At 31.7% G+C, this 140,962-nt stretch overlaps 12 protein-coding genes, 1 non-coding gene and 2 pseudogenes across 27 annotated transcripts; 5 read left to right on the top strand and 10 right to left on the bottom strand.

The window, feature by feature from the left end:
* Positions 1–11,407: 11,407 nt before the first annotated feature.
* On the top strand, positions 11,408–15,478 carry LOC123223735 (cellulose synthase-like protein D2). Its single transcript, XM_044647067.1, has 2 exons — positions 11,408–12,659; positions 12,772–15,478. Exons 1-2 carry the CDS (start codon positions 11,941–11,943, stop codon positions 15,341–15,343), a joined length of 3,291 nt encoding a protein of 1,096 aa, XP_044503002.1. The 5' UTR covers positions 11,408–11,940; the 3' UTR covers positions 15,344–15,478.
* Positions 15,479–15,695: 217 nt separating this feature from the next.
* Positions 15,696–15,767, top strand: TRNAQ-UUG. The gene has a single exon. It is a non-coding gene; the product is annotated as a tRNA-Gln (tRNA).
* Positions 15,768–18,768: 3,001 nt separating this feature from the next.
* LOC123222924 (probable xyloglucan endotransglucosylase/hydrolase protein 30) lies at positions 18,769–20,473 on the bottom strand. Its single transcript, XM_044645952.1, has 4 exons — positions 20,221–20,473; positions 20,035–20,135; positions 19,735–19,943; positions 18,769–19,303 (listed from the first exon to the last, which is right to left on the bottom strand). The coding sequence occupies exons 1-4, from the start codon at positions 20,420–20,422 to the stop codon at positions 18,802–18,804; spliced, it is 1,014 nt and encodes a 337-aa protein (XP_044501887.1). The 5' UTR covers positions 20,423–20,473; the 3' UTR covers positions 18,769–18,801.
* Positions 20,474–25,489: 5,016 nt separating this feature from the next.
* On the bottom strand, positions 25,490–29,362 carry LOC123222852 (UV-B-induced protein At3g17800, chloroplastic-like). Its single transcript, XM_044645839.1, has 3 exons — positions 28,986–29,362; positions 28,628–28,902; positions 25,490–26,591 (listed from the first exon to the last, which is right to left on the bottom strand). Exons 1-3 carry the CDS (start codon positions 29,103–29,105, stop codon positions 25,772–25,774), a joined length of 1,215 nt encoding a protein of 404 aa, XP_044501774.1. The 5' UTR covers positions 29,106–29,362; the 3' UTR covers positions 25,490–25,771.
* Positions 29,363–30,131: 769 nt separating this feature from the next.
* On the bottom strand, positions 30,132–36,250 carry LOC123224062 (bZIP transcription factor 16-like). Of its 2 annotated transcripts, none has more exons than XM_044647570.1 (13): positions 36,143–36,250; positions 35,329–35,438; positions 35,162–35,218; positions 34,995–35,069; positions 34,555–34,644; positions 34,379–34,438; positions 34,122–34,291; positions 33,636–33,690; positions 32,266–32,308; positions 31,887–32,176; positions 31,070–31,147; positions 30,820–30,945; positions 30,132–30,637 (listed from the first exon to the last, which is right to left on the bottom strand). In XM_044647570.1, the coding sequence occupies exons 2-13, from the start codon at positions 35,398–35,400 to the stop codon at positions 30,521–30,523; spliced, it is 1,233 nt and encodes a 410-aa protein (XP_044503505.1). In that variant the 5' UTR covers positions 35,401–35,438; positions 36,143–36,250; the 3' UTR covers positions 30,132–30,520. The 2 variants fall into 2 exon arrangements, with proteins under 2 accessions (XP_044503505.1, XP_044503504.1); XM_044647569.1 differs by having other exon boundaries at positions 35,973–36,214.
* A 6,306-nt stretch (positions 36,251–42,556) lies between these two features.
* LOC123224276 lies at positions 42,557–45,623 on the top strand. The gene is made up of 2 exons (XM_044647890.1): positions 42,557–44,708; positions 45,432–45,623. Exon 1 carries the CDS (start codon positions 42,651–42,653, stop codon positions 44,598–44,600), a length of 1,950 nt encoding a protein of 649 aa, XP_044503825.1. The 5' UTR covers positions 42,557–42,650; the 3' UTR covers positions 44,601–44,708; positions 45,432–45,623.
* Positions 45,624–57,560: 11,937 nt separating this feature from the next.
* LOC123222448 lies at positions 57,561–58,903 on the top strand. The gene is made up of 3 exons (XM_044645225.1): positions 57,561–57,752; positions 57,833–58,245; positions 58,339–58,903. Exons 1-3 carry the CDS (start codon positions 57,668–57,670, stop codon positions 58,750–58,752), a joined length of 912 nt encoding a protein of 303 aa, XP_044501160.1. The 5' UTR covers positions 57,561–57,667; the 3' UTR covers positions 58,753–58,903.
* An 886-nt stretch (positions 58,904–59,789) lies between these two features.
* LOC123222447 (extra-large guanine nucleotide-binding protein 3-like) lies at positions 59,790–68,741 on the bottom strand. 13 transcript variants are annotated; one of them, XM_044645220.1, is made up of 11 exons: positions 68,177–68,741; positions 67,367–67,609; positions 67,200–67,293; positions 65,774–67,104; positions 65,524–65,661; positions 64,991–65,095; positions 64,719–64,898; positions 63,947–64,124; positions 61,890–62,137; positions 60,985–61,157; positions 59,790–60,596 (listed from the first exon to the last, which is right to left on the bottom strand). In XM_044645220.1, the coding sequence occupies exons 4-11, from the start codon at positions 66,740–66,742 to the stop codon at positions 59,987–59,989; spliced, it is 2,601 nt and encodes an 866-aa protein (XP_044501155.1). In that variant the 5' UTR covers positions 66,743–67,104; positions 67,200–67,293; positions 67,367–67,609; positions 68,177–68,741; the 3' UTR covers positions 59,790–59,986. The 13 variants fall into 13 exon arrangements, with proteins under 13 accessions (XP_044501155.1, XP_044501147.1, XP_044501150.1 ...); XM_044645212.1 differs by having other exon boundaries at positions 65,774–66,820; positions 67,016–67,609; XM_044645215.1 differs by having other exon boundaries at positions 67,200–67,609.
* Positions 68,742–71,902: 3,161 nt separating this feature from the next.
* Positions 71,903–77,399, bottom strand: LOC123223978 (annotated as a pseudogene).
* A 3,317-nt stretch (positions 77,400–80,716) lies between these two features.
* LOC123224221 lies at positions 80,717–84,838 on the top strand (annotated as a pseudogene).
* Positions 84,839–91,901: 7,063 nt separating this feature from the next.
* LOC123223977 (NAC domain-containing protein 87-like) lies at positions 91,902–93,116 on the bottom strand. The gene has a single exon (XM_044647468.1). The coding sequence runs from the start codon at positions 93,114–93,116 to the stop codon at positions 91,902–91,904; it is 1,215 nt and encodes a 404-aa protein (XP_044503403.1).
* Positions 93,117–101,936: 8,820 nt separating this feature from the next.
* LOC123223976 (NAC domain-containing protein 53-like) lies at positions 101,937–103,136 on the bottom strand. Its single transcript, XM_044647466.1, has one exon. The coding sequence runs from the start codon at positions 103,134–103,136 to the stop codon at positions 101,937–101,939; it is 1,200 nt and encodes a 399-aa protein (XP_044503401.1).
* A 12,334-nt stretch (positions 103,137–115,470) lies between these two features.
* Positions 115,471–116,670, bottom strand: LOC123223975 (NAC domain-containing protein 1-like). Its single transcript, XM_044647465.1, has one exon. It carries the CDS (start codon positions 116,668–116,670, stop codon positions 115,471–115,473), a length of 1,200 nt encoding a protein of 399 aa, XP_044503400.1.
* Positions 116,671–125,934: 9,264 nt separating this feature from the next.
* Positions 125,935–131,090, bottom strand: LOC123224409 (26S proteasome non-ATPase regulatory subunit 13 homolog A). Its single transcript, XM_044648064.1, has 6 exons — positions 130,821–131,090; positions 128,681–129,127; positions 128,380–128,460; positions 126,741–126,937; positions 126,553–126,652; positions 125,935–126,406 (listed from the first exon to the last, which is right to left on the bottom strand). Exons 1-6 carry the CDS (start codon positions 130,968–130,970, stop codon positions 126,221–126,223), a joined length of 1,161 nt encoding a protein of 386 aa, XP_044503999.1. The 5' UTR covers positions 130,971–131,090; the 3' UTR covers positions 125,935–126,220.
* Positions 131,091–134,588: 3,498 nt separating this feature from the next.
* On the bottom strand, positions 134,589–137,556 carry LOC123222804. 2 transcript variants are annotated; one of them, XM_044645770.1, is made up of 3 exons: positions 137,206–137,556; positions 136,668–136,844; positions 134,589–135,019 (listed from the first exon to the last, which is right to left on the bottom strand). In XM_044645770.1, exons 1-3 carry the CDS (start codon positions 137,269–137,271, stop codon positions 134,819–134,821), a joined length of 444 nt encoding a protein of 147 aa, XP_044501705.1. In that variant the 5' UTR covers positions 137,272–137,556; the 3' UTR covers positions 134,589–134,818. The 2 variants fall into 2 exon arrangements, with proteins under 2 accessions (XP_044501705.1, XP_044501704.1); XM_044645769.1 differs by having other exon boundaries at positions 136,668–136,847; positions 137,206–137,503.
* Between the last annotated feature and the right edge of the window lie 3,406 nt (positions 137,557–140,962).

The following is a 140,962-nucleotide window of genomic DNA, read 5'->3' as shown; positions in this document are numbered from 1 at the left end:
AAAGAGAAATTGACACCCATAGTAGTTATGACTAGGGCAACAAATGAGTTGAGTTACTCATGACTAGTTGAGATGAGTTCAAACTTTATGTTAATTGAATTGGTCAGATCATAAATTTATGATTCAACTCAAGTAAAATATTAATAAACTCTTAAAAGTTTTAGATTTTCTATAAATATATAAATTATAAGGTCTAAATATAATTTTTACTTTAATTAAGGGGTTACAAAAATATTTAGAAATAAGTTTGAGTAAATTGTTTTTGGCTTGAGCTTACGCTGAGAGATTTTATTGATTCAACAAGCTCAAACTCAAATTGTATATATATGTAATCGAGTTAAGCTCAAACTATGTATTACTTAGCTTGACTTGACTTGTTTACACCCCTAATTAGTTATGGTATACCTACTATTATTATGATACTATTAGATAAAAGTATCAATAATATAACAATTAGACTTATAAGCATTGTATGAACCACTTTAGTTTGTTTTCTCAATTATTTACACATAATCATGTCGTCATTTCCATTCATCGTGTAAAATCATACCTATGGTCTTATGTAATTCCTGTTGATTTATATTTTCGCATCAACACTTATTATTTCATACTCATTTGCTCGTAAATATGGATTGAATTATTTAATTTACTATTTTACCCTAATAGGTCATCCCTCACCCACTTCATATATCTCATGTACTAAAACAAAATTGCCCATATTTTTTGGATTTAAACACAACTACCCAAAATTCCTAGGAGTTAAAAGAAATACCCAAAATATAGTACATAATGCCTAAGATACCCATTCATCTATTCTATATAAACCCTAACCCTACATAAGAAAAAATGTATTCACATTTAGTGGGGGTAAATTAAAATAGATATAAAGTAGTTATTCAAAAAATACAAACTTGAAATTTGAAAATTACACGTACAAAAACCTTAAAACAAAAAAATTTCAATTTGCCCATACAATGGAAAATATCATAAAGGCCCCAAAATGGAAAACATAAAAGAACCCCAAAATGCAAAATATTAAACCACCCCCACCATACGTATTCCCACAACCAATTGTTTGAAATATTGTAGTTCCCCCTCTCTTCTATTGTTTGAAAACTCACTCTTTGCCCCCCACCACACGTATTCGTGTGGCCCATACCATTTGAAAACTCGTAAATTCCTCCCCATCTCTAAACCATCTCACCATGTGAATTCGGCGATGACTATACTACCCCCAAACTCAATTTTTTGAATCTGATTTAAGCAAAAATCAAATCTACACCTATTCTAAAATGAAACCCTTGACAAAATTTATCCAAAAGACAAATGATTCAAGCCATTTAAAACAAAGCTCAAAATCGAAACTCTAAGCTTAAAAACACTCAAAATATTTATCCAATTACTTAAATCTCTATACTAAAATGTATAAAATATGACAATGAAATGATTGACTAATTTTTTGTCATTTTCGTCACCCAAAAATTGGAGAAAATCGTCGATGGAATTTTGGTTTGTGGGTTGAGTGAATTTGTGTGCTTGGAGTCTCCGTACATGCGTTTTTTGTGGTTTTTGCTACAGTATTTATGAAATATGGATTTTGGTCATTGCATATTAATTGGGTATATTGATTTAATGGTAATAAAATTAGTTAATTATGTTTGGATTAGGTTAATTGTGAGTACTTGAAATAATTTCCCTAAATTTGTTTGCAGTTATTTATTGATAAATATTAATTTATTGAATATTTCTTCATTTTCAATTTATTGCATTCATTAAATTTGTTAAATATTTAATTTTTCACATGTATTATAAATTAAATAAATTAAAATTGTGAAAATTCTATTAGGAAAAGAACTACATTAATATATTTGGATGTTGTAAAAATTGGGGAATCCCAAAAAACGTACTAGTGAAAATTTTACGACAAGATTTCCCACCATGTTCTTGAATAGGGAAATTATAATAAATAGCTAAAATTAAGGGGGTTTAAGTGAAATTATCCAAAACATTAAGATTAAAGTAAAAATACCCAACTTTTATGAAATATCAAAACTACCTCATATATAAACACAACAAATTTCCCTAGTTTTCACGGTAATCTTTGGGCATTTCAACTGTTCAAAAACAGTGGAAAATTCAAAATTCTCCACTATCCCGCGGTCATCCCATAGTCGCCCAGATTTCTGGCAATTTTCGTGCTTTTCGACAACCGCAAATGGCAAAGGAAATTAGTATATCTTCCGTCATCTTGTTTGAATCAAGTTATTGTTCATATTATTGAGATTTGAGTGAGATTTTGCGGTTTGAAACTTTAGGGTTTCGATTTTGAACAATGCTTGAAATATTTTGATTCTTGGTTGTTTTCGTTGAATTGGTTGAGGGGTTTTGTGTTATAGCCTATGTAGATTTGATTTGTATTAAAATTAGAGGCCGAAACGATGAATTTTTGATCGAAAAATCCTTCCGAAGCGATCGGTACTCTGACCATGGGAATAGTGTTTCCCACGGTCAAACGAATTCTCCCACGATTAGGAGGGATTGACTGTGGGTTAGGGGGGTTAATTAGCTTTTTCAAAACATTAGGGAGCTGGGTGAGAGTCCTCAGTCCACGACGGGCTTTTCTAAAATTTGCCACATGACAGTGGGTTGTTGTCGTGTATACCTTGGGTTAGGGGGAAATTTGCTTTTTTGAAACTACGAGGGCGCTAATAGATTAGAAAATTACTGAGGGGTCAAGGGATAAATATTGGACTTGTTTGTGATAGGAATTTCTTTAGGGGGTAAATTAAAAATTTTTTTATCTAAGGTTTCTCAACGTGTAGTTTTCAAATTTTATATCCGTTTTTTCTGTTTTAGGGTTTTTCCATATGTAGTTTTCAAGTTTGAGATTCGGTTTTTTGAATTTTATGCTTTTTTGACATATTTTTTGAATTTCCGTTCCGTTTTTTCAAATTTTACTGTTTTAGGATATATCAACTCGTATTTTCTAGATTTCCGAAGAATTTTTTGATTATTGTCATTCTAAGGTATTTCAACGTTTAAAATTTGAATTTTAGTTCAGTTTTTTTGAGTTTTACTGTTTTAGGATTATCGACTTGTATTTTTCAGATTTCTGAAGAATTTTTTGGTTGTTGTCATTCTAGGGTATTTCAACGTTTAGAATTCGAATTTTAGTTATATTTTTTCAAATTTCACCATTTTAGGATATATCGACTCCTATTTTCTAGATTTTCGAAGAATTTTTCGATTATTGACATTTTAAGGTATTTTGAAGTATAAAATTTAAATTTCAATTCTTTTTTTTTATTTTCACCATTTTAAGATACCAAAATCTTATTTTTTACCTTTTTTATTGTTTTTTATTTTTCATCTTTATATGTTTTTTTCATTACTACATTTGTTTATATATTTGCTTTTTATGAATGTCTTACGAATTTTTAAAATTTTTGCAGGATATTTCTCACAAAAGAAAACGTGTTAAAGGCACGTTGCGAATCCCGAGAGTCGTCTACCTCCATGCATTGACGTTTAGCGTCGCAGTTGTATTTTCACTGTATCGAGTAGCTCACGGGTGTATATTTAGTTAGCTCGTTGTTTATTTATAATTTTTCATGTGTTCTTATGTATATATTTATTGTATGTGCGTATGTATATGATGTACTTTATCTGTCATTATATATGGATATGCATTTGATTTCATTTTATATATGATTTGAATAATGTTATTATAAAAAATGAGTCGATATATCCTAAAACGGTAAAATTAAAAAAAACAAAAATAAAATTCGAATTCTATACATTGAAATACCCTAGAATGTTAACAATGAAAAAATTAGCCGAAAATATGAAAGTACGAATCGATGCATCCTGAAAAAAAGAAAATAAAAAAAATAGAACTAAAATTCGAATTCTATATTTTCAAATACCATAAATTATCAATAATCAAAAAATCATTCAAAAATCTTCAAAATACGAGTCGATATATCTTAAAACGATAAAATTCAAAAAAACGAAATTGAAATTCGAATTCTAAACGTTGAAATAACCTAAAATATCAACAATCAAAAAATCATTCGAAAATCTAAAAAATACGAGTCGATATATCTTAAAATGGTGAAATTAAAAAAAACAGAAATGAAATTCGAATTCTATATGTTGAAATATCCTAGAATGTTAATAACGGAAAAATCAGTTGAAAATCTGAAAATACGAATCGATATACCTTGAAAGGATAAAAATCAAAAAAACGAAACTAAAATTCGAATTATATACTTTAAAATACCATAAAATGTCAATAATTCAAAAATCATTCAGAAATCTTCGAAATATGAGTCGATATATCCTAAAACGGTGAAATTCAAAAAAACAAAACTAAAATTCGAATCCTAAACATTGAAACACCCTAGAATATCAACAATTGAAAAATCGTTCAAAAATCTGGAAAATACGAATTGATGTATCATAAAATGGTGAAATTTGAAAAAACGAAAATGAAATTCAAATTTTATACGTTGAAATGTCATAGAATGTGAATAATCGAAAAATTATTAGAAAATCTGAAAAAAAGAATCGATTTATCCTAAAACGGCGAAAATCGAAAAAACGGAATTGAAATTCGAACTCTATCAATTGAAATATGTAAAAATGTCACTAATCGAAAAATCATTTGAAAATATGAAAAATACGAATCGATATATCCTCTAAATGAAAAAACCGAAATATTGAGCTGAAATTACGTCATTACATTGTAAAATATGCCAAAAAGCACAAAAATCGAAAAAAAATCTTACTTTTGAAAACTACATATTAAAAACCCCTAAAACAGAAAAAAAAGATATAAAATTCGAAAACTACACGTCGAGAAACTCTAGGTATAGAAAATATCAATTTATCCCCTGAAAAAATTTCTACTACAAACAAGTCCAATATTTATCCCTTGCCCCTTCAGTAATTTTCTATTCTATTAGTGCCCTTGCAATTTCAAAAAAGTAACTTTTCCCCCAACTCAATATTTATTTTCCATGAATAATCTTTTTCGAGTCAAATTTAGTGAGTGAGAGGGTTTATATATATGAGAGGAAGGGTTATTTTGGTATTTTAGAAAAAGCTATGGGCATTTTTGCTTAGAAATAGAGAATTTGGGTATTTTTGCTTAAAAATAGTGAATTTGGACATTTTTGCTTAATAAAGGGGTATTTTGGCTATTTTTTGTAATTTCCCTCTTGGATAAAGCTTTTTTTTTTTTATTCATCTAAAAAGTGCCCATCTTTTCTGATACATCTAATTTTTTTTGTGTGACTATTAGTTTACAAGCCCCCCCACCCATGGTACACTGAAATCCTAAACACGTATCTATCGATATTCAAAAATTCAAAAATTCATTTATTACTCAATTTTCGTTAGAATTTTTTATTAGATTTAAAGGGTAAAATTATTATTTTATTAATAAAATTATAATTTTATCTTTTTTTTTTCCTCAGGTTTTGAAAATTAAAAATTTCACTTAATTTTTCCAGTTTTGAAAAGTAGCTTTCCTCATTCTCCCAAATTCTTAGGTTTCTTCTCTCGCTCTCCAACAACCATTCAATAACAGTGGCAGCTGAGATGAGATAATGATAGATGTCTCCTCGTCTTTGTCGACTGGCTATTCATCTCCATTGACGGAGACAAATCATTTCAGTCGTCGGAAAGAGAGGAAAGAAACCTAGGGGTTTGGGAAAGAAAAAGCTAGTTTTTAAAATAGAAAAAATTTTGAAAATAGAGTGAAATTGTTAGTTTTTAAATATGGGAGAAAATAAAATAAAATTATAATTTTTTTTTAATATTACTAATAAAATGATGGTTTTATTCTTAATCCTAATAAAAAATTCTAACAAAAATTAGGTAATAAGTGAGTGCTTAAGTTTTTGAAAATTGATAAATATGTATTTGAGATTTCACTATACCTTGGGTAGGAATAAGTATTTTGGCCTAGTTTCCGTTGCTATTTAGGAGTACTGGTAGTCTTTAAATTCAACATCTTCCCTTTTATTGTCTAAAATTAAAAGGATCTTTTTACCGCTCCTCAATCTCTCATATAACTTACTTGCTCTTTCACTCTCGTTACTGAATTTTACTCCCAATTTGTCTAAAATTTCTGTTTGAACCATTTTTTTATATCCAAAGTTTGTGATTACAAGGCAAGAATAATATGGCCAATTCAAGAACAACAAACAGAAAAAAATAATTCTAAACTAATAGCTTTTTTATTTTCTTTTATTCATCTATTATTAACTTCAAGTTCAATTTTTTTTAATAACGAAAAATCTCATTCAAATTGGCTCGCTATTTTTGTAGGAATCTACACCTTCTGGCGTCAACCAAAACTTGGTATTTTCAGAGATGTTATCAACTTGATGGGTGATGTGTAAGTAGTGAGGAAAGACTGTTAAAAGAGAGTAATGTTGGAGGAATGAGCGAGGAGTTGAAGGGAATGCTACACAGCCAAAAATGATAGAACTTTCGACGGTTTTAGGATTTTGAAAATGAGAGAAAAAAAGGAACAATTGTAAAGGTATTTATGGTTGAGAGGCGGTGATGAGGAAGGAGTAGTGTATTTGTTTTAATGAGCAATTAACTAAAAAATTTTCAATCATGAATTGTATTTAAGTTTTCAAATTATGTAAATGATCTTTTAAAATAAATTCAAGTTTTTGTTATGTATAAATTTCAAATAGGAACCGAAATTTGTCCAGAATCTATAAGGTTGTTCTAAATAGAAACTGACCTAATAGATTATAGGGTTTAATTCTTTTTTTAAGGAACCGGTCAGTTTCAATTCTAATTTTGATTCTTAAAATTTTTGTTGGTTTCAAATATTATCTCAATAAAAACAATGTTATCAAATACCTTATCTAGACATGTCAATTGGTCGGGTCAAAAGAAGGCTTAGCTTGAAGCACAACAATAAGGCTCAACCCGAAGCTTAGCAATAAGGTCTAACATTGTAGTGTGTCAGACCTGTCTTATGGGCCTTCTAGACCGAGCTGTGGGTCTTGGTGTTAGACTCATGAGTCGACTCAACCTAGCTTATTATTATTGAAATATAAAAAAAAAATTTGATAGTTGTTTCTACCATAAACTAAAGCTATTCAATGGCTATTGGCCTAGTCAGTAGCCGTTGTTTTATTTTATTTTTTTAGTTTTTTCTTCTATATAAACAACTAAAATATTCTTTATTTTCTAATTTAATTTACAAATATTTTAATTTCACAATCTCAATTTTTTCACTATATTCTCAATTTCATTTTTCTCATAAATTCTCTTTTGAAAATTTTTTGAAATCACAAACAATAATTCTTTGTATTTATAATTTTATTTTCATTTCAATTTTATTATCATAAAATATTATAAATGAATTTAATATCAAATAAATTCAATCTATTCAAATATTATCAAATGAATTCACTCATTCTTAATTGAAATATTACCTCAATAAAAACAATGCCACCAAATAATTTATCCTTTTATACATTCTTACTAACTTTTTGTGCAAGAATGGTCTTGTAAACATCAATAATGTACGTATTCTCATCCCAATACCAAGTTCGTTAATATTCAATATTTATTTTTACAGTTTGATTTAAAATTTTATTCTTGTTATTTTTAATAAATATAGATTCAATATGTCTTTATTTTTTGGGAAATTATAATAATTAGCCAAAATTAAAGGGGTATAAGTGAAATTACCCAAAATAATAAGGTTTAAGCAAAATTACCCCAATTTTATGAAATAACCAAACTACCTCTATATGTAAACAGAGCAAATTTCCTTATTTCCCACGGTAATCTTCCACGGTTTCATTGTGTAAATTCAAAGAAAATTTTTGCTCCACGGTCGAAGAGATTTCCAGCAATTTTCATGTTTTTCTATGATCGAAAATGACAAAGAAGGTTAATATATCTTCTCTAATCTTATTTGAATCAAGTTACTGCTCATATTATTAAGATTTGAGTGAGATTTTACAGTTTGAAACTTTAGGGTTTCGATTTTGAACAATACTTAAAATGTTTTGATTCTTGGTTGTTTTCATTAAATTTCTTGAGAAATTTTGTGTTATAGTCTCTATAGATTTGATTTGTGTTAAAATTAGAAATCGAAACAATGAATTTTTGGTCGAAAAATGCGTTCGAAGAGATCGGCAGTCCGATCGTGGGAACAGTGTATCCCACGGTTAGGACGAATTCTCCCACGGTCAAAAGAGATTGACTATGGATTAGGGGGTTAAGTAGCATTTTCAAAACACTAAGAAGCTGGCCAAGATTAGTTAGTCCATGGGGGGTGTTTCTGAAAGTTGTTATGTGACAGTGGGCTAATGCCGTGAATACCATGGGTTAGAGGGAAATTTTACTTTTTTGAAACTGTAAGGGCGTTAATAGATTAGAAAATTACTGAGGGCAAAGGATAAATATTGGACTTGTTTGTAGTAGAAATTTTCTCAGGGGGTAAATTGACATTTTTTATATCTAGGGTTTCTTGACGTGTAGTTTTCGAATTTTATATTCGTTTTTTCTGTTTTAGGGTTTTTCGATATGTAGTTTTCAAATTTGAGATTCGATTTTTCAATTTTTGTGTTTTTTTGGAACATTTTACGATGTAATGACGTAATTTCAGCTCAATATTTTGGTTTTTTTGTTTATAGGATATATTGATTCGTATTTTTGAATTTTAGTTTCATTTTTTCGAACTTCGTCATTTTATGATATATCGACTTATATTTTCTAGATTTCTGAATGATTTTTTGATTAGTGATATTCTTACGTATTTCAATTTATAGAGTTCGAATTTATAGATTTTAATTCCTTTTTTTAGGAACCGGTCAATTTCAATTCTAATTTTGATTCTTAAAATTTTTGTCAGTTTCAAATATTACCTCAATAAAAACAATATTATCAAATAGCTTATCTATACATGTCAATTGATCGGGTCAAATGGAGGCCTAGCTTGAAGCACAACAATAAGGCTCAGCTCGAAGTTTAGCAATAAGGCTCAACCCGAAGCTTAGTAATAAGGCCTGACATTGTAGTGTGTCTGGCCTCTCCTATAGGCCTTCCAAACCGAGCTCTGGGTCTTAGTGTTAGGCCCATGAGTCGACTCAACCTAGCTTATTACTGTTGAAATATAAAAAAAAAAATTGATAGTTATTTCTACCGTAAGCAGAAGCCATTCAATGGCTATTAGCCTAGTTAGTAGCTGTTGTTTTATTTTATTTTTTTAGTTTTTTCTTCTATATAAACAACCAAAATATTCTTTATTTTCTAATTTAATTTACAAATGTTTCAATCTCACAACCTCAATTCTTTCATTATATTCTCAATTTTATTTTTTCTCATAAATTTTTTTCTGAAAATTTTCTGAAATCGTAAACAATAATTTTTTATGTTTATAATTTCATTTTCATTTCAATTTTATCATTATAAAATATTATAAATGAATTTAATATCAAATAAATTCAATCTATTCAAATATTATCAAATAAATTCACTCATTCTTAATTGAAATAAATAAAACAATGCCATCAAATAATTTATCCTTTTATACATTCTTACTAACTGTCAGTGCACAAAGACCAACCGTGTGAACAACATCATGCAAATTTGAACCGGAGATGATGGGATCCACGTGTTCTTCCCCTCACTACTAGACTTCTTATCTTGCCTGCTCGATCCCCACTTCTTCATTAAAATTATTGTGTTTATAAAGAGCTTCTGATTGTGCATATAGAAATATTGGTATGGTATGGTTTCACATTCTAATTCTGTAACCTTTTCAAAAAAGTTTGTTTTACTTTTACTATTTTTGCTAACTTAGGTGGATTGTCTTTCTCATTATATATCATTGTGGAGTTGATTTTTATTACTTTAAAAATTAATTATTATAATCTATATATTTCAATAAAGCAAATCATAAATCTAATTCTTCATATAATCTCTACAGGTATTAAGTAATATGAACATATAAATATTGATAAATATAAATAAATTGATTTATTATAATATAATAATAATAATGATGTAATTACATTATAATTTTTTTATACATGAATTATTATTATTATTATTATATGGTATTGTTTTGCGCTTTTGAAAGAAGGCAGGGCTTGATTTGACAGGGCCGAGTTATACTTTAATATTTAGATTATAGGGAAAAAAAAGAAAAAAGGTCGTATAAAATTCTATTAGTAATATAAATTATGGTAACATTTAATATAAAGAAGGATAATTTAAGTTTTTGTCAATAAAATCAGGGTATTAATTAAAATAATTCTTTTTTTTCATATATATACTTATATGTATTATTATACGATTGAATAATTTTAGATTAAAAATAAAATAATACTCTATTATGTGATTATATATATGAATGTATATATATTTACGTATATAAAATAAATTTATATAGTATTACTCTAAATAGATAAATAATGTATTATTACATAATTCAGTAAATTTGATTTATGGATAACAGTAATATTAAATTAATTAATAATATATTATTTATATATTTAATTATATATTCAAAAATTTTAGTAGATAGTCTTGCTTAATTGAGTATTTTTAATCTATATAATTTTATGTGTAAATGATAATATATTATTATATTATTAAATATTTTTAAAATAAAAAATAAAAATATATATAATTATATAATAATATAAATAAGATTGTGTATTCGAATTGTATACATAGTTAATTGTGCCTAATTTTGTGTAATGACACGTCAGAAAAAGACATGGGAAGATTTGGGTGAAGGGCGGGCGGCTTCTCCTGGTAAAGTGAAGGAAGGAATCCTGAAAGAGAACCTAGTCATTGTCAAATAATTCAAAGTCGTTGTTGTGTAGTGGAACGGAAATTACGATATGATTCACATAACTCAGAGGAATTTCCCAAAACGCCTATTCATTCTGGGCTATTCTAATCTACATCACAATCTCCATTCCTACAAACACAACCCCTCATCATAACCCTTGATCAGATGGATTACAAATCATATGATATGATCCATGTCCAAACCAAAAATTAAATTAATCCAACATATGTCCTGAAATGAAATCCAGGATTACCATAGTTGTATAGATTTTTTTGTTAGAATAATTTAATTGTTTCACTTTCCATTTAAACATTTCTCTTTCTTAGTGTAGAAGACATCAAGTGTTACATTTCTTATTTGATTAATACTTCTTCATTTTTCAATTAAAAGATTTGTACGCGTGTCAAAAGGACAAGTATCCATTGTAGGAAGTAATATATGTCTGAATACACTGTATACAAACCCTGACACCGCGTAAACTAAGGCTCTAACTGGACACTTCAAATTTCCAAAAAAGGACCTCTGATAAATAGCAAAATTTTTATTCTTTAAAGTTCACGCTTTGACGTGCCTGCCCGGGCTCTCTGGAGAGCTCTCTCATTTTTGTTTTCTTCACAACAAAGGAAGATTTGAACTTAACACCTTTTCGCACCAATATCTGTCTGTCTCTCACAGCACTTGCCAAAACAAATTTATTTCAAAGTTAGCTGTATATTCATTCATTCGTCTTCAGAGCTTTTGCAAAAAGTTGTCAAAACAACCATTGAAGCTCAGACAGAACAATATTTTTCTTTAAGGGTGAAAAATTGTAGTGGTTGAAGGCTGAGATTAATTGAAAGACTGGACTTGAACTAGCTCGTTTTGGGTTAGTTGATTTCTTTACATAGGTAAATTTTTGTATTTTTCTTCATCTCTTTATCGATGGGTTTTATCGTTTTAGCTTCGAAGAGATAGTCTTCAGAGTTTGAGAGAGTCAGTGTTGTTTCATTTTTTATTTTTTTTTGTCTGAAGATAGTCTTTGTCTTTTCGGATTATTTATATTTTCCAAAGTTTCCATCTTTTTGGTGGCTGAAGAGAGACGGAGACAAGCAATGGCGAGAAGAGCTCCCACAATACATCACCTCAGCGCCTCCTTAGACGAACTTGACTCTGAACTTGAAAGCAGCAACTCAGAATATGCCACATACCGGGTTCACATACCGCCAACGCCGGATAACCAGCCGGTATCTATGCGTTTATCGTCACTAAAGTTCATTAATAATTCAGAAGTAAGAGAAGATCAGTATATAGCTAGTTCTTTGTTTACCGGTGGTCATAATCGTGCTACACGAGCCCTTTCGAAAGAGAAAATAATTGAAAGTGAAACTAGCTTTAAAGGCGCCTTTTGTGCTTTACCTGGATGCAATGCTGGGTCTATGATTGATTCACAGGGTTTAGAAATAGTCCCGTGCGCATGTGATTTCAAGATTTGTAAGGACTGCTATAGGGATGCTTTGAGAAACGGTAATGGGATTTGTCCTGGATGTAAGGAGGCTTATGCTGAGCCGGATTTGTCTAGGTTAGCAGTTGATAACCATAACGCGCAGGCTTTCAATTCGGAAAGGAGTTTATCTGTGGTGAAACCCATTAGTGAGTTTGATTATAGTGGTTTTTTGAATGAAACTAAGAGGAGTTATGGGTATGGAAACGCAGTTTGGCCAAAGGATGATGTTAATGGGGTTGGTGTCAATAATAAAGTTTTCAATGATAAGCAATGGAAGCCACTTTCGCGCACCTGGAATGTATCAGCTGCAGTTCTCACTCCGTATCGGTATAATATTTGTTTGTGCTTTAGATTTTTCTTTTTGTTATCTACTATAGCATTAAATTGAATGATTTATTTGTATTAAATAAGATGTATTATGTTGAAAATGTTCTTCCAGGATCTTAATCATATTTCGGATGGTGGCTCTTGCATTCTTTATTGAATGGAGAATTACCCATCCCAATGAAGATGCAATCTGGTTATGGGGCATTTCTGTGATTTGTGAAATCTGGTTTGCCTTCTCTTGGCTACTTGACCAGCTTCCTAAGCTCTGCCCCATTAATCGTACTGCTGACCTTGATGTTTTGAAAGACAGGTTTGAAACACCCAACCCTGGCAACCCAGCAGGAAAATCTGACCTTCCTGGCATAGATGTGTTTGTTTCCACTGCTGATCCTGAAAAAGAACCACCTCTTGTCACTGCAAACACCATTCTGTCAATTCTGGCTTGTGATTATCCTGTTGAGAAGCTCTCGTGTTATGTCTCTGATGATGGAGGTGCCCTTCTTACCTTTGAGGCTATGGCAGAGGCTGCTAGTTTTGCTAGCCTTTGGGTTCCTTTTTGCCGAAAACATGATATTGAGCCAAGAAACCCTGAATCTTATTTTAATCTAAAGAGAGATCCTTATAAGAATAAAGTACGTCCAGATTTTGTTAGAGATCGCAGGCGTGTAAAACGTGAGTATGATGAATTCAAGGTTCGGATTAATGGCCTTTCTGATTCAATCCGGCGACGCTCTGATGCTTTCAACACTAGAAATGAGATGAAGGCCTTGAAGAAGTGGAGGGAGAACGACAGCGATGAAGCCATTGACAGTTTGAAGATTCTGAAAGCTACCTGGATGGCTGATGAAACCCATTGGCCTGGCACATGGACAGTTCCTGCTCCGGAGCACTCTAGGGGTGATCATGCCAGTATCATACAGGTGATGTTGGATCCTCCGAGTGATGAGCCATTAGCAGGATCTACTGGTGATGGAAATTCCATGGATCTAAGTCAAGTAGACATTCGCCTTCCCATGTTGGTTTATGTTTCTCGTGAAAAACGACCTGGTTATGATCACAACAAAAAGGCTGGGGCAATGAATGCCCTGGTTCGAGCATCAGCCATTATGTCCAATGGCCCCTTCATTCTTAATCTTGACTGTGACCACTACATCTACAATTCCCAAGCTTTAAGAGAAGGTATGTGCTACATGATGGACAGTGGTGGTGAACACCTTTGTTATGTCCAGTTTCCTCAAAGATTTGAAGGAATTGATCCATCTGATCGCTATGCCAATCAAAACACTGTTTTCTTCGATGTCAACATGCGAGCTCTTGATGGGATTCAGGGTCCTGTATATGTTGGAACAGGATGCCTGTTTCGAAGGATTTCCATCTATGGCTTTGAACCCCCTCTATCAGTAGAAAACAGTGGTTGCTGCGGTTGCTGCTTTCCACATCGCAGGAAGATTGCAGCTACTCCTGCCAGTCCAGCCTCTTCAGAAGGTAGCCAGTCAATTGGAATGGGGACATATGATGATGAAGAAATGAATATTGCTCTTATTCCAAAGAGATTTGGAAACTCTAGTATGCTTATTGATTCTATCCGAGTGGCAGCATTTGAAGGCCTTCCACTTGCTGATCATCCATCTATTAAGAATGGACGTCCACCTGGTGCTCTCACTTTGCCTCGGAAGCCTCTTGTTGCCATAACTGTTGGAGAGGCAGTCAATGTCATTTCTTGCTGGTATGAAGACAAGAGTGAATGGGGACATGAAGTTGGGTGGATTTATGGATCTGTGACAGAGGATGTTGTCACAGGATATAGGATGCATGAACGGGGATGGAAGTCTGTCTATTGTATGACCAAAAGGGATGCTTTCCGAGGGACTGCTCCTATAAATCTGACTGATCGACTTCATCAGGTTCTGAGGTGGGCTACTGGCTCTGTTGAGATATTCTTCTCCCGCAACAATGCCATCTTGGGTGGCCCCAAAATAAAGCTTCTTCAAAGGATAGCCTACCTCAATGTTGGAATCTACCCATTCACCTCTATTTTCCTCATTGTTTATTGCTTCCTTCCTGCACTTTCCCTATTTTCCGGTCAGTTCATAGTCCAGTCTCTCAATATAACCTTCCTCGTGTACCTATTGCTCATCACTTTGACCCTTTGTGGCCTCGCCGTTCTTGAGATCAAGTGGTCTGGCATTGAACTAGAAGAATGGTGGAGGAATGAGCAGTTCTGGTTAATTGGAGGCACAAGTGCCCATCTTGCTGCTGTCCTCCAGGGACTACTAAAGGTGGTTGCAGGGATTGAGATATCATTCACTCTAACTTCAAAATCTGCTGGTGACGATGAAGATGATGATTTCGCTGATCTTTACTTGTTCAAGTGGACATCCCTAATGATACCGCCGCTCACAATCATATTTGTTAACTTGATTGCAATAGCAGTTGCAGTTATGCGAACAATATACAGTAACAATCCCCAGTGGAGCAGCTTGGTGGGAGGAGTGTTCTTTAGCTTCTGGGTTCTGGCTCATCTCTATCCCTTCGCAAAGGGACTAATGGGAAGACATGGAAGAACGCCGACTATCGTATTTGTATGGTCAGGGCTTATTGCAATCACTATATCTCTACTTTGGGTGGCCATCAAACCCCCATCAGCAAATGCTGACATAGGAGGATCATTCCAGTTCCCCTGATTTCCAACAGCAGAAAAGTTATCTTGCTTCAACATTTGTTTATTATATGGAGATATTATATACATTGTTACATACATCCATTAAATTTTTGGCCTTAGAAATTGAATAACAAATTTATGAGGATTTGTGGGAGGAGAGGATCTTGTTAAAAGTGTTGAGATATATCCATCTAGTGTAATGAATTCAATAGAATTTTAAATCATTTGTTTTGTGAAAGACGAATCAGCTGCACATTATTTCAAAGAATTCTTCATTTTTCCAGACGGACGTCCAAAGCCGGTCAACGTTTTGGCGGTGCGTGTTGAAGTTTTACTATAATATTATTTATAAAGTTCCCAAATTTACAATAGTTGGTTCTATGGTGTAGTGGTTAGCACTCTGGACTTTGAATCCAGCGACCTGGGTTCGACTCCCGGTAGGACCTTTTGTTATCTGTTGTTTGAAGTTAATTAATAAAATCATATGTATTTGTTTTGGGTGATTGAATTGAGAATAATTTAATATTAAATCAAATTTAATTGATGCTAAAGTTAATTTTGAAAATTTAATCAATAATAAAATTATGTGTATTTATGTTAAGTGATAAATAATCATATATTTAATGTATATTATTATGTAATTGGATAATTTTAAATTAAGAATAAATTATTACTTAATCACATGATGACATATAAAAGTATATATTTATTTATGTATTCAAAATATGTATGTATAATATTATTTTAAAATTAATAATAATAATAAAGTATAGTTTAATATGGTAATCTCCCTTGTTTGTAAAGGTGTATAGTCGGCTTAGTATGAGTTGATTGATTTTTTTAACTAAATTAAAAAAAAAGATTAAGAAAATTTCTAAATTAAATTATTTTAGATTCAAAACCAAATTTAAAAAAAATATATTTAGAGCATAGTTTGAATTTATTAAAATTATTTATTTAAATAATATTATTTAATAAAATTAATTGAATTTTAGTTTTCTAAAATATAATATAAAATATGTAAAATAAATATGAAATACATATATAATATGCATATAAAAGAAATGACAACATAAATTGTCTTATTTTAAGAAACTTTGTTTTCTTAAAAATTGTCTAAGTCGTAACTTAAATTGAAAACAGTTTTTAAAAAAATTTATTAACCAAAACTAAATTATTTTATAGACCAAACCAAATCATAATTTTTAAACAGTTTGATATGATTTTATAATTTGAATCGAATTATCTACACCTTTATTCAAAACTATTCATATAATAGTTATCGTCTGACATAATGCGACAACATATATATGTTTTCAAATATATAAATTAACTTATTTTAAGAAACTTTGTTTTTTTTATGTATATATGATTAACAAAATGTAACACCCACCCACCCACCCACCCACCAAATTAGATTTAGAAGGGCACAAATTGTGATAAGGTTTGGTAATTTATGGTCCTTGGCGAAAAATCAATAATTTACCAAACACACATTGACTCCTCAGCTAAACCACAAATTTGCCTCTTTGCCAATGAGACTGTTTCAACTATGAGAATCTCAATTCAGTAGCTCAATACAAACAAGTGCACCAAAATCCCACCAAACTTTCATGAATCCCACCAAAATCCCACCAAATTTTCATCTAAGTTTGGAAAATTCATTTCCTCATTTGTTGTACACTTGAGTTAATGAAACCCATTAGGTTTTTTTTTTTTTTTTTTTTTTTAAATTTAATAAAAGGACAAAACCATGGTGAATAAGTAATGCAAAATTCCATTTTTAACATATCTTTATTTTTATTTTGAAATAACAAAAATATAATAAATTAATTTTTAAACTTAATTATAATTATGTTATTAGATTATTTTTATTTATTATTTATGTTATCATTATTTTCCTTAGAGAAAACTCTTAAGTTTAGTGTTGTGAGTTTTCTAATCTTCTTTAATTACCTTTAAATGAAACATCGATTTTTTGTCATGTTATTCTCACTCACAAAATTAGATTGATTATAGTTTGATTAGATCTTTTCAATCTTTTAAAATTAAGATGTTTGATTTCATCATTATGTGATATCGAGAGGAGATGAAAATTGAAAGAGTTTTGGATGTTGAACCCGTGTTATGTCTTCCTTCCATTGTTGTTGCATCTTCCTTTTCCCTTTCATTATTGACCCTGAGAGAAGTCTTCGAGTTGTCGCACCCCTCTCTTGACCAACAACCAAACACCAATATCTATAAGCTCGACTTCCTTACAATTCTTGACAACCACCTATCACAACCCTAATGAAATCCAACAATTAGACCTAGCCACGGGCCAGTTTGGCCTGTGAACCGGACCGAAATCGGCCTGGATAAAACCAAAACTGGAACCGGAACTAGATTTTGATGGTTCCGTTTCGGTTTATATAATTTGAAACTGTAAACCACCAGTTCACATCCGGTTTATGAACTGGTGGTTTAGGGTTTTTGAATCGGTAATTTTATTTTATTATTTTATTTTTTTAAATTAAAAAAAAAAAACCAACGGTTCCCTACAAATATTCAAAATCTTTTGCAGGGGGTTGGTCCCTTGTAAAAGATTTAAATTTTTTGTAACTATCGTTTCACCCCTCTTTTTTTAAAAATTTTTTATAAAAATTTTTCATATATATATCGATTCAATCTCTCAACTCTTTCACACTAAATCCTTCAAACTCTCTCATTTACTATTATTCTCATTCTTTTAATTTTTAATACTCTCTCAATCTTTCAATCAAATTCTCTCAAATTTAATTAAATTCTTTATTTATTTTTTATTAATTTCAATTTCAATTTTTATTATACAATTCATAATTAATTATAGAATTTATTCCTATAATTAATTTTATTTTTTTATTATCTTTCATAATTAATCATATAATTTATTTTTTATTATACAAAAGTAAAAGAACTACGTAGGTTTTAATTCTTCTAAACCTCAAGAAGATACGTAAAAAACTTAATTGAAAAATTAAATCCAAGCCTTTCTTTTAATTTTCAATTATTGTAATTAATAATTTAAAAATTAAATCAAGATAATATATTAGAATTGACTGTTTAATGTCAGTTTTGAACCGAAACCGTCAGTTCTGAACTGGAGTCATGAACCAGAACTGTCAGTTTCAAACTGTGAACGAACCATCCTATTACGGTTTCGATTCAGAGTCTTTAATTTTTCGAACTGTGAATCGACGGTTTCGTTATGAACCATGGCCAGGACTACCCCCCTCCCCCCAATAACAAATGGAATCCCCTCCTTCCCTACCAACATATTATCTGAACTTTGAAATGATTGATTTTTGACAAGATGCAGTTGGATTTAACTTGAGGAATAAGTTAAAGGAATGTTTGACCTAGAAAAGGCAGTAGCCATTCAACCTATTTATTATTTCAAACTCACAAACACACCAAGAACAAACTACATACTGTAATTTACTTTATTCATAAAGAAAAATATTACATATCTGGATCCTCGGGTGTGGTTGTGACCATATTGAATTCAGAGCGATGAGGCTGTTTATGTTTTCGAATTTTATGGTTACCTCCAAATTTCAATCTACCAGTATTTCTAAATCGTTGTTGTTCCGAAGGAACAATCACACATTCAGGTAAGGGTGTAGGGTATCTTAGTTGGTCATAACAATAAGAATAGTACATAAAATGCCTCCGAACCCACTGCATGGCCCTTCTTTTTTTGGGCGGTATGGTGGCGTACTCTTTACTCTCTGTCTTATGGCAATCTTCCAAAGGGTCAACGGGGCAACCTTCTAGCACTAATTCTTTAAATTCTGCCGTAAATGGACCAAATTTGTAGTTCACTTTGTTTCTTCCACCAGAAGTTGCCCAACTTGAAGCATCCCAAATTGTACCATATAGCGACATTGGCTTCGATGGGAAGTCACCGCCCATTGCCGGACTCCGAACAACTTCCCTTATCGGAACTTCATCGATATAAAATCTGATCATAAATCAACACATCAAGATAAATTAGAATTATTCCCATCTATGGTCGGTACACTATTTATTTTGGTCTTGCGTAATATTAATAAAATTATTTATACAATAATATTGAAAACCAAAAGCAAGAACGATGGAGAAAACTTTCCAAGTTAAATTTAGGCAACTAAGTATTAGGAAAACACCAAGGTGGCCTAAAAAGCAGCCTAAGCTTAATCCTTTTATAGTTTTTAGGTAATCTTTCATATCCACTTGTTGAATTAACACCTCACACGCAAAGCCAACCTCTTCTTAAATTTCTCACTTTTGTGGCCAATAAATTCTATCTATTATAAAGTATTTAACGGTCTTTTTTAAATATCAAAACTATAGGTTATATCAATATAATATATGATTAATTTTGTTTAAAATGAAACAAATAAATTTACGTACATGATGTTATTGGCCGTCCATAGAATGCTGTACCGATGATACTCTTTACTGGGATCAAACCAGAGCCGGTATCTTTCTTCTCTACCACGATGAGTGCTACCGTTGCCGTAAAAATTTGTCTGAATTCTCCATGGCTTTCCGGCAACGTTTCCCAAGAACTCAAAGTCTAACTCATCGTGCGTCTTCTTGAATACATCAGCATTTGATGTCTGCGATATATCAATTTAAAACAACAAGTATGAAAGATGAAAGCAAAAATAGAAAGTAAAAGAAACTAACAAACGGAACCCGTCTACTTACATAAAAAGCTACACATATTCCGGCCGTATAATACGAGGGCAACTTGATCATGGCGCTGAAGAATCCATGCTTGTACAGCCTTGATGAAATGAAGCCCGCCCCTGAATATATATAAGAAATGTATATATAGATATATGTATGATGATGTTGATTATAATTACAAGCTAGCTATGGTTTGGTTTTTACCAGAGGCACGATTGAGGATGAGACGGGCGTTTCGGCCGTCGGGAGAGCGAACGAGATTGCCTTCGCCGAAGAGATGAGAGTAACCTTCATCGAAAGAGATGGTGGAGAGGTTGAAAGCCGATGAAGTTATGATTGTTAAACTGAAGAAGCAACATAAATATACAAGAAGGAGAGAGCAATTTGATGATGCCGACCAATCCATCTTCTTCGCTTTTTTATGATATTTAATGTATATAATCTCTCCTTGAAGCTCTCCTTTGGTCTGTTTGGGCTAATTTATATGCAACAAGAAGAAGGGAGAATGCTGGTTTTTGATTTACCGTGTGGACAATAATACCCTTTCTTTGATTAGAATTTACTCACTCTGCCACAAAGTGTAGTCAGTTCATATATAATTATATAATTAATTGCTTTTTAATACGTAACGCATAACAAATTGGTAATATCATATTAATATGATGCTATTTTTTATTAATAAATCAGTTTTAAATATTAATTTATCAACCATAACTTCTTAATAGGTGATTAAATGAATTTAATTAAAAATAAAATATCATTTAATTATAAAATATTATATTATTATTGATATACAAATTTATACTCATTATAAATACATATAACATTATCCATACGAAGCACTTGATTAAGACAATTCTTTATTAGAAAAAATGAAATTTCACGACAAAAATATATTATTAAGTATGAATAATTATAATGTTTGGCAAAATTTATATGTATAAATATTTATTATATTTGATTGAAAGTAATGAAAAATGAGTAATATTATATACATAAATAATTATATGTCATTATGTGATTATGTGTTATTTTATTTTATATTTAAAATCAATTAATCATAAAATAATATATTATTATATATGTATAAATTTGTGCTTATTATTTATATATATAATTTTATTGATAAAAAAATATTGAGATAGTATTCTATTGAAAACCTTTAAAATTTAAAATGTTTAAATTAGTATTTTATTTTTAAATAAAATGTCATATATTAATTTTTTTTAATTCTTTAAAATATCTTTATGTTAATTATATATTAGAAACTTTATATGTTTTTAAATTTTGAAATTATCCATATGTTATTTGTTATTGTAATTGAAAAAGATAGTATTTTTGTTTAAAATATTTAACTAATATAGATAAAATTATAATAAAATTAATATTATATTAGTAATATTTTAAAAATTAAGGTGACAACTGAAATCAAATTAATTCGATATTACTTATTATATAATTTTGATAATAAAATATTATAAAAATATTTTATTATTTGATATAGATGATCAATTAATAAAATATTATCTCAAATCAAACACTACTTTAATTTATTAGATATAAATTTACATCCAAGCATATACTTAAATGAATTTAAAATGCAAATGCCATAATAGATTTATTATATTATAAAATGATAAAATTATTTAAATTTAGTTTTAAGTATTTAAATGATATATTATTATATAAATGAATAATTTTAAATTAAAAATAAAATAATACTTAATTACATAACATATATTATATAAATATATAATTAGATACTCAGAATTGAGTAGACTCTTACGGTGAGATTCAAGCTAAACCGAACTTAGACTTGGCTCGATTTGTAGTAATTGAGCTCTAGCTCAAGCTAAGGCTCGCTATAAAAAAACTCGAGCTCGATTCGCTTTAAATTCAAGCTTTAACTAACTCATTATTAAAACGATGTCGTTTTAATATATATTAATCAAAACGACGTCGTTTTATATCAAAATTTTTAATTTGTGAGCTTGATGAATAGCTCAAACTCATTTGAGGCTAACTCATTTTAGATTTATTCAAATCGAGTTTGAATAAATTCAATTCGAACCTAATCTTACCACTACGTGGACATTACTTATTAAAAAAATGAAATTAAAATTAGGATTAATTGAGAATCTATGATTTATAGAATCTTTCTGTATAAGTAATATAGAAAATGATGACAAAAATACAACTAAGATGATGTGGACATTGATAATCATGTATAAATTAAGTATTTTAAATAGAAGATAAGCTTTCATTCTAGATTTTGTCGGATACTCTTCATAAAACAATTTAGTTAGTTAAACTACTAAGCTATAAATTTTAATATTTATATTATAAATAAATAATTCTCAACAAAAATTATCATTAATATTTTTAAATATGAAATTATATTATTATATGAAGAATTTGTTGATATAATACTTATGCAGGATAAACACTATTTCCCACCTAAATTATAAAAAAAAGGATAAATTACAACCATTCAGATCGCAAAAATAACCTTTTTTTTGTTAGTAAAATTTTTTAATTTTAGAATAAAGATATTAAAAAATAAAAAATTCCCTTTATTAAACACATTTCAACCCCAATTTATTAAAAAAAAATTAAAATAGTTGTTAACGAACATTCACTATCAACGATTTTTTAATTGCATTAAACTGACATGTTTATATTTGGAATTATATCAAAACAATGTGATTCTCATCAAAATCGCACTAATTGATTGTGATTTAGTGAGAGTCACACTGATCGTAAATTACATCATATGAAAAATAGTGTTATTCTAGTCAGAATTGTATTGAGATAGTGTAATTTAGATCAAATCGTACTATTTTGTTTATAAAATCGTACTATTTCAAAACAATTCTAACTTTATTTTCAATTGTAAAAGATGTGATTATGCATTGAAAACTAATCGAAGTTTATACTTTTAATTTTTTTCAATTAAATATATGTGTCTAAATGATAAATTATTAAGTTGATGGCAGGAAATAGGAATCTAATTTGGGAAAAATTATGTATAATATAATCCCTTTAAACATTAATTAAGAGACTTAATTAGTAGTTGTTCAACTAATTAGCTTTAATTATTTTATTATTATTATATTGAATTTTGATAACATCGTATTGTCTATCACATAATTATACTTAATTATTATTAGCACTTTAAAAAGAATTTATATTCTAGTAAAAAAATAATGTTTATTATATAAAAGTATTTAATAAATTTAAATAAATCTTATTTATCTTAACAAATTAAAAAAAAATAGTAAAACTTTAAAGAAAATGTGTAATTATATATTTTCAATAGTTATTGATATCATATTATTAGGAAAATTTGGTTTAAATATAATTTAAGAAGTTGGCCAAACTTAAGTGGTTAAGTCAAATAAATAATCATAATTATTTACAACTTTTTTTTAATAAATAATATAATAAAGGGTTGGTATGGTTAGGAATAAAAGAATAATTAATAATGACGATGGAGTGACGTTTTATATTTTAGTAAAATAAGTAGATTTTTTTTTAGTGGTTTTATGTATAAAAAAGTATGAATTTAAGTTTAATTTAATGATATATCATAATTAAATTTTAAATTTATCTAATAATTAGAAGATTAATTATTAGATTTAAATTTTATTTTATTTAATATAATTAATTCAATTATGAAAATAATGATCTGATTAAGGTATTTAAAAAAAAAAAAAAGGTTTTTTTTGAGGGAAGTATAACTGTGAAGGAAATGATTGTGTCAAAAAACAGTGAGATCAGAGGTGTATGTATAATAAATGAACACGTTGCGTCATTATAGATAAATAAAAGGCCAAACGACTATTTCCCACACAAGGTTTGATGTTTTCTCAAAAATCCTCCTTTTAACTATGAAAACATCAAACATCCACCCATGACCGGTTAGATTTAACCAAACCCTAATGCCTGAAAATTTTATCTCCTTTTGCCCCTCTAAACTTTAAAAATTAATATTTTCTTCGACGAAGTTTTTCGTCTCCCAAGGCCAAACCGACGTCAATCAAGCCTCCAAATGGGAGGAAAACATTCGCCGGAAGGAGAGGTTGCTTCGGGAGGGAGAGGTCGTCGGCAATGGAGCCGGAACGGTCGTCGGAGATTTCAAAACCAAACCCTAGGGTGAAACTGCCATTTTTTAAAACTTAGGCTAGGGGAAAATATTAGTTTTTAAAGTTTAGGGGGGTAAAATTAGATTCTATTTTAGTTTATTTTTAATATTATAGCAAAAATGACGATTTTACCCCTACCACCGTTAGGATTTGGTTAAATCTAACCGGTCATGAGTGGGTGTTTGGTGTTTCCATAGTTAAAGGGGGGACTTTTGAGAAAACATCAAACCTTGGGTGGGAAATAGTTGTTTGGCCTAAATAAAAAGGTATTTTGGAAAAGAAATACCATTCAAAGACTAGCGTTTTCGTAAATTTTTATTTATTAATTTTGAAAATTTTAATTATCTATTTATATATTAATTTTTGTAGTTAATATCAAACATAAAATTATTATTTAACAAAAATATTTAAAAAAACTAAAAATTTATCACATTCTCTCCCTAAATTTAAAAATTAACAATCCCCCCACCCCACCCAAGGTTTGAAAAATTACTATTTTTCCTTTAAGGTTTTGATCTTCTCTCTCTAACAACAATCCCTTCTCGAATCGTTTGTGTTCTCCTAATCAATCGGCTTATCTCTCCCTCCCAGTGTTTTTGTTGCCCTCCCTCGACTATTCTCATCCCTCGTGAAGACAACATGGATACTTATGAGAGGGAGAAATAAGTTGAGAAGGAAAAAAAAAACTGAAGATTAGAGAAGAGATTGTCATCAGAGAGAGGAGATCAAAACCCTAGAGGGGAATGAGATAAATTTTTAATTTTTTAAATATTTTTGCTAAATAACGATTTTATCTTCAATACTAATTATAAAAATTAACAGATGAGTGGATGTTCAAGATTTTCAAAGTTAATAGATTAGAATTTGGGAAAACATTAATTTTTGGGTGAGAATAAGTCCTTTCGCCTATTTTATTTTATAAAATTATGTACACACCTAATTTTAAGTATTCAATTAGATATTAAAATAATATTTTAAAATATGATTAAATGATTTTAAATTAAGTATAAAATAATAATCGATCATATAATAATATACTATTTAAATACCTAATTGAATACTCAATACTAGCTGTACATGACATTGCTTGTGGATACGAGACTAGCTCAACCTAGTAAAATTTAGGTGCAACTGCACTTCTCTCAGAAGAGGGATAAGTCTCCTGCTACCTTACCTCACAACCTAATTTTATAAATTTAATAAAAACCAAGGAAATCTTTCAACTGAAATTTTTTTTAATCCATTGAGGCTCTCCTCATTTTGTCGCTAGCTTGTTAAGGCAAAGCCTAGAGTGGAACATGTTGCTCTTGATTGGAAGCAAACCCAGTACATCTTTTGTATTCTTTCAAGGTAGCTCTGATGTTGGACACATTAAAAAGCTGGTAAATCTAATAAAAGAACAAAATTGCACCAGCAAATTCTACTATTACAATACAGAGACGACTTCTTTTTTTTTATATATTTTATTTTCATCCTGTGCTTGTACCTTTTTTGGGCTTTCTCATGCTATGCTTGCCTAAAAGGATTTGTATGGATGAGGCACGTCACTGTTTATATCACAAGACAACCTTTAAAAAAGAAACATTTAGACTACAATCTACATACCATCATTAGCCTTTAACGAACGGGTATTTTGATTCAACATAAGTTTCTGCATCCCATAGGAAAGATCCAAATGCTACTGCCTCCAGAACTAGCATAGTTAATCCAGAAAATGTGAGTGCTAACGCTTCATCGTTAGATGTGTCGATAGAACCATCTTCAAGAATTCTGATATCGGGTCTCCCAAACAGGGCTTGAGTTTGCTTTTCAATAATTAAAATAGCTTCCTTGGACCTTATGGTTGCATATCTTTGAAGTGTCTCTGCATCTAAATACATTACGTAGGATCTCAGCCTATATGATTTGCTGTCACTGTCATCCATGAACCCTCCAATATCACTATCACCATCACCATCAGGTTGGATTTTGATCAAGGAATCTGGATCCCAAAGCTGGTTCCCTGGAGATGGATCTTCATATCTTGCCCTGTCTTCATCGAAACCCTCAGGCAGTGTATTCATAGTTCTCTCCAGTTGAAATCTTTGATCAACTCTTCTAAGGAAGTATCCATACATTATAGAAGCAGCATACAACTTTCCAAGTTTAATTTTACTAATCTCAACAATGGTATCAAGGGGACCGACCATGCGCTCCCCAAGTACTAGAGACAAGTGGCTTTGTATCATCTCAAATGCTTCAGGAGAATGAACAGATTCTAGTTTGTGTTCTTGGTTTGGCCAAAAATCTACCCGTCCAACAGGATCAGAGGTTGCTGTTATCCTAGGAATCATTGAAATGTCATTTTCAACAAATTTCTGCACAATCCAGCAGTATATTATTTCCTCCAATGCTTTCCGTCTTTCTTTCTCTTTGACTTCAGCTATTCTCCTACAAATCAAGGCTTCTATTATACTCTATTAAGTAATAATAACCAAAACATTCCGAAATCAAAAGCTGAAAATGAATGAAACTGGAAGCAAAAGCGCTTGTAAGTCTCAAGTATGGCATTTTGGCAGAATACAGTACCATCTACTTCATGGAAGAATTGTTATTTAGTAAGAGCTGGTACTTATTCATGTCTGCCTCATTCCAACAATACTGCATCTCAAATAATATAAACCTTTCGAATCACTTTAGGCTGAGCAAGTTAGTTAATGTTGGTTTGTATCCTTAGTTTTCTTTCATTTCATTTTCCTCTCTCAACTTCTTCCTCTCCCATATTTTTAGTCTACCATCCTACATCAATTACAATTGATGGAATCATTGTCAAAGAGGGTTAAGTTCTACTGGTCAAGGTCATGAAAACAATTCACCTACATTAAAGCTAACCCTAATATGGACTACATTAAATAGCAGTATAGTTTTTTTTTTATTCAAATTTAATAATTTCTTCATAATTAATCCCAAAAGTTCCAAGGTCACATGCTCTAGTTGCATCTTTTTTCTTTAATTGAGGACAACAATGGTATTTTACAGATCAAGTACGATCAAACCAGAATTTAAACTTATGGAATACGATGGTCAAAAAGGTTAGAAACTATTCTTTTACAATGAGAGGATTGCAGCTATTTGATCCAACCCACAAAAGCCATCTATAAGTTTCCGAATTGGCCAAAGGACTGTTTCCCACCCAAAGTATGCTCTAATTTCAACTTCCCACCCCTTAACTTTGAAAATCCTGTTTACCCACCTATGAACGGTTAAAATTAACGGAACCCTAACTTTTTAAAGTTTTATTTCTTTTCCCTCCCTCCCTAAACCCTAAAAACTAACAATTTCTCTCATAGATAAAGTTTTAAAAAATGATATTTCCTCCGTTAGGGTTTAGTTTTCAAATTCCAACGATCTCTCTCCTTTTAGCTGGACGCCCGATTGGCGTAGAATCACGTCGGGGAGATGAGATGAAGCTCTTCATCTTCGTCTCCCCAACGTGATTCGACGTCATCTTCGTCTCCCCAACGTGATTCGATGTCAATCGAGTATCCAACTAAGAGGAGAGAGATCGTCAAAGGGAGAGGCCATCGACAACAGTGCTGGAGTTTAAAAACTAAATTGTGGAGGGAATGTCCTTTTTTAAAACTTTGCTTATGAAGAATATGGTTAGTTTTTAGGATTTTGGGGGAAAAAGGAGATTAAATTTTAATTTATTTTTAATATTACAGGTAAAATGATGATTTTACCCCTAAAACTGTTAATTTTAACCAGTCATAGATAACTATTTGAGATTCTCAAAGTTAAGGGGTAGAAACTTGAGATAAAAAAATACTTTAGGTGGGAATAAGTCCTTTGGCCTTCCGAATTCATATAACTTGGGAAGGAAACCAATACTTCAATTGTGAATATGATGATACCTACCATAGACAATCTACTTTAATGATCTTGAAATCAGACTTTGCCAAACACAAGACATGTCTAAAAGCTTTAAAAAAGTATGTTTCAAGGCACCAAGTACTAAGAGCTTCAAGGTTACAGAAGAATTTAAGGCACCAAGTACTAACAATAACAACCCAAAAATTTCAATCCCACCACACACCAGACAAGATGAGCCTCTCCCTTTTCCATCTCCCAAAGCCTTGAGAAAAGTCATACAACACGCAAAGATAATCTGGTATTCTTGCCACAATGTCAACAGAAACCACAACACCAATGCAAGTCAATTGAACTAAGCCGCAGAGTAAACTGAACGACGCGACTATCAAACTGTCTCCAATATTGCATTCTTTGACTCAGAATTATTTGCTATACAACACAGTAAAGCCTAAGGAATAATGTAAGTGGCATCATATTTGACCACCTCATAAGATATCATGCTTCATACACACAAATATTCTGGTACATAAACCGATACAGAAAGGATAAATTGTTTTAAGTAAAAGATAACAATGATCAACAAAGAGCAAGAAAAAAAGACGGATAGAACTCACTTGTAGAGAAGATCCTCAAAAGAAGCATCTTCTCTCTGAATATCTTTATCATTTTGAAGGTTGTCAAGCTGCTGATCTATAGCGGCTGGAAGTAAATGCGGATGCGTCCGCAAAATCTGCGCCAAAAGCTGACCGACAGGAGATTCAAAGCGAAGAGGAGCAATTGGCACCAAATCACCACTCGAATCCCCTGACACTGCTCTGACACTTACGGCTCTTCCTCGGCACTTTTCGGCTCCATTTCCTAGCTTCGTAATGCAGAACGACGAACATCTCTAAAACAGAACACAGAAACAATTATTCAAAACCAAATATTAAAAAACAAAAAACAAAAAAAAAAGCACAAGCAGAAGCTTACTTTGAGAAAGCAAGAAGAAGATAAGGAGAATGAATGGAAGGTTCTGAACGAGAGAGGAAGAGTTGAAGTGCGAGGACTCAAAATCAAAACCTCGCTGGCAAGTAATCCTGTTAATTTCATTCTTCTACTTCAACCTCCGCCACTTGCCCTTTGCTCTTTCTACCTTTTTTTTTTTTTTTCCGGATTTTTATGGTTTGGATTTAGATGGTTTTCACTTTCGTGTGTGCATATATACATACGCTGTCGTCTGGTGTTTTATTATGGTACTTAGGACAACCAACGACCTTCGCGTCGGTCTGCTTGGCTCATCAGATAAGTATGTTCGCTGCGCTAGCCTGTCTATAGTAACAACAGCCAATTTTTCCGAACGTTTTGAAGATAGAAACAACATCTTTTCTTTTTTTTTTTTTTCCACTCAAAATCATTTGAAAACACCTAACGTTACCAAAATAAAAAATAACAGATTCACCTTTATATTTTAATACGAAAATTTTATCATTTTTAATTATTTGAAAATTTATAATTTAATTACTGAATTTATAATAGTTACCTTTTTATCGTAACGAATCATCATTCAAAATCATTAAGAGTGACATAAGGATTGACAAATCAACAACTATATCATTACAAGTGTTATTGATAAGATAAGATAAATTAATGATTGATGGTAAGTTTAAGAGAGGGAGTAACTTATTATAAGTTCAAAAGCATGGGTGATTTATCAGAGTAAAAATAGTGATAAATTTGTGGTAGAGTGACTGTAACAGGTAACTAGGAAAAAGATAATTTATTATCGAAAAGATAATTTTTAAAAATGTATTAATTTAGAGTAATTTAATAATTTTTAAATATGAAACGGTTATAAATAATATGATAATTTAAACGCTATGTCACAATGTCTGATTTTGGATGAAAAGTGATACCAATACCACCTAGGTGAGGTATAAATTCAGAAAAAAAGAGTTGTTCTTTTTTTTTTTTTTCTGTTTCACAAAGAATAAGAAGAAAAGAAAGTCACAGCTCTCATCGGGCTTTGGAAAATTTTACAGAGCATTTTTCTCAGCTAGCCCTTCTCCTTCAAGCAAGTATCAACTCAAAATTCATCTTCTCCAGGACTTCAATGCCATGCATTATCAAGATAGGTAATGGATACAAAAACAAGATGTATTACAAGGATTTGTTTAAGGTTGATTTAATCCTTGAGTCACAAATTCATCATCAACCATTCATATTCATATTCAATACAAATAGATCACTCTTAAAAATCTGGCTTGCTTGCTGCTACTCTTTTTAAACAGACAAAGGGTAATGCCAGAATTTCACACTCCACATATCATCCCAGGCCTTCATTTTGTAAATAGGCTCAACCGGGAATGAGGGATGCTATGAGAGAAACACATCCTACAACTATCCAAAAAGGAAACGGTCAGCTTTGATTAAATTTAAGCTACATTCTATGCAAAACAACAACTTTCTGTTGCTAATTGGTTAGGTCATGCTCCTGGAAATCAGCACCAAGGCAGCCACATTCACTCCTAGTGACCACCCTGCACCAGCTCACTCTGTCCCGTCTGTTGTGTATCATTGCTCAGATGTTGGTCATTCCTACCTGACCTTACATCTTCTTGCTCAGGAACTTCCCCTAGTCGCTCCTGAATAAATACCCAAATTTTAATAACTTAAATTCTAACATTCTGTTTAACATCTATAGGAAAAGGTCTATGCTATGTATTAACCAATTAGGAAATTTGAGAGAGTACACAGTACAGGGCAGGAAGAAGGGGATGATTGAGAAGAAGGAACATCATAGATCATGATTACAGTTACACATCACCTTGAGAGTCTCATTCTCTGCAAGAAGTTGCTCATACTCGCTCCTGATTCGATTCACTTCTGATCTTAGATTGGTATTTTCCTCTTTCAAACCTTCAGCACGCTGTGCCAGCTCATCACACTCCACCTGGCTCAAAGTTTGTTTATATGTGACATTTGAGTCAAGGCAACCACACAAAATTAGTACAGACTAACAGCCAGTTTTTTTTTTTTAAAAAAAAAATCAAGCAAGTCCTAGGACACATCATTACCTGCTTACGCAACCGAGAGCGACGTGCAGACTCTCGGTTGGACTGCTTCCTTCTCTGTCTCTTAATCTCTCGTTCATCCTAAGTCCAAATAGCACAAGTTACAACCAATATGAAAATCAAATTATAAAATAAAAATTAATAATTGTAAAATATATACATTTCATTAATAAACCTGACATTTTGATTAGATACAGAAATCTAAGACAGATTAAGTTGCAACTCAGGGAAGATAGAGAGAGAGAGCATAATCCAGAAATGTAAGTTCAATATGAGAAATATAATAAATTAAAGTTCATAAAACTAAAATCAAGCAGCGATAACAAAAAAGAATCAGCAAATAACATAGTGAAAGTTGAAATGTAAAGATGGCCGGAAAGTGCTAAATCGAGTTAACTGTAATACAAAATGGTAGTTTGACTCAAATTAACCTAGTTATGTTGGTCAGTTTAACCATTACCAGATCAAAAGGACAGCAAATTTAGTTTGATTGAAAACCTATATATTTAACATCCATTGAGTTGTGGGATTGATTTTGGCTATCAGTATATATAATTGAACCACAGTTTGTTCTTAATGGATTCCCACCAAATATAAAATTGTGCACAGCATTTCTAGTATGTAACTATATTTGGACATTATAAGGAACAAAAAACAAAAAGAGGCAATAACAGACAACTAATATCAACTTTGCATGAAATTCTATTTTCAAAGTCCCAAGAAAAAGCCAATATTCTGAATTTTTAATCTAACACTCAGCAAAATTTTTTCCTTATGACAATAAAGCAGATTAATTTAAAGTAAAATCAACTATATTGACCTGTAACCAAAGCTGTGACTGAACACTGTCCCGTGATCCGGCAGTAACTATTCCTCCAGTAACAGTAGTGGGAGGAACCTTGCCTCTTATTGCAGGCATATTGGATGAAGCTGGAGAACCCCAGTAGTCCATTCCAATGTTTAAGTTTGTTGTGGGCCCAGAAACAGCTCCAGAAGAAGCAGCAGCTGAAATTGGCATGATGGCCATTGTTTGATTCACCATAGGTTGAGGTGTATTTGGTCCACCATTTTGAGAACCATGTGCAGAACTGCCATTCTGAGACGCTTCACCTGAAATAAAGGCATTACCAAGATTTTTTAATAATAAGTGACAACAAAATCCAGAGATTAAATAAAAAAAGTATGATATTTCATCTAACCTTCCACAGAGTCTTGCCTGCATCCTGACCTCATCTGTGAGCCCTGCAAATACCCATAGCATTTTATACAAATGGTATTATCTCCGTCAGAAAATATGCAAATGTCAACTATGTAAAATATGTTAAAAAAAGGCGGTCACATGATAATGCTAGGCATAGGAACTGGTAGCTGGCTACCTCCAGCATCAGCATATATTAGAAAGAATTCAGTAATAAAACCTTCAGGCTTTACATCAAAGTGAAGCAGTCCTAAAACTCCTCAACAGCCAGAGCTTTATTGTAATATTTTGCATATAGAAGGTCATGCTCCTACATTCCTATGGTTCAAACCATGAGGCACAATCCTAAAATTCTTCTCTCTCCCTCATTTAAGAAGATTGGAACCATATTCTCCTATCACATATTTTTTGTGAAACTGTTTCACAAATGATTCAAGTGTTCACATGTAGAAATATTAACTCTTGCTTATAAGCTCTATCAACTATAGCACAAGTACAGAATATTATTTAGTTTCCAAGACAATGCAACACCTATATATATCTGAGGGTGGATCTGTTTAATTTGCAGTAAAAGGATGAGTGTCAAAAACCAGGTCACATTTCGAAAACTTATGTCAGGTTCTTCATAAGAGAACATCTAAAACATTTTGGTAATAAATTCAATAACTTTTATTTTGTATTTATAAGTAGATCAAAAAACATATTTTGCTTCTTCTTTCATGCATATGTTAAGAAAGCAACAAAATGACTTTTTTCTTATTATAAATGTAAAACTTAAACCTCTGTCTTCAAAGACTAAGAAGATAAAAGATAATCAACAATCTAACTTCAAAGTAATAAAAAGACAAATACAGACAATCTAAAGCAGAAGCTCAAAATTATATTTTTGTTTCAAGGCAGCAGACCAGAAGTACACATAATATAACAATGTTGCAAATTAGCAATGCCATCAGAGCTTCTCCACTTCAGTGTGCAGTATACCCATGGCTTGAATGAAATTAGTTTTGCAAGGCACACGTGCATTTATCTAGTAGTGAGTTCCATTTTGTCTACACTTAAAATTTGACTGTTCACTGAGGTGCCTCACTTAATTGGCAATCACATTTGTTCAACTTAAGTGCAAGGAATGATATAATCACCAAGAATGAATTTACTTAGAGAATTTCAACTACAAGAACTAACAGGATCATCTGCAACCCAAAATCTTAGAGTTAATGTGCTTAACTAATAATTTATGAAAGCCATAAACTCATGAAACATCAAATTCAAGAACTAAATAGATGTCAGAAGCATGGTTTCTACCTGGACTAAACCAATAAAATAATGAAGCAATCGACAAACAATAAAAAAACAGAATTAAAAAGCACTCACATTCTGAGAATTGGCATCACTTCCTTCACTTGTACCCTCACTTGCACTCTCTCCACTACATATCCAGAGTTATTCCAACGTCAGATAAATTAATAAGTAACAAGACAACACAAAGGCAATGCTTTGGTAGTAGAAATAAGTCAAAAGTACAAAAGATCTTGCATGAGAAGAAAACAATAATGAAAATTTTATGCATCATACAGACAATAAAATAAAGAAAGATGTTGAAACATTCAGATAAATAAATGAGCAAGAAGACTCAATATACAGATATTAAACTCTTCTAGAAACAGATGTTTCAACAAAAACTTCTCTCTCTCTTCAATTTTAATCACAATTCATAAAAAATGATAAATGCATTCAGTAATAGGTCCCTGCAAACCAAGTGCAGAGACTAAGTCCTCAAGACCTAATGCACATTAGCATAAAGTGACAAAAAACATATATCACAGCTATACAAATTATTTACTACACATACAATAATACCTTTTAGAATAGGCTCCATTAGCAGATGCTCCTGATGTTTTACCAAGTTCATTATTCTTTCTAGTGATCAAATTCAAACTACCCAAACTTCCTTTTGATCTTTTAATGGGTAGCTTTTCCTTCACATCAGATGGTTTACCATCTGCTTCCATGATTCCTGGAGTATTTCCCTATATAGGAACCTATAAATTAGCTTTAATGTTGGCATACGGACAAAAATATGTCTTTTGTTGATAGAACATTAAAAGGAAACTCACAGATGCTTCGGCAATCCCGTTTGGGGAAGGCATTGCAAAAGGACTGAAAGGATAAGATCCCTGCATGATATCCAAACATGTACTTTAAGGTAGTGAATAAGATTTATAAACACCCAAACCCGATAAAGAATAATGATCTGACAACTGAAACTAAATCATCATGGAAAAGAAATTACCGGCGGAATGGATGGATGGGCATATATGCCTCCATGGGGATACATTGCAACATATGGATGCGGTGGGGTAGCATAGGGTGGCATAAGAGGCTGCAACATAAACATATATTTAAAAAATATTCTGAAAATTTTAAGGCCAGTTTTCATTACTGTGGATTATCCCCCCCACAATGACATTACATGGCAGAACAACTGTCGGGAAATCACTTGTTCCCTTCCACCATATCAGCGTCGACATACAAAAATATTTTTAAAAAATTATCAACAAAAGTCTCAAAAAGCTGCATAATAAAACTATTAGTGGTATGAACTATCACAACTTCCACTTGAAAATTCACATGTTAATCATTAAAATCAACTGTGCACTACCATAATATAAAAACTGAATTTCAATAATCATAATTAACTGAACCTAAAGACGATACAAAAACCATGTATACCTGAACCCCCCACATGTATGGGGGAGCTTGGGGACTTGATGCCAAGAACCCATGGTGAGGCATAGGAGAATATGCCTGTTCATAAAGACACAACCAGTCCAGATTACAATTAAACAACAATTTGAAATCAAACAGAAACACTGAAGTCAAAGATATTCCTATCAAACCTGAAAACCAGACCAGTCTGGATTCACGCTGCCAGTGCTAGTAGTTGCAGTTTGCTCCTGAAACCCCAATAAATAAACATTAACACACAGGAAAAAAACATGTGTAAACAATTTTGAAATTAAGGAAACAACAGAAGACTCAAACACAAGGAAAAAAAACAGTAGACCTGTGTGGTAGCAGCAGGCGGTGTCTTTGCTTCCTTTTCTCTAGCCTGCTTATCCACCTCACTGCTGCCCATGACTATACCACCACTTCTCAATAAATCCTCACACCATCCTACAAGGGCAATAAAAGATTATTCACCTCACAACTGCCATATTTCATTATTTTTCTCTTTGCAGAAAATAATTTAAAGAGCACCTTAAATCTAAAGGGTGCTAAAGCTAACTAAATTAACAACTACCAAAATCCAACTTTAAAATTTTAGCTAAATTACAAATCAAATTATGGAAAATTAGTGTTCTAATCACCAAACACAAGTTAAAGGCTTTTCATTTCTCAACCGCACACCAAAGAAAACACCAATAATACTTTACAAAAGCAATACAAATATACATACACAAAAGGAATCCTAAAATAAATCCCCTAACATGCATCAAAATTTCAACTTTTTTCTAAAGATGAAGTCAGATTTCCGAATCATGAAGCGAAATCCCTCAAGGAAAACAAATTCAAACTAACATGCATGTAATGGAGCTTTAACAGGAAAGATAGACATAAAAATAATCAATAAACAAAAATCCGGATAATTAACAGGTAGAACTATGAAATTAACATAATTAAAATTCGAATAACCGAAATGGACTATACAAATGAAATCTGATCTGCAGAGAACAGTCACGTGAACGATTTCGAAATCAAATTGGCCGAAATTATTAACAAAATCGATTACAAGCGTGGCAGGAACAAATCGGAAAAGATCAGAGCAAATTAGATTAGATTAGGGTTTGATTGGTTTTGGAAGGAGGAAGAAGGTTTACGGATCGGATTCTATGGGTCGTCGTTCGGTTAGTCGATTTTTCTCTTCTATTTTGCACTCACACTTGTAATCCCTATTTTGCCCCTCTTGCTTTATTTATCATTTATTAAATAACATTTGCCTACCCGAGCTTGGCTTCAACTCTTAAGGATCTAAATAATACTTTCCATCCAAAATAGAACTCTGTTAATGAAAAAATTCTATTTTCCACCCAAGATTTGACACAAAAACGGCATTCTAATTATAGATGACATAAATTCACCCAAAATCAAACTCTAATTATAAAAAAAATCTACATTTTTCCCATCAAATGTTTAGCCTAAAAAACTTTTTCACCTTTAGTTAGTATAAATAATACATTTTCACTCAAAATCAAATTTTATTAATGAAAAAAAAAAACTGAGAAAGTGTTAGATTGTAAAATTACCCTTTTATCCATAGTATTTACTTTTCAAAATTATTATACAATCCCAATTAATAAAAATAAAAAATAAATTATTTAAATATCCAAACTATACCAAAACTCATTTATTTCTTTTTCCTTTCATCATCACCCTTTTCTTCCTGATTTTAGCCTCGAAACGATAACAAATGATAGTAATAATTGTATTAGTAGAAGTACAAATAGAGGTATATCAATGACATATAATTATATATTTAAAGAAAGAATTATAATTTTTAAAAATATTAGGGGTGTTAGAAAATTTTTAGGAGGTCTCGAAAAATTAAAAAAAGTTTAGGTTGTTTTTTAAAATTTTAATATTTTTATTAGTAGTTTCAAAAATGATAATTACACATTCAAAAAACTTAATAGAACACAATAAATTATGAGTGTACATATCATATTATAAACTCTTGGGATCATGGTAGTTTTCAAAATATATCATGTGAGTATGATAATTTACCTGTTAGCTAGAGCTTTTAAATAATTTAAGAGATTGATTTATGAGTTTTCAAATCTTTTTATGGGTTAAATTATAATATTTAAATCGATTTGGTTTGATTTATAAAAAATTATTTTTAATTTTTTTTCAGAAAATAGATGGTAAAATTACAATTTTACTTATACACAATTAGTTTTTTAAACAAAATTTAATTTTAGGTGAAAAAGTATTACCTATATCATTTAGGGCAAAAAAAGCTTTTAAGCCATTGGATGGGAATTTACCCGTTATATTATATGATACTCGCAATATATAACTATTCACAAGTATAGTAAATTATACGAAATATGTAATGATTACAAATTTAATTTATCACACTTCAACATAATATTTTTAATGTTTTTATTTTCATAATTTCGTATTTTATTAAATTTGCTAAGTGTTATAATTATGAACTTTTTGAATGATATATGATTAATATTAATGGGCTTCTTTTTATTTTTCAAGGATAGAGAAAAATCATTAATAAAAAAAGAAAGATAATAATAATTGTTGATAGCATCAACTCAATAAGTATATTAAATTCGTAATTCAATGCAACAAACAATAAAAATAATGTTTTAAAGTGGTTTGAATTCTTACGTTTATTGTTTTATTATTGAATTTTCTAATATGAATTTAACAAAATAACAATAGTATTATAAATTGTCTTCTCTTTTGTCTTTGTACAATTTTGTATTTATATGACTAGAGGAAAGGGTGATAATCAAATAAATAACAAATCATATCTCAATCCTTATACATTAAATTCAAACATCTAAATGACAATAGTTAATCACATTATTTTGTTGAAATAGTTTATAATTTTATAATTTTGTGATATTAGGAGATAGAGATGGAAAATGATTTTGTAATGTTAAGAGACTATAATTATATGTTAAGGAGATTGTGGGAACAATAAAAACCGTTAGGAGTTTCTCTTCTTGTTGTTTCTAGATAGAAGAGCTTCTACTAGCACTTCATATTGATTTGTATATAAGGGATATGTCTAGTCACTAATTGCATTACTAACCACTTCTTTAATTTCGTTATTATACATTTGACTAAGGTGGAATTTGATTGCATGAAAACTACTCCATAGTTTTTTAAATGCAAGTATGGTTTGAGAAACTCTTTACATTTTTGCATACATAAATGACATGTGACAATCGAGATCTCTACTTTGTTGCACATTGTGAAAATAACACTTCCACTTTGTATGTAATGTACTGCATCCAAGTGTTGTATACTTGTCATGACAATTCAAATTGCCATGGTTTCTTATTGGGAAAAATTTGTGTACCTATGATTACCATACGTATGTATTGGGGTTAAAATAGTAATTTCATATCATTTGTCTACTCAATTAAGCATGTATGTGTATGGGTTGTTGAATGTTGAGTTTAGGTTAAAATATAAGAGAAAAGAAGGGTTGAATGACTATTCTAAAGGTTGGAACACTCTTACTATGTTGTCGATTAGGTCAAACAACTAGGATAATGACCATCTTAAATTATTTAAGGGTAGAATGTCAACTCTAATAGTTGTTTGGTCAAAATTCTATAAAAAGAGGTCATTATCTAAATTGATTAACATGATTTTTACTTTATACAATGATCATTCAAACACTAAACGCCCTAAATTTTTCCATACTAATCCTTCAAGGATCAAATTGGGGAAATTCAAGGCTAGAGATTACAATCTTGATTGGATTTCAAGTAAGTAAGGATCTCCTCACTCTAATATTCGTCAAGTTGGATGCATTGGATTAGAATGCATGTGGATATCGATTTTAGATTATGATTATGATGATGTTTGAGTGATATAAAATAGATTCTTGGAATTAATGCACATATATATTGTTTTTATTTTGATTTATTGTAGATATTGCATGATAAAGTTGTGAATTGAAAGAATGATTGTTTTTGCCATTTTGATTTATGATCTATTTGTTCAATGCCTTGATTTGCTAATATATTACAATTTAAGGTTAAATTGGGGTGCACGATTATTGGGTGATCAATAGTTTAAGGGTTGGGTGTGAAGTTGTTGTGAAAATGATAGATTTATAAGGACAAACGTGAATGGAATGCCCATTTCAAGAATAATAATAGTTGTTCCATATGAAAATTACGATGATGGAGATTGTGATAGAATGTTTGTTCCTAGGACATGGACGATCATTCCACATACATGCAAAATCGCAATGGAACGTTTGTTCCAAAGATTTCTAAATTGATGATTAAGAACCTAAGATGTAAGAACAGTTGTTCTAAAGTTAGGAACACCCATTCCATAGCTAAGAAATGAATAGTCATTCCAAAGTTATGAATATCCGTTCCATGGCAAAGGAGAACAGTTGTTCCAAGTACATGAACAACCATCTAAAAGTTGTTTCATGAGTTTAAGGAAACATTATGTGTACATGGAAGTTTTAATACATAAAGCAAGGCCATGATTTATAAGTAAGAAACTCATACGTCTTGTGATCTATGACTTAGGTATATATGAGATGAAAACTTAAGCAAGCCATAAGAAATGTTTAATGAGGGTTGGAACATGATTTCATGTTGCACGGAAACATATTGAGTTTTTATGCATCTCATAAATTAATGATGTGTATTTATATGTTTTCTAAAAGCATTTAGGGTGTTTGAGTTTTATGAGGGACACGTTCTTATAGCCATATGTTTAGGACTTAATTCCATGAGTTTTATAGTTTTAAGAATACTTATGAAAACATGTTTTCTCATGAGTTTTATGATATGTTTTCTTAAGGGTTATTGCAAGAGGACACTAGTGAGATTCTTTATATACACCTAAAGTAGGACACAACCATTGTAGAGTGTTTTAGTAGTCCACTCATATTTTGTGTCTGAAAAGAAGCACTATAAGAGCTTATGTAACTTATGTGGTTAGGGTGTCAATTTAGACTTATGACCGTCTTATACAAGGATTGATATAGTTCATTGTTATCTAATGTATTGCTATAAAAAGGGGTGTCATAAAGATAGTAATCAGTTATATTGAGATTTGCATAAAGGCTATGATGGATTAATAGAAGATTCATCACTCACCGAGTACAAGAGGTAATATCTTACATGAGAACACTAAAAGACATGGTAACTACTTGAATCTATGACCACAATAGGATTGGGTTGTAGCTTGATCCAAGTCATTCAGTGATTAATTTGTATCAGTTCATATCAACGAGTCATTATGATAGACATACATTTGTATCTTAGGCTTGAAAGATATTGATTGACAAAAAGATTAAATTATGTACAACTGTGTAGTTGACAAAGTCAAGAGTAGTTCATTGACATTTTGTTAGCCGAATGGCCGTCATGCCTAGCTAGAGGCCAATCTTAGTTTGTGTCATAATTTGAACTGAATCTAGACAATATTGTTTTGATAAAAAAACATTTAGGTCACACGCATATAGAAGTTAATCTAAACTTTGAAGTAATAGATTATTTGATGATAATCTTAGTGTATATGAAATGGTGAACCAATAAGATTGAATTAGTCTGGTTTGACTTTACTGAACTAGGAACGACCCGTCATGTGACATAAACAATCGTTCCTACTTAGTAAAGATGCACAACCGTGCGTGGTGTTCTCTATTTAAAGAGACACAATTTTAGAATTCAGAAGCATTCATTGCAAACCTAACTGTCTTACATGACTCTCAATACACAATCACACTATCCATGGAGTCGTAACTACCTCTTGTGTATGGTAAAACTTCTTTAAGTTTGTGTTTATGTGGATATCAAAACGACACCTTGTTAATCAATGTGTTTGAAAGCCAATGTTCACCAAAGACCCTCCAAAATCAATATATAAGTAAATATATATACAAATCCAATAATTGCGATTGATAAAAATACCCCTCGCTTTATGCAACATCTTAAGCTGACCACTGCTTTCATCATCACCCCGCTGTTTAATAATCCCACTTGCAAAATCATAAAAGAATATGGTAAGTGAAATACATTAAGTAGGTGAGTACATAACATGGTATGTCTAGTTGCTATTTTTGTCTACATCTTTTGAGTTTTCAAACATTCCAATGAGACTTATTTTGCTATGTTGGACAATAATAAGGATAACTGAGGAAATAACTTGCTCAAGGAAGAGTTAGTGACATTAGGTTGAAACTCAAAGCTACAAAGCAAAGACTCGTCATTGCGGAATATAATCATAAAATTGACATTGAGGCTATACAACTTAAGTTTTCTTTAAGTTGTATTGATGTGATTAAGTGATGTAATATTTTAATAAATCTCTGATTTAAAATTATACAATCAAATAAATTGATTCATTCATATAAGTTAGAAAAAAAAAAAAATTAGTTAGTATGGTATTATAATGATAAGATATATATTATCATCACTTTGATTATAATATAAAAAAAAATATCATTCAAAAGGAAGTGGTGTTAAATATTAATATTTGTGTGATAAAAGAACTTAATAAAAATAATTAAAATTAACACTTTGAGCATAAATGTACTTCAAATTAGTTGTCACAGTATCAAATTAAAATCCAAGGCAACGACGTTTATCATTGTCTTTTTTTTTTTGTAAGTATTTATAATGTTTATTTTTTTTAATATTATCATATATTTTATGCGATTATTTAACTATAAAATAAAATTTTAAAAAATAATTGAAGGCAACGGGGCATCTGCTGGCAAACAGCCCCCATGTTGTTATATAAAAACATTTGAAATTAAGTATAAATAATATTTTTTTAAACTAAAAATTACCATTTTATTTGAATTATTTTATTTTCTAAAATTATTTTATAACCTTAAATTAATAAAAATAAAAATAATATTTTTAATATCTAAATTAATAACGAGTCTTCTATTTTACTTTCTTCACATTCTCACATTTGCTTTATGTCTTCCTATAGATTGATATACCCTTATCATATCATTGTATATTAAATAATAAATTATAATTTTTAAAAATAATGAAGGTTTTTTTGAAAATGTTAATGGGTCATTAGATATTCACAAAAATTTTGAGGGTTTTTGAAACATCAATCTATCTCTAATAGTTTAAAAATAATAGTTATATCCCAAAGAATTAAATAGAATGTAACTATTTATGAGTATAAACATCATATTACAACTATTGAGGTTATTTATATATTTCAAAATATATGAGGGTTTCAAAAGAATTTAAAGATTGATAAATGAGCTGTTAACCCTTTTTAAGAATTGACATGTTTAAAAAGTTTGGAGTATGATGGAAATTTTTTTTTTAAAAATTAATGGATGATAAATTATTATTTTGTGTTAATTTGTTTAAATAGAGTTTGATTTTAGCTGGAAAGGAGGTGGAAAAGGGTTTTTAAGTCAAACCTTGGGTGGGACAAAATATTATTAAAACCCAAATATTTTGAAATAATGAAATTTACCCCCTAAAGACCAATTGAAACGTCTCAAGCTAAAAATCATTGAAGGATTCATATAAATAATACAGTAGAGCCACGAAACGAAAACCCTCTCTTTGCTCTAGACGAAATAATTTCTCCTGGTTGCGTCAATCTTTCATCGTCTCAGAGACAAAAATGGGTGGAGACTCGGACGCTGACGCTTCACGTCTGAAAGCAATCTCAGAGACGAAGTTCAAGAAATCAAACCCCAAATCAGCTCTTAAATACGCCAAGAAAGCGCACCGTTTGGCTCCAAATCTGGAGGGTATCTCTTCAATGCTCACTGCGTTTAAGATTCTCTGTGTTGCTTCAAAATCTTCGACGAGTGATACTAAAGACTGGTACAAGATTCTTCAGGTAGAGCCCTTCTCTCATATTAACACAATCAAGAAGCAGTACAAGAAACTTGCTTTGATTCTGCATCCTGATAAGAACCCACATTTAGGATGTGAAGAAGCGTTTAAGTTAGTTGGGGAAGGTTTTAGGGTTTTGTCTGATAAGATTAGGAGAAAAGAATATGATATGAGGTTGAGGATTAGGATTCAGGAGGATAACGTTAGTGGGTTGGTGGGGAAGGACACGTTTTGGACGGCGTGTTCGCGGTGTAGGTTGTTGCACCAGTTTGAGAGGAAGTATTTGGGGCATAATTTGTTGTGTCCTAGCTGCAAGAAGAGTTTTGAGGCAGTGGAGGTTGAGGGAGGGGATGTGGAGAAGGGAGAGGAGAGTGATGGAGTTAGGATTTTTAGGAGTGAGAGGCTGAGGAGGAAAATGGGTGGTGTTGGTTCTGTGGCGAAAGTGGGGAGTGTGGGAGTGAAGAGGAAAATGGACGGTGGGGATGTGAAGGTGAACGAGAGTGATGGTGGTGATTGGTGTGGGGGGAGATTGAGGAGGAGAATGAGTACTGTTGGAGAGGTTTTGGCAAGGTCAAAGCCTAAGAGTGTGGAAGATCGTGAGATTTTGGAGAGTTTGAAGCCTAAGAAGGCAAAAGTTAGAGAGGAAACTATGACATTAGCGCAAATGCAATTGGAGGCTAAAAGAAGGGCCAATCAAGAGAAGTTGAAGTTGAAAGAGAAGAAGGAAAAGGAGAAGGAGAAGAAAACAGAGAAAGATGAACTTGAGAAAAATAAGAAGACCAAGACCAAGGAGAGGGAAACAGAAACAGGGAGACACAGGGCTTCAGAGAATCAGGATTTAGAGATTGAGAGCCAGCAAGATTCACAGCTTGAGAAATGTGCATTTGCCAAGAAGAGTGTGGATTTGGGAACTGAGAAACGAGAGGCTAGGAAGAAGAGTGGGAAATCGGAAATAGCTAAGAAAACTTTGAAGAACAACAGCTTGGCAATTGAGAGGCGCAAGAGTTCAAAGAGTAAGGATGTGGAGATTATGGCAGTGGAAGACTCAGATTTTTATGATTTTGATAAAGACAGAGTGGAGAGAAGTTTTAAGAAAGGGCAAGTATGGGCTATTTATGATGATGACGATGGAATGCCTAGGCATTATGGTTTGATCGACGAAGTTATTTCTGTTCATCCTTTTGAGGTGAAGATTAGTTGGTTGGATCTTCAAAATAATGGGGATGAACAATTGATGTGTTGGGAAAGAATGGGGTTTCATGTATCTTGTGGTAGGTTTAAGGTTTCTAGGAAGACTTCCATTGATTCTCTCAATATATTTTCACATGTAATGGACTGTGAAAGGGCAGCTCGAGAAACTTACAGGATTTATCCAAAGAAAGGTTCAGTTTGGGCACTTTATAATGAGGTGGCTTTGGAAGTGGAAGGAGGAAACTTTTCAGCTAGAGATAGGGGATCCTATGACATAGTCATATTTTTAACAACTTACAGTGAAATGCATGGGTTAAGCATGGCCTACCTTGAGAAAGTTAATGGTTTCAAGACAATATTCAAGAGACGAGAAATTGGGTGTCATGCAATTAGGTGGCTTGAAAAGTATGATGTTCGTTTATTTTCACATCAGATTCCTGCGAGGAAGCTTACTGGCGATGACATTCCTGACCTTCCGAAAGACTGCTGGGAGCTTGACCCTGCTTCACTGCCTTCGGATTTGCTCACAATTGGTTGGTGAAGATGATTACTGGTTGGAAAAACCCAATGTACTCCATGTATAGTTCTTCTCTAGTTTAGGAGTTCAAGGTGAATATATATTCAGGATTAAGTCAAGTACCTATCTGAGGTAATTATGCATTCTGAGCTTTGATTCATGTAGATGTTCTCTGAATTTGCGGCATTTTAATTAGCTTCTGCTAATATAGCTGGAAACTATTATATATCAGATGAGGTAACTTTGAAATAGGAATTAAATCATGAAGTGACATTAAAGGATATACTTCTAAAAGTTTTTGGTGTTTATGTGGTTGACTAGTTCATGAAGATGGTGATGTTCAACGAATTTGTGTGTTTTTCTAAATGAGCGGGATAATTTAAAGTTTCATTGACACTGTGTACATATATAAGCACGAGATGACAGACTTACAGTCAACAAAAGATCTCTGAACTTTATGTCTAAGCTTTAGGCCTGTGCTTAATAAAAATTGGTTGCTTATGTTTGCATGCAGCTTGGATATATGCATTTTGTAGGAAAAGGACCCCATCGAGACTGGGTTTTAATTGTTAACTGGAAATTTTTATTCTTATTGTCCAAGTTACTGATTCCGGGAAAATGAAAATTGATAAAATAAGCTAAAAATTATTGGCTTTTTGGCTTTCTTTAGGGTCATTTTTGTTAGTTTCATTAGGAAACTTATATTTTGCAGATGTTAATTTATATCTTTGTAGATAGTGTATAGAATAGTTGCGAGTCATGAAAGGGAACTAATTTGTTGAAAGATGGATCTCTGATAGTTTTATTTATGCTTTTATGGCTGAGTGTCTTGATGAACACTTTCTTCTTTTGCAGAGGTTTTGGATGGATGACTTAATTTGTTTTCTGCAAAGATGAGTTATGCAGGAGGAAATTTTTGAAACTCGTCACTTTGAAATGCTTCTTGCAAAAAACCACAAAATACTGGTTGAACTGATCAAATTGCCATGATTAAGACTTCTATATTATAATATTTGCTGCAAAATGAAAGTAGTTTTTTCTTTTTAATTGTTAGGTGGGCTGTTTTAATCTAATTTTAATTATAATTGATCCCTCTGTTTTGACAAATAGGTAAGTATAAATTTTTATAAATTTTTCGAGCGAGGTTTTAGTTTTTTTTTTTTTTTTTGAATATATTTTTTACAATTTTCAAATTTATCAAATATTTAGACAGGTCCCCTCATGTATACTCTGCATATAAAATGGGATTATTATGAGATTCTGTTATTGAAATTAATGGACTTAAATTTATGCACATATATTTATTCGCAGTAACTGGACATGGTAACCGTCCCAGGCTCCCATTTTCGGTCTAGTCCATGGAGCATGACCTAATACTATAGTAGGTGGTGTTAGGTCTGTAGGCTATTCAGGTGATGCTGCAGTCCTGGACATGAGCTCGAGCTCGGTTCGGTTCACAAACAACTGAGCTCTAGCTCATGAAAGTCAAGCTTAAACTCGATTCAAATTTGGTTTGATTCGTTTTTCGTTAAAACGATGTCGTTTTAGTACATATTGATCAAAACGGTATCGTTTTATGTCAAAATTTTTAATTGAAAAATCTGACGAGTAGCTTGAGCTCGGTTAGGACTGACTTGTTTCGGGCTTATTTGAGCTAAACTTTAGTGCAAATTTAAACAGGTTTGATTCGAATCTAACCCTATTGACAGGTCGGTTTGGCACAACCCTGATATTATAGTGAATCATTTAAAAAATTAAAAAAGGAACTGAAGCCTTCGCGGGTGTAGAAGCTATTTAACACTTGTCGAAGCCAGGCCAACTATTGACTTGGCCAAAATTTTTATTTTTAAAATTTCTTCTTGTATAAACCTTCTCTCTCCTCCCAAAACTCATACAATCTTAGTTCTTATTCTCAATTTTACATTTTCTCAACAATTTCATTCATCTATCTTTTATTCTCAAACTCTTTTAATTCTAAATTAATATTTATTTGTATATAACAATTTAGTTTTTGTTTGTGTTATAAACGATCATAATTTTTTATTCAATAAAAAATTACAAATGGAGCAAAGTTCAAATAAGTTTAATCCGTTTGAATACTTTGAAGATGATGATATTGTTGATGACGCATTTAGAGTATTGACATGGGAAAGGGTGACCGTCCCAATGGGAAAAAAAGAAAACAGAAGTCAAAAGGTGACAACCGTAATGGTGTGGGAGTACTTGATTAAATAGAAGAAACGATAAAAGGTAAATTAATTCGATGGGCAGTGTGCAAACATTGTAGTTTCTATTTAAAATGTGTTAGTTCGGGTAACATCAATCATCTTCATCGTCATATTCCTGATTATTGTAAAAAAAAAAAAAACTTGACATGATATGAGAGGGCAACAACAAATTGTTTTCACTAAATCATGATCAGTTGGTGGCTTTAGTGAAGCAGGTGGTCTAAGCAGTTTAGGGTCTATTGGAGAAATGACGAATTTTATCTATGATCAACAAAAGATGAGAGACTATATGACTATGCATGTTGTAACTTTTAACCAACATTTTTTTGATGCTGAAGATAACATATTAAAATAGATGATATAAAGTAGCGTTAAATCAACCTTTAGAAGAATTCTTATGTTTACTCTTGAGTCTGATATTATTAGGAATTATGATCTCATGAAATTAAAAATTATAAGAGAATTAAATAATTTTAATTACTTTTGATTTATGAACTATAACTAATCATGATGTAAGATGTCTTTGTGCAACTACTTATTATGTTGATTTTGATTGGTAGTTGTGCAAAAGATTATCGCATTTAAATCACTAAAATATTCTCATAATGGTGTTACTATTTATTAAACATTAACTAATATTTTTTATGAATATAAAATTAGTAACTCTATTTTTCTAATTACCTTAGATAATATAAAAAATAATAATAGAATAGTTGAAATGATGTTACACCATTTAGCTGTACGATTTGGTGGAAAATTATTTAATATTAGGTGTACATGTCATATTATGAATTTAATAACTCAAGATGATTTGAACTTAGCAAAAAAATTCAAATAAGCACTAGTTAGACATGATATCACTTACATTTCGTCATCTCCATCATGCACATAAACATATCATTAAATGTGTGAACAAATGGGGTTAAAACAAAAAAAATTAAAAGTTAATGTTAGAAGTAAGTGAAATTCAACATATCTTATATTGAATGCATGTGAAGGACATGAAGTAGTTATAACACATTTTTTCAATACCCAACAAAAATATTTCGACAACACACTTTTTTTGAGTAAATATGATTGGGACATTGCTAATGCTCTAATGAATATATTAAAGTCCCTAAAAACAGCGATTGATCAATGCTAGGTATGTATTATCTCACTAATATGGTAGAAATAAATAATATTTTAAAGAATAAATGTGTCATGGTGTTTTTAAAGATATTTCTAGAAAAATGGAGGAAAATTTTTAAAAATATTAAAAAAATGTACCTTTACTTTTTGCTGCAACCATTATTTTAGATCCTAAGGCTAAATTGTTAAAAGTACAAAATTGTTTAGATGTTATAAATGAAAATTTATGACAATTGAGCACTAATAAAATAGAAGATGTTGTAGATTTTTTACTTGAAACATAAAATATTTATGAACATAACTTTTTAATCGAAGCTAAGTTTGGGTGGTTCATTTAGACGAAAGTCACGTATATGGTTGATCTTATACAAAGATTAGTAACATGTAGGTCAAAGTTCAAATTATAGTGGGTTTAATAATTATATTTAATATTGATCATTATTCTAAAATTATGAAATGATATGATGACACATTTTATGTTTTAGCATAGTGGAAAACACATTGTAATACCCACAAGTAAACCTTAAGGGTACTAATGTCTTTTTCAAAAAATTCAATTACGAACCAAGTCAAAATCAAAGATATTATTTTTATTGGCTAAAAATTAAATATGGAAGTCTTGTTTGGGTCTAACGGTTGGTTCATATAAATTAGTCACAAGAGATTTTTATTTAGTTAAAAGGCATTAGAGGTTTCATTAGTTAGGAGGTCTAAGTACCCTAGGAGCTAGTGGCTTATATATACCTTCCACCCAAACTTTAGGGTTTTTCAACCATGTTGCTAGAGGAAAGAAAATTAAGTAGTAGGGGAAAAAAGAACAGAAGTGACAATCCAAATAAGGTAGTGATGACAAGCCAATATAAAAGTCTAGAAAAGAGAGATACAATTAAAGGTGTCTGACTATGTGAAAGACGACACTAGACCCCATCTAAGTCAGATTCCGATTGAAAATAATAAAAGTCCAAAAAAGAAAAATATAATTAGAAAGTCACTAGCTGTGTATATAAATGGCTAATTATGTGAAACCAATAAGGTTATTTGAGAGATAAATACCCATGAGATGCATTAGCCACATAGTTCAGTTCAAGGGTGCATGGTAAGGGAGTGGCTTCACAGTTAGTTCCTTATGTGATCAGTAGAATGCATTACATACGTGCTTATGGTAAGGGCCACTTGAAGGTGGTTTTCAATTAGCGATCCCGTAGCTATGTATATAGGATAAAGGAGGGACTGTGCTTAGTTTCTCGTGTGATCAGGGTATCATTATAGCTAGTTAGTTCGACAGTTCGACTAACATGTGTGCGAGGCATAACAGATAGTTAGTAGACATGAGAGATGTCAATTGCTTTCACAAGGTATAAGATACGCCAAGTTTAGCTTATGCCTTAATAAAATATATGATATGTCCTATGTTTAGGGTATGTGGGTAGCAAGTTATGACCACATAGATTCTTTAGCAGTGGAACGCTAGTTTTAATTGTATTTTTATTAGATGCCAAAAGATCACCTACTTATTGAGTACTTTTTACTCACGTGTTTTTTTTTTTCTATGGGTTTGCAAGTAGAGACGAGAAACAATGTAGAGGAGCTAGCAATTCAATTCAGTTCATTGTATGAGGCGGAGGGGCAAGATTGTCATTTCATGTTTTAAGAATTAGATTTATTTTAGACAATTATTCATGTTATACATTTATCTTGGGAATTTAGATATTTTTCAGGCATAGTATTTTTAATTAATAATGGATTTATATTTATGCAACGTCATTATGATTATTTATTAATTAAAGATTTTCATTTGTTGCATCTTTTGCACGCATATGAGTTAAGTGTCTTATTATGTACTTATTATTTCCATTGTATTATTTAAGAAGTTGTTATGTCTTTTCAAGTCATATTCCATGATTGGGTATGTATCTAAAGAGAGATGTCACACACATAAAGAAAGTTTTCCTATGCTTTCTGTTATGACACATGAATTACTAATGCTTTCTGTGTCTACTGTAACATCAAAATCAACTTTTTAATGCAAGTGGATGCATGTTGGATGACCGACAATCAAAATTACGTCTTAACATAATCGAGGTGATTATATGTAAAAAAGATTGGGTGATAACTGACTTCAAATTGCAAAATTGGTAATAGAGGGTATAGTTGAAAAATTCAAAAATTTGGGCATTGAAATAATTAGAGGATATTTAAATCGAACTTATATTTGTATATTATGTAAATGAATTGACTTGTATTATCCTCAAATTTTTTCCATCAATTAACCATAGTATTCCTCTACTATAAATGAGAGATTATTAATAAAATTTTTGAGGTATTGTCATCAGTTTTAGTAATTTAAAAATGATTTTTATTTAATATTATATAATTATTAAAATAAAAAATATATTTTATTATTTAATTAATAGACCAAATTGTTAAGGGATCGGCACGACACTACCTTTTAAAGCGGGGACCATGCCGCTAGCTTTAGTATTTTTACGGGTCAACTTAACCCGTATGACTCGTTATTGTGTGGGCCTTGGCTCAACATGGTGGACTGTGCCAAAGTTGCCCAACATAGCTCATAGACATGGTGGGCTACATCAGAATCAACCTAATACAACTCATCGTTACCTTTATTCATAACCATTTTCAACTTCTTAAGTAAGGCGTTCAAGTGATATAGAATTTTACATTTTATATAGTAATTTTCCACCCAAGGTTTGACAAAATCAGTTCCCACTCCTTGAATTCCTAAACTAACATTTTCACTTGAAACCTAGCTTTAACAATTGAGAATGATCTATCATCTAAAATATCAAAAAAGAAAATAATTATAATACTTATAACTATTTAACTTTCGTGAAAATATTATATTATTCCTTACCGTAGTACCAACAATGTGGTTGGAATCACACTAAAAAGGTGCAAGTAGTTGGCCAAAATTGTAGCCAAAGTGCAATGTCATATTGCACATTTTTTTGTGTGATTTTACAATAAATTCGCCTAAAAATATATGATTATAGCCTAATTCATAACTTTCCTATTGTGATCTTGTGAAAATCTCATTGGTAAAGGTGCAATCTTTTTGCATTGCATCTGTGTAATGTAATTTTGATTAGACCACACTGATTTGATAAGATTTTGGTATGATTGTAACTTAGTTAGTGTTATTTAACACCTAACATTACTGATTCTTCTATTTTCAAATTTTGGAAAAAGGAAAATAGCAATTAACTTTTTATCATTAGTTTTTTATTTTACAAAATTAGATTTTAGATAAGTGTCTGTAATTTCATAATTCAATGGATGACAGCATGTAATTTGCCAAACCATAGGTGGGAAATTAATTTAATTTAAAAATAAAAAAAGAAAATAATTACCTCAAGTAGTAGGCTAAACATTTTAGTTAAATTAATTGTTTTAGAGGATATATACAATTTTAACCAACCGATTATGTATTATTTAATCGTAACCAAACATCTCAAATAATGTTAGGATCACCTTTTGAAATTTTTTTCAAACTGACATGAGAGTTATCTGATATATGATAACATAGGGGTTAGGATTATATTTGAAAACACAATGAGTTAAATAGAAATTTTTTTGTTGGAGGTTTTGGATATTTTATAATAAAAAGGTTGAATCTAAAGTATCCATTTAAAATTTTTCATCCTTTGAGTATATATTCATAAGTAACTTTTATATTTTGTTATCTATCATTGAAATGTACCATGGTGTTGTCTTAAATCGTAAATCGTAAACTATGAAGTATGATCGCAAACCCTACCACTTAACCATAAATCGTGAATCATATGCTGTAAACCATTAGCAATAAATTGTACACTATACACCCCAAGCATGTACAATTTAAAATGTAATCTATAAGCCTTAAACCATGAACTATAAATCTTATACAATAAACCTAAATCTTGAACCCTTAATCGTAAATTGTAAAGCGTAAACTATGAACCTCAAACCTTAAACCATAAACTGTGAATTACAAACTATAAACTTTAAACTTTAAACCATGAATTATAACCCCTAAACCTTAAATCATAAATACTTAACTTTAAGTTGTAAATTATGTACCCTAAACCTCAAACTCTAACCATAAATCATAAACTTTAAATTATAAATAATAAACATTAAATTGAGAACCATAAACCTTAAATCATAAACTCTAAATTGTGAAACAAATTGTAAACAATAAACTCTAAATCCTAACCCTGAAACCCCAACACTTTACACACTAAATAGTAAATCTTAAACCTTAAGGTTTAAGCCATAAATCATAAAACCTCAATCCTAAACTTGTTACTGTAAACCGTAATCCTAAACCGTGAACCATAAGCTATAAACAATAATCCATAAATTAAGACCTATACTGTAATCATTTACACTACAAACCCTAAATGATAAATCTCTAGGTTTCCTTAAACCGCAAGTTGTAAATCACAAACTATAAACCTAATAATGAAAAAAAATTCATACATTATACAAACCCTAATTATCCTCTCAACATTTTGTAGAAGTCAACACATATGCTTGAAATATTTGATGATAATCTTGAAAACAAACCATAACACAAAGTCTTTAATACATGTACCATATTTCTACTTATATGATTGAATTCAATAAATAATTTTTTTATATAAAAATATTGTTGATTCCTTTAAGCTAATTTACCATTTTAATCAAGCTAAATCAAAAACAAATTAATAACTTTAAAGCAAAAAAATCTATTATATTTTGACGTGGTTGACAACATTGCATCCTTCTATAAAACCCACAAGTGCGCAACAAGGTTATTTCCATCCTTTCATGTTGAATTAAGTTTTATGTTGATAATGGAGTAAGATAAAATGGCTAAGTAATTAAGATTATGAAATTTAGCTATCGAACGGTTGTGCATGAAGAGTTCATACCTGTTTATACAATGTCAAATGGACAAAATGATTAACGTGTCATGTTATATAATATAATATTAAGTGATGAATAATTATTCATTAGAAGTGAATAACTGTTCTAGTGGTTATTTGATTCAAAAATCTATTTAAGTAGGCATGTTCCATATGATATTAAACCATTTTATACATGACTCTTATCCCCAAAAACTAATGTTTAGATTTTCAACCAGCAAAAAGTGATATCCAATGAGTGGAAACAAAGTTTGACACCAAACTCACTAAGTGAAATCCAAGTGAGTGGGGAATTTAATTTCAAGCATGGATTATGATTAAATTAAACTATTTTTGTAAATCTGATTCTGACTACTATAACATGATGCCTTTAGTGATTTTCTAATCAATTATCACTGAACATATGAATGGTAATGTGATGTAGACACATGTTTAAGAGTTATGTACAAATATGATAATGATTAGACTATGGTTTAATGAAACTTAAAGAACGAACGCTTGAATGATGTCGATATGTTGTTTTGGTAGATGTTTTCAGTGTGTTTATTCTAAATATATTAAAGACTATAAAAGCTTGATTGATGCGTGGAAATTCAGTAAAGACATCTAAGATTTTTTGCTTTAGATATGTAGAAATATTCATTCAAAGGAAATAATCACTCCTGAAAAGCCAAAGATTAGGGTTTCATATGTGTGCAAATGATCGTGTAAAGGACATATTCAATCATTCATTGATTAGGATAGAGCTATTGATTTGCAACAGACAGTTGTATAGAGAACACATGCGATCGTTTGTGACACCTGATGAATGTTGCATAGATGAGTGTACAATCATTCCTGTGAGTGAAAAGATAAAACTACTTCTAAAGTAATGTACAATCATGAATATCAGGTTAGACATTCATGATTTAAACATGAATGACTTTTCAATGACATATACGATTATGTATGATGACTAGGAAATGAACAATCATAAATGAAGGAAGAAGTCGTTCTTGTTGAATAAGAAGTGAATGTTTGTTCATAGTAGACGAATTGTCATGTAATAGTGAAAGAATGAATAAATATTCATGGTCATGAAAAATCATTAGTAGGATAGTCTTATGAGTTTTTAGGGACGATAAAAGATATACAATAGTATCGAGTCATGCCAAGAGTATGTATATGAAATAGGACATGAATAAGACATGATTCATAGGTTGAAAATGAGCTGTGAACCTAAGTTATAAGATTAAGGGGCTTGAGTGCATACACATGTTTTTCATGAAAAAAATATCCCATCAGATGTTTTAATACATGAGATCAAGTTTTTTTTTTTTTTTTTCAGTTTACATGTTTTCCTAAAGTTATGGTGTAAAACCATGTTTTGAAACTGATCTTGTAGTACACACACATGTGGGACTAAAACTCTATAGTACATGTGTGAGACTCGATCTTATAGTATACATGTAGACCTAGGATACTTGTAGTACATATGTGGTATATGTTTCATAATTTATAGTTTTTCATGACACCTATGAAAGCATGTTTTTCTCATGTTAGTTTTTCATGATGTTTTTTTATAATGGTTGTTGCAAGGGAGAATCTTTGAGATTCTTTCTACACATGCCTACAGTAAGGCACAAAAGATGTTATTGCAATCCAATAAACGTATGTAGGGAAAGGAGACTATGTAATTATATTACTTGACCAAAATGCCTAATCCTTATCTCAACCCTATTTGATCCACATAGAAAAAATGTTTTTAAAGAGAAAATGTTATTAAAATGCTTTCACTACTTTTTTTACATGCACTACATAAAGAGCCATTGCAAATTAGGGTATGGAGGCATATCATTACCAACAAAATTCTTGGACTACAAGAGTTTCTGTAGATGATTGAGTTTAAGATAAGTAATTCCATATCATCAAAGTTTGAAGTTTGAAGATGTACTTTAGATAACCAAGTTCAGGTGAAATATAAGTGATATAATGAAAAGGAATCGAAAGATATGATGTGTAGGATTTAGTTTCTCTTACTTACTGAGTGATTACCAATTTCCTTCTTTTAATTTTTCAGGAGATAGAAAAAGTTAGTGGTTACAAGATGGTGGGGTAGTGAGAGGATAATTCATGAGGGCATTTCAATCATTTTACTGTATGTCTATTAAAGAGTTATCATGAGACAATTATTTTACATGTTTTGTTTAAACTACACACTTGAGTTTATTGTTTAACGAATGAACATGTTTTGTTGGTTCCAGTGATGTGTTTTTCGAATGAAGAGTATTCTTGTAATATTTGCGAAGTGATTTTAATTTCTATAAATTTAATAAATAAATTTTGTTTATTAAGTGTAGTAGAAATTTCTCTATTAGAAGATAATATTTTTTAAAAAAAGTGTTACAATTTGATGATATTAGTGATGATCAGTCTATGAATCATTATTATCCTGAAAATGAAATTGTCAATATAAAAGTATAAAACCACCATACATTTATATAATGGGAAGAAACATAAAGAGATAAAAGTTTATTAAAAAACAATAAATCTTACTTTATCATATAAGGTTTTGAGAATGATTTATTATTATTATTATAATATCTAAGTTCAAGTATGAAATTTCTTTTGATACAAAGTTAAAAACAGTTGCAACACATAATTTTTCCTTAATTTATATTTTATAATAATTCAATATGATAATTAATATATATTTTTATTATACTTTTAAATATACCTAATGAGATATGATATTAATTCAATTGTAATAATTCAATGAGGCAATTGATATATTTCCTTTTACATTTTCAAATTCAGCATGACAAATTATATCTTTCCTATTATATTTTCAAATTATTAATATATCTTTATATGTACCTTTTATGAATATTCAACTATTTATTCACATTTTAAATATAAATATTTTTTGTAAGGTTAATTGTATGTAACTTCTCCCAATGTTTCGAAACATCATTAAATATATTTAAGGCCAAAGGACTATTTCCCACCTAAGGTATGTTTTTTTTTCAAATTCCCCCCCATTAACTTGAAAATCCAATTTACCTACTCATAGGTTGTTAAAAAAAACGTTTCAATGGTAAAATCGTCATTTTATCTATAATATTAAAAATATACTTAAATTTTGTTTTGTTTTTCCCCCCAAACCCTAAAAAATAACAATTTTGCCCCAACCCAAGTTTTCAAAAACAATATTTTCCCCCCTAGGGTTTCCAAACTTTCAGATTGAATTTTTCGACAACGATCGATGATCTCCAGGCGATGCCTCTTCCTCCCCGGCGTCTCCTCTTTTCAACCGTATGATGTCTTCCCTTTCTAGGCGTCGTCGTTGACGGAGATGATGCATCTTTGTCGAGACTAAGACGAATCGTCTTCATTCAGAGACGAAGACGAGTCGTCTTCGTCTCGACGAAGAGGCATGGTCTTCATCGACAACGATGTCACACGACATCAAGAGATGTATAACCGAAAGGAGGGGCCATCAAAGAGGGAGAGTAGATGCTTGGAGATCGCCAATCGTCATAGAAAAAATGGAATTTGAAGGTTTGGAAACCTAGGGGGAAAATACAGTTTTTGAAAACTTGGGGTGAGAAAAAATTTTTAGTTTTTTGGATTTGGAGGGAAAATAATCTGACTAACACACTCAGTTAATTTTAACGGCTTATGAGTGGGTAAATATGATTTTTAAAGTTAACAGGGATGCATTTGGAAAAAAAACATACCTTGGGTGGGAAATAGTGCTTTGGCCAATATTTAATGCAAAATGTCATGTTCTAAACGAAGCTGAGAAACTTTATGCTATAACATGAATATCATGCATTCTTTTGTGATTAGAAGTCACATAATGTACCAAAAATTAAACAAATCAATTAATTTTTATAATATTAACACATTATTTATTAAGTCCCACTATGAAAAATATCAATTAACCTTAAAATATAGAATATCTCAATTAAGTCTCACTATGTAGATTACACATATCTAATTGGAAAAAAAAAAAAAAATCAAGTTTTGAACCCCTTATAAGTGGAAAATATCAATTACACTTCATCATGTGAAAATCACATGTACTCATATGAACAATGTGTACGTGAAAAATATCAGAAAATCTGAACTATGTAGTTCACACCTACTTAACGCAAATATCACTAATAACCTACCTTCATTTTCTCCTAGTATGTGTGATACACATAATGTACGTAAATCACATATATTGTGAAAAACCAATATTAAACATTCATTTTCACACCCAGTTTCACTAATAATCAATTTTAATCTTATTCAATCAGAAAAACATTTATAAAAATCAAGAAAATCACAACCAATTTAATCTTTTTCACGCAAAAACAATGCAACCAAAAAACTTATATCTCATATCCATAATATCTCAATTTTTATTGCAAAAACAAGTAGATCTCAAAATTTTAAGCAATAAAAAATTAAAATTAATAAATTAATTTAATTAAAGTTTATCTTTGTTATATTTATTTTAATTATAATTAATAACTTTATTATATAAACTAAAGATTGTATCGGGGCCTAGTTAACTAAACCGGGGACTGTTTAGTTCACCCAAATTTCATCAGGAGCGCGCTGAAACCAAAGCTATGGAACAATTAGACTCGCATACACATATTTCAAAAATAATTCTAACGGCTAGTCTTCATAGAGTATTATAGCCCTGACGGTAATTTTACCGTTGTCACGCTTCCTTGATATACACGCTCGTACTTGGCCTTTGGCTTGCCCTTTTCGTTCGATTCTCTCTCCCTTTCTAAATTCCTCTGGTTTTCTCATCTCGTTCTTCCAACCTTATTGAGTCACCATGGAGACCCCGTCAACAACAAGAAGAGTCACCAGGTCTCAAACTTTGGCCTTGGCTTCTTCTGCTTCAAACAACAATATTTCCCGTGAGTGATCGATGCATCTCCGATTCATTTCTTGATGACGTTTTTAACTTTCATTGACCCTTTTCTTTGTTTGTTCACAGGGAAAATTGAAGATTCTGAAAAGGGTGTTCCAAAGTCACGACCTTTGATTGATGTAACGAATGATTCGCCCATCATTGGTCTTGCAACCGGTGGCTTAGAGACTCCCTCATCGGCCATGACCAAGAAACGAATCAGTAGAGCCAAGAATAATAGAACTCCCGGCTCTGGAGAGAACTCGCTCCGGGGTCAGGTTAAGACGCTTCTTCAAAAGGTTCAAGAAGAAGCCGACCTTTCAAAACTCTCACTTGAGAGTCGTCCCTTTCTTCATCTTAAAGACATGGTTCACTCTCCCATGCGACTTCTTGCTCCGACTCCGGCTAACACCCTTCAAGTCTTGCTTCCTTCTGACGAGGAAATTGCTTCCATCAAAGTCAACCCTTCTCCTTTGGCTCAGCTACAATCCATTTCTCAGGTTCGGTTTTATTCGTATCCATGGATTTTGGATTATTGTAGTCTTGTTTCTTAGAGCTTTTCTTGATGGTTTCTTTATGAATTAATGTGTTAGGTAGTGACCAACATGATTGAGGGAAATAAAGAAGAGAGCATTGAATCTGAAAAGAATGTGCTATCTCGGTCTTTGCTGATAGATTTCTCCGATAAATCGGAAGTTTGTTCGAAAACATCCGGATCACCAAGCATAGATGAGGATGAGTCTTCTTCTGAGTGGTCAATTCAGGTGAATGCAAGTGCCCATGATGAAGAAGAGGAAGAAGATTGTGATGAGTTAAACTGTGATGAAGAGTTGGTCAATCAATTATGCGAAGAAATGAGCAGTGTCAGTGTGAATAACGAGAAGATAACTGGAAAGCACACAAGATTTATTTACCACAGTGACGATGAAATAATTGAAGAGTCCGTTGAAACCAAGGACGAAGATTCTGAACCAAAAGGGAAACACCTATTCTTTACAAGTGAATAAGACGAAGGAGCATGAAGATTGATGTCATTTTGTGTGTGTTGATTTTTCCAGTGATTGTTTTTAACTTTTTATCGATTCATGAAAATTTATGACTGCTGCTTGCAATCCCCACTAATTCGACACTTAAATAAAAAATACTTTTTGAGACAAATTTCAAAGTTATTGTTCATCCTTTTTCCTAATATAATAAAATTATATATTTAATAGCTTGTTACTATAACTTGGTGCAGAAAAATCTGGGAACTAAATATAGACAGAGGTGTAGGTAATATGATTCAAACTATAAAATTGAATCAAATCATTTAAAATTTTCTGTTTAGTCAAAGTTCATAAAACAATTTGGTTTGATTGGGTTGAACAATTTATGGTTTGAACAATTTTCAAACACGAGAATCATTGAGTCACGAGCTGATGCTCTTTGGAAGAAACTGGAATTGATTAAACGGCAAGGGATGGTCTGATAAAGTTATTCTTTAGAAGCTTGTACATCTGCAGCTCAAAGATGGGTACAGCTTAATGGAACTTCCCAGTGGTTTCCAAAGTATGGTGAGCCGATTGGCATCTGTTTAGATTGCTTTCGATGATGAGGTTCAAGCAATTTGGTTACTTATACTAAATTCATTTTTCAGCAGTTGGGAGGCACAGGTGGCTTTTGAGATTGATTTAATGCATAACGGGAAGTTGATACCGAGTATGGTGAAGACGAGAATGTTGAATGAAGATATTGAGGAATCTGGAAATTTCAATGGAGAAATTCCTCCGAAGCTGAGATAAATACGGAAAACCAAGAGAGGGGTGGTAGAAGCCTTGCTGGGATTCGCCTTCAATATGCCAGAAATGATACATCCAGAGGAAGATAGAAATCTCGAAGACGAAACATCAGATGGTGGTAATGTGACGATTGTCAATGATTTCTCTGTAAACCTGAAGTTCTAATCTAGTAATTGGGTGAATGACTTTGGTTCTAGTTTTTATATTTCTTTTAGATTACCTTAGACTGTCAAAAAAAGAAAAAAAATCATAACACTTAATGCAGATTGCAGAATGAGCCTTTGGATTAGACATACATATACACAAATAAAACAGAACAATTAAAGTTGGGCAACCTAAGGATACATAAGAATTCTATCATTGGTCGAATCATATTGGGACCAACAAAAAATCCAGCTCAACATCTTAAAAATTATCTCCGAATGGAATACAATCAAGGTATTCGAAGCATAGCACTGGCATTTTACTCTTGCCTAACAAAGGGTGAGGAGCTCATATCTGTACTGTAAATTGAATCCTCTGCCCCACCATAGTAGTTTTCCTCTTTCTCCTCATCCCATTTGAGAACCTCTCTTATATACTTAAATGCCGTGTCTACTGTAATCCGATCCCTCGCCCTAGATTCCCGTACAAAGAGCTTCCGGCCGGTAAGGGAAGCGTAAAGGTCTTTGAACTTCTTAGCAACATAGTAGTAAGCCTGATGGGCTAGTGAATGATTGTTGTTGTGTGTCCGCACTGGACTAAAATCATTGAACCACTCACAAGTACTTAAAGGTGAGTGACTAACCTTTTCCTCGAAGAGATCATACTTGTTGAGTATCAACATGAAAGGCGTATCCTTGAAGCAAGGGTGCCTGATCATTGTCTCAAAAAGTTCCTTGCATCGTATCATCTTGTTTTGAAGTAGGGCTGTGCTACCATTAATCTCCGGAGCAATCCACATTTGGTCATAGTCACTAAGTGCAACACAGAAAACTACCACTCGAACATCTTCAAACATTTCGACCCACTTGCACCCCTCATTCATCCCCTTTGCATTAACCCTTATAAGTTGGTATCTGAAAAATATGATACTAGAGTTGTTTACAATTCTAAATCGAATAACAATCGTCCTGAAGGAAAAGCAAAATCAAAGTACACATATTAAAAATGAGGAATGTATATGGGCATCTGCTCCCAGCAGTCAGTTTTCCATGATTACTAGTACAAATATGTGATCAATATAATAAATGGTCAAATCTTTCACAAGGCGGCAGAATCAAGGTGCATTACTTAAACGCATAAGCTACCAGTAACAGAATAACAGCTCTAGGCACAAGTTAATAATCTTTGACTGAAAGCTTCCGTGCTCTTGCAACATGGATGCTACAAGCAGAGATGCAGTGCAAGCAAATTTTTCCATAATTTATTACACTTAACTACCAAGATGTATATATCAAAAGAAGAATGGCAAAAACTTACTTGGTCAGAGGCGGAAGTTGAGCTTCCAGATTGTCTGCGTAGGTTTCAGACATTGGGCTATGGTCATCAAGTGAAAATTCTATGAAGGCCAGACCATTTCCCTGTGTAACACCTTCTGCATAAAGAATATCACGTTCTGAAGGTTCATATTCATTGCTTGACACTTCAACAGCCTGAAAGAAAAATAAAATATCACATTCTTAATCCATTCAATATTGAGAATTCAAATTTAATTTATCTAGGCCCAGTCATCACCCACACAATAATTGGAACACTAAAATATTTGGTCAGCCCATTCACATTGAGATATCGTTTCTGCCACTTGGAGCTCACCCTTCAGCCAAAATAACTTAAATGGTCTAAAAATTGGTCCGATTGGCAGTAGAGGACTCTAATTCCCCAAAAAGGTCGAGAAGAGATAAGCCCTCAGTCAAAATAACTTAAATTGAGAAGACAAACCATTCAATAACAGATAATTTCTTTACTAGACATGGAGATCAAAAGCTAAATTGAAGGAATGAATGCATAAGAAACTTGAACACCGCCTACAAAAGAACTAAAACATATCAGCAAGAAAATAACATCTAATTAATTCCCAGTTGAGAAATGGTAGCAGAGAGCAAAATTGAGTTATGTGGCAGACATGGCCTATAGGCTCAGATTCAGATCACCAACTCATGATTACAGGATCAAGGGGGAGGTTATATGTTTAAGCTTGTCAGAATGAGAGAGCAATATTTTCTACATCAAGAAATAAGACTGGTGGAAGGGTTTCCAAATGAGGTTGGGTTGTCCCATCAAAGAAAAGCATTATTAAGTTAAACAAATAGAAATAGAAAATCTACACAATGTGAAGCTTATATAGGTAAATGCAGAAGACATTCAACAAGGCTGTAAGAAAATACCCGGCTTAAGAAGTACTCTGCTACATCTGGGAGGAAGTGGAGCTCATCTTTTCTCTTGTATGTTTCTTGTATAGCCGGATCCTTCCACAATTCATCAACTAAAGGAGCATACTCACGAGTGGCTGCAGGAAAAAATGCATCCAAATCTCCAGTGGCTATAATGTCAAGCAGCCAGTCAGAGAAATGCTTCAACCTTGGGTTGATGGAATAGATACACTGACTAGTTTCACAGGGTTCAATTGCTCCACCTGAAACAAAATTATAGGTAATGATATTACACATTGGAGCCACTCCATTGGTGTCACCCAATTTGATTGCTTTCTTTTACTTGTTAAGGAATAATAAAAGAAAGTTCACCATATGAAAAGAGCCAAACATAATTTGAACATGCATTGGGAGAAGCACTATTGAATTCCAATAATGCATTAATGTTACTGTTAATATTCTTAAAATTTATTCTCCAAATTTTGTAATTTTGAAGAAATTTCTATCTTTTCTTTCAGATATTGATACATTATTTTTTTATCACCAAATATTTAGAATTTATGTAGTTGTCTACCTCAATTTATCTAACTATATTATGATTAAAAACCTTGAGTAACAAGAAAATTAGAAGCTATAATGTCTCCAAACCCAACCACCAATTACTTAACCAAGGCTTTCTCCAGACTACCATGATATGATGTTAAACATGTTCATGACTATGATTTGTAGAGCACATAAAAATACAAAAATACTCTCCACTGATGCCTGGACCCAGCCATTGCACAAAAATTTGAGGGTGCCATACAAAATTTGCTACAAACTTTTAACATACTAGCAAAAGCAAAGTTTTTTAAAGCAAATTAAACATAATATTTTAATATAGTATAAATTTTTTAATATACAAATACGTTGAAATGCTGATATGTACAAGTGTTCACATTTCTAAATTTTATAAGGATGCCCAATACAATGTGTCAATGTAGAGACATGAGACTTGTACCCATGATCAAATGTAAGCTATTAATATTTGCAGTTTGCCTTAACATCAATACCAAGGAAAGAATTGTTTCCAGCAAAACAGTTTGGTTAAACAAAGTTCATCAAGCCACAAAAACTGCATGCACTAACTCTGGTTTAAACAGTATGGACACGTCTATCAATTTAAGGATTTCCTTCTGTTTGGGCCATTATGCCATCATCCACATTCTCCAGTGTGATGATATTTACAGAGTTACTATCACCATTAGTTGTCATCTCCTAACAATGAAAATCTTTATCCACCAACCCCATGATGATTAACCCAAATTTCTCCCAAAGCTTCCATATGTAGGCTTGCAATTCCTCCCATATTATATAAAGCTTTCAAAGCCCAGTCCTCGATATGCTCCTGGGCATTTAAGACAGATGGCTGAACTGGGACGGGCTCAATTTTGATAAAAAAGATAACATGGAAACTATGATAACATATGGCTTGGGCTGGGCTGTGCAAATGAAAATTAGGCTGTCCACTTGATTTACAAAACTACCTTTGACAAACAACATCATGCACTGTCTTAAGTTTCAAACAGACTTCCACTTCTACAGTAACTTGACTTTTGACTTCATCAGAATTCTTAACAAGCAAGCAAGCCAAGACAAAAATGAAATTATAACATGTCCTGTTTTACAACTCATTTGCATAGGAAAGCTGTCATCATCTATCAACCAACAAAAAAAAAAAATTCCAAACACAGGAACCATGCACAATTCTATTCCAGACAAATTCTGAAGCAAAGATTCAAATTACATTTCAATTCAACACTCTCACCTCATAGAAGGTACATGCTAGTATAACAAGATACTAAGAAGTTCTAATTCATAATAAGCAAATAACTTTCTTAATGCCCCATTGATTTTACCTAAATATTTTATATCTACTCTCCTGTAGTTAAACTAGAAAGAGGAAAGGATTAAAAAAATTTAGACAAAGCTTTTGTTCTTATTTTATTTACAATGCATGGCTGGTGGGTAGTATAATTACTTTATCAATCGATTTAACATGCACTAGGAAATATAAAAATCAGCAATATTACCAGCTTCAGAGTTTTGATCATGGCAACCCAGGGATTTCATTTTAGACATGGCCTCCTCCTCAAAGCGCTCTCGTCCATCTAGCAAAATGCTGAGATATCTATACATATTGCTCTGTATCATCAACTTAATATTCTGTAATTCTTCCACGCTAAACTTGTTCCCATATAAGAATTTGACCTGTTAAAGAAACATTATTAAAAAAAAAAAAGAAAAAAAAGGAAAAAAACAGTGTCTACATAAACAGAACACTGAAATAAACTATAATTCTGGTGTCGGACAAATAAGAAGGATGTTGAGAAAATGCTTGTTCAGCAATTTATTAAATATATGATGGTGCAATATCAACTAGAAAATTTAGTGGAAATATACAATTATATGAAATAATAATAATAATATTAAAATACACATTAAAAAATATAGAAACCTGCATGAGGCACAAACAGAGAAACCTAAGCTGGTTAGAAGTTGGCAATATCAAAGTGTGAATATATCTTTGGTACAAACATTTCCAGTCATAAATATACACATTAAAAGTACATATAGAAGTTTAGACTGTGTTGGGATCACACACTTGGATGGCAAAAGTTCTTCAAAGTCAGCCAAGCTATAATCAGATGGTTTCTATAGCAAATTGAAATATCATCGCTCTTGCATAGATTAATCTTCTCTGAGTAAGTGCACATCTTAGGTTCCATAAGATTATTGCAATTACTACTAAAACTGTGAGAAAAAACATGGCCCCACAAAAAGCAGCAGATAAGAAGGCCGTACCTGCTTGAAAATGGTGCTGGTCCCAGAGCCTTGAAGCCCAAGAAGAAGAAGCTTCTGAACCCTTTTCTGCTCTTGATAATTTGTAACAATTGTATAATTGCTAGCCTCATCTCTAGGCCCCTGGGATTGACCATGGGGCACTGGCAAAGAGAACAGGGAACAGGCAATCCGTGTTGTTGCCTGTCTAGCAAAGAGAAAATCCTAAATGTATCGAATATTCACAATCCAAATATACGCTTTGTGCAAATTTTAATGAGTTTTCCAGTACATACCTTCTTCCAGATGTTTCCCCTAATGTTATTCTGACCTTCTTCCTCATAACGACCATCATCATAAACCCAGAAGTGTGTGTCACGTGGGCACTGTACATTGGCCAGCTGTAATAATAAAGAAACAGGTATCATTTGTAGAGAACTGACAGAACCCAACAACTTAAGACAAAAATTATAAGGCTAAGCACTTCTCATATGGAGCTTGGAAACAATTCCTCCTCAAAATAGTTGTGTAACAAAATGTTTACGATGCAAGCAAATTGTATATGACTTTGATACACAAGGGCATGTAATGACCCCTAACGTAAAAATAACAGTCTCTTGTGTGCTGGACCCTATTAACGTCAACTACATATGCTAGTTAATCCAGAACAACAAAACTGGGAACCCTGCCAAAGTCGAAAGTGCATAATCATGTTTATCAGAAATGAGTCAGGATATAACAATTTGTGAGCCCGGAGAAAAAAAAAAGAAATCTAGAAAACCAAGTGAAAATGAATCAATGAAATGAAATTAATTACCAAAGGCCCCACCTTTAGAACCCTCCTTTCTAGTTTTGTAATTTCTCGCCCATTGATATAAACTTCAGTGTTCCCATTGCTTGCATGAGGGCTAAGTTTCCCAGTGAAATTTAAGTTTGAACTAATGATTCTATCAGGCTTTTCACCTTCCTGTCAAATCAACATGCAGACATTAAAATTAATTCCTGCTCCCTGAAAGCGCAATAACAGTTGCCAAGCTGTATGAATTTCAGTTGACACATCAAAATGGATACAGACCCACCTTACCCCAAAGACCAGATTCCTTGTCATACCAATATCTACCAGGCTTCAACTTCCGTGGAGGTAAAGAACATCCAAGCAATTCTGCCATCTCTTCTGGCTTTAGAGGGGACCCATTAATGATTAGCTGCTCTGGCCGAAGCTGGTTAGCTGAACATTCTTTCTCTGCTTTCATAATCTGTTTTACTTCCAAGGGGCTGAGCAGTCGTGATAAAACCCTAGAATGTTTACCCAACTTTAACCGTTTTGATTCATCAATTGGCTCACCGATGCATGTCACACATTTACGCCCTTCAGGCATTGATCCCATTGCTCGAAGTACACAGTTGCTGCAATACCTTGCATCGCATACCAGACATGACTCCTTGGTTTCCCACTTCCCTTTTCCACATCGAAAACAAACCCTCATTTTGTTCCTTCTCTTTTCTTTTGAAACCCCAACATACTCAGGATAAATGGGTCTCTCTGAATCAACCCTTTTGCTCTCAGATCTATCAACAGTAGTAAATGTGACAACTGGCACCCTCCTTCCTTCATTGACTTGTTTTGGAGGGTTAATGGGAGGATTGTGAATGGAACCAGGAGAAGCAGAAGGTGAGGCTGAAGAAAAATCAGGGTTTTGCAAGACAGACACTACTGACCCTGAACTTGCTGATAGCCTTGGACTATGAATAGGTGAACCTGTGACACCACCAGCTATGTAAGATACTGGCAAAGGAATCGGTTCAATCACTGGGGCACTTGCATTAACAACTAATCTTTGAGATTCTGAAAGCGGTTCTGCAGTAGGAATTGCATCAGAATTCACATTAAGCGGTTCTACTCTGGGAACACCATAAGGAACTGGAGGACCCTTGTATTCCATAGCTATTGAGTAATCAAGATGAGAAGAATCTTCGGGGAGAGAAGCCCCTGGAGGAAGCATCTTCTTCATCAATTCTTTCCAGCTCTCTCCCTCCCTTTGTTCCATTACCACCAAAATAACCCCCAACAACCCCCAACAACTATATCTCCAAGTACTGAATTAAAACTCTTTTTAAATATCACTCTGTTGCAGACCAAAATAAAGGAAAATAAATAAATCAAGAGGCAGTGTTTTGAATTTTTGTTTTGAAATTCTATCCAAATAGACGACGTCGTTTAGTTGTAATAAAATGTAAAACACGCCAATATATAATAGTGGCTGATTGTACAGATTGGGGGCTAATTGGAAATACAATCAAGTGTGGTTTCTATTCTCTACCTGTCTATTCTGTTTTTCTCTCTTTCTCTCTTCTTTCTTGACTCCGAAATTCTTCCTTCTGGTTTTGCCTTCTTCCTTCATCATCTCTTCTTCAATTAGTTCAGTTCATATCAATTGGTATCAGAGCTGTGATCCTCTGCCATGGTTGAAGAAATAGACCAAGAGTTTGAGCAAGAAATGTTACAGTATGTACGGGAGGCATTGCAAGAATCAGAGACGCATTTTCAGAGTTTGCTAATGGAGTCCTTTGACGCTTCTCATAGGATGCTAATGGAGTCCTTTGATGAGATCAACAACTTGATTAGAGATTGGAGTCTGTCATGAATTGAAAATTTTGAACAGAAATTTAACCTAGCAGAAGCAAAAGCAGAAGAAGTTGCTGAAGATATGGTACAAAACGCTTTTTCTGACAAACTTATGACTGAAGCCTCATACACCATCAGCAACAGGAAAAAAATGTCAATAATCACCCAAGACAAAACTGAAGTAGCCAATGGAACAAGGTTGAATTAAAAAAACTCTAGGAGGTTCCCATGATATAGACTTGTAATGTAACTTAGAAATAGTCACCAAGCAGCCGCATCTTTTGAATGCCTTCAAATTGGAAAGAATGAATTAACGAATTGATCTAATTTAAATGAAACTAAACCAAATTGAATCATTCAAACCACAAATAAATTGATTCAAATCACAGTCGAATGGGTGGTTTTCATCCAGAAACAAAAACCTAATCCAATGTTTAAGGCACCAAGCATGACCATTCAGCTCAACCACACAGCCGCCATTTAAGATCATATCAACTTACATTCCAACAAGAAACATTCAGTTGGCACTAAACCTAAAAAAAAAAAAAAACAAAAATTCGAATTTTACAGAGTCCAATAAAGACTTTTGAGCTTAAACACCCAAAAGATAATATAAAACCGAATCATTCACAGTCAAACAGAACAACCCACTTGGGATCACACAATATAATGCTACAAACGAAACCATTTACAAAAGTCCAAACATTAAAAAATCAGAGTCGAACAAACAAAACAAAAGCCCTAGAAATTAATGAAACCAAGACTTGTTCAAATAAAGAATCTATCATAAACAATCTCCCCTACCTTCCCAAAAAGCAAAAATATATATATATATATACAAAGAAGTATCAAATACCTGAAAAAATAATTGAAAATTCCCTTTTGAAGTAATCTCGAGACATGTTAAAGAGAGAAAGAGAGAGCTTAGCTGAAAAAGGACAAGAAATGAAGCTGAATCTGATAAGAAAAGAAAAGAAGCTGGAAAAAATCTAAGACAAAAGAAGAAGAAACAAAATAAACCCACTTAGCTTTTCGAGCTTCTTTCAAGAAACCCCAACCAAAAAACACAAAAAGCTTACAAATCTCTCTGCAACTCCCCCTCTTTGATCGAAATATAATCTCAGAAAAACAAAAGCGAATAAAAACATAAAAAGTTTGACGATACGTGGAATACTACAGCCAGTGAAAGTGAGAGATGAGGTGGGGGCCCACATGTAATATCTTCTTCCATGAGTGTGGATGAAAAGGACAGGTTAGTCGGACGCAGCGTGTGTTAAACGCGCAGTGATAAGATAGCTAAAAGGGCAGAGTGTTGGCTGTAAGGTACGCGCAGTTGAAAAGGGTGTGTTTGGAAGAAAAGAAAAAAATAGAAAATTAACAATGCGCTGAGCCAGCGACTGAGGATGGTCAGAATTAGGGATGACAATGGAGAGGGGAGGGGAGGGGAGGGGCAGGAAGGGGATTTCAATCCCCGTCTCCATCCTTGTAAGTAATATCAATCCCCGTCTTGGATCTGTCTCTGTTAAGAGAATAGAAATAATTCTTTGTCCCCTCTTCGTAAAGAAAAATTTTTTTCCCATCCTTTTTTCGTCCCTGTGGGAAAAAATCTTCTTCCCGTATCGTAAAAAAAATATTATTTTTATCTTGTAAATACAATATAAATATATTAAATAATAAAAATAAGCAAAATTAAAATTAATCTACTATTTTAAATATCATAAATATAATATATTAACTCCTTTAATATGCACAACAAATACTAATAAAAATATATTAGTATTTTAAATAAATATATTAATATAAAATGATGGGAATAGGGGCGGGAGGGGAAGGGTCGGGGCAGGGCGGGGAAATATGTATCCCTATCCTCGGTCCATCCCCGATTGTGAAGATTTTTTTTATCCCCGTCCCTGTCCCCTTTCCCATTTTTATCGGAGAACCCCCTCCTCGTTAGGGTCAAGGAGGGTCGAGGCCTCTAAAATCGGGCCCAAATTACCATTACTAGTCAAAATTTGGGATTATTATTATGAGTAGCATTGCCATGCTAAATTATTTAGCTTCCTCTCTAAGAGCCGACCCGTAATTAGCGGTAACATGCTATTTCTACAGTACACACAGTATGATATCCCACCCAAGTACCCGTATTCATTTGGATTATCCAAGTGAGGTTTAAAATTTATTTCCTCCCAATTTAATATTTAACCAGGGCTTGTAGATTAATTTGAGATGCTATGCATGTGTCATAAGAATGGAGTTACATGTATAAATAAATTATTTAAATTTATTTATATAATTTAATATAATAATATTTGATGAAGTAATTTTAAAATTAAAAAAATAAATAATTATATTATTAATTGCAAACTAATACTTTAATTTATATAAATAAATTTAAATAATTTATTTATTCATATAATATTATATTTATACCTACTTAATGTAGTGTTAATAAAAAAATAAATATATAAAATACAATCTTGATGTATTTTTATTTTTAAAAATACTCCTGTAATGTATTTATGGACAGGTTACCGTATTAGAAAGAAGATTGGCATAATTTAATACACACAAATTATTATATTTTCTAATGTATCTACTTAATGACACCTGTCTATGCTAATCAGCTCAAGTGATAATCATATTTCTTTGAGTGAATCACATTTTTCCACCCAAGGTTTGGAGTGACTACCTTTTCTACCCCTAACACTATAAAAGTAAAATAGTGTACATATCTCTTTTTAACATTTTAAATATAACATTTTAACCCTTTTAGAATTTTGCAAACAATAATTCAGTTTTTATAATTTTTTGACAATCTTAACCGTCACCAACTCACCATCATCTCCAACTCCAATCTCTTGGCGTTGATAAAGATGTTCTTAGAGTTATAAACTTGGAGATTTTGTCACAACAACTAGTGGGTCAATTTGAAGATTTCATCATGACAATATAGGTCAACTTGTCGATAGATATTTTATCAAATTTTTAACTCTTCAACCATATATTTTTTAGTTGTCGTCCTTGAAGAATTTACGTGTTGTTAAAGATTCATGAAGGTGTGCGGTAGATGACAAAAGCGAAAAGAAACTATCCTAGTTATGTTGTTTTGGAAAAAAAGTTACCTTGTGTTCGGTGATTATGAATCTTGTTAAGCTGCAAGATAAGAGTGGACACATCAAAAAAATTGTCATTTATGATAACAAATTCTTGTATCAATCACAATTGCTCAAAGGGTTGGCAATAATAACTAGTGGTAGGGGCAGGTAGGGGTGTAAATGAGTTGATTTGCTTGCAACTTGATTTGATTAATGTCAAGTTATGCTTGAGCTTGATGTTGAATGGTTCGGTGCCCTTGCAAGCTAACAACTTGATTTAAGTAAAATGTCATTAAACTTGTAAAGTTATAAATATGGTCTTTTTATCTTTGAAATCTTATATTTTGACTTTAAATTTATGAGAAAATTGATAAATATATAAGTTATAGGGTTTAAATAGAAATATTTTTTTAAATAAAAAGGTTTATATTAATTTTTGAACAAAGCTCAAGTCAATTGTGCTTCTCGCAAGCTAAAGCTTGAGTTAAAAAACTTTAGCTAAACGAGTTCAAAGTCACCTTTAATATTATTGAGTCGAACTTAAACCAAATACTATTTGATTTGATTATATCCTCAAGCTTAACTATACCATCTAGTAAAAAGAGAGTGGGAGTGAAAAGAAATAAAAGAAAGATGTGTTTATATAAGTCAGATATGTACTGGAATTTTATTAACTTCTTAGGATTCTTTTTTATTAGTAAAGTTTGATTTTGAATAAAAAAATGTGATTTATGTCATCGGGGACTACATGTGATTTTGACCGAATCTTGTGTAGAAATATCAATTCACTGTATTTGTTCATCTTCTTCAGGCTTTAGCCATTACATTGAAATTGTTTCACGAGTTACTTCCGATATTGTACTCTTCACCAGTTTAGCATCACCATCTTCATCATCAGGACATCTCAGAGGCACGAACCCACCACCCTTGTCGTGAAATCTGAATAAAATAATCATCCATCTTCGACAACTCTCAAAATTTTTGGTAAATAAAATTATTGTCAATCATCCAAATAGCAAACCTACCAAAAGTGTTGGAGAACGGTAAATATAAAGTGGAGGCATTCGACCTTGTTCAGCTTCTTATTGTAACTTTATGGCGACGGTCAAAAAGCGAAGCGTACCAAATTGTTGGATGCAATAAGCGCAGGGGCATTCTCTATTCCTGTAGATTTTCTTGGAACAATTTTTTATTCAGCAAAGAGGGCTGCGGATGCTGAAAGGAAAGAGCTATTAGGGCTCATCAAAGAGAATAAAATAGCAACGACGAGCGAAAGAAAAAAATGGAAGATATTTTATCATACATGATTGCTAACCCCGAGCCAAATGGTAGTTATATACTTGACCATGAAATTGCAGATGAAGTTATGGGGTTGCTGGTGGCTGAATTCAGCACTCCTACTTCTGAATTCAGTCCCGTAAATTTTTTCACACTAGATATTAAGATGATGATTATAATTAATTAAAATAAGAAGGAACAATGTGGGCTTACTCAATGTGAGTTGAAGAAATGACTGATGTATTTTCCTTGGCTCGTGGATCACTACCTTCTAAATAAACGCCGCGAGGGTCTTCTCTTACTTACAATGCCAGAACATTGACTGAACTCCATGTTTTGGTCAAGTTGCTGCTTGATTACCCTAATATAACAGCAAAAATAGCATCGAATCCTCCTTCTGCTGGGACTCCGGCTAACAAAACTCCTTCCATGTTCATTGTAGCATTCATAAGCTGAGTTTGTGATTCAGGTTCTATCTGCAATTCAAGAAAGTCAGGGAGAATATAAGAAATGATGACATGACAGACAGGATGTGGAAAGAAACAAACAATTGCTTAAGAAAAATATAAAATGCTGCATTTCCTAATTCATAGCTAATTTTTTTTTTCCCTGAAATTCACTTCGAAAATTCAGTTCAGAATTTCTTAAATGGCATCATGCAGTATGTACTATTCTGAAATGGAATATACTGGGTTCTGGATAAATCTTGTAGGAATATTTGAGAAGTACGGTGCTTGGAAAACAAATAAATTAACCGAGCTGTTTTACAAGGAAAAAAATTATGTATTTTAGGGAGAACAACCCAACGGAACACCTGTAGCTTCACCCATCTGGTGCAAATGATGTCTAATCCCAAGCATAGAATCTCTTGCTCCTAACAATGATTTAACAATTGCCACCGTGCTCGGTTCAGTGGCTTGCTCCATCCACTGTCATTCCACTGTGGGAAATCATCTCAAACATCAATAACAGGAATAAAGGAAAAAATATATAGATGTATAAGTTACAAGCATGAATAGTCATGAAAATGAAACACTTAAGTAATTGTCTAAACTAATAAAGCAAATTGTCTCAATAACTTCCACATTTGCACACCATGATAATACCATGCCCCACTTTAGAGTTGTAATTTGAAACTGGATCTCAAACAACACTTAGTATAGTTCAAAGTTCATCAATGACTGCATTTCAAGGTACAAAGATGAACCACTTTAGATGCTTTATTCTCTCATGATGATAAACTGAAAAGGAGCTTCACAATACTGATCGGACATTTGAATAAGCAAGTTCAAGAAATTTAAAAAAGAAAAGGGCACATTACAATAATTGGTGTGGCTTTTCTAGGATGCCATCAAACATGACTAAATAGTCACATTTTATAGGGAACCCAAAAAAAGGTAATATAGAAAAAGTATATTAAAAATATGCTCACTGGCACTTATAACAAAGTTCATGGGAATATGATACGAACCTTAGGAGAACCGCACCTCAAAAGCTAGCTATTGAGATGGGAGAGCCCAAGGCCATATAAACCCCACATTAGTTGCCCATACTTTCCAATGTAGGATCCAAGTCTCATATCTTGCATTTAGGATCGTAACATACCACCACGCTCCGCAGCCCCGGCGCCCACGCGGGCTGGTTGTGCGCTAGCTCTCTGCTAGCCCCGGGCGAACACTGCAATGCCGACGTCACCACCCGCGCCGCACGATTACAATTGGGAGACATGGTGATGGCTCTGATACCAAATGATACGAACCTTAGGAGAACCGCACCTCAAAAGCTAGCTATTGAGATGGGAGAGCCCAAGGCCATATAAACCCCACATTAGTTGCCCATACTTTCCAATGTGGGATCCAAGTCTCATACCTTGCATTTAGGATCGTAACAGAATAACTCCCAATCCAGTAGGACTAATTTCTTTTTGGTTTATGTTGATGTCTGGAAGTCACTAGGTAATTGCATTTTTTCATATTATGTCTCTGGAAAGTGTGCGCAAAATAAACCCATTAGCTATTACCGTCTCTGACTTGAGCTTGCTGCAAATCTCTATTGTACATTTGTATGCATCCCAGTGTTCTTCTGCTAATTTGCTTAACATGCTGAGTTGTGTTTTAATTGCAGAATTTGATTCTGATATCTTTCTCCATATTTTCTGGTATTTCTCAGGCTCCGACTTCTGCCACCTTTTCACAGCACCAACCATTGAAGGTGTGGATGACCCACCAGTTCCCGGTTCTGGGAGAAGCTACATAATCACAGTGCACAGGAACCCACTGAAGTCAACAGTTAAAGCTTATAAGTGAAATTCAAATATAAACCTCCTTGTTAAACTGGCTTTGTCAAAAAAAAAAAAAGTTGCGTGTATATTATTGAGTATATAATTGGATATACAGATGTGATTTTGTTAGAAATTCAGCTCTTATTTAACTAAAACACAAAAATATAATAAAGTAAAATTATTTCATTAATCAAAAGGTTACAAAGATAAATCGAAAAATTTGAGGAATTCGAGGTCTCCCATTTTGGATAGTTTGAAGAGTCCGTGACCTCCCATTTTTCGATAGTTCGAGACGTCGGAGACCTCTCTAAATCAATCAAGGATGGTTGCCCAAATACAAACCCTAATATTTTTTTCTTCCTCCATCTTTTAAAACTCAAAACATATATTTATAATAGGACTGACCATAATAAGATTGAGGACAAGTGTCCCAATTGTTAGGAACCCAGCTCCTATTCAACTAAAACACAAAAATATAATAAACTAAAATTATTTTATTAATCAAAATGTTACAAAGATAAATCGAACAATTTGAGGAGTTTGGGGCCTCCCATTTCGGATAGTTCGAGGAGTCCAGGACCTCCAATTTTTTGACCGTTTAAGACTCTGAAGACCTCTCTAAATCAACTAAGGATGGTTACCCAAATATAAACCCTAATATTTTTTTTTCCCCTCTTTTAAAACCCAAAACATATATTTATAATAGAGATTGATCATTGGATTGCGGACAAGTCTCATAATCCTAACATATTAGTATTATTTTATTCGTAATTTAAAATTATTCAATCATATATTAACACAATATTTTATATTAAAAAATGTGCGTATATAGTTTTATTGTTGATAAAATATTAACTATTAATCCCAAAAGATCAACTGATAGGATGAAGCCAAAATATAATATCTATGATTTGAAAGTGAAAATATTGTGTAAAGAAATAGTACATGCTCAAATTTAATAGAGCTTATTTATAAATAGTTTCAAGCAGTATTTATAAATTAGTGCATTGGTTTTTCAAATTCACAAGTAACTTCAAGATCAAGAATGTCAGTTAGCAGGTGAAGGACACTTCAAAGGAAGCCCTCTACATCAGTGGATGCTATTTCTGAAGAACGATGAATATCCAAAAGAATTAAAAATGGGTTTTTGGAAGAGACTGTTGATACATGCAATGGAGAGGGAGAAGGCGAAAAAAATGTTGAGAAGTTGAGAATTTGATGCAGTAACCAATGAAAGAAAATGTCTGATATAGAGAATATTTTTTTTTAAAACGACGTGATTATACAAAGAAAAAAGTGTTTTATTGCTAGATCCATATGCTCATATAGAACCGACAAACATGCACACATTTATTGAAATAAGTAGAGCATCTTTAAAGACTTCAGCTTGCTTACGAAGCTCATCAATGGTGGCAAGGAAAACTTAGTTCTCTCATGATCCCAGTTCCCTATTAGGATATCAACAACAACATCCTGTAATGGTGCTCCTTCAACCTGTGAAATTGGAGAGGAAAACTAATTAAAATGATTTAAAAATAATAATTATCAAAAGACAACTATTAGAATTCCAATTTTATAATATGATTAAATTTCTTTATTTATACAAAGAGGAAGGATGAATGAAAGGAAAAGGGATGCTAGTTCACCAGTATGTTATGTTCATCTCTACACATACATCACCATTGCAATGTAATTGGGCAACATAGCCACTAACAAATATTTAACCTATAACTCTGATCTCTTCATATAATAATAAAATTTTGACAGAAATAATGTGTTCCATCATCACACGCATAAGAGAAGACGGATAGCTGCCGAGGATGAGAATGATGATGATGTATTCTCACAACGCAGACAAATGAGAGACAAAAGATACCTGAGCAGAAGAAATCACTTCTGGTGAAAAATGGCCATAATGCTGACTACCATAAACTGCAAAACTGACATCAAATCAAGCCGACTGCAATCCTTCCCTGTACAATACAGTGAGCGGTTTGAGCTATAACATGTGCAATATCAAAATCTGCTGAATCCTTCTTTTCATTCTGTTGGTCATTGGAAAAGGAAAGATTAACAAAGGTAATGAAGCAAGGCAGCAGAAACCACGGCAGTTGTCATTGCAGCAGAGGAACCCAATCCAGGTTTTTGCGACTTCAGACTTGCAATTTTCTCCATTCAAATCCTCTGCATTGAAGGTTATTAATGTAAAGGGAGGAAGTACAGTCAACGCTTCTGGTGTCAGAGGGAGCCCACGTGCTTCAGTCTTTGAAAAAATGGAACATTCAACTGATAACTTCAAGTAAATTTTGAACAGAAATTCATTAACCAGAAACCTCAAAATATTGGAAGCAAGAAAACACTTGACAAGCTTTCCCATATAGATGTTTTTGACACATAATATCAATAAAGTGAAAATGTTTTGTGTTGGAAAGCATCATACAGCATTCAAACCTAATACCAGAAACAGCAAACAGTATGCCCACAACCACCACTGTAAATGATGGTTTAGTATAGTTAAAAAAGCATGCAACAAGATAAACTTAAAGAAAGGGGCATTTAATTGAGAGAAAGATGCCACTAAATCATTTTCCTCTTTCAAGAGAGTTATTGAAACACTAGAAAGGGCTCATACCTGATTCAAGTCCTGCACAACTAATGTAATTTGGAACATGAGATTCTGTTCGAGTGTTTATTAAATGTTGAAAGAATAAGAGTGAAACTGAAGCATCAAGCATTACCGTGCAAGAGTAGTTTGTGTAATGCATCTTTCTTATTCATATCTAATGTAGCATGAGCAGCAGCAACTGCATACTGAATTGCTTGTTCCACAAAAGTGTTTCGTGATTCACTGGAATTTCATGAAAATAATAATTATTATTATTCTTCAGATAATAATTCTTCACATACTGAATTGCTTCAGATAATAATAATTATTATTATTTTCTTTAATTTTTTCCTGTACTTAATGATTATAAAAATTTGAGAGAAGACATGCTAAAATTAATTCCTCAGATAAAAAAATCTCTATATTTTTTATATTTTTACATTTTCCCATATTTTTACTTCCTATATTTTTCAAAAAATAAGTTTCAACATTTCTATTTCAGCGTTTTAACGTGTCTGTTTCTTATATTTAAAATAATCCCAGATACCGAACCAAGTTCATACTTGAACAAGGGCTTACATTTAAACAATTTAGCTACTGCAAAATTAAGATTATGAAAAAAAAGTAAAACAGTAACGAAATGACGCACCCACGCCCAGCTACCAGGTTTTAATTCTTCATAAAACGGCTTAACAATGGCACAAAATTGAGCACTTGTACTTGAAACAATTCAAGCATTTGGTCTCTCCAAGATAAGATAATCCCCGGTCAACACTTTCCCAGGAGCTGAAACCACAACTCTGTAGAGTTTCACATTCATCGCATCAAAATACTGTAAACCCAATTCCAGAGTTCGTATATAAATGTATTACAACAATTCAAATTGTGCGTTTTAATTGACGATATCGAGAATGAACTTACTCCGCCGTTGATCTTGATCTGTTTACTCTGTCTCTGAAATCGGCAATGATCAAAGCCACCTCAAATTGAAAGTTTGGATGACAATGGAAGGAATTATATTATAGTTTATTATGATCCTCATTCATGTTATTCCCATTTTTGGCCGGTTGTCTTGTAACAAAGAGGTAATACTATATACAAATTCATTTGTATAAACTAAGATGATTATATTACCCAATTACAAACTGATAATTCAGTTGGGAAGAAACAATCCCTAACAAAGAATCAGAAAGTATTATTTTCCAAATATAGATTCATATTATTTTTTAAATCATTTAATGATATAAATACCAAATAAGTTTTTTGGTATTGATGACAATATCCATTTAGAAAAGCTGTAAATCTTCAAAGTACTAACTTTCCAAGCAAGACAGAAATAAAAAAGGAAACAAACCCACTGAAGGAAAGAAGGTTACCCCAAATAACTAATATATAAAATATCAACCAACTACTACATCCATTACATTTCCATGGATCCCATATGTAGTAATTGTATATAGTGAAGAAAACTACAATGGGAAGCCATCAGCCAAATAAAATACCTTGCAACGAGAAGGAAGGCTCCTCATTAGTTTCACCCGCAAGCACAGACCAATAACTGTTGCCATACTGCAGTGTTCAACTGTTGGAGTGAACGTGACCATAAATGAGAACATATTCATTATAGTTTTGAACCTAACTTGATAATGAAACAATGAATACCGTTAGGATGATTCTTTACCTTACAAAGTTATGCTCATCAGCCACTTCAATCGCATCTTCTGTAATTACTTTGAGTTCTTCCAATGAGTATGTGTGCTCTGGATCTTTTATATCTCTTACATGCTGTAAGAATGTTAAGAAAATAAATAACTATACATCCATTGCACAATTTTGTTAAGAAGTCATTTATCCCTTTTTAAATTACTCTAGAAATAACTGATTCTATAAAAGAAAAAAATAAGGCAAAATGTCAAGAACAAGCTGTTTTAAAACAATTTGTAAATAAATTTAACAGTTATCAAACCACATATTTGCAATTGATTATGTTTGCATAGAAACCACGAAAGTGTTATCTCAGTTATTATAAGCATCCTGAGTTTTACTGCTGGAATCAGATTTAACCAAGCCAAAAAGGATATCAAATATTTCTTGTTGATCAATTGGTTCGACAGCATACTCATCTGCATTACCAACCAAACTTCGAACGCACTGTTCTTTCTTTCCATACACTGTTGGATTTGCATTTATCAACCCAGAAACCATCTTCAGTGCTTTAGTTGCAATAGATCAAGAAAAAAGCAAACTCCTTTGCAGTCAAACTATATAGCAACAAATACGATCATTCATTATTACAGGAAGAACAAATATAAGTAAATTCAAATTTCAAGTAAAATGGTCTATTAACACAGGAAATCTACAGTTATATGCAAATGTATTGCTTTAATTTTTTACCACATCATTGCTAACATATATTTCATATTGCCACACAAAAAAATAAATCAGGAGACTGACAACAATACTTATTTAAGGACGCCACTCCAAAAAGATATCTAGTCACATTATTTCTACCTTGCATTAAGGTTTCTTTAATCTTTGCTTGATTGGCCTTATATGTCAGCTTACTTCAACACAACTCCTACAAGCTATCAACAGCATATGTTAGGGTCTCATATTCACCACAGGAAAACTATCTCTGGCAGCCACTGACCATAAAATAATCTGTACATCTCAGTCACTGGATTTTGATTTACAAAGAAAGATATTAAACTAATTTTGACCCCTTTTAAATGGATACAGGTCGAAAATGGGTTGATTTATACAGAAAAGAAATATGTAGACTTGTATGTGTGGGGACGCGTGGGTGCCCCTATAATTTAACCTTTTTATTTTAATTTTTTAATTACTTAGCCTATTCTTGGCTCTGATATGGCATCAACATCACATCAATATTCATCTAATAACATATGCTTAATTAAGTCAAGGAAATGAATGCAACATATTTCATAAGTTCATTGATAGGTATGGGCTGCCTTTACTCGTCAGAACAGAAGCAAACTTTTGTGGTAATTTCAATATCAAGAATACGAGTGAAGCAAGAGAAAGAAAAAGAAAATTTTGACCTCCCTTTCCTTGTTCTCTCTTTCCCTCTTAAAATTGCTAAGTTCTTGTTTGTTTGTTTTCATCTCTTTCATCTGAATAGACCACTATACACTCTTACCCTTAGTCGTTCTGTATTACCATTATTTTTGGCATTAGTTTTCTTTCCCTTATCGTTATATGCTCTTGGACTCATTCTAGATCCATTCATCCGCAGACACTACAAATATATTTCTGTCAATTACATCATGGATTTCGGATCAAACAAAGAAGGGTTTGTTGCAGAAGATTGAGAAGAATACGTATCCTTATTCTCAGGATTGAGGTTTCTTTATTAATGACTGAGTTTCAATCCATTTAGAAGTAAGATCATCTTTCAGGATTATAACACGTACAAAACCTTTTAGTCTCAGTTAACGACTAAACCAAAAAAACAGAGAGAAGTGAAGCGGAGAGAGAGTTGCGAATCTTTAGGTTTCGATGGAATCAGAAAGCACCAAATCAATGCTGACTGAAGTCTCCAACTACGAAGAGACATAGCGGAAATTTCTGACGATTCTGTCGAAGAAGCTTGACGGTTCCGTTGGAAACTGCAGCTGAGGTGGCAGAGGAGCGGGAGATGAGGTGCTTGGAGTGGAGGGAAAGAGATGGGATGCAGTCGATTTTGATTGGGAGCCTTCGAAGGGTGTCGTCGAGGCCTGTGGCTGTCAGAACTGAAAGTAAAGAAACGCAAAACGGAAGGAAAATAAAACCTTAACCTTTGTTAAATTAATTTTAAAATAAATAAATTCCCGATACCCGGATTTAAAAACCAATCCAATCGGCGCGGGTCTAAAATTTAGAATCCATACCCTTTTTTAAATGGATACCCATCCACCGTGCTTAAATATTTGAGAAGAAGAAAATGATGATTTTTTAATCATGAAATTGTCTAATCAAATATTTAAATTTTCTTTATAATATTGTTTTTAAATCCATCATAATATGGATGGAAAGAATACAGATTCTAGTTGGGTAATTTGGGTTCGATATGCCTGGACCGCCCTCCAATGACTACGGGTCGGGTCAACAACAATTTAATATGTGAAATATCAGTAAGATCAGGTGGTCCTTACCGCACAGGATCCGAGCTCAATCTCCTGCGTCTCCCCGTTCCCATTGCACTGACAAACAAAGCCGATTCACGACCGCCAAATCTCAGCGCTTTCTTAAATCTACGAATATTGATCTAGCGATACTGCCATATTCTCGCGTATTTCATCAGCGCAATGGTTTACGACGACGATCCGTAAGTTTTCTCGATTTCTCTTCGATTTTTGTTTCTTATTTTTCTTGGTTTTTATTCGTGTTGAAAGCTAGGTTTTTTTTTTTAATTGATGAATTGGTCGAACTGAATTTTACGCGTAGGTATCGCGACGAGGATGGAGAGCCGTTGATGGACTACGACGTCATGCAATCAGACCGGGAGCCATCTCCAGAGCCTCATGAAAACGACATGCTCAATGATTTCGAAGATGACATCGGGGACTTTGCGAAGAGGGAGCGGTCGCAGACTCCGGTTTACAGTAACGAGAAATCGAAACCGAGGAAGAGATTGGTGAAAAGGGGGGTATCAATTGGGATAGCGGTACGCCTAATTTGGTTGATGAGACTGACGATGATGAGGATAATTTTATTGGGGATGATTTTGGGAGGGAGATGGAGGAGAGGAAGAGGAAGAAGTGGGGGAAGGAGGGGAAAGAGAATAATAAGAGAGTAAAGGTGGAGAAAGATAGGAGGTCGGGGAAGGCAAGTGGGTCCAAATCTGGGAAGAAGGGGAATATCAAAGATAGTGATAAAATTCTCAATGAGATGTGGAACGCGGTTGCACCGCCAGGAGAATCTGAGGTTTCTTGTTTTTTTTGAATGATGATTTCGATTGTTATTTTGATTGTTTGTAGTGTTGTTGGTTCTTTTTAAGATGATTGTTTGATTGATTATATCATTTGCTTTGGATTTTCCTTTGCTGTTGGTGATGTTTGCTAGTTTGTAGAGTTCAAAGTTTTTCGGATTATGGTTTAGGTCACTTTGACGTTGTCTGATTCTTTGATGTTCTGTCGTACTGGGATTATTTGCAAGGTTGATTATGGTTTAACTTGTGTGGTGTGGGTATAATTTTGTTATCTCATGTTACTCATTGATTTATATCTTTTGCTTATAATTAGATGTTCTGATAGGTTGATGAAATTTCTATTTATGTTTTCCTCTAAATTTGATAGGATGATCAGGAGGGTGTTAGGACGGTGGATGATGATAACTTCATAGATGACAGTGGTGTTGACCCTAGTGACAGGTATGGAAGTGACAACGAATTGCGCTTTGCACACGATGCTCCTCAGGTATTCATCTTTATACCTTTTATTTATACCAATTTGACTTAAGGTATGCACCTCTTTTTATTTTTATTTACTGCTTTCTTTTATTGATGATTTTTTTGTAATATCTAATATCTAGAAAGATTTATTATTGTTCATTTGAAATCTTAAGGTGTATGTCCCTATTTATATTTGTTAAAATAATATTGCATGATATGTGGTTTGGTAGTTGTATCTAAGTTTATGTACAATGATCTGACACTGGCAGGCAGAGGAAGTTGATGAGGATGAGGAAATCAATGACCTATTCAAGATGGGCAAAAAGAAGAAAAAAAGTGAGAAAAGTCCTGCAGAAATTGCATTGCTAGTTGAGAATGTCATGGCTGAGCTTGAGGTCACTGCTGAAGAAGATGCTGAACTAAATAGACAGAATAAACCTGCTATTAATAAACTCAAGAAGTTGTCTCTTCTTATAGAGGTTCTCTCAAAGTAAGCTGCTTACCTGCCTTTCATGTTTAAGTGCGCTTTTGTTTCATTAGCATATAATTCTTATATTTTCTTTTTTTGTCTTGATGCAGAAAGCAGCTTCAGCAGGAATTTTTAGACCATGGAGTATTGACTCTGTTAAAGAATTGGCTTGAACCCCTTCCAGATGGGAGTTTACCGAATATAAACATCCGTGCAGCTATTCTGAAGATTCTGACTGATGTATAAACTTGGTTTATCCTCATTAATGTCTTTCATAATAGTCATTGCTTCCAAGAAAATTTTTACATTTATGTAGAGCCTGAATTTTGCTTTTATCATGCAGTTTCCAATTGATCTGGAGCAGTATGACAGAAGGGAACAATTGAAGAAGAGTGGTATTGGAAAGGTTAATGATTATTTCATTAAACAAATTATCTTGCCTTTCTGTTCTCTGTTTGTCACAGTGAGTCAAAATTTGGGGTGATCTATTCTTGCTTTGGCAGGTTATCATGTTTTTATCAAAATCTGATGAGGAAACCACATGTAACAGAAAACTTGCCAAGGATCTAGTTGACAAATGGGTAAATGTTATTCTTGGTCTTTATTGTCTGTCTGAAGAGTACAATTTTCACTTCTTGATCTATTTTAGGGATTCTCTACTCTGATTCTTGGAAAAGAGTTTGTCTGAAATGACGAGAATAATAATCTGTATGTTGTCTTAATTTTCTGTTATATGCCCCTGTATTTTGGCGGTAAAATAGTTTATTTTCCTTTGGGAATTCTATATCTTTAAGATTTTGTTTTGTAGCACAGTTTCATTCTTAACACCCCTTTTAGTTTTTATTTTCGCTCTTTCAATTTTGTCTTTGTTCAATTCTTGAAAAAATATGTATGAACTTTTCTATGTACACTGCTATTGACATGTATACAGAGCCGACCTATATTTAATAAAAGCACAAGATTTGAGGACATGAAAAGTATTGATGATGACAGGGTTCCCTTTTGAAGGCCATCCATTAAAAAGTACCTTTTGTTACTGTCTTCTGGTTGCTATTATGTGCTTTCACAGGTTTTCCATATTTTTTTGATTCATTAATGTTATTATTATTTTTTAATTATTTTCTACAGGCCTACAAATAAGTCTGCAGCAATGGAATCCAGAGATGGCGATTTTGATGATTTGGTTATATCTAGGTAAGATGTGATGAGAAATTTCATCTGTTGGCATCTGACCATTTATTTTCTGGGAAATATTACTTTCAACTCTGTGTTTTTTGCTCTCTAATTTTTTGCATAAACAATTTAGGGACCGCAAATCTAGTCTGTCATCTTCTGGGCAACAGGCTTCAAGGCAGGACTTAGCCATGAGGCAACATGCATCGAGACCAGAAGCAACTCCCTTGGATTTTGTGGTGCGTCCCCAATCTAAAATTGATCCAGAAGAAATTAGAGCCCGTGCTAAACAAGTTGTGCAAGATCAACGTCGAATGAAGGTTAGAAGATATGCTAATTTTTCATTCAAGTTTGCTGTTTTGGTCTGGTATAAAAAAAATGCACAAAATTTTGTTTGAACTTTCTTACAGGCTGTTATGTCCTATTTTTGTGTCCTTATACTCAATGAACATGGATAAATTTTCTGCTCTTATTTTGTGCTGTCTTTGAAATTCAGTGTGTGTTTAACCTCTGCTCTTTTTGAGCTTAGTTTTTGATTGGCCTTAAGAAAACAAATTTCTGACTTCTGATAATCGATACTAGAGATTGGGTTGATATGCGATTAGTTAGGTGGCATTACTAAATAGATCTTATCTGAGCACATAAGTAAACTGGACATTAGTATAATTAATCAGATGTTGACAACTTTATTCCTCTGCTTAAGTCACTTGTCTGCATAGTTTCTACCTTAAGAGTTCAAGTGGGAATGGCAGATGAATAAGAAGTTGCAGCAGTTGAAGGCGCCCAAAAAGAAGCAGATGCAAGCTACCAAACTCAGTGTAGAGGGTCGTGGCATGCTCAAGTACTTGTGAGCTGTTGAACTCAATTGCTGGGAAAAAGGTGTTCATCATACGCCCATAACATGTACTACCAACACGAGCAGTTGGGCTGAACTCAGTGAGTAGTGTCTTGCACTCTGGATTTTCTGGTGTATAGATTGCCTTCTTATAACTTTTGACAGAAGATCGTTTGAAAGCTCGATTGTAATGGAGGCAGGATTGATTTATATGGGCCTTTTCAGCCTAATCACGGTGATGCGACAAAAAAAAGTGATCACAGCATGGTTGAATCTTGTGAATTGAATCCATCTTTGAATTCTGCTTCAGATCTCAATGTCATAGGCTTTGATATTTAAACAGATTTATTGTTTTTAAAGAATCATATTGATTTCAAATTTGGCCAGTGATTTCAAATCTTATGATTGACTAATTTTACATATTCGAGATAAATAAATTTTTATCTTTTTATTTTTTAAGTAAGATTAAATTAATGCAAAAAAAAATATCAAATTAACTGCAAGTGAAAAAAAAAAATTTCACAGACAAATGCTAACTGCAAGGTGATCAATAAACTCTAAAATTTTTATAAATAATAAAAATATGTATATACTTTTTATCGTACAAATAAGTATATATATATATAATATATTATTACTTTAAATTAAATATAAAAATAACATACAAATTAATTATATAATAAGACATCCTTTCTGACTTATTTATATACTCAATATGGTGCACACTTAGTAGTACTCTGAAAGATAAAAATGAACGATAGAAAATATTGAAGCTATTAGTGAGAAGACGCAACGAAATTGCCTAGTGCAGACATGGTAAGGGGTTGGGCCACCTCACAACCCAGCACAGTCCTCCTTTATTTGGCCCAGCCCACAGGAGCACAACCCGTTGTTATAATGGGTCATGCCCGGGTCTAAAGATTAGGTTCGTAGGCTAACTCGGTAAGACCTGCTAAAATAATGCACCATTATACAATAAAAAAATTATAAAATTATAAAGAATTGCATTGCCAGTGGCCGTTGGGTAGAATTTTTCTTTTTAACATAATTTCCTAATCTCTCTCTTCTTTTTCTTCAATCTCTCAATCTCAAACTCTCTCAATCAATGTCTAAGAACTCAGTTTTTGCTTGTTTAACAATTTTGTAGTTTTTTCAATTTTTTCCTTTATAATACTTTAATAATAAAAAAACTTAATATATTCTAAACAAAAAAGATATTCAAACTAGTAATATTAAAACCGGATCGATTGGTTCAACTATGAACCAACTCATAGCTTAGTCCAGGTTACATAAAAAATGATAGGTTCGTCTTTTGCATATATATTTATAAAGAAAGTAAAATCAAAATAGTGATGGATATCATTAAAAAAAAAATGGTTGACTAGTTGGTCGAGAGTTGAATAGTTGTCATTGAAAATAAACAAATATTAACTAGAGAAAATAATTAAATTGATTTGATTTTGGTGGGCTAAAACAAGTCAATAACCTATACAAGTATTTTTAATAGGAGGCAGTTAGGTGGGTGACATCAAATAATTTTTGTTTAAATACGTATAACTTATGTTTAAAAAATGTGATAAATATTTGATAGTATTCAACAAGCATATTATAACTTACCAACTAGTTGAACCATTCGATTGAATCGATCAACTATAAATCAATGAAGCAATTAATTCAATCATCGGTTTGGTTTTAAAAACACTGATTTAAACGATTGAGACGAATTCATTTTTGTATGCGCAAATGAGAGGGAATGGGTTCAATGTAAACATTATACGAAAGATCTTATAAAAACAAGTAAGAGTGAAATCAAACATTTCATTCTCATACATCATTACAAAGATACTCTAATTTAAGAAATTTAAGTGGAGTAACAGATAAAACAAAAGCTAGAAGTGACACTTCCAACTTTATTGCTTCATTTTCTCAAATTATTAGAGTATCTTTGTAATTATGTATAAGAATGAGAAGTTTGATTTCGCTTTTACTTGTTCCTATATGGTCACTCTTACAGTGTTTACCAGACATGTCAATGGGTTGAGTCTGCTTCAACTCAGCTCATCGAGCTCATAGGTTAGGTTGGGCCTTAGGCCTATACAGTAATGGGCTTTTTGGTTAGGCCATCTCATGGATTTTTGAAGGCACAAGTCTCGACTTTATACCTATAGGGTTGGGCTAGCCTTAATCGGGTCGACCCCTGGCTTACAGGTCGGCCTATTTAAACAATTTTTTAAAAGACATTTTAATTAAAATTTTTAAACATAAATTATTTTTCAATTATTAAAACTAAGAACAGTACTTCAAACATTTCATTTATAATCTCTCACTTGTAATAGAGGAATATCATGGTTACAGGATAAAAAATATTATAAGTTTACAATAAAGTACAAATAAATTAATTTGCATATAGTTAATTATAAACATAAGTAAAATATATATATTATACTATTTATCTACTAATCTTCAACATTCAAATCTCTAAATTCTTCAAAAATATCTTTTATCACTCGATTTTGTATTTTGAAATCAACCCAATCCTTCATACATATTATCACCTCGATCATGTTTGAGTATAAATTAGATTGTTTATCATCTAGCACGTATCCTCTTGCACTAAAAGTGGATTCTTATGTTACAGTTAACATTGGAGGTGTTAGTAGATCTTGGGCCATGACAGTAAGCACAGGAAAAATTTCTATCTTATTTTTCCACCATGTCAAAACATTTAGTTTTTTAGCATTATATCTTTAAATAATTTTTGGATAATGGTCAATATTGATATAATTATAAAATTGACCATTATTTATACTTTGATTGACAAACCGCTTACCTTTATGCAAAATAGATAATCTTCGTGACTTTTTTTTTGCCTAAACTATTGGAATTTATGTCTCATACTAAACTTTGTCTATTTGATAAATTTTAAATATATTCAACAAAATTAACATGACTACTAATTGATAAATTTTCATTAATAACATCAAATAAATTTTGTAGTCTATTAGTTTTTGTCATAGAATTTAAAACAATAGTTGTAAAATAAAGGTATTTTACTCTAATATTTTTAAAATTTTTATTCCATTTGTTTAGATTTATTTTGGAAAGTATGATGAAAGTAATGAGACCTATGCTCTTTAAAAATATCACTTATTTTTATCATATTATATATTACTAAACAAGTTGTTGGATAATACATACTTGAACAATGGTCTGTGGTGTCTTTAATGGCTCTAACATGTTCATTAGAGTCATTGCTATCTCCTAATCTTGATCTATAAAAAAAAAGAGATTTGTCGAATCTTTTGATTGAGTATTAAAGTGTTGTGTTATAGAAATTTCATACCTTTTGCACGCTTTCAACATGAGGTATGTTGAATTTCACCTAGTTTTAGTGTTTACTTTTAATTTTTTTCTTCTTAACCCCATTAATTTACATAATTGATGATTACCCGTGATGAGGATGATGAAATGTATTCAATGATATGTCTAATTACTTGTGTATATTTCTTAGCCGAACTCAAGCCTTTTTGAGCTATTAAATTAATAACATGACATCCTCACCTAATGTGAAATAATTTTCCATTAAATTAAAAAGATAAATGATTATACATATATTCAATAACTTTATTATTATTTTTGTTATTATTAAAAGTAATTGAAAAAATAGAATTATTAATTTTATATTCCTAAAAAATATTTGCTAATGTACCATAAATTGTAAGATTATCATACAAATATCCTAAATTTCTAAATGCAATAATTTTTTTACATAATTGTCAATCAAAATTAATATAATGATAGTTGCACAAAGATACTTTATATCTTGATTTGTAGTAGTCCATAAATCAGAAATTATCAAAATAATACCATTAAAGTTACTTAATTCTCTAATAACTTTTAATTTCATTAATTCATAATTTCTCAAGATGTCTTATCTAAGAGTTGACCTAGGAATTCTTCTGAATGTCGGTTGAACATTTTTTTGCATCATTCATTCTAAAATTTCATCTTTTGTATAACTAAAAGGTTGATCAAATGAAGATATAGGACTACATACCTGGTCATGTAGTCCTATATCTTCATTTGATCGTACGTGAAAGTTGATTTTTCTCTCATGTGTTTAGAACTGCTCGGACCTCTGGTTGAACTGGCGCTGAGACCAATGGACCACGATTGGATGAATGCACTTTGTTTTTGTCCTTTGAGTTCATGTGAAATTTTTTTACAGTAATCAATAACGTGTCGACGAGATGTCCCATGCCACTTGTACATGCACATGTCAATCGAAGTCCTTCCACACCATTAACGTTTGTTTTCTTTTCATCTTTATTGAATAATGCAAACCTATACTTGTACCACTTTCACCTATTAGTGCTCCACCAATTCCACCTTATGCATTATCAATAATATCATCATTGTCAACATGATAATATTCAAATGGATGAGAGAGTTGATGAGAGAAAATGAGATTGGGAGTATAATGAAAGAATTTAATTTGAGAGATTTGTAAATAAAATTGAAAATAAATAAGAGTTGGATTGGTTTATATAAAGAACAATAAATAAATTAAAAATTAAAAAAATTAAACAATCAGAAACCATTGAAGACTTTTGCCTTTGTGGTAGGAGCAGATATAAATTTTTTTTAATTTTATTTTTTTAAACAGTATCGGATCGGACTGGGCAAACTAACTAGTCAAAATTGATGAGAAAAAATAAACATCCAACAAATTAAAGGTAATATATCAATATAAAGAAGCCAAGGGTTTATGATTCCTGTATTAATTACTCAATAATCACTAACACATCTGATTAAAATCAATAATAAAATGAATTATTGATGGTTGATTATCCAATTTTACTGAAGTCCTCTCCCAAGGTTAATTAGACATGACAAGATTAAAAGTTTATCTATTTTCGTAATAAGATGTTAATCAAAGCCCATTAATTTATATTGTAAAGTGTGGCTTAAAATGTGTCAGAGGGTAATTTAGTCATTATGGAATGTAATGTGGTTTGTGTGGTAATTTGGTGCAAAGGGGCAATATAGTCTTTCTGTTGGGTGTTTAACCTAAGTATATAATGTTTGAAATTAGGGGTTAGTGTATGAGGTGTGTGTATTCGGCCAACTCCCTTATTCTTCCTCTGTTCTCTGAAATTAGGAATGTGTTCTTGTGATTTAGTTGAATCAGAGAGAAATCCTCTGGTTTTCTCTGGTTGAGTAAGTGTCTTGAGTCTTGAAGAAGACTTGTTTTGGTACTTAGTTTCACGACGTACAGTAGTTGTGTGTGGTGTCGATCAGAGGGTTGTGTAAGTTGTATTTGCTTATGTTTAATAGTGGATTCGATTAGAGCCTTGTCTCTGCCTTGGATGTAGGGTTTCAAATCGAAACTTGAACCAAGTGTTTCTTTGTTATCTTGTTGATTACTGATGTTGATTTTCTTCTTCGTTTCTTGTTATTCCAGTTTACTAATATTGTAATTCTTGAATAAAACATTCTTAATAAAACCTAATCTGAAACTAACATATATGATAATCAATTTACCCACAAAAAAAATGTATTTATTTCTAAATAATATTCTAAGTTTAGCAAAGACATGTTCTAATTGTGTATATATTTATCAGTATCATGCATCAATCTAAAAATACGCATGGTATTGAGCTCTAACACCAAGGAATTAAAAATCCATTACTAAATCAAACATTTAAAATCATTGATCAATAATCAAAACCCATTACATAATTTTTGCGAATTTATAAATTCATCATAAACCCTAGAAAAGAAATTTGGTTTTTCATGACAATCAAGTCCAAATTACAAGATAAAGTTGAAGAAATAAACATTTTAATCAATGAAAGAAGATTTAGAGAGACATAAAAAAAAACTCTAGATTCTTCAAATTTTGATTCTCTTGAGTCTTCCTACTTTGATCTTGAATTTTCTCCTTATTTCTTGGAGTTTTCTTTCACTAAAAGTCCCTTTGGTTCCTATAGTTTGGTGACATGTAAGTGGAAAATATAAACTTTCTTTATATAATATGTCACTTAACCATATTTTGCTATTTTTTCATTTTATTTTTGTCTAGTAATTATGGGCACAATTATGACCATAATACTACCTATAATTGAAATTGCCTTCTTTCACAAAGTCATGCTCTTTGCTTTTTTAAGCTTTTGTTTAGGCTCCAAAAGGCTTGAACATCTCCAAAACATACAAAAACATGATTTAAAGTGCAAAACAAGATCAAGTCATCAAAAGTAAATGAAACATAAAGAATTCAACAAAATAAATCCAAAATTCACTTTAAAAACATATTATTATAAACACTATTTGTGTGTATTTGATACACACATTACTAAGGAACTTTACACACTTATTTACACAAGACATACGGTCGTGCATCAGACTAAAGCTAAATGGAGGTTCTGTTAGAAAATTTTCTAATGTGGCTAACATTAATTGGTTTAACAAAACTGAATAATTGAATAGTCTAATGATAGTTTACAAATGGACTGAAGTGATCAATAAAAATGAACTCAGTACATTTATGGTATGTGTAGATAATGCTATAATGGGCTTCAAGGTTTATTAGACCTTTAATAAGGAGGTCCAATAACCTTCTATATCTTGGTTATGTTCCCTCTTCGAAACCCATATAGTATAAATCTGGTAAACAAATTTTTTGAATCGAAATTAGTTTTCTGGCCGAAATTAAACTCGAAAGGCCGTAGCATGCAACTGCCTTCTTGTCGTGATATGTGGCGTAATTGGAGGCGTCTATGCAACATCGTTGTGATACAAGTGATCACGTCCATTCCCCGCTGGCCAAAACTACCATAGATGACAAAATTAGATGGAACACAAGTTGTCGGAGTGGTGAGAGTTGATTTACTCTTCCACATCTTTCCAACGGTATTTATGGTCAAAGACACTGAACTACATGCCGGATGACATGTTGTGAAGCTTCCTTGTCATATGATATATTTGCAATAACATGACAAATTGCAGAATAATTGAATTAATTACTTTGCAATTAAATCATAAAAAAATTTAACATATACATGCTGGTTTAACCAACCATACTCATAATTTTATTATTAGTAGTCTTTCAAGGGTATTTAACTATAAAAATTATATATATATATATATATATATATATATATATATATATAATCAATAGATATCGAATAGAAGGTGAGCGAACAAACTCTAAAATTTTTCATAAAAGAGCATCCATATTCGTGTACATTTCACCCAAGCTGTGGATTGACAACATTAGAAGATATGAGTAACAAAAAAATATAAAAGCAAACAACAGAAAAGATTAAAGCTAATATTGAGAAGATGCAACAGCATTGTTCGGCGAATGCCTCACATGTTTAAACACTGGAATTTGTGGGAAATTTGGTGCATCAAAAGCTCATACATTCAAAATAAAACGAAACACATTAAGCTAATCCAATCGTTCAGTAAACACATCCAGAAAATGAAGAGTTTCTTCTGTAGACAATGAATCTATCTCTGCCGCTTCTTCACCTTGACTGATATTTGGCGTGAATTGTTGTTCACCAGGATTCCACCATGCATTACTCATTAACGGAAGATTGTGGTTTACTGAGAATCCACCATGAGCTATTGGCGGGGAATTGTCGTTCATCCAAATTCCACGATCAGTTATTGGCAGGAAATTGTCGCTCATCTGGATTCCATCATTACATTGCATTGACTCCTCATAGTTGTTCATCCGAATTCCACAATCAGTTATTGACAGGAGATTGTCGTTCATCTGAACTCCATCATTACATTGCGTTGTCTCTTCATTGTCGTTCATCAACAAGTCTTCAATATTTTGCAAGGCCTGTTCAAGCTGATAGTTATTATTTGCTGTCATAACACCATTGTTCATGAAGAATTCGTCATCAATGATTGGCTGATTGTTGTTGATTGCTGTGACATCATCATTGTTCATGAAGAATTCTCCATCAATGATTGGCTGATTGTTGTTGTTTGCTGTGATAACATCATTGTTGTTCAAGTATCCACCAGGAAAGTTTAGCGGTAGATTGTCGTTCATCCAGAATTCACCATGAATGTTTGGCGGGACGTTCTTGTTCTCGTACATCAAGAATCCACCATTATATTGCACCTGATTCGTAGTGTTTGCCAGAATAACACAGGCACCATCTTCTTTTTCTTGTAGACAAATTTGTGCAACTGATCCGTAACCTTTCACATCCTTCTTTTTAATCTTGCAAAGAACAAGATCACAACCCCAGTATGCACCCACCAAAGAAATCTCGTGCATGATCCACTTACAACTTCTGTAGTTCTCAACCTTTTTCGTCTTGAAAGAAAAGGTTTTCTTCACACCGATAACATTATAGTTGTTATCTCTATCAAGGATTTCAATCCCTGAATTTTCACCATGCCAAGTCCCTCCACCTGCTGTTCTAAAAACTCTTTTCCCTTTCTTCTTCAACCTAGTAAAACAATACCATATCTTTTCATCTGAAGCTTCGTCAAGCAACTCCCACGGCGTGTTTTCACCATAAAGATCGCACTCTATAATCGGATTCCGTGGTAGTGGATCTCCGTTGACTCTTGTGAGTAGATATTTCACAAGTTCATCATCAAAAGGCTTGAAACGATACCCTACTGCCATCTCCATTCTACTTTCAAGAAAAAAGATTTCCAAGGTTAAAATCCTATCAAACAACAAAGATTCAGAATTTTCTATTTGGTGGAAGGTATTATTAAAGATTGATCAATTGTCTAACTTAAGAGCGTTACCAAATTTTTTAGGTTTGCAGACTTTTGTTAGAATTCAAAATCTCTGTTGCCTGGTTGAAGTGAAAGAACTCTCTATTCTTGAAGTACTTGTAATTATCATTAAAAAGCTTCATAATTATGTCTTACATATCTTTTACTTATTAATTTTAATTAATAGATTTTTCTTGTGTTATTATTATTATTATATATAAGAACTACATGAAGAATTTTCTAATTTTAATTTTAATTGGTCTTATAATTAAGTACAACCTCTTTATGAGTACACTGTGTAACCTCTATTCTATGAATTTTATAAAATTTTACACAAATAAAAATTTTATGAAACTTGGCAGAGTCAAAGAAAACATATTAATGGTTTACTAAAATAATAATTATCTTCAAATGGATTTAAAAAATTCTCCAAAATCAATTTCTTCAACAGATCGATAGTTCAAGTTTCAAAAATTATAAACTAAAAATGTGGTAGAATTAAACTACATATATTAATGGTTTAAATAAAATAAATTAAGCTTAAAAATAATATAAAAACCTTTCTCATACTAATTTCTTTCACAATTCATAACACAACTAAACATTTCTAGATTTTATTATCAATCTTAAAATTTCAAAATTAAAAAAGGAAGATAAATTCATAAAATTTTAAAATTTTTAAAATTCATAAAATTAAAAAATTTTTAAAAATAAAACCAGAAACACTAAATTTTGTATTAAAAAAAAACTAAACTTAAAAATGATTTTAAAATATTCTCTAAACCAATTGTTTTTTTTTTTCCAAATGGCACAAACACTGTCAAAATATTTCAAGATATAACAGTTCAAGTTTCTGGAAAAGTTATGAATTTGTTATAACTTGCCAAATCATACAAAATTATAAAAGGTTAATCTCATATTGTGATATCTTAATAAAAATTTTGGAATATTTTATTTTACAATAAAATAGTAATTCAAATTAATAAAATCAGTATATGAACAAACTATTGAAAATTTTAGGTTTTTTTAAATTTTATTAATAGATAAAATAAAATTTATAACAACATTTTCATTGATAAATAACTCAATTAAAGAATAATACTAATCCGATAAATCAAATTCAAAAATAATAGTTTTAGATTTTACATAAAACCATGCTATGGAACAAAGTTATGAGATCCAAACTAACTTAGGCAACTTCTATAACTTTTATTTATTATCTAACTCATAAAAATGAATTGTAACTGTAAAAAAAAGTAACATAATTAATAAATTCTATATCATATTTGCACATGAATTGTATGGTGAGAAAAACCCTTCCAACAATATTTTTTTACTTCATGTCCTTTTTTCAACAATGTCACTGCCTCCTTTAACAATGATAATCACAGAAGAAAAGTCTTAACCTATGCAATGAGTTCTGGATTATTCTCGGTAACTAGCATGTCATCTACATGGAGCAAAAGAAAAACAACAGAGGATCAATGACAAAGAGAAAATAAAGAGTGATCAACATGTGCTTGAGTGAAACTGACATCAAGAAGTGCATGATAAAATGTGGCAAACCAATTGTGAGAAGCTTGTTTTAACCCATAAAGAGAATTTTCATGGATGCTTGGGTGGCAAAAACCTATAAACTACCTCATTTACCTCACCATGAAGAGAAAACATTTTCAGCATCAACTTGGTGTAATTGCCAATTTTTAACTACAACAATAGCCAATAAAACCCATATAGTCACCAACTTTGGCATAGGGGTAAATGTATCATGATAATCACCCTTTTAACTTGTGTAAAACCTTTGGCAACCAATTGAGTCTCAAGTTTTATTATCCTCCAAAACTCAAAGTTTAGTTTCCATGGCCTATGTCCATTCATGGAACTTAACAACTCGGTTAAAAGAGGCGGGTTCAATATTAGAAGACAAAGTACTAAGATATGCATGATGAGAAGAAGTAAATTGATGATAAGAAAGAAAATTTTCAAAAGGATATTATATACCTGGAGGTGGAGATTTAGATAAGAGTTGAGCATGTGAGTAGTGATAATTTTTATACTTGGGACAGAGATGAACTTCCCATTGGGAATGTCTTAAAGGTATGACAAGTGGTAAATTATTTGGTGGAGAAGGAGATGAGGGTGCTTTAGTTGGTGAATTATTCGATGGAGATGGAGGCAGAGATGAAGGAGATTCAATTGATGGATGATAGGTTGTTACTGGTGGAAGAGTAAATTAGGTTGCATCTATTAAAGTAGTACTTTGGGGCAATTTGAGACAAAATGGCTATATCCATTGGATTGGTGTCTTCTAATGGGAAAGAAAGAGTGAGTGGATTATCATTGTGCTTTTTGGAGATGCATGGAAAAATGTGTTTATGAAAAATTACATCACAACTCATATGAATTTTTGTCTATGAAGATAAAAAAATTTGTAATCCTTTTGACCAAATGAATAACCAATAAAGATTCCAAGAGTTGCTCTTTGAACAAACTTATATTTAATATAGACATTATGCCCAAAACATAAACAACCAAATGCATGAAAGAGTTGAAAACTGGTTGGCTTGTTGAACAATAATTCGGAATGTGTCTTATAGTTAAACACTTAATAAAGTGTTTGATTAATAAGAAATGTAGCTATGAGAATTCATTACCCTTAAAATTTAAGTGGTAAACCAACCTAAAAAAAAAAGTGCTCCAGCAATGTTTAGCATATGTCAATGTTTATGCTTTATAACACCATTTTGTTAAGGTGCATGGATGTAACTATGTTCACAAACAACTCCAAGGGAATGAAAAAAGGTAATGATGCACCATGAGAAATATCATCTACAATAGTGAGAAAAAAATTTGCACCATCCAAAAAAGAGGTTGTACAAGGCCCTCAAACTTCAACATGAATAAGGTCAAAATATCCATTTGTGAAGATTGAACTACTAAAAAAAGGTAGATAAGTTTGTTTTGCTAAAAGAAAAATAACACATAGACATTTATTTGAAAAATAAATATTTTGATTTATGCAAGAAAATTATTCATAGACATGTTGACTTGGATGACTAAGACGCCAATGCCAAATATCTACAATTGAGGTATTTGTGGTTGCAATAAAAGGAATAAATGCTAGGTTATTTTGATTGGTACCAAGGTAATAAAAAATATCATGCTTCTCAGTCAAGCCTATCACTTTCTCCATCACCAAATCTTGAAAAACAAAAAAAAAAGTGAGGAAAGAACATAAATGAACAATTAAGAGCCTTGGTTATTTTACTATCTGAAATGATATTACACTTGAGAGAAAAAGCATAGAAAACATTGTCCAAATGCATATCAGAATTAAATTTACAAAAACTTATGTGAGTTATAGGAACTTGATATTCATTGGGTAATTTTAATGGAAAACTTTAGTGATCATAAACATTTTTTAAAGATTCTAAATTATCATATTGTCAGTGCAAACTAAATAAATATTCTATTGATCATTTTGATGGAAAGAGAATCATGAAATTATACCAACAAAATTGATGAGGGACTAGAGGAATTTATTGAATTTGATTGTATTTGTTCATAAGTAAATGACAAGTTATAGTGTGAACCAAAATTAGATGTTTTTTGTCTATAACAACTGCAAGAGTTATGTATTAGGCTTAGCAAAGTCACCTTTTTGTTGAACATATTGGTCATGTTTTGAATCTCATTTTGTAGGCCAAAAATTGGGATCATAATTTATATTTTTTGGCTTCATATGACATTATGACTCATAATGACCATCCTTTTCGCAATAATCATATTGATAATGAAACTTTTTTTCTTGTGATCGATTTTTTGGTTTGAACTAGAGGAAGCAAAAACACTATGAGTTAAGGCTTCCATGGCTAATTTGTCTTGATAGCTTATTGGATTAATCATTTTGAAGGATCATTGCCTCTTTTCTTGCAAATTCAATGAATAGGCTTTAAATATAGATGGCAAAGAATTCATCATGAGAAGCTAGCTTCTTAAATGAATATTAAACTCATTGAGTCGCATTTGAAATTGAATAAGATGATCACATTCTTGATTATCAGTGAAATCTTTTATTGCACCACATGAACAAAACTTGATGAGTATTATAGATTTCCAACTCATTCTATAATCCATTTAATACTATGTAATAAGTGGCCACCGAGTTATTCTTTTGCAAATGATTCCATATGGCTGATTGAATCTTAAAAATTTGAGTAGCATTCTATTCAAAGAATTGATTATGAAGATTTGTCCACACATACGAAGTTTTTTTCATGAAGATTACACCATTGGCAATTTTTTTAGATACATAATTATGCAACCAAGATAAAATCATACTATTGCAATGGTTACAATGGTCATATGTAAGTAATGTTACATTCGATTCCTTGCTTTTTTATCAATGAATTGTCTCAACCATAGGTATAATTTAAAGACATTATAGTCATTTTACATGTTTATGCAAATGTATGATTAAGTTAATGTGAATCAAATGAAGTGTCGGTGAAATATATGTGTAAGGTAGTTGTGCGCAGGATGGGCAAGCTTATGTGTTAGTTGCCATATTAGCTAGAATGGATAAGTGCTATGTTTGAATCAGTTTAAGTGATGAACAGATGTGTGTGTGAGGCACACCCATGTTTATGAAGTTGCAACTGATAGTTTATCCCTATCTAGATTTGAGTTATCATGAAAGAGAAAAATAGAGAGATTATTAGATTAAATGGTTGTGATCGTTGTAATGTCTTAGGCAACCATGAATCCTCAAACTAAAGGCATTCGAGTAAATAGGATTTTTTCTACTCTTGTTTTGTGATGAGTTTAATGGTGGACTGAGGGCTCTTTCTATTACTGAAGTTATGTGTACGTGATTTTTGGTGGCATGGATTGGGATGTTTTGATGAAATTATTAAGAAAAAGTGGGTTGATCATGTTCTGCATTTTGGGCTTGATTCGATGAAGTAGGTATAAATATGATAATGCTAATATTATATAACTATGGCCTGAGAATGAGGTATCGATTTATTATGTGAATGATGAGTATGTTGGTTGCCTTATGAATAGAAATTCATAGTGACAATTATATATGTGATGCTGAATTTTGGATATGTTGTATTGCCTTTGTAGTTTAGGGATACATACCTAAGTTTAAGGACCTTATGGATGTGTAAGAGTATAGCCTTTGTATTGAAAGTTGTTGGAAATTTCGTAGGAACTAATCTAGGGTGCAAAATAAGTTTAAAGACCTTATTTGATTTTTTACATCACAAAAAAAAAAAAAAAACACCATTATCAACATATATCCATAACAATCTTACCTATAACAAGTTGATGCTATCCAATTTTGGTTCAGACACTATGTATTTTTTAGAGAAACCTTTTGAGTTTAAGAAGAACAAAAAAATGTGTAAGATTCATAGTGACCCTAGACAAGAAGACATTTTCCTTCCTAAGACAGTGCATTTCTTCTAGGTGACTAATCTTCTAACATCGTTAATATGGTCTACTTCTTCTGCTTGTACTTTCCAAACTTTGTTTACTCAGTTGGGTACAATTTATAATAACAATTATTAGAAACCTTTTTTCTTTTATTCTAACATCTTCTCTCATAAATTGAACAGTTTGAATAGATGGAAAAATTAACCATCCATGTTGCAAAAAAAAATCTAACTATATCTACATATACTTAGAACAAAATCTCCTCTCATAAATTGAACAGTTTATTGTCTTAGAGAAATAAATATAAAATTTACTCTACCATATAAACCAAATCTACTATTAAAAGTAAAGACTAAGTTCACAATTAAGCCATTTCACATATTTTCACAAAAAAAAATCAATTAGTTATGCATAACTTAATCACACCAAAACTAGATTTACAGAATTTTATCACAATTAGTTTGGATTTCATCCATTCAAACCAGGCAGTGGCAAATGGTTTTGTGAGTATATCAAATATTCTGTATTCTATGCTAACATATTGAATTATCATATTTTTTTTTGCTAACTATTCTCAAACATAATGCATATCAATTTCTATATGCTTAGTTCAATCGTAGGATACAAGATTTAAGGCCAATGCTTTTGTACTTTGATTATAATGCCAAATGACTATATTTATTACACAATTCATTTTTAGTTCTTCAAACATATTTTGTAACTAAACTACTACAGTGGTTGCTTGCTAAATGCCTTGTATTTTGACTCTATGAATGAGAGAGTTACAACTCTTTGTTTTTTTGAACTCTATTGAATGAGGTTATCACTAAGAAATGCACAGTATCCACTACTTGATCTCTTATCACCAATTTTCCTAACTCAATCAACATATGAATAAGCTTCCAACTTTAGAATAGGAATTGGCTTAAACATTAACCCATGGTTCATTGCTCCATTTATGTATTTTAATAGTTTTTACACCTCTGTCATTGTAGCTTGGTTGGTGGCTTCAAAAACTAACTCAGCTTGTTGATTGTAAAGCTAATGTCAAGTTTGGTTAAAGTCAAATAGTATAAGGCTCCTATTGTGCTTCTGTACAGTGTAAGATCCTCAAATGGTTCACTATCTTTTATGAAGAACTTAGATCTATCAGCTATTAGGGTTAGTATCACTTATCTTGGTTTTGACTAATAAATTAGCCACGTGTAAACAGTGAGTCTAAGTCTACCATAGGCCATCTATCTAGTCAATAAACTGTTTTCAACATAAACTAATACATGCGTCTTAATATGATCCTTTACCAAAATTTATAAGGTTGAGTTTGAAATTGAACCAACAAATCCTTTGCTTAACAAAACATTTTGTAGTTTATCAAACCATACCCTAAGGGCTTGTTTTAGTCCATATAAGGTCTTTGAAAGTTTACAAACATTATCAAGTCTAGTTGAATCTATAAAGCCCTTAGGTTAGGTCATGTACACATATTCACTTATCATCATTTAGGAAGGTATTAGTTATATCTATCTGATGAATTTTCCATTAATAGGTTATTGTCAAGATTATAAAGACTCTAACTATTGTTTGCTCAACGACAAGGTTGAATGTTTACAAGTAATCAACACTTGACATTTGTTGGAAACCCTTTGCTATCAATCTTGTTTTTAACTTCAACATGGACCCATCTAGTCTATACTTGGTTTTGAAAATACATTTACGTCTCACTACATTCATATTTGGGTTAAAAGGCATAAACAACTAGGTCTAATTATTGTAATAAGAATTTATTAATTTTGAATTAGGGTTTAAAAGTCCAAAATTTGGCTTAAAATTTTAAACTAGGGTTTTTAGGTTTTGCTTAATTTTAAAATTGGAATTTCAAAATTGATCCATTAAATTTAAAATTAGGGTTAAATAATTTCTAATTTTTGTAATTTGAGGTTGAATTTAAATCTGGATAATACAAATTTTGAATCGAGAGTAGTTTTTCAATTGAAATCAGACTCAAAAAGGGATCGTGTGTGGTTGCCTTCTTGTCATGATTTGTCGTGTAATTGGTGGCTTTTAGGCAACACCATCCATTGCCCACTAGCAAGAACCATCATAAATGATAGAATAAGACAGAACATGGGTCATCGGAGCTGTGAGAGTTTATTTAATCTTCTGTGTCCTTTTGACAATATTTAGAGTCACAGACACCAAACCACATATTGAAGACACTTGTGAAGCTTCCTTGCCAACTATTATATTTGCAATAACATGACAAGTTGAAAGAATAATTGAATTAATTACTTTACAATTTAATCATAAGAAAAATTTAACATAAACATGCCAACTTAATCAAACATAGTAACATTTTTATAACTAATAATCTTTTAACGGTATTTAACTAAAATAATATTTCAATTTTTCTTTTTTTATAACTACTAGATATATATCATAATTATGTATTCCTACGATGTTTACCAAACACAATGTTTATTTAAACCAAAAAATCTTTTGGATAATTTATTTTACTGGAAATATTTTATTCCGAGTAATAAAAGAGTACTTTAACCAAATATAATCTAAGTAAAATATTGTAATAACTACTCATGTCCACATAGAACTAGATCCGAACCAAGCTAACTTAGTCTCAGAAGGTTGCATGACTTGATTCAACTCAACTCTAATTCGCCTAGTTCGAATTCAAATCAAGTTCAAGTTATAAGAGTTGTCTCATTTTAAAAAAGAGCAGAACTTAAGTTGGGGGGTGCTTGATTTGGTTCAACTTGAGTTCAACTTGATTTCAACTTGATTTCAAAGTTGCAATCCGTATTTTGAATTTGTATATCAAGTTTTCGAATTTATAATTTAGATTAATAGTTTAAATTCGTATCTCACTCTCATAATAACGTTATTTTGTCAATGAGTCACAAACTTGAACCAAACTCTAAGACAATAGTTCAAATCACATATTCAAATTGATAGATCAAAATCAAAATGAAAATGAAAAGTAATAGTAATCATTAGATACTAAAAACAAGTGAATAAATTCTATAATTTTCATAAAAAGAGCATCCATATTCATGTACATTTTAACCAGGCTGTGGATTAACAACATTAGAAGACATGAACAACAAAAATAAAAATAAACAACAGAATAGATTGAAGCTAATATTGAAAAGACGCAACAGTATTGCCCGGCGAATGCCTCACATGTTTAAACACTGGAATTTGTGGGAAATTTAGCGCATCAAAAGCTCATACAATCAAAATAAAACGAAACACATGAAGCTAATCCATTCGTTCAGTAAACACATCCAGAAAATGAAAAGTTTCCTCTTGTAGACAAAGAATCTGTCTCTGCCGCTTCTTCACCTTGACTGATATTTGGCGTGAATTGTTGTTCACCAGGATTCCACCATGCATTACTCATTAACGGAAGATTTTGGTTTACTGAGAATCCACCATGAGCTATTGGCGGGGAATTGTCGTTCATCCAAATTCCACGATCAGTTACGGGCAGGAAATTGTCGCTCATCTGGATTCCATCATTACATTGCATTGACTCCTCATAGTTCATCCGAATTCCGCCATCAGTTATTGACAGGAGATTGTCGTTCATCTGAAGTCCATCATTACATTGCATTGTATCTTCATTGTCGTTCATCAACAAGTCTTCAATATTTTGCAAGGCCTGTTCAAGCTGATAGTTATTATTTGCTGTCATAACACCATTGTTCATGAAGAATTCGTCATCAATGATTGGCTGATTGTTGTTGATTGCTGTTATAACATCATTGTTCATGAAGAATTCTCCATCAATGATTGGCTGATTGTTGTTGTTTGCTGTGATAACATCATTGTTGTTCAAGTATCCACCAGGAAGGTTTAGCGGTAGATTGTCGTTCATCCAGAATTCACCATGAATGTTTGGCGGGACGTTCTTGTTCTCGTACATCAAGAATCCACCATTATATTGCACCTGATTCGTAGTGTTTGCCAGAATAACACAGGCACCATCTTCTTTTTCTTGTAGACAAATTTGTGCAACTGATCCGTAACCTTTCACATCCTTCTTTTTAATCTTACAAAGAACAAGATCACAACCCCAGTATGCACCCACCAAAGAAATCTCGTGCATGATCCACTTACAACTTCTGTACTTCTCAACCTTTTTCATCTTGAAAGAAAAGGTTTTCTTCACGCCGATAACATTATAGTTGTTATCTCTATCAAGAATTTCAATCCCTGAAGTTTCACCATGCCAAGTCCCTCCACCTGCTGTTCTAAAAACTCTTTTCCCTTTCTTCTTCAACCTAGTAAAACAATACCATATCTTTTCATCTGAAGCTTCGTCAAACAACTCCCACGGCGTGTTTTCACCATAAAGATCGCACTCTATAATCGGATTCCGTGGCAGTGGATCTCCTTTGACTCTTGCAAGTAGATATTTCACAAGTTCATCATCAAAAGGCTTGAAACGATACCCTACTGCCATCTCCATTCTACTTTCAAGAAAAATGATTTCCAAGGTTAAAATCCTATCAAACAACAAAGATTCAGAATTCTCTATTTGGTAGAAGGAGTGTTATTTATTATCTATGTATTATTAAGGATTGATCAATTGTCTAACTTAAGAGCCTTACTAAATTTTTTAGGCTTGCACACTTTTATTAGAATTCAAAATCTCAGTTGCTTAGTTGAAGTAAAAGAAATCTCTATTCTTGAAGTAGTTGTCATAATTATTAAAAAGCTTTATAATTATGTCTATCATATGTTTTAGTTATTAATTTTAATTAATGGATTTATCTTGTGTTATTATTATTATTATATATAAGAACTACATGAAGAATTTTCTAATTTTAATTTTAATTGGTCTTATAATTAAGTACAACCTCTTTATGAATACAGTAATTATAAAGTCTCGGAAATTTATCCGACTGCTACTGTACAGGACTTGCTTTGCTCCTGTTTCACTCCAAAGTTAACTGAACATGCTTCCAGCTGGTCAGTGTTAATTTATTATTTTAGAACTGGAATAATGAGTTTTAACTAGTCTATTAATCTATCCTCAATCTTGGTTTATGGGTATCCACTTTAGGATTTGAACGAAGATTATGTTATCTAGCTCGTCCATGCATGCGTGCAAATCCCCAACTAATTTCATAAGCATTATTACTTATTAGAATAGTTTAAAATTTCGTGCGTAAACAAAACTAAAAATTTCTAGATTTATGATCAATCTTATATGAAGTTCGATAAATCCTATATAATTTATAAAATTAAAAAAAATTTCAAAAAAAACCAGAAACACTAAATTTTGTATTGAAAAAAAATTAAACTTAAAAATGAATTTAAAATATTCTCTAAACCAATTTTTTTTTTTTTCCAAATAGCACAAACACCATCAAAATATTTCAAGATTTAACCGTTTTAGTCTCTAGAAAAATTTATCAATTTGTTATAATTTGTTAAATCATAAAAAAATTAAGAAACGTTAATATCATATTGTGATATCTTAAATACAATTTTTTTGAATATTTTATTGTATTATAAAATAGTAATTAAAATTAATAAAATCAGTATATGAACAAAGTATTGAAAATTTTAGGTTTATGTTTTTTTTTTAAATTTTATTAATAGATAAAATGAAATTTATAACAATATTTTCATTAATAAATAACTCAATTAAAGAATAATACTAATCTCACAAATGAAATTCAAAAATAATATTTTTAGATTTTACATACAACCATGCTATGGAACAAAGTTGTACAATCCAAACGCACTTGGACAACTTTTGTTACTTTTATTTATTATCAAACTCATAAAAATGAATTGTAAGAGTTAAAAAAAGTAATAAAATTAATAAATTCTAATCATATTTGTGCATGAATTGTATGGTGAGAAAAACTCTTCGAACAATATTTTTTCACTACTTCAAATCCATTTTTCAACAATGGCATTGCCTTCTTTAATAATGATAATCACAGGAGAAAAGTCTTAACATACGTAATAAGTTCTGGATTATCTACATAGAGTAAAATAAAAACAACAAAGGATCTATGATAAAGAGAAAATAAAGAGTGATCAATATGTGATTGAGTGAAACCAACATCAAGGAGTGCATGATAAAATGTAGCAAACTAATTGCGAGAAGCTTGTTTTAACTAATAAAGAGATTTTTAAGCTCACAAACCAAAAAGACTCCCTCTTTCATGGATGCTTGGGTGGCAAAGACCTATAAACTATCTTATCTAGCTCACCATGAAAAAAAAACATTTTGAGCATCAACTTGGTGTAAAGGCCAATTTTTAACTACAAAAATAGCCAATGAAACCCACACAGTCACCAACTTTGTCATAGGGGCAAATGTCTCATGATAATCAATCCCTTTAACTTGTGTAAAACCTTTAGCAACCAAATGAGCCTTTAGTTTCCTATGAGAAGGGAGTGAGACAAGGGACCAAGATTTAGTATCCTCCAACGCTTGAAGTTTAGTTTCCATGGCCTGTCTCCAGTCATGGAACTTAACAACTCAATTAAAAGAGGTGGGTTCAACATTAGAAGACAAAATACTAAGATATGCACAATAAAAAGAAGTAAATTGATGATAAGAAAGAAAATTTTCAAGAGGATATTGCATACTTGGAGATGGAGATTTAGATAAGAGTTGAACATGTGAGTAGTGATAATTTTTATACTTGGGACGATAATGAACTTTCCATTGGAAACGTCTTAAATGTATGACAAGTGGTAAATTATTTGGTGAAGAAGGTGATGGAGATGCTTTAGTTGGTGAATTATTCAATGGAGGAAGAGATGAAGGAGATTCAGTTGATGGATGATAGGTTATTAATGGTGGAAGAGTAGATCGGGTTGTATTTGTTAAAGTAGTATTTTGGGGCAACTGAGAGAAAATGGCAATATCAATTGGATTGGTGTCTTCTAATGGGAAAAGAAGAGTGAGTGGATTATCATTGTGCTTTTTGGATATGCATGGAAAAGTGCGTTCATGAAAAATTACATCACAACTCACATAATTTTTTGTCTGTGAAGATAAAAGAATTTGTAATCCTTTTGACCAAATGAATAATCAATAAAGAGTTGCTCTTTTATCAAACTTATGTTTAATATAAACATTATGTCCAAAACATAAACAACCAAATGCATGAAAGAGTTGAAAAGTGGTTGGCTTGTTGAACAATAATTCGGAAGGTCTCTTATAGTTAAACACTTAGGAAAGTGTTCGATTAATAAGATATGTAGCTATAAGAATTCATTACCCTTAAAATTTAAGTGGTAAACCAACCTTTAAAAAAAAAATGCTCCAACCATATTTAGCATATGTCAATGTTTATGCTTTATAACACCATTTTGTTGAGGCGCATGGATGTAACTATGTTCACAAACAACTCCAAAGGAATGAAGAAAGGTAATAGTGCACCATGAGAAATATCATTTATAATAGTAAGAAAAAATTTTGCACCATCCAAAAAAGAGGTTGTACAAGGCCCTCAAACATCAACATGAATAAGGTCAAAACATCCATTTGTGAAGATTGAACTACTAAAAAAGGTAGATAAGTTTCTTTTGCTAAAAGAAAAATAACACATAGACATTTATTTGAAAAATAAATACTTTGATCTATGCAAGAAAGTTATTCATAGACATGTTGACTTGAATGACTAAGACACCAATGCCAAATATCCATAATTAAGGTATTTATGGTTGCAACTAAGGGAATCAATGCTATGTTATTTTGACTAGTGTCAAGGTAATAAAAGCTATCATGCTCTTTAGTCAAGCCTATCACTTTCTCCATCACCAAATCCTGAGAAACAAAAAAAAAAAAGAAATAAATGAACAATTAAGAGCCTTGGTTATTTTACAATCTGAAATGATATTAAATTTGATAGAAAAAACATAGAAAACATTGTCCAAATGCATATGAGAATTAAATTTACAAAACCTACATGAGTCACAAGAACTTGATATCCATTGGGTAATTTTATTGGAAAACTTTAGTGATCATAAACATTTTTTAAAGATTCTAAATTATGAGTGATATTGTCAGTGCAACCTAAATAAATAATCTATTCATCATTTTGATGGAAAGAGAAACATGAAATTATACCAATAAAATTGATGAGGAGATTGGAGGAATTTATTGAATTTGGTTGTCTTTGTTCATGAGTAAATGGCAGGTTATGGTGTAAACCAAAATTAGATGTCCTTTGGCCTACAATAGCTGCAAGAGTTATGTATTGGGCTTAGCAAAGTCACCTTTTTGTTGCACATATTGGTCCTGTTTTGAATCTAATTTTGTTGGTCGAAAATTGGGATCATAATTTTTATTTTTTGGCTTCATATGACATTATGACTCATAATGACCATCCTTTTCACAATAATCATATTGATAATGAAGCTTATTTTCTTGTGATCGATTTTTTTGGTTTGAACTAAAGGAAGCAAAAGCACTATGAGTTAAGGCTTCCATGGCTAATTGGTCTTGATAGTGTATTAGAGTAATCATTTTGATGGATCATTGCCTCTTTTCTTGCAAATTCAATGAATAGGTTTTAAATATAGATGGTAAAGGATTCATTATGAGAAGTTGGCTTCTTAAATGAATATTAGACTCATTGAATCGCATTTGAAATTGAATAAGATGATCACATTCTTGAATGTCGTTGAAATCTTTTATTGCACCATATGAACAAAACTTGATGAGTATTATAGATTTCCAACTCATCCCATAATCCATTTAGTACTATGTAATAGGTGGCCATTGAGTTATTCTTTTGCAAATGATTATATATGGCTAGCTGAATCTTAAAAATTCGAGTTGCTTTCTATTGAGAGAATCGATTATGAAGATTTGTCCAAACATACAAAGCTTTCTTCATGAAGATTACACTATTGGCAATTTTTGTCGATACATAATTATGCAACCACGATAAAATCATGTTATTGCAATGATTACAATGGGCATATGTAAGTAATGTTACATTCGATTCCTTGCTTTTTTTATCAATGAATTGTTTCAACCACAGGTACAGTTTAAAGACTTTATAGTCATTTCACATGTTTATGCAAAATGTATGATTAAGTTAATGCGAATCAGATAAAGTATTGTGAAATTTATGTGTGGGGCAGTTATGCACAGGATGGGAAAGCTTATGGGTCAGTTGCGACATTAGCTAGAATAGATAAGTGCTATGTTTGGATGAGTTTAAGTGATGAACATATGTGTGTGTGAGGCATACCTTGTTTATAACGTTGCAATTGGTAGTTTATTCATATTTAGATCTATGAGTTATCATGAAAGAGACAAAGAGAGATTACTAGACTAAATGGTTGTGATCGTTGTAATGTCTTGGGCAGCCATGAATCCTCAAACTAAAGGCATCCAAGTAAATAAGATTCTTTTTACTCTTGTTTTGAGATAAGTTTAATGGTGGACTGAGGGCTCTTTCTATTACTAAAATTATATGTACATGATTTTTGGTGGTATGGGTTAGGATGCTTTGATGAAATTATTGAGAAAAAGTGGGTTGATCATGTTCTTCATTTTGGGCTTGATTTGATGAATTAGGTATAAATATGATGATGTCAATATTATATGACTGTGGCCTAAGAATGAGGTATTGATTTATTATGTGAATGATGAGTATATTGATTGCCTTATGAATAGAAATTCATAGTGATAATTATATATGTGATGCTAAATTTGGAATATGTTGTATTGTCTTTGCAGTTTGGGGATAGATACCTAAGTTTAAAGACCTTATGGATGTGTAAAAGTATAGGCTTTGTATGGAAAGTTGTTGGAAATTTCGTAAGAATTGATCTAAGGTGCGAAATAAGTTTAAGGACCTTATTTGATTTTTCACATCAAAAAAAGAAAAAAAAATACCATCATCAACATAGATCCATAACGATCTTACCTATAACAAGTTGATACCGTCCAATTTTGGTTCAGACACTTTGTGTTTTTTAGAGAAACATTTAGAGAGTTTGAGAAGAATGAAAAAAAGTGTAAGATTCAAAGTAACCCTAGGCAAGAAAATATTTTCCTTCCCAAAACGGTGTGTTTCTTCTAGGTGACTAATCTTCTAACATCGCTAATATGGTCTACTTCTTCTGCTTATACTTTCCAAACTCTGTTAACTCAGTTAGGTACAATTTATAATAACAGATTATTACAAACCTTTTTTCTTTCATTCTAGCATCCCCTCTCATAAATTGAACGGTTTGACTAGATGGAAAAATTAACCATCTATGTTGCAAAAAAAAAAAATCTAACCATATCCACGTATCCTTAGAACAATATCTCCTCTCATAAATTGAACAGTTTATCATCTTAGAGAAATAAATAAAAAAATTACCCCTACCATATAAAACAAACCTGCTATTAAGAGTAAAGACTAAGTTCATAATTAAGTCATTTTACATATTTTCACAAAAAAAAAAAAAAAAATCAATTAGTTATGCATACCTTAATCATATCAGAGCTAGATTTACAACATTTTATCACAATTAGTTTGGATCTCATCCATTCAAACCTGGCAGTGGCAAACGGTTTTGTGAGTATATCAAGTATTTAGTATTCTATGCTAACGTATTGAATTAACATATTTTTTGTTGCTAACTACTCTCAAACATAATGCGTATCAATTTCTATATGCTTAGTTCAATTGTAGAAAACAAGATTTGAGGGCAATGCTTTTGTACTTTGATTATCATGCCAAATGACTATATTTATTACACAATTCATTTTTAGTATTCAAACATATTTTGTAACCAAACTACTATAGTGGTTGTTGGGCTAAATGTCCTGTATTTTGACTCTATGGATGAGAGACTTACAACTCTTTGTTTTTTTGAGCTCTATTGAATAAGGTTATCACCAAGAAATGCACAGTATTTACTAGCTGATCTCCTGTCACTAGACCTGGCCACGGTTCATGAACCGCCAGTTTCGGTTCGGAACCACCGATTCACGGTTCGAAAATATAAGAACTCTGAACCGAAACCGTAACAGGATGGTTCGTCTACGGTTCAGAACCGTCGATTTCGGTTCATGGCCCCGGTTCGGAACCGATGGTTTCGGTTCGAAACCGATATTGAACCGTCAATTCTAATACATGATCTTGATTTAATTTTTAAATTATTAATTACAATAATTGAAATTTAAAAGAAAGGCTTGGACTTAATTTTTCAATTAAACTTCCTACGTATCTTCTTGGGGTTTAGAAGAATCAAAACCTACGTAGTTCTCTTACCTTTGCATATCTAATAGCTGGCAGTACCCCCTTACCTTATCATTCGCCTCCACTATCTTGAGTATTATTTCCCGTCGTCATCGAACTATCCGTAGTTAAATCAAGCGATTCTTCATTGAAGTCCACTTTCATTTCTTGTTGTCGTAATTCGGCTCTTGTCCAATCGTCCACGCATACTTGAGCTTCAATAGATTCGGGAGCCAAACTTGATCGTCTCTCATCCAATATATTACCCCCTTGACTAAAAGCTTGTTCTACTGCGACAGTTGATACCGGTGCTGCTAGAACTTGTTTAGCAATAGTTGTCAATATTGAAAAAGTTGATGTGTGTCGACTCCACCATTCTAAAACTGGAAAGTCTTTACCTACATTGCTGTCATCAAACTCAAAAATAGTAGTTAAATAAATATCAAGCTCCGAGGTGGAGCCTAATATTCCTCTTGGTCTTTTGCCCCTTTGCATCATAATACGATCACCATAGCTCATATTTTGGGTTGATGATGGGGCAATAGGTGGTAGAGAGGAAGAAGAACCACCATAAATTAATGCATATTCAGCATAAATTTCTTTAATTAAATTCATAATATTAGTTATAGTTAATGGAATATTAACTTCATCTAATTGCAAACATTCATAATATAATGTCAAATAATCTGTAACACCATCTAATTTAAATCTAGGATCAAAAAAACATGCAACAAAAAAAAGTTCTGGAATTATTTTATAGTAATTTAACCATTTTGTTTTCATTAAAGAAACAACTTCTTGTAAAATAATATCTTGTTCGGCTTCTTGTAAAGTTCCAATAATATTAACAGCTTCATTTAAAAATAAATGAGAAGTGGGATAATAAACCCCACTTAAAGTATATGTTGCATTATTAAAATTTCTTAATATATTTAAAATTTTTGAACAAATATCCCAATGTTGGGGATATAATATAATTTGTGGCATATTTTGTGAAATAAATGAGCATAATAAATCCTTATAATCAAATGACTCGTTGAGTAATTCATATGTTGAATTCCAACGAGTCGGCACATCTTTAGGAAATCTTTTTGGTCTTTTATTATGTTGTTTACAAAATTTACCCCATTCTTTCATAATTTGGGGATGTGTCCATAAATATGAAATTGCTATTTTTATTGGACTAATAAAATTTTTAAGACATTCTAAACCATCTTGTACACATAAATTTAACACATGACATGCACATCTAATATGAAAAAATCTACCACCTAAATTAGGTCTACAAATATCAATTAAATTATTTATTGAGGCAGTATTTGAACGTGCATTATCAAATGAAATTGAAAAAATTTTATAAAGTAATTTATATTCTTCTAATATTCCTTTAATTATTCTATAAATATTATCAGCCGTATGTCGTTCATCAAACACCCTAAATGATAAAATTCTTTTTTGTAATAGAAAATCATCATCTATCCAATGACAAGTTATACCCATATAAGAGTGAACTTGCCAATGGTCACTCTAAACATCACTACATAGAGATACACGTCCATTAAAATTTGTAAAAAATTGAATTAACTCTTTTTTTTGTTTTTTATATAAACTAAATAATGTTCTTTTTAATGTATTTCTTGGAATAGTTTTATATGCAGGATTTAATGCAGTTTTACAATAATTATTAAAACCTAAATTTTCACCAAAACTAAATGCTAAGTGATCTATTGCTACCATTTTTGTAAATTCTTCTTTACTTTTATTATCACTATACATAAATAAAGATTTGTGTGTAGAAGAACCATACCCGGTTATTTGTGTTTGGCCTCGACTTTATCCCATTTTTTCCAGATGTTTTGACTCCAAGTGCCTTTTGAATGTCCCGTATCCACCTCCTTGTTTGAATTTGTAAATTTGCCTACAATAATTGCAAGCAACATCAAAATTACCATCTTCCTTTTGTATTTTCTTGAAATGAATTTTGAAAATATCGGATGTAGGAATTTTTTGAGATTGTTGTTTCATCTCCATCTGTTGTTGATGTTGTTGTTGTTGCTCCACCTCTTCATATTGGTTTTCACTTTCTTGTGAATGAAAATCATCTATAAATTGATTTTCATTCACATTTGATATATGTGAATATTGACCAAATCTTCGTGAACCGGAAGAATTTCCACTACTTGCCATTTTTTAATAATAAATGAAATTAATTATATAAATAAATTATATGATTAATTATAAAAGATAATAAAAAAATAATAAATAAAATTAATTATAGAAATAAATTCTATAATTAATTATGAATTGTATAAAAAAAATTGAAATTGAAATTAATAAAAAATTAAGAAAGAATTTAATTAAATTTAAGAAAATTTAATTGAATTGAAAGACTGAGATAATATTAAGAGTTTAAAGAATGAGAATGAGAGTTTGAAGGATTGAGTGAGAGAGTAGAGAGAGATTGAGATTTGAGAGAATAAAATTTAAAGTGATATATATAGAAAAAAACTTTTTTTTAAAAAATTAAAAATAGGGGGGGTGAATGAAATTCCAAAAAATTGCAGGGGACCGACGGTCCCCTGCAACTTCACTGAAAATTGCAGGGGACCGTTGGTCCCCTGCAAATTTCCTTCAAAAGGCAACGGTTCCCTGCGCAGGGAACCGTTGCCTTTTTTAATAAAATTAAAAAAAAATCAAAAAATTTTCAAATTTTTTTCGGTTCAGCACAGTAAACTGCCGGTTCATAAACCGGTTTGAACCAGCGGTTCCACGGTTTCAATTTATGTGAACCGGAACCGAACCATAGAGCCACGGTTTCAGTTCCGGTTTAGCCCGGTTTCGAGTCTGCCGGTTCCGATTCCGGGTTTAGCCAGGCCGGTTTCGGTCCGGTTCACGGGCCAAACCGGCCCGTGGCCAGGTCTACCTGTCACCAATTTTCCTAACTGAATCAACATATGAATCTGTTTCCAACTTTATAATAAGAATTGGCTTAAACATTAACCCATGGTTCATTGCTTTTTTTATGTATCTTATTAGTCTTTTACACCCCTATCATTGTAGCTTAGTTGGTGCCTTAAAAAACAAACTCAGTTTGTTGACTGTACAGCTACTGTCAAGTTTGGTTAAAGTCAAATAGTATAAGGCCCTTATTGTGCTTCTATACAATGTAAGATCCTCAAATGATTCACTATCTTCTATGAAGAGCTTGGATCCATCAACCATTAGGGTTTAGCATCACTCATCTTGGTTTTGACTAATAAATTAGCCACGTTCTTTAACTATGATTGGTGTATACCCTTATTTGATCTATGTACCTCGATTCCCAAAAAGTAATTTAACCCCCCACCCCCCCCCCCCCCCCCCCCCCCAAGTTTTTAAGTGTAAACTGTGAGTCTAAGTCTACCATAAACCATCTATCTAGTCAATAAAATGTTTTCGACATAAGCTAATACAAACACCATAATCTGATCCTTTACCAAAATTTATAAGCTTGAGTTTGAAATTGAACTAACAAATCCTTTGTTTAACAAATCATTTTTTCTTTTATCAAACCATACCCTAGGGGCTTGTTTTAGTCCATATAAGGTCTTTAAAAGTTTACAAAAATTATCAAGTCTAGTTGAATCTATAAAGCCCTTAAGTTAGGTCATGTACACATATTCACTTATCACCATATTTAGGAAGGTATTAGTTATATCTATTTGATGAATTTTCCATCAATAGGTCATTGCCAGGATTATAAAGACTCTAACTATTGCTACTCAACTACAAGGTTGAATGTTTACAAGTAATCAACACTTGATGTTTGTTGGAAACTTTTTGCCATCAATCTTGCTTTTAACTACAACATGGACTCATTTGATCTATACTTGGTTTTGAAAATACATTTATGTCTCACTACATTTATATTTGGGTTACCTCTCCCTTTCTGTCTTCTTCGTTTCTATTTATAAGTGGTTTAGTTGGGGCTTAGTTTTGTTTTGATAATTTAAGCATGAAGTTGCAAAAAGCTTTTTTATCTAGCATTACGACAGCCTTAATTGGTTATACCTATTAATTTTTTCTTTTTTAAAGATTTTGTTGTGTTTGCATGAAGTGCTTCGGGACAAAAAGTGAAAAAAAAAAAGTTTCGGGCAAATTCAACACTATTACAAGAACTTTCAAAGTGGTAAACTTGATCTTGAATTACAAGAAATATATTAAATTTACAAGAAGATTAAAACTTATATTATATAAAATCAATTGATTTATATTAAGATTCAATTCATAATACTAATGTAAGATTTTTAATCTTTAACACTCTCACTTATGTCACTTAGACTATTATACTCATCGTTTAATTCAGACGATTTTTGGTTAAAGGTTTTATTACTTGTTTCTAGGAACATTTTAGATTGTTAAATTTATTGTTTGTCAAAAATATATTCGCATGTAAATATGAAAATTGAAACTCATATTACACAAAATCAATTGGCTTGTGTTAAAATCTAATTCACACACTTAATTATGTATTTAACTAAAATAATATTTCAATTTTTTTTTTTTTATAACTACTAGCTACATAACATAATTATGTATCCTTACCATGTTTACCAGACAATGTTTATTTAAACCAAAAAATCTTTTAAATAATTTATTTTATTAGAAATATTTTATTACGAGTAATAAAAGAGTACATTAACCAAATGTAATCTAAGTAAAATATTGTAATAACTGTTTATGTGCATATAGGACTAGATTCGAACCAAGCTAACTTAGTCTCAGAAGCTTACTTGATTTGATTCAACTCAACTCTAATTTAGTTAGTTCTAATTCAAATCAAGTTCAAGTTATAAGAGTCGTCTCGTTTTAAAATGAGCAAAACTTATATTAGGGTGTGTTTGATTTGGTTCAACTTGAGTTCAATTTGATTTTAAAGTTGCAATCCATATTTTGAATTTGTGTATCAAGTTTTTCTCAGATTTATAATTTAGATTCATAGTGCAAATTCATATCTTACTCTCATAATGAAGTCATTTTGTTAATGAGTTACAAACTTAAACTAAACTCTGAGGCACGAGTTCAAATCACAAAATCAAACTATAAATTCAACCTAAACTCAAATCGAATTAATTTTTATTTGAGTTATACTTTATGTGAAACATTTTATTCAAGCCAAAGAAAATACCCACACACACGTGCATAGATATACACACGCATGACCCTTGTTCATGCTAGTCGGCAAGCAATCAAGTAAACCCTCATTTGGATTCATAAAAAAATCCTTTCAGATCAAAATCAAAATAAGAAAGAATAGTAATCATTAGATACTAAATACAAGTGAATAAATTCTATAATTTTCATAAAAAGAGCATCCATATTCATGTACATTTCACACAGGCTGTGGATAAACAACATTAGAAGACATGAACAACAAAAATAAAAATAAACAACAAAATAGATTGAAGCTAATATTGAAAAGACGCAACAGTATTGCCTGGCGAATGCCTCACATGTTTAAACACTGGAATTTGTGGGAAATTTGGTGCATCAAAAGCTCATACATTCAAAATAAAACGAAACACATTAAGCTAATCCATTCGTTCAGTAAACACATCCAGAAAATGAAAAGTTTCCTCTTGTAGACAAAGAATCTGTCTCTGCCGCTTCTTCACCTTGACTGATATTTGGCTTGAATTGTTGTTTACCAGGATTCCACCATGTATTACTCATTAACGGAAGATTGTGGTATACTGAGAATCCACCATGAGCTATTGGCGGGGAATTGTTGTTCATCCAAATTCCACGATCAGTTACGGGCAGGAAATTGTCGCTCATCTGGATTCCATCATTACATTGCATTGACTCCTCATAGTTCATCCGAATTCCACCATCAGTTATTGACAGGAGATTGTCGTTCATCTGAAGTCCATCATTACATTGCATTGTCTCTTCATTGTCGTTCATCAACAAGTCTTCAATATTTTGCAAGGCCTGTTCAAGCTGATAGTTATTATTTGCTGTCATAACACCATTGTTCATGAAGAATTCGTCATCAATGATTGGCTGATTGTTGTTGTTTGCTGTTATAACATCATTGTTCATGAAGAATTCTCCATCAATGATTGGCTGATTGTTGTTGTTTGCTGTGATAACATCATTGTTGTTCAAGTATCCACCAGGAAGGTTTAGCGGTAGATTGCCGTTCATCCAGAGTTCACCATGAATGTTCGGCGGGACATTCTTGCTCTCGTACGTCAAGAATCCACCATTATATTGCACCTGATTCGTAGTGTTTGCCGGAATAACACAGGCACCATCTTCTTTTTCTTGCAGACAAATTTGTGCAACTGATCCGTAACCTTTCAGATGCTTCTTTTTAATCTTACAAAGAACAAGATCACAACCCCAGTATGCACCCACCAAAGAAATCTCGTGCATGATCCACTTACAACTTCTGTACTTCTCAACCTTTTTCATCTTGAAAGAAAAGGTTTTCTTCACACCGATAACATTATAGTTGTTATCTCTATCAAGGATTTCAATCCCTGAATTTTCACCATGCCAAGTCCCTCCACCTGCTGTTCTAAAAACTCTTTTCCCTTTCTTCTTCAACCTAGTAAAACAATACCATATCTTTTCATCTGAAGCTTCGTCGAACAACTCCCACGGCGTGTTTTCACCATAAAGATCGCACTCTATAATCGGATTCCGTGGTAGTGGATCTCCTTTGACTCTTGCGAGTAGATATTTCACAAGTTCATCATCAAAAGGCTTGAAACGATACCCTACTGCCATCTCCATTCTACTTTCAAGAAAAAAGATTTCCAAGGTGAAAATCCTATCAAACAACAAAGATTCAGAACTTTCTATTTGATAGAAGGAGTGTTTTCTATTATCTATATATTATTAAGGATTGATCAATTGTCTAACTTAAAAGTAACACCAAATTTTTTAGGTTTGCAAACTTTTGTTAGAATTCAAAATCTCGATTGCTTTGTTGAAGTGAAAGAACTCTCTATTCTTGAAATACTTGATAATTATTAAAAGGCTTCATAATTATGTCTTACATATCTTTTAGTTATTAATTTTAGTTAATGGATTTATCTTGTGTTATTATTATATATAAGAACTACATGAAGAATTTTCTAATTTTACTATTAATTGATCTTATAATTAAGTACATCCTCTTTATAAATACAGTAATTATAAAGTCTCCAAAATTTATCCAACAGTAATTTATCCTACTACTACTACTGTACAAGACTTGCTTTGCTCCTGTTTCAGTCCAAAAATAACTGAACATGCTTCCAGTTGATCACTGTTAGTTTATTATTATCATCTTTAAGAATTGGAATAATGAGTTTTAACTAGTCTATTAATCCTTCCTTAATCTTGGATTAAGGAAAGCCATTGGATCTAACACATATTTACACTGTATTATCTCTATTCTATGAATTTTATAAAATTTTACACAAATAAGAACTCTATGAAACTTGACAGAGTCAAAGAAGACATATTAATCGTTTACTAAAATAATATAAACAATAACTTGATTCAAACAAGATAATGAAAGATATTCTAACGTGCTGTGCCATTTTCGGTTGTTGGAAACCATGAAAATCGTCGAAAATCCGGTCGACAGTGTGATGATAGTGGGGCAGGGGAAAATTTTGAATTTTCCCTTGTTTTTGAACAGTGATTTCACAGTGGAAACAGGGAAAATTTATTGGGTTTATATATGGGCAGTTTCGACATTTCATAAAAAGTTGGGCATTTTTGCTTTAATCTGAATTTTTTAGACAATTTCGCTTAAACCCCCTTACTTTTGCCTATTTTTTATAATTTCCCTAATAATTACCTTAATGGCAGAGTCAAAGAAGATCATGTACATTGCCAACCATTTTCAGATTTGGTAGTTCAAGTTTCTAGAAATTATAAATTAAAAAAATGTGGTTTAAATAAAAAAAGTTAAGCTTAAAAATAATATAAAAACCTTTCTCAAACTAATTTCTTTCACAATTCAAAAACACAACTAAAATTTTCTAGATTTTATGATCAATCTAGAAATAATATAAAAACCTTTTATAATTTTTTATGATTTAAAAATATTCTCTAGACCAATTTTTTTTTTTCAAATGGCACAAACACTGTCAAAATATTTCAAGATTTAACTTTGTAAATTTCTAGAAAAATTTATGAATTTGTTATAACTTGTCAAATCATAAAAAACTATAAAAGGTTAATATCATAGTGTGATATCTTAAATACAATTTTTGGAATATTTTATTGTACTTTAAAATAGTAATTCAAATTAATAAAATCAGTATATAAGCAAACTATTGAAAATTTTATGTTTTTTTTTAATTTTATTAATAGATAAAATAAAATTTATGATAACATTTTCATTAATAAATAACTCAATTAAAAATATTACTAATCTCATAAATAAAATTCAAAAATAATATTTTTAAATTTTACATACAACCATGCTATGGAATAAAGTTATACAATCCAAATGAACCTAGACAACTTCTCTAACTTTTATTTATTATATAACTCATAAAAATGAATTGTAATAGTAAAAAATAGTAATAAAATTAATAAATTCTATACCATATTTGTACATGAATTGTATGGTGAGAAAAACTATTCCAACAATATTTACTGCAAGTCCTTTTTTTCAATAATGTCACTGTCTCTTTTAATAATGATAATTTCAAGAGAAAAATCTTAACTTGCACAATGACTTCTAGGGGCGTTTGGTTTGGGTAATGTTTGATTACTAAAATAGAAATATTATCTTGAAGATAGATTACTTAGAAGATTATTGGGTATAAATGATTACTATGTTTGATAAAATTTGATAGGTATAAATAATTATTGTGTTTGGTTAAAGGTAATAAAAGATTACTAGTAAATTATTTTACTTAAATGCCCTTAAATATAATTATTTTTAAATATTTTTATATTATTTATCATATTAATTAAAAATAAATTTATTTTTATCTCAAAAAATTAATAAATAATAATTTTTCTATAATAAACTCAAGATTACCCCAATAATCTTTAAATACCTAAGGTGAAGGTGGTAATCAGATTACCACCTATATTACCTGCTACATCAGCATTGGTAATAGAAGATTATTGTAATCTTTTATTACTAACCAACCAAACAAGGGAATAAAAGATAGATTACTAAGGTAATCTTAAAAACCCTCAACCAAACGCACCCCTAGATTATTCCCAGTAAGTAGCATGTCATTTATATAGAGTAAAATAAAAACAACAAAGGATCAATGGCTATAAAAAAATAAAGAGTGATCAATATGTAATTGAGTGAAACCAACATCAAGGAGTGCATGACAAAATGTGGCAAACCAATTGTGAGGAGCTTGTTTTAACCCATAAAGAGATTTTTAAGCTCACAAACCAAAGAGACTCTTGCTTTCATGGAAGCTTATGTGGCAAAGACATATAAATTGCCTCATCTAGCTCACCATAAAGAAAAAGCTTTTAGAACATCAACTTGGTGTGAAGGCCAATTTTTAACTACAACAATGGCTAATAAAACCCACACAATCACCAACTTTGCCATAGAGGCAAATATCTCATGATCATCAGTCCCTTCAACTTATGTAAAAACTTTAGCAACCAACTGAGTCTCGGGTTTTATTATCCTCCAAAGCTCAAAATCTAGTTTCCATAGCCTGTCTCCACTCATGGAACTTAACAACTCAGTTAAAAAAGGTAGGTTCAACACTAGAAGACAAATTACTAAGATATGCACAATGAGAAGAAGTAAATTGATGATAAAAAAGAAAACTTTCAAGAGGATATTGCAATCCTGGCGGTGGAGATTTAGATAAGAGTTAAGCATGTGAGTAGTGATAATTTTTATAATTGGGACGGGGATGAACTTCCCATTAGAAGTGTCTTAAAGGTATGACAAGTGGTAAATTATTTGATAGAGAAGATGATGGAGGTGCTTTAGTTGGTGAATTATTCGGTAAAGAGGGAGATGAAAGAGATTCAGTTGATAGATGATCGATTGTTACTAATGGAAGAGTAAATCAGGTTGTATCTATTAAAGTAGTATTTTGGGGCAGTTGAGAAAAAATGGCTACATCCATTGGATTGGTGTCTTCTAATAGGAAAGGAAGAGTAAATGGATTATCATTGTGCTTTTTAGGCATGCATGGAAAAGTGTGTTCATGAAAAATTACATCACAACTCATATAAATATTTGTTTGTGAAGATAAAAAAATTTATAATCCATTTAACCAAATGAATAACCAATAAAGATTCCCAAAGTTGCTCTTTGATAAAACTTATGTTTAATATAGATATTATGTCCAAAACATAAACAACCAAATGCACGAAGAAATTGAAAAGTGGGTGGCTTGTTGAACAATAATTTGAAAGGTGTCTTATAGTTAAACACTTAGGAAGGTGTAGATATGAGAATGCATTACTCTTAAAATTTAAGTGGTAAACCAGCTTGCGAACAAAGTGCTTCAGCCATGTTTAGCATATGTCAATGTTTATGCTTCATAACACCATTTTGTTGAGGTGGTTGGATGTAACTATGTTCACGAACAACTCCAAGGGAATGAAAGAAGGCAATAGTGCACCACAAGAAAAATCATCCACAATGGTGAGAAAAAAATTTACACCATCCAAAGAAGAGGTTGTACAAGGCTTCCAAACATCAACTTGAATAAGGTTGAAACATTCATTTATGGAGATTGAACTAGTAGAAAAAAATAAATAAGTTTGTTTTACTAAAGGAAAAATAACACATGAACATTTATTTGAAAAATAAATATTTTAATCTATGTAAGAAAATTGTTCCTAGATACGTTGACCTGATGTCTAAGATGCTAATGCCAAATATCCACAATTGAGGTATTTATGGTTGCAATAAGGGAAATTAGTGCTAGGTTATTTTGACCGGTGTCAAGGTAATAAAAACCATCATACTCCTTAGACAAGCCTATCACTTTTTTAGTCATCAAATCCTAAAAACAAAAAAAAAAATGATGAAAGAACATAAATGAACAATTAAGTGCCTTGGTTATTACTAACTTACATGAGATTAAATTTGAGAGAAAGAGCATAGAGAACATTGTTCGAATGCATATGAGAATTAAATTTATAAAAACCTATGTGAGCCATAGGAACTTGATTGTCATTAGGTAATTTAATTGGAAAATTGTAATGATCACAAACATTTTTTAAAGATTCTAAATTATGTGTGATATGGTTAATACAATTTGAATCAATAATCTATTGATCATTTTGATGGAAAGAGAACAAGAAATTGTACCAACGGGACTAGAGGAATTTATTGAATATGGTTGTATTTTTTCCTAAGTAAATAAAAAGTCAAGATTGGATGTCCTTTGGTCTACAACAGCTGTAAGAGTTATGTATTAGGCTTAGCAAAGTCACTTTTTTGTTACACATATAGGTCCTATTTTAAATCTAATTTTGTTGGCTAAAAATTAGGATCATAATATGTATTTTTTTGGCTTCATACGACGTTATGACTCATAATAACCATCTCTTCCACAAAAATCATAGTGATAATAAGGCTTATTTCCTTTTGATTGATTTTGTTGGTTTAAACTAAATGAAGCAAAAACACTATGAGTTAAGGCTTTCATGGTTGATTGGTCTTGATAGTCTATTGGATTAATCATTTTGATGGATCGTTGCCTCTCTTGTCGCAAAATCAACTAATAGGCTTTAGATACAGATGGTAAAGGATTCATCATGAGAAGTTGGCTTCTTAAATGAATACTATACTCATTGAATCACATTTGAAATTGAATAAGATTATCATATTCTTGAATGTCATTGAGATATTTTATTGCACCACATGAACAAAGCTTGATGAGTATTATAGATTTCCAACTCATCTCATAATTTGTTTAGTACTATGTAATAAGTGTTCACCGAGTCATTTTTTTACAAATGATTACATAATTTGTTTAGTACTATGTAATAAGTAGTAGAGGCATGATCTTTTACCATCACCTCATTGGCTAAGTCAGCTTAGAGCCTTTGAACAAACATCTACATCTTGCCTTGGATTGTGTCAATCACTAAGGGCACATAAACAACAACAATGTTGAAGTGGGTCAAGAACTCTCAAACTATCATGTTACCTTGTTTTAGATTAAAGAACTCTTAAGTACGAGACCTTATGACATCAGTCGATTAGTACTCCTCATTGAAAGCTTGTATGAAATCGGTCCATGTCATGCCCTCCACAAGACAAGTAGTGCACACGAGCCTCCATCAAGCCTTAGCATCCCCTCTAAGTAGAGATGCAACATACCTAACCTTTTCCCAATTAGTCATAGTGAACATAGCTATTGCCTCCTCCATAGCATCTAACCACTCAAACGCCTCAACCGAGTCTACAATACCCCTGAACTCTGGCAACTGATGTTGGCCTACTAACCCAAAAATAAGATGCATCTAACCTGTTGCCTTTGGTGTCTACTACACTAAAAAATGAAATAGGCAACTGGGCAGATAGTGTTTGGACTGAGGTTGTTGGTGTCTATGTTGCATACCCTACACTAGCAAACTTCTCTTGATGCTCTCTCAACACCTCATGCATGATGTTTCTAATTTGTGACACCTCAACCTTCTTAGGTGTTGCAATTGGTGTTGAAGCTGGTATTGGTGCTAGCACATATATAAGAGTCTCAAAGTGACTCTCCTCTGGAACATTATTCAAACGATTGGATCTCCTCATTTTATATTTTCTATCTCTCTACAAAATTAATTCCAAAGCTCAGCGGAATAACAATAATCATAAAAACAGGTATAATACTCACAATGGTAAGGTCGTGGGAGGGATCAACGTCGCATAGGCTAGCATACTTATACACCCATAGTTTGTAAAACTATTTACACATTTAAGGTCTCAAAACCATACTCTGATACCAAAAATATAATACCTCATCTCCAAATGTTATCCCTAAAAGTAATTTACTGGGATGATGTGTCACGTATACAGTAACAATTCTCATATAAATGCATTAAAAAATAATTTTATGAAATACCTCAACAATTTTATTAAATTAAAAAAAAATATAAGATTCTCTGTTTACTGAAATCATGATAATAATAATGATAAATGATGCTCCCAACATGATTTAATTCAAAGATTTAAAATAGAAAGTCTTCGATAGTGGTCATGTTGTCACTAAGCTGATCTGTTAGCCTCCCTACCTACCCCACCCTCATGTTTACCTGCAAGCCAAAGCCAAGCACATAAATGATAATTCACCCAGTAGGCACACACAATCACTAAGAATTACTGGAATATCTTTGGATAGTCTAGTTGCCTATTTATCTATATTATCTAGCCTCTCAAACACATATCAAGTGGGTGTCCCACCTTACTGATAATTGGGGTGGACGTCCCAAACGCCTCTTATAACCTGTGTATCAATGAGATGGACGCCTCTTACAACTTATATTCAAATGAGACGAACGTCTTACATACCTCTTACAACTCATATACCAATGAGACAGACATCCTAGATGCCTCTTACAACTCATATGCTAATGAGATAGACGTCTTAGACACCTCTTACAACTCATATACTATCACAATGGATGTCCCATATGCCATTTATCAGAACTTGATCGGAATAAACATCTCAAATGTCTCTTACATCCCTTAATCATCACATGGAGGGTAAAACGTATATTTCCTAGCCCTCGGTACGACATTCATTTTTCTGTTATCATGAGGGATAAGCATTCCTCCTTGGAGGACGATCATCCTTTCCTTTATGAGGAACGATCGTCCCAAAACGAGTAGGGACGATCGTTCCCTTTTAACCTCACTCTCATGAGTCAAATATTATTAATGGTTAAATTACCAATCTACCTTATGTATGACCACTATCATTGTCTCCTACCTCACGATGGGACAGTCGTCCCTCTCATAAGGGGACAGGAGTCCCTTGCCTCTAGAACTTCTAGTACCTTGTCATTTCTAGCGACGGTTCAACAATCCAACAATTTAGTTTTAAACTAGGATTCCCCTAAACTTATTCAATTCACCAAAACCTTTTCAAAACACCCATAAACCCAACGATCAACACAACCCAAAACAAATAGAATCCAATTCATGCATATTCTTAGCATTCTATTATCATCGTAATCATACTCATACTGATCAATCATATATATATATACACATATATATCTTGCAATCACTACAAATCCAACTATTTTATAGCAGATTACATATACAATACTGATAGAGCATGACATTACAAAAAAGAAAGCAAGGAATTTGTCCACCTTTCCTCTTACGGTGCTCAGTCTTCGAGTGGCAAGAATCCAACGGCCACCATTAAAAACTTTCTATTTTAAATCTTTGAATTAAACCATTTTGGGAACATCACTTATCATTATTATTACTATGATTTCAATAGACAATTAATCTCATATTTTTTTAATTTAATAAAATTATTGAGATATTTCATGAAATTATTTTGTAATGAATTTACACAAAAATTGTTACTATATACATGGCACATTATCTTAGTAAATTATCCTTAGGGGTATGATCTGGAAATGGGATGTTACAAACATAAATAACATAATCACGGATGAAAGTTCGAGGAACAAACTTGAATCACATTAAAATATCTTCTTTTCGTTACTCACATGGACAGAGTCATACTATCACCACCATTATTTTCACTCATCATGTGCAAATTTATGCATCAAGTGAAGAAGATACAGCGGAATGTTGAAGAAGTTGGAATAATTTTTTACGATGGAACCATTTCCCACGAATTCCAGTGTTAAAATATTTGATGCATTCACCGGGCAAAATCGTCAGGTCCTCACAATATTATAGCTTCAAGCTGCTGTAAATATATTTATTTTTATTCATGTCTTCTAGTCCTATTAATTCACACAATTACTGATGCTCTTTTTCTGAAAACTCTCTTCATTCGCTAACCTTGTTTTCAGTATCTAATGATTATTGATGTTCCTTTCGCACAAAGGAATGTTTCTCAAAGGGCGTTTAATTAAGCGGTATTTTATTAGTGGTAATGAAAATTTGGTAATCTATTACTTTATTATTACTATTAATGATCATGAGGACAATCTTAATATTATTATAATTATATTTTTATATATTAATATTTTTATGATAAAAATAATATAATTTTTAAATAATATAAAAATATTGTTAAATAATTATATTAAAACTATTTAAAAAAATAATATATATTTTTTTATTATTATATCTAGTTAGATATAATAATTTTAAAAAATATAACAATAATAATTATTTATTATTACCAATTTTTATTAAACTTTATCAAATATAATAATGATTTATAATTTATATCAAATAATATTTTAGATAAATATATTTAGAGTGTATTTGGTTTTAGTAATATTTTATTACTAAAAATAAAATATTATCTTAAAGATAAATTGTTTTATAAAATTTGATAAAAATTTATAGATATAAATAATTATTGTATTTAATTAAAATAATAAACAAATATTAAAATATTATTTTATTTAAATATTTTTGGATATAATTATTCTAAAATATTTTTCTTATTAATTATTATATTAATAGAAAATGAAATTATTTTTGTGTAAAAAACTAATAAATAAAAAAATAATTATAATAAAATCAAAATTACTTTGATTATCGAAAGGTGATAAACAAATCACCTCTTTTATTATTATTTACATCCCTATTAATAATAAAATATTATTAAAATATTTTATTATTTAATAAACCAAACAAAATAATATATATAATAAAAAATAAATCTCTTGTTATTCTTATATTTCAAGACCATTAATGAATAGATATATCAAACAAACAGCCTTCAGTTTCAGCCTATTTCCATTTGTGTGTTTATAAATTTGATATTTAGGTTTCACAGATGAGCCATAAATTCAAAGGTGGCAAGCAAATTATCTAATTGATTGAAAATCAAATATGGCAAAGCAGATATGAAGAATCGATTGCATCTAAAGGAAACTCTCAATACATAATAAAATTAATAATCCCATTTCAAAAGAAGGCCATTCTCAATTTTCAATGTCACAGGAGATGTTGCTACTGCTGCTAATTATATAGCCAATGACAACTGCACTACTCAGAAAAATGCTCAACAAATATTTAAACAATGCAACACAGTTTACGGTGGTCAACGAAACTTGTCTCTTTCTCCTCTTCGCATCCATCGTCATTTTTCTTTTTTTTTTAACTCTTGGTTTTCTCAAGGACATTGCTACACAATGAGCAGAAAGGAGAGCGGGAAAACAAAAAAAAAAATTATGATGCAACAAGATCGGGTGTTTCTGCTTCGATGGATAACAAAGCAGTATGTACTTTCTCCAACCAATTGTCCAACCGATCACGTAAGGATTTGATCTGTGGGATACCCAAAACTCTTGGCTGTACCCAGGATACATGTACAGTTCCTTCAACTTGATCGATTATACCCTCAATGAGATGAACCTGCATTAAAGCATCAAACATCACAAAGTGATCCCACAGTAGGTGTCCAATCAAAGCTTTTGCAGATACTAAGTTGAATGAAACGCACCCAAGTGAAGAAATAAATATACACATATGAATATGAACCGAAAAAAGAAGAGACTTACAGAGAGAGACTTCATCAGAAGATGCTCCACATCCTCAATTGAAAGTTCGGTACGCTCTGCAATAATGCTTAATGGAATAGTTCGGTCCTCAGAAGGTCGGCTACAAGGATACACATCTCCAATCAATTGGTGAAAAAATGAACAAAGATTGTAAGATAATGAAATCACTGCCACTAAAATCACAATACCTAAAGATAATTTCCATCAGGCACAGTATGTTAATCTTTTCCAATAACTTCTTCTCATTCTCAACTAATGCAGGTTGAGACCTGAGGGCAGCATTGTGTACACGACATAATTCCTGATATCGAACTAGATCACCAGAGTTAAATGCTTGGATGATATAATACAGCCACTCAACCTTTGTTCCTATAAGACTATTAATCTGTAAAAAACATTAAAAGATGAATCATTACAGGCACAACAAAAATTTTAAAATTATAGAGCAGAAACCAACTCAAACACCACCAGATAATCAGAAATGTGTTGCATATCTGTGATAAAACCCCAACACGTTTACTGCAAGACTTCTTGCCACTCCTAACAAAGTATAGTCACCGTGAAACACCTCCAGCAAAATGATAGAATGCCCAAGGGAAAAAAAAGGAAATTTTAACATGGTTATCAGTATCCTACAATACAAGATTCATATCCTACGATACAATACGATACAGTTGAAAAACGATACGTATCTTAAGGTGTATTGAATTATTACAATACAATAGATCTATCATACGATACAATATGTATCCTTATGATACAAATCATATTACTAATACAGATCGATATACCATTTTAGAGAAAATGATTATATAGTGTGAGTGTATATGAGAAATTTTAAATTTTCAAGAATGTTTATAATATTTTCCAAAATACTGATGTGTCAATTAGAATGTTTTATTGTTTTATTAATTTATTTTTTAAAAGATACATCTTATCATATGATGCAACATACGATATGAAAAATTAGATTTTCGATACATAATACGAGACATAATTTGACTACCATGCATTTAAGCACAATGACAAAATCCGGTCAAGGAAATCTCTCAAATGTTGTTGTACAAGATACAGTTTTATTTCAAATATTGGAGACTTGAAAAAACTGTTGATTTTACAACTGCGACTAACACAAGAGTGGGTTAAGCAAGAGATAGCAAAACCAAAAAAAATTCATTACAAGTTAGTACTGTGCTGACTTACCAAATTCTTAACCTGTTTGTTAATAAATTGAAGGGAATCTGTTTTCTAATTTTCGTCTAAAAGCTTTCACTAACAAGGAGCATCCAACAGAATAAACAGTGATACTAATCATGTCACATAAAATTGAGTCAACATGAAGGTTCTTATAAAGATGAGATGAACCCATACCCAGTTTATCTTCTCACTACTTCCCTTTCTAAAGTTTTGTCCAAGGGCTAAAAACAGCACCTTACACATTTTCTTCTTGAAAAGATATTCTAAATTTGACCACAGATGAAGGGTAACCAATCAAGAATAAACCAAATTCCTCATCCAACTTAATCTAATGAAAACAAGTATAATGAAACCCAAACCAAAGGGAAGCTTGTTTGATAAAGGACAATGAAACAAAACCTAAAATAGGGTTTGAGTTGCTCTTCAACTTTACAAACATAGGTTACAGCGTAAAATATTAATAATTGGACAAAAGATGGCCTACATGAAATTGCAGAAATAACAATGAAATGATTTATGTTGTATGCATTCATTTGATGAAAGGGATGCAGTCAAGACTAACTCTTCTGATAAGCAGATACAACTGAAGATGAGAATTGCAGAAAAAAAAAATCCTCAAGATCTACTTACAATAGGATGAGCAAGCAGTTCACCAAAATTGTAAATGTTATCTCCAAGCAGTGCAGCAAGGGAGAGATCGAATGCCAAATCCTAAAATACATTAAAAAAAATCATAAAATGTAAACATCAAATGATGAAGAAAAATGCAAAACACAACACAATGGAAAAGGCAACTTTTCTTTTTCTTTTTCCTTCTTTTCTATTCTGAGCTTAAGTTCAGGAATATGCAAGGTTTTGGTAGTATTGTGATCTTTAGAAATATATAAATCAATATACAAAAGATTAATGTTCATGTCAGAACAAATAATACCAGCTTGAATGAATCAGAGAGAGATTCCAATGAAGTGTATGCCAGATAAAGCAGAGCACACTTGTAAAATTCAGCAAATTCCTGAAGAACTTTATGGTACTGAGATGAAAGCCAATAATAGCTGGCATATACAGATGGATCAATGTCAGTCATGCTGTCTAGTGTACTCTTTCCATCTTCCAGAATTTTCTTGCATTCCTTTTGATCTCCTTGCTCAAGTTTGCACATAGCTATTTGCATTTTAATGTAAAGGATTGGCTCCTGTATACGTGGCTCACCAGTTGCCCGAAGTTTTTCAATCACACCCTCAAGATAGTTAATGGCAGCTTCTTTTTCAGAATACTGCCGAGAAACTATAACAGCAAAATGTGCAAGCTTGAGAAGATTGATCTTCGTCTCAAAATCAGTGATGAAGTTATGATACAACTGTATCAGAGCATCACCTGCCTGATATTAAATATCAAAATAGATCACAATAGCAGTCAGTCATCAATAGAGGAGAAAAGAAATGCAGCAATGCATTAATCTAATTTCTTATAAGCCTATAAACCCCATATGTTTGTGGCTGGTTGCTAAAAATATCTACAATATAATAAAAAGATATGAAAAAAATGCCAAGATAATGCACAACAAAAAGTATCACACAATAAACCAGATTACCAGATGCACAACGCCCATTAACACAACAATGTGCAGCAACAAATCATGGCACTTAGACGATATGAAAGCACATAACTGATAAGTGAACCACACACACACATATATATTAATTTTAGTAGAGGATTAGGCTCCAAATTTAAACATGCTTCATACTCAGGTGATATGGACAGAGAACATAAATATCAAGGTCCAGAAATTTATACAGTATAAAAACTAGGAGGCCTATATTAGATCAGATTTAAGTAACAACCAGAAAAGAATTGGTTCAAAGGGAAAAAAGATAAAACACAAAAGCAAATTTTACAATTTAAGTTTTTTACTAAAAACCTCATTTAACTGTTTAATACAACAGTTGCACATCACATTAATATTTTACCACTTTAGTCACTGCATATTGGACAAGTAATGAATTCACTTTGTTTCAACTAAGAGGTCACAGTTTCAAATCCACTTGGGGCCACCAACATGAGAAGCTGTATCCTATGCTTTGAGTCAACCTAGGTTGTAGGATGTGCAAGTAACCTTTGATTTAAAATTCAGTGTAAAAGGGCAAAGGTTGAGCAATTTCTATGTATCAAAAAATGAATTAAAATACTTAGACAAATATGGTAAAATCTAGTATGTGGCCTAAATTTTACAAAGCCAACATGCAACCAAATAATAATACAGTTATAACTCGTATACTTCACTTCCTACAATAAAAATCAAGGAAATGAGTTTCAGCACTGTTTCAAGCCCACACAATTCTGATTGAGTTTTATCTTAATCCGCTCTTGTTTCTATACAAGCTAGTTTTCGTAAGTAAAATACTAGAATCACGTGATAATATTCTTGTAATAGATCTCCTCATATATTAACAGTTTCCTTTCTTACAACAAAAATAAAATTATCATCCCATATATGTAAGAATTTGACAACAACAAAACCTCTTCTATTTAATACATTATTATTTGATAAATCTAAGGTTTCATTGCAAACCATATGATCAATGCATAAAAGGAAATTATAAAACTGCATCATTTCTACATAAACCAAGGCATTTTAATCAAATAGGCTGACTAAGAAAACCGAAATGGTCAGACTACATGCAACTAAAAGTCCCTAAACTTGGCTGATAGTACCACTTAACTACCTAACCGGTCATACATGAAATGGGTACATTGAGCTCCCAAACCCCACTCATCCAAACATTAATAATAAACGAAAACAATATTTCAAGACATAATTTTTCCCAATTTTATATTGCACCTATTAATCTAGCCAAAGTCAACCATGTCAAGATTCTACATGTAAAGAGAAACAGATCCCATAAACCCTAATACATAACCTATGATTAAAATAAAACATCAAAAGTCACAGTTTTCCACATATTTAAAATTAAAGCAAAACCCTAGTCGAATTTCGACATGACACGAAACGAAAAGACGTCGTCAGGATCTGGAAATAAAGAAGGAGAATAAGAAGAGAAAAGGAAGTAAACCTGAAAGATAGCGAGAGCAACGAACTGTTCGAGCTTGAGAGTGAGCTGATGCCAGAGCTTCTTCTGGTACAGATCTGCCAGAGCATTGTACCACTCGCTGAGCTCTGGGTGGGCATTTCGCAAGGAATCTAGGTACTGTAGAGCCGCCATGGTTCAAGGATTCACAGCCAGAGCGCCGAACAAAGAAGTGGTGTTTCAATAGCCTTCTCTTTCGATTTCTCTGCGCTTTTAGGTGTTTTTTCTTGAACCCAAAGAAACGAATAACAAATTGTTGTTTTCTGTCAACTAAACATGCGAACCCGAGTCCACTACAACTACCGATTGGGCCGTCCTGATTGAATTTTACTGGGTTTTTTTGAGTCCACCTCAAAGCCTTGATTTTAAAGAAGGCTCATTTTCTTTTCTTAACAACGTTAACATCTAAAATTACTAGAAATAATAAATCTAGGATATTGGTTAAAACAGTTATTTTTTTAAATCTTTTATATATATATAATCACTTTTTTCTATTATACAAATATAGTTAATTTTAAGTTTGTTTTATCTTTAAAAGAAGAAGATTATAAGATTTAAAATTAGTTGGATAGGTTGACTAGATGGATTGGTTGGTTGGTTGGTCATGGTTGACCAGCCAAGCACTAAGCCAAACACCTGGCCAACCCATCTAACCAACCTAAATCTCATAATCTTATTTTTTTAAAGACAAAATTAATTTAAAAAGTAACTATATTTGTATAATTAAAAAAAATGGTTATATATGTATAAAAATTTTAAAAAAATTATTATTTTAACCAATATCCTTAGATATATGCCAACCAATTTTTAAAAATAAATTGATTGACCAATCAATTTTTTTAAAATAAATTTGTTGGTTGAGTGTTTGACTGGCCAACATTTCTTTCACATTTTCATCTTATTTCACCTCATATTTCAGTTTTGATTAGATTAATGAGTGAATTTTATATCTTGATTAGGTGAGTTTATGTTTGGCTAGATGAGTTTTGACTCGATGAGTATAAAACCTAAAAATATTCTAGACATTTTATATTTTAGGCTATATATGTATAATAGAAAAAAAAAAAAGGTGGTTATATATGTATACAAAAGAAAAAAAAGAGGTTATTTTAATCAATATCTCATATATCTATTTGGTATGATTGATTAACCCTTAATACATGGGAGTTAGTTTAGATGGAGTTTTTTGTTATAGAGAAAACATCAACATCTAAAATTGGAGATCTAAGCTTTTTGAATTCGAATTCAAGATCTGATCAAACAAGCCAGTTTCAATTCAAATATTGAATTCGTTTTTATAAAATGATTCGAATTTGATCAATCCACATATTCGAATTCAAACAGACTTAAATTAAATCCAAAGTTAAATTATTTTTAATCAAATTCAAGACTTAATTTATCGATCTCAAACTCAATTTATTGATTTTAAACTGATTTTGAATAGACTTTCTAGATTTGAATTAATTCTATCTGAATTGAATCCAATCCTATAAATCAGAAATGATATAAAAAGAGTTTATTTTATTATAGTAAGGTCAAAATTAAAATTACACTCAGAATATATATATATATAGATTGATATTATAAGAGGTTTTGTTTTGGATATTTTTCGAATGTCTTTATACAGTTAAAAAGAGTTTTTGATATTTTCTTAACAAAGTCGATAATTATATTTTTAACTTCAGCAGAGAAATATGAAATAAAATAAAATTTAAAAAAAAAACAAAAAGAGATTAATTGAAACTAAGATTTCAATAAAATTTACATGATTTCTAAATGTATCACTTAAGAAGTTGTTTAAAAGTGCGTATTAAGATTATAAATAAAAAAATTTCATACCAATGCATTAAAAATTATGTTACTTGATATAATCGAAACTGTAAAATTGTACGTATTCATTTTGAATATATAAATAGATACATATTTTATGTATATTATTATATAATTAAATAATTTTAAATTAAATATAAAGTAATACATAATCACATAATAACACACATAAATATATACTCATTTACGTATTTAAAATAGGATACGTATAACATTACTTTTGTGAATTATGTCATTATTTATATACCGTATTATTTATGTACGTAATACTTCTCATCAAAATTTTATACCTATGGTTAATATTTGAAATATTCCTAATCAAATAAGAGTAATAATATATGCAGCAACTTTTAGTATATAATTCAAATACATAGATAATGCGTCATTATATGATTATGTGTTACTTTATCTTTAATTTAAAATCACTCAATCATATGATAACACATCATCTATGTATATGAGTTGTGTATCAAAAATAGATATACATAATTTTATTACAAAATAAATACATTCCTGATGAAATATTACCCATAAATTAAAAAAAAAAATTCCCTTGTGACTTCCAAACAAAGCAAAGTTAAAAAAGTTACACATCCTCTTCTATTTATTGATGAGTGTTTATCCACACTCGAAAGCAAAGCACAACAATTATGAAGCGCTTTTACCACTGCACATTCCTTGCTTTTTGCCTCTTCATTCTTCTGTTCATCACCTTCTCCTCCTTCTCTACTGCCGTTACAGTCCATTCACAGGTTGATGATTCGGGTTCAGTCACCAGACAAGTTGACAAGCATGAAAGGATGAATCATGGAAGCCTTCGAGGACCTCGAAAACACCTTGTGAATCCCTCGGCTGAGCACCCTCTTCAACTTCCCAAGTTGCCTGTATAATTATCATGGATTTGCTAATGTTGTCGATGCTCCTAATATCTGTCTGAATAATGAGTTCTTGCTCCCTTGTATTTTGATAAGTTTGAGTTCCCCATAAGAATATGAATGTTTTCTGGTATTTATTTTTAAGCGCAAAATGTAATGTCCATAAACCCTTATCATCTATATTCTTGATGGTTTATTTTCATATTGTACTTATATTTTAATGCTAATATGTTTCTAATTAGCAATTTTGATGGAAAGAATAATGATACTTTAAAGAATAAATTATATATTTTTCATTCAAGATTTGGGAATCCACAAATTCCCACACTTCAAATGGTTCCTAACTATGTTAGAAAAAACTAAAAAGTCGTTTGATTCCAGAAATTTAAATATTACTTTGATAATTTATTTCTTATTACTTATATTACCTTGTCTGGTTTGTCATTAATAAAATATTACGATAATCTTCTATTTCCAATGCTGACATGACAGATAATATAAGTGGTAATCTGATTACTATCTTCACTTTAGGTATTAAAAAATTATCAAGATAATCTTAATTTTATTATAATTTTATTATTATTTATTAATTTTTTGAGACAAAAATAAATTTATTTTTAATTAATATAACAAATATTATAAAAAATATTTAAAAATAATTATATTCAACGGCATTTAAAAAAATAATTAAATAGTATTTTTTTATTACCTTTAACCAAATATAATAATTATTTATACCCACCGAATTTTATCAAACATAATAATAATTTATACCTAGTAATTTTCTAAGTAATCTATCTTCAAGGTAATCTCTCTATTTTGGTAATAAAACATTACCCAAACCAAACCTCTCATAATAGTAAAAGAGTATGAAATTTGAAAATCATTTTAATTACCCTAAATTATATTTTTAAAAAAACAAATAAATGGCCTTGATAGTATAATTTGCCTAAAATTAAGGGTCAATATACCTAAACAACAACAAAGATCATGATAACAAAGATTTTTATATTGTGACACTGACAACACCAATGGCTCAGCTGAAATCTAAAAGAACGAGGACTTTTTTACTCAGAATATTAACATCAGGGTTACAGAGGCATCCAAAATTATTGAGAAAGTCTATGAACTGAAATTCTCATACTACTATGACTGAATATAGATGTATATATATATTCAACTGAGTATATGCAAAGGGTGACTCGTGATATATAAATTATTGAAATATATATGAAAATTATGCAAACATGAATTTATCCCAGGAATCAATACCGGACTTTAGATCCCAGACTCTTGAAGTAGATTTAGTAAATCATGTTCAGGAGCACTCAAAGATGGTAGAATCGTGCGATTAGATTGCATAGGGCGAGGCTTCATCCGAACACCAGCAGAATCAAGGACCCCTCCTTCCTTCATAACTGGCAAGTCAGCTCTCCTTCTCATGCCTGCCGAAACTCGTTCCTTCCAAATTCTTCCATCCTATTAAAGTACAAGAAGTTCTCCCTTAAATGAACTTTGGACATAAGAATAAAAGAAAACAAGTCCTTTATAATCATAGACCTACCAACATAAAATGCAATAATCCATCCCAATACTAGGTTTTTTAAATAATGGCCACACCATGAATTAATACAGGAGATGAGCTCAACACAATTCTAAAAACTAAGCTTGTGCTGCAAATATGTAGCCAATGGAAAACCTCAGGGCCAATTTGGTCTACCGATATTCTGCAAAAGCTTTCATGGCTTCAAATTATGTCTATTCTTCACAAGTCAAGATTGTGCAAGCAAAGCTCATACAGCCTCCCAACATTTAATACACAAATCCAAATACGAGGCATGTAAAAATTCATACAACTTCAACGTATAGATACTGAGGACATCATAAAAAACTCTAAAAGGTCAGGTTCTCAATCTAGATCTGGTTTTGCTCAAGGCAAAATGATGGTTGCATCCTTAAAAGTTTAAGTGTACTGTCTGTGACAAAAGGTGGATGTTATGATGATGGTGGCCATGTGGTCAGACTAACAAATGCACCTGTTTTGGTAGTAACAGAAGCAAAGTGGTGGCAGAAGCGGACATCAGATCATGCGGCAATGATGATGTTAACAGCTGTAGAGTGATAATGCTGGTGCCACCATTAGTTAGTGGTGCAGTGGCAGATTGTTGTCTCCCTCAGTAGCAAAGGGGACAGGGCAGTGTCAAATTTTTGGTTGTGGTTGTTGCAAAGACGAGTATTCAGGAAGATTAGTAAACTTCCTAGATGGTTAGGGTCAGTATATCACTCTAGTGAATTTAAATCAAGGTCTGGCCCTTCATATTTTCACCAACAAAATCCTCTCACGGTCATTGAAAGCTCAGCCAGAATAAATAAATACTCACATTCGCCTATCATTGAACTAACAAAATCAGTGAAATGCCATCATCTAATTCTTCTGATTTTTTTAAGCACCAAAACAGGTGACCTTTACCAAGAAAAAGAACTTCCACAGCCACCATAAATCTATGAATCTTTAACTAAAACAGGAACAAAAAGTCATTCCAAAGGAAGGAATAATTTTAAATTCATTTCACATAATGAAAAAGAAGAGCACTACAAGCAATAAAGAACTGGACTAATGTAAAGAGACAAGCCAATTGAAGAACCAATATCACGACTCAGTTTTCAGAACTGAATATAGAAACTAAATATCATTCTTCATAAGCAGTATTTAAGTGTCTCTTAACAATGATTCAGTCACAGAGGGAAAAGAGAATTCAATAAACAGAAAACAATTATATAAGGGCTGTAGTCCTCGAACAAACCCATACTTAAATACAACTTTGGATACCAAGCAAAACGTAAGTTTTTATTGAATTCAGTATGCAAACTACATATCTTCACTTTTACAATTATATTCCGATGATATGTACGCTAGTTTCGTGTCCACAAGAGATTACCTCCACTCATAGTCATTCTGGCCTAGAAATTTGGTCAAGACTATGAATGCAATATGATCCCAAATTAAACTCCAAACCTTTCTCTGCAGTTCACTGAATTGTCTAATCTTTTCCAAGCACATAACAAACTAAGACATAATTATGTACTGACACAAATTTCAAAATTGAAAAGCAATAGTCAAGCTTACATTGAGAATCGAGGGTTCAGGTAGTGGACATTGTAAGGGTTGACCATTGTCCATAGGTGCAATTGGGTGTTCGACCGGCTTAAATTCCACTGCCACCTCAATCCCATGAGCAGCAGCGGTAGTTACAGTGGCTGCACCCGCAACATCCAGAGTTGGGGGCAAAACTTCTCTTTCATCCTGCTACATGCAATTAAGCAGGATAAACAAGCAGCTAGTTGAAACTAAAACCAAAAAAACAAGTTGTCCCTTAAAGTCAATCAGGCCAAATACAAGGGAAAAAAATGAAAGATGGTAAACGGTCAAACCGACAAAACCAACAAAATCTAGTAACAACACCAGACCAGTCAAATTAATTCAAGCAAAGAATGCTAACTGAATTGAAAGGTCAACCCAAGTCCCCGGCATCACTCAAAAAACTTAAAAATCCAACAGAAAAATTTGAAACAGATTTGATTCACATTATATATATATATTCCAATTTCCAAACCAGGAACTTCAACAATAATTTAAGAGGGAAAGATAGAGAAAGAGAATTTACAAGAGCAATTTGAGTTCGTCGATGGCCGGTTCTCCTCAAAGCAAACCTCGGGCAAATACGCACCATGATGAATCTTCCCAAGCGTTGAGACAAAAGGATATCCTGATCTCGGCTTTGTCTCACTAAAACCCGAAAAATAAGCTGTAAACAAGTGTAAAGTTGTCAGAGAAAAAGTTCTTCTTTATCTTAATATTCAACTCATCCACCAGCGATAAAAATAAAATCGGGGATAACAACAGGCAGCTCACAGCTGTAGTTGTTGCCCTTCGGTTGCTTGGCCTAGATTCTGCGCTCATAATTATTTAATTTTAATTACGATAATTACTGTATTACACTTTGCAGCCAACTGTTAAAAAATAAGAAAATATTTTGAATATTTGTTTAAATGAAGGTCGGCTTCAAGCTGAAGCAAATGGGGCTCCGGAGCTGCGTCAGTTTTTTTTTTTTAATTGTTTGGGAAGGTTGGTTCCACGTGGCAGCTTGTTTGCACATCTCTGTCATGGAGTACTAATGAAGGGGTAAGTGGGCTGTGTCAGGCTAAACCCCCTAAGTCGAGAGTCTTTCATATTGGGCCGGCCTAAACAAATTAATTGAACCGGATCAAATAAAGGCCAAATTTGAAGTTTAGAATTCAGATTGAACTTAAAAAGGTTTGGTTTGATACCATAACATATTAGACTCAACTTACAAGCCTTTCAAACTGTGCTGTAAGTTTTAATATTATGTCGATTGATTGATCCGATCTGATCCAGTCTGATACTGATTAAAAATTAAAAAAATAAAATAAATAGAATAACAAAAGTTTCAGTTGCTTCTACCACAAGTAGAAGGCAGAAGCCTTCAACGGCTACTGCCGTTAGACCTGGTCACGGTTCATGAACCGTCGGTTTCGATTCGGAACCGCCAGTTCATGGTTCGAAAATATAAGGACCCTGAACCGAAACCGTAACAGGACAGTTCATCCACGGTTCAGAACTACCGGTTCCAGTTCATGGCCCCGGTTCGGAATCGACGGTTTCGGTTCGAAACCGATATTGAACAGTCAATTATAATATATGATCTTGATTTAATTTTTAAATTATTAATTACAATAATTAAAAATTAAAATAAAGGCTTAGACTTAATTACAATAAATAAAATTATTATATAAATAAATTATATGATTAATTATAAAAGATAATAAATAAATAATAAATAAAATTAATTATAGAAATAAATTCTATAATTAATTATGAATTGTATAAAAAATTTTAAAATTGAAATTGAAATTAATAAAAAATTAAGAAAGAATTTAATTAAATTTAAGAAAATTTGATTGAATTGAAAGATTGAGAGAGTATTAAGAGTTTAAAGAATGAGAATGAGAGTTTGAAGGATTGAGTGAAAGAGTAAAAAGATTGAAATTTGAGAGAATGGAATTTGGAGGAGTATATATAGGAAAAACTTTTTTGAAAAAAATTAAAAAGAAGGGGGTGAATTGAGATTCAGAGAAATTGCAGGGGACCAAGTCCCCTGCAAGAGAAATTGCAGGGGACCAAGTCCCCCGCATTTTCTCTGAAAATTGCAGGGGATTGGTCCCTCCCCTGCAATTTTTCCTTCAAAAGGCAACGGTTCCCTGCGCAGGGAACCGTTGCCTTTTTAAATAAAATTTTAAAAAAAATCAAAAAAATTTCAAATTTTTTTTGGTTCAGCACAGTAAATCGCCGGTTCATAAACGGTTCCAATTTATGTGAATCGGAACCGAACCGCAGAGCTACGGTTTCGATTCCTGTTCAGTCCGGTTTCGGGTCTGCCGGTTCCGGTTCCAGGTTTATCTGGGTTGGTTTCGGTCCGGTTCACGGGCCAAACCGGCCCGTGGCCAGGTCTAACTGTCGTTGTTTTATTTTTTAAAATTTTTTTTATTTTTTATATAAACTAATCTAAAACATTTTTATTTTCAATTTTATTTATAAATCTCTCAATCTCAATTCTTTTATTATATTTTCAATCTCATTTTCTTTCATCAACTCTTTTTTGGAAAAGCTCTCAATTCACAAATATAATTTTTTGTGTTTATAATTTTATTTTTATTTTAATTTCATCATTACAAAATATTATAAATGGATCTAATATCAAATGAATTCAGAAATTCGGACGTTAAGGACAAAAAGATAAATGGTATGGTATATATATTTTATTTATATTTATAATTTACCGCATGTAAATTAATATATTTATACTATGTTATAAACTTATAATATTTTTCATTATATAATCACGGTATTTCTCTACCACAAATGAAAGATTATAAATAAAATGCTCGGAATACTGTCTTCGGTTTTAATAATTGAAAAATAATTTGTATTTAAATTTTTTAATAAAAATTTGTTTAAATAGGTTGGATCTTGGGCTTTCAAAATTACATGGGTTGGTTCGGCCCGAAGACCCATCACTGTAAGGCATAAGGCCTGACCTCACCCATTGACATGTCTACACCGACCAATCACAATATATAAACTCGTGACACTACTTTATATTTATAGGATCTTGTCACATCAAATCTTTAACTAACTAGCTCACAGGCCAACTTATTAATTAAATAAAACTATCTTTTTTCAATTTTTTAATTAAAAATTGAATAAAAACCATTTTCCAATTACTAAAAGTGAGAGTAGTACCTTAAACATTTAATTGATAATCTTTTTCTTGTAGCAGAAAAATATCATGGTTATATGATGAAAAATATTCAAACATATTACAAATCAATTCATTTACATAATTTATAATTATAAATATAAGTACGATATATATACCATCTACTCGTCGTCAATGTCCAAATTTTAGGATTCTTTTAATATATCTTCTGCAACCTGATTATGTAATTTGAAGTCAGTTTTCACCTAATCTTTCATACACATGATTGTTTCGATCATATTAGGGTGCAAGTTAGATCATTTATCATCTAGCGGTCTATGAATCTCCTGCAGCGCACTACGGGCCCCAACTCATTCTTTTAGGATTAGAGCGTGGTTGGACCGCTTAGCCTGAGCCAGGGGGCCTACACCTCTAACTCTTTTCCCCTTTCTTTAACTAGCTAGGTCGGACTTCCACATTCTTGGTGCAAAGGTAAAGCACTGTATTACAATCCACTTGACTTTGTGCTCGCTTCGACGCTGCTCAATCCCTATCTGGATCAGCTCCAACTGAAACTCCTAATTTTTCTTTTCAAACAAAATAAAGGGATGCAAAACGCACTAAAAATATATTTCAATGCTATAGTAGACACCAAAGAGGTTACTAGATTTTGTGTCATAACGGAAAGCACAAGAAAACTATGTTAAAACAACTAATTTGTTATTGTCATCATATAGTTTAACAAATTTTGAATAATTATCAATATTAATATAATTATAAAAATCATTATAATTTGTACTCTAACTCACAGGCTACTTACTTTTGTATAAGAGCAATCATATGCGTGATTTTCTTCTATATAACTACCATAACTTATCTCGGGTTCCGAAGTTTGTGTCCTCCTTCTATATTTATTTTTATAGATATTATACATTTCCAATAAAAATTTTTGAATAGCGTCTATTTTATTACCTTGGGAAATTAATTAATTTTCATTAATAGCATGTAAACAATTCTTTACTCCTAATAATTTTGCCCTCAGATTTAAAACAATGTCAATAACATAAAGTAAAGAAATTTCATTTCAATTTTTTTTTTAAATTTTTGTTTCATTTGTCTAGACATATTTTAAAAAATATTATGA

The sequence above is a fragment of the Mangifera indica genome, chromosome 8 (assembly GCF_011075055.1).
Source record: "Mangifera indica cultivar Alphonso chromosome 8, CATAS_Mindica_2.1, whole genome shotgun sequence".
Classification (NCBI taxonomy): Eukaryota; Viridiplantae; Streptophyta; class Magnoliopsida; order Sapindales; family Anacardiaceae; genus Mangifera; species Mangifera indica.
This window is presented reverse-complemented; position numbering and strand designations above follow the sequence as displayed.

Coding starts and splice junctions, on each gene's coding strand:
- LOC123222447 (XM_044645211.1), bottom strand. CDS start 66,742: ATGGAACAAAGGGAGGGAGAGAGCTGGAAAGAATTGATGAAGAAGATG. Junction 62,138..63,946: donor TGATCAAAACTCTGAAGCTG/GTAATATTGCTG, acceptor ATTTTGTTTCAG/GTGGAGCAATTGAACCCTGT. Junction 61,158..61,889: donor CAGAGTACTTCTTAAGCCGG/GTATTTTCTTAC, acceptor TTTTTCTTTCAG/GCTGTTGAAGTGTCAAGCAA.
- LOC123222924 (XM_044645952.1), bottom strand. CDS start 20,422: ATGGATTGGTCGGCATCATCAAATTGCTCTCTCCTTCTTGTATATTTA. Junction 20,136..20,220: donor CATCCTCAATCGTGCCTCTG/GTAAAAACCAAA, acceptor ATATATATTCAG/GGGCGGGCTTCATTTCATCA. Junction 19,944..20,034: donor GAATATGTGTAGCTTTTTAT/GTAAGTAGACGG, acceptor GATATATCGCAG/ACATCAAATGCTGATGTATT.
- LOC123222804 (XM_044645769.1), bottom strand. CDS start 137,271: ATGGTGCGTATTTGCCCGAGGTTTGCTTTGAGGAGAACCGGCCATCGA. Junction 136,848..137,205: donor GACGAACTCAAATTGCTCTT/GTAAATTCTCTT, acceptor AATTGCATGTAG/CAGGATGAAAGAGAAGTTTT. Junction 135,020..136,667: donor CTGAACCCTCGATTCTCAAT/GTAAGCTTGACT, acceptor GTACTTTAATAG/GATGGAAGAATTTGGAAGGA.
- LOC123224409 (XM_044648064.1), bottom strand. CDS start 130,970: ATGGCGGCTCTACAGTACCTAGATTCCTTGCGAAATGCCCACCCAGAG. Junction 129,128..130,820: donor TTGCTCTCGCTATCTTTCAG/GTTTACTTCCTT, acceptor ATTTAATATCAG/GCAGGTGATGCTCTGATACA. Junction 126,938..128,379: donor AACTGCTTGCTCATCCTATT/GTAAGTAGATCT, acceptor TGTTTTTTACAG/ATTAATAGTCTTATAGGAAC.
- LOC123223976 (XM_044647466.1), bottom strand. CDS start 103,136: ATGGAGATGGCAGTAGGGTATCGTTTCAAGCCTTTTGATGATGAACTT.
- LOC123223735 (XM_044647067.1), top strand. CDS start 11,941: ATGGCGAGAAGAGCTCCCACAATACATCACCTCAGCGCCTCCTTAGAC. Junction 12,660..12,771: donor GCAGTTCTCACTCCGTATCG/GTATAATATTTG, acceptor ATGTTCTTCCAG/GATCTTAATCATATTTCGGA.
- LOC123222852 (XM_044645839.1), bottom strand. CDS start 29,105: ATGAAATTAACAGGATTACTTGCCAGCGAGGTTTTGATTTTGAGTCCT. Junction 28,903..28,985: donor CTTCTTCTTGCTTTCTCAAA/GTAAGCTTCTGC, acceptor GTTCTGTTTTAG/AGATGTTCGTCGTTCTGCAT. Junction 26,592..28,627: donor TTTGAGGATCTTCTCTACAA/GTGAGTTCTATC, acceptor CTTGATTTGTAG/GAGAATAGCTGAAGTCAAAG.
- LOC123223975 (XM_044647465.1), bottom strand. CDS start 116,670: ATGGAGATGGCAGTAGGGTATCGTTTCAAGCCTTTTGATGATGAACTT.
- LOC123222448 (XM_044645225.1), top strand. CDS start 57,668: ATGGAGACCCCGTCAACAACAAGAAGAGTCACCAGGTCTCAAACTTTG. Junction 57,753..57,832: donor TTCAAACAACAATATTTCCC/GTGAGTGATCGA, acceptor GTTTGTTCACAG/GGAAAATTGAAGATTCTGAA. Junction 58,246..58,338: donor AGCTACAATCCATTTCTCAG/GTTCGGTTTTAT, acceptor TTAATGTGTTAG/GTAGTGACCAACATGATTGA.
- LOC123224276 (XM_044647890.1), top strand. CDS start 42,651: ATGGGTGGAGACTCGGACGCTGACGCTTCACGTCTGAAAGCAATCTCA.
- LOC123223977 (XM_044647468.1), bottom strand. CDS start 93,116: ATGGAGATGGCAGTAGGGTATCGTTTCAAGCCTTTTGATGATGAACTT.
- LOC123224062 (XM_044647570.1), bottom strand. CDS start 35,400: ATGGGCAGCAGTGAGGTGGATAAGCAGGCTAGAGAAAAGGAAGCAAAG. Junction 34,292..34,378: donor ACGGGATTGCCGAAGCATCT/GTGAGTTTCCTT, acceptor GTTCCTATATAG/GGAAATACTCCAGGAATCAT. Junction 30,638..30,819: donor CAGAGAATGAGACTCTCAAG/GTGATGTGTAAC, acceptor GTATTTATTCAG/GAGCGACTAGGGGAAGTTCC.